The sequence below is a fragment of the Salmo salar genome, chromosome ssa21 (genome assembly GCF_905237065.1).
Source record: "Salmo salar chromosome ssa21, Ssal_v3.1, whole genome shotgun sequence".
Lineage (NCBI taxonomy): Eukaryota > Metazoa > Chordata > Actinopteri > Salmoniformes > Salmonidae > Salmo > Salmo salar.
Genome location: NC_059462.1, coordinates 11072374 through 11216552, shown reverse-complemented (window position 1 = coordinate 11216552; position 144179 = coordinate 11072374). Strand labels below are relative to the sequence as shown.

Sequence of the window (144179 nt, the reverse complement as noted above, 5' to 3'; positions counted from 1 at the left end):
GAGGGAGCTGAAGGTTCGAGTTGCCAAACGTCAGCCTCGAAACCTTAATGACAAAATCCCTCCTGAGATGTGTGCAAACCTGATGGCCAACTACAAGAAACGTCTGACCTCTGTGATTGCCAACAAGGGTTTTGCCACCAAGTACTAAGTCATGTTTTGCAGAGGGGTCAAATACATATTTCCCTCATTAAAATGCAAATCATTTTTATAAGATTTTTGACTTGCGTTTTTCTGGATTTTTTTGTTGTTATTCTGTCTCTCACTGTTCAAATAAACCTACCATTAAAATTATAGACTGATAATTTCTTTGTCAGTGGGCAAACGTACAAAATCAGCAGGGGATCAAATACTTTTTCCCCTCACTGTAGCTAGCACAGAAAACAATTGTTGAAGTTTAAGTGAAATGTACATTGAAATACTTAACTTGCGAGCTCTACCCAACAGTGCAGTAATCAATATCAAAATAGTTAATACAGTATCTCAGAAACAGCCGCCCTCCTGAGCTTTTCATGAATGATAGTGTAAAGGGTTTCCCAAGACTCTTCCTGGAGTTGGCCGCCCGGCCAAACTGAGCAATCGGGGTAGAAGGGCCTTGGTCAGGGTGGTGATCATTCCCAAGAATGGTGCGACAAACAAAAATGTATATACACTCAGTATGTGTATATACATTGCTCAAAAAAATAAAGGGAACACTTAAACAACACATCCTAGATCTGAATGAAAGAAATAATCTTATTAAATACTTTTTTCTTTACATAGTTGAATGTGCTGACAACAAAATCACACAAAAATAATCAATGGAAATCCAATTTATCAACCCATGGAGGTCTGGATTTGGAGTCACACTCAAAATTAAAGTGGAAAACCACACTACAGGCTGATCCAACTTTGATGTAATGTCCTTAAAACAAGTCAAAATGAGGCTCAGTAGTGTGTGTGTGGCCTCCACGTGCCTGTATGACCTCCCTACAACGCCTGGGCATGCTCCTGATGAGGTGGCGGATGGTCTCCTGAGGGATCTCCTCCCAGACCTGGACTAAAGCATCCGCCAACTCCTGGACAGTCTGTGGTGCAATGTGGCGTTGGTATATGGAGCGAGACATGATGTCCCAGATGTGCTCAATTGGATTCAGGTCTGGGGAACGGGCGGGCCAGTCCATAGCATCAATGCCTTCCTCTTGCAGGAACTGCTGACACACTCCAGCCACATGAGGTCTAGCATTGTCTTGCATTAGGAGGAACCCAGGGCCAACCGCACCAGCATATGGTCTCACAAGGGGTCTGAGGATCTCATCTCGGTACCTAATGGCAGTCAGGCTACCTCTGGCGAGCACATGGAGGGCTGTGCGGCCCCCCAAAGAAATGCCACCCCACACCATGACTGACCCACCACCAAACCGGTCATGCTGGAGGATGTTGCAGGCAGCAGAACGTTCTCCACGGCGTCTCCAGACTCTGTCACGTCTGTCACGTGCTCAGTGTGAACCTGCTTTCATCTGTGAAGAGCACAGGGCGCCAGTGGCGAATTTGCCAATCTTGGTATTCTCTGGCAAATGCCAAACGTCCTGTACGGTGTTGGGCTGTAAGCACCACCCCCAACTGTGGACGTCGGGCCCTCATACCACCCTCATGGAGTCTGTTTCTGACCGTTTGAGCAGACACATGCACATTTGTGGCCTGCTGGAGGTCATTTTGCAGGGCTCTGGCAGTGCTCCTCCTGCTCCTCCTTGCACAAAGGCGGAGGTAGCGGTCCTGCTGCTGGGTTGTTGCCCTCCTACGGCCTCCTCCACGTCTCCTGATGTACTGGCCTGTCTCCTGGTAGCGCCTCCATGCTCTGGACACTACGCTGACAGACACAGCAAACCTTCTTGCCACAACTCGCATTGATGTGCCATCCTGGATGAGCTGCACTACCTGAGCCACTTGTGTGGGTTGTAGACTCCGTCTCATGCTACCACTAGAGTGAAAGCACCGCCAGCATTCAAAAGGGACCAAAACATCAGCCAGGAAGCATAGGAACTGAGAAGTGGTCTGTGGCCACCACCTGCAGAACCACTCCTTTATTGGGGGTGTCTTGCTTATTGTCTATAATTTCCACCTGTTGTCTATTCCATTTGCACAACAGCATGTGAAATGTATTGTCAATCAGTGTTGCTTCCTAAGTGGACAGTTTGATATCACAGAAGTGTGATTGACTTGGAGTTACATTGTGTTGTATAAGTGTTCCCTTTATTTTTTTGAGCAGTATATATATATATATACTGTATATAATAAAGAAAACACAAATTAGGGAGGACGCTATATACCGTATAGGGTCAGTGCCAGCACCAAATGTACAATGTGCAGAGATGGCACCGACAGAGATGGCAGGGATGGCACCGACAGCGAGAGCTGCCTCACTTCTAGTCCTTAGGAACCTTTGCAGTATTTTGTTTTTTTTACATTGTTAGCCCAGAAAACCTTAAGCGTTATTACATACAGCCGGAAAGAACTATTGGATATCAGAGCGACGTCAACTTACCAGTACTACGACCAGGAATATGACTTTCCCGAAGCGGATCCTCTGTCCGCACCACCCAGGGCATTTGAACTGATCCCAGAGGCCGACCCAAAAACACTGGAGAAAAGGAAGACGGAGCGGTCTTCTGGTCAGACTTCAGAGGCGTGCACACCACTCACCGCTCCCGAGTATATTACTTGCTAATGACCAGTCCCTAGATAACAAGGTCGAAGGAATCAGGGCAAGGGTTGCTTTCCAGAGAGACATCAGGGATTGTAACATACTCTGTTTCACGGAGACATGGCTCTCTCGGGATATGCTGTCGGAGTCAGTAAAGCCACCTGGCCTCTCAGTGCGTCGCGCCAACAGGAATAAACATCTCTCCGGAAATAAGAAGGGCGGGGGTGTATGTTTCATGATTCACAACTCGTGGAGTAATTGTAACAACATACAGGAACTCAAGTCCTTTTGTTCACCTGACCTAGAATTCCTCACAATCAAATGCCAACCGTATTATCTCCCGAGAGAATTACCTTCGGTTATTGTCACAGCCGTTTATATCCCCCATCTCGCCGATACCACGACGACCATCAAGGAACGTCACTGTGACTTTATGCAAACTGGAAATCATATATCCTGAGGCTGCATTTATTGTAGCTGGGGATTTTAATAAAGCAAATTTGAGAACAAGGTTACCTAAATTCTATCAGCATATCGACTTAATATTTGTTATAAAAAGAAGAAGTGATGCAGTCAGTCTCGCCTCAACTCTTAGCCAAGAGAGACTGGCATGCATAGTATTTATATCAGCCCTCTGATTACAATTAAGAGCAAAATGTGCCGCTCTGTTCTGGGCCAGCTACAGCTTAACTAGGTCTTTACTTTCAGCACTGGACCACACAACTGGACAATAATCAAGATTAGATAAAACTAGAGCCTGCAAAACTTGCTTTTTGGAGTGTGGTGTCAAAAAAGCAGAGCATCTCTTTATTATGGCTAGACCTCTCCCCATCTTTACAACCATTGAATCTATATGTTTTGACCATGAGAGTTTACAATCTAAGGTAACACCAAGTAATTTTGTCTCCTCAACTTGTTCAACAGGCACACCATTCATTACCAGATTCAGCTGAGGTCTAGCACTTAAGGACTGATTTGTACCAAATACAATGCTCTTAGGTTTAGAGATGTTCAGGACCAGTTTATTACTGGCCACCCATTCCAAAACAGACTGCAACTCTTTGTTACGGGTTTCAGTGAATTATGTCAGCTGTGGTTGCTGATGTGTATATGATTGAATCATCAGCATACATGGGCACACATGCTTTGTTTAATGCCAGTGGCAGGTCATTGGTAAAAATAGAAAAGAGTAGAGGGCCTAGAGAGCTGCCCTGTGGTACACCACACTTTACATGTTTGACATTAGAGAAGCTTCCATTAAAGAAAACCATTTCAGTTCTATTAGATAGATAGCTCTGAATCCACATTATGGCAGAGGTTGAAAAGCCATAGCACATACGTTTTTTTCAACAACAGGTTATGGTCAATAATATCAAAGGCTGCACTGAAATCTAACAGTACAGCTCCCACAATCTTATTATTATCTGCACACCTCCAGGACAAGGAAGCATGCAGGTAAGTTCAACGCCGACCCCTTCCACCCCGGACACCCCATATTTCAGACTCTGCTCTGGCAATCATGATCAAAACCACCTGCCACATGAACAGTTTCTTCCTCCATGCTGTGGCCCTGATCAACTGGCTACCGGGATCATAGGGATTAAGTGACTATGCATTGGGCCGATTACTAAATCAATGACCTGACCTCAAACACTAATCTGCACTATGCTGCATTTGCACTATGTGCACCTCCACACAACACTGTAAATATTTCACACGGCAGTATCCCTCTCTCTTATAAATTGTAGATATATCCCCTCTGTAAATTGTATATTCCCACTCTTGTCTATACTCAAGTTTTATTTTGAATGTTTACTGTTCCGATATTGCATATTCTGTATGATGTCTATGTGGACTTGTCTGTATTCTGTTTGTATATGGTCTATTGCTGGCAGCACCTTCTCACTAAGGCAAATTTTGGGTATATGTAAATGTACTTGATGAATAAAGGTGATTATGAAAAATGGGAAAATAGAAATTACATTACATTGACTGCATAGAATTCATACATAGAACTTTAATGTTAGTGTTAAAGATCAGTGGCAAACTGCACAGTTAATTACCATAAAGTGCTTAGCTATAAGCTTGACTTTCATTGACTGAACAGAATTCATTATAGACTGTTCATATGTACGTTAGAGACAAGACCAGTATTACCAACTTAATTCTCATGTGGAGTTATGAGTTGATATGATCCTCAACTACACGATTTGATCCATAAAATGTACCCTGAGGATTTATTTAACCCTGTGGGGATCTTCATGCACCATTGCACCTGGACTCAGGGGTAGACGTAACATAGTAAATGAAATCCGGCACACTAAATTAGAATATGTTACATTTACATTTTTTTTTTTTTTTTTTTAGCATGGTATGTATTAATTTGTGGATGTCCATCATCCATTTCGTATGATATGTTATGAATTACAATTCGTATGATATGTTACAAATTGCCATTCGTACAATAGGTTACAAATGTGCAATATGTATGATATGTTATGAATTTCAATTTGTTGTGGCTAACATTAGCAAGGTGGCTAACACTAATGTTAGCTAGGTGGCTAACATTAGCTAGGCTAGGGGTTAGGGTTAAGGTTAGTCTAAGGTTAAGCTTAGGAGTTAGGTTAAAGGGTTAAGATTAGATTTAGGGGAAAGCTTAGCTAACATGCTACTGTAAGTATACTGAACAAAAATATAAACACAACTTGCAACAATTTCAAAGATTTTACTGAGTTACATTTCATATAAGAAAATCAGTCAATTTAAATAAATGAATTAGGCACCAATCTATGGATTTCACATGACAGAGCAGGGGCACAGCCATGGGTGGGCCTGGGCTGGAATAAGCCCACCCACTGGGGAGCCAGGCCCAGCCAATAAGAAAGATTTTTTCATCTGCTTTGGAATCCAGGAAGCCATTTTCTGAAATACATACACACGCACACGCACGCACACACACACACACACACACACACACACACACACACACACACACACACACACACACACACACACACACACACACACACACACACACACACACACACACACACATATATACACAAACCCACAACAACACAGAAACTGGGGAACGTAATAATTACAAACAGAAATACTCCTCAGTTTCATCAGCTGTCCAGATGGCTGGTCTCAGATGATCCCACAGGTGATGAAGCCGGATGTGGAGATCCTGGGATAGTCTGCGGTTGTGAGCCCACTTGGACGTACTGCCAAATTCTCTGAAACTATGTTAGAATTGTCTGGCAACAGCTCTGGTGGACGTTTCTGCAGTCAACATTACAATTCCATGCTCCCTCAAAACTTGAGAAATCTGTGGCACTGTGTTGTGTGACAAAACTGCACATTTTAGAGTGGCCTTTTATTGTCCCCAGCACAAGGTGCACCTGTGTAATGATCATTCTGTTTAATCAGCTTCTTGATATGCCACACCTGTCAGGTGGATGGATTATCTTGGCAAATGAGAAATGCTCACTAACAAGGATGTAAACACATTTGTGCACAACATTTCAGAGAAATAAGCTTTTTGTGCATATGGAACATTTCTGGGATCTTGAAACATGAGACCAACACTTTACATGCAGTGTATTTTTGTTCAGTATAGTTGCAAAGTAGCTTAAAAGTAGTAAGTAGTTGCAAAGTTGCTAAAAATGCTAAAGTTGTCCGTGATGAGATACGAACACGCAACCGTTGGGTTGCTGAACCTTTGAGTTATACATATCATACTAAATTGAGTGTACTATGCTATGTCTAGTCTATGAGACCAGCATGACCATTGAGAAGAAGATATACCGGCCGGTGGGGGAATCAAAATGGTCCAGCCTTTTGTTTTATTCACTTTTATTTAACCTGGTAAGTTGACTGAGAACACATTCTCATTTACAGCAACAACCTGGGGAATAGTTACGGAGATGAATGAGCCAATTGTAAGCTGGGGATGATTAGGCAACCATGATGGTATGACACCCAGATTGGGAATTTAGCCAGGACACCAGGGTTAACACCCATACTCTTATGACAAGTGCCATGGGATCTTTAGTGACTACAGAGAGTCAGGACACCCATAAGACAGCACCCTACACAGGGCAATGTCCCAAGTCACTGCCCTGGGGCATTGGGATATGGTGCCTCCTACTGGCCCTCTAACACCACTTCTAGCAGCAACTGGTCTCCCATCCAGGGACCACCCCTGCATAACTTCAGAACCAAGCCAGCAGTGGGATACAGAGTGGTATGGCAGAAGCACACTTGCCCATGTGAGAATGTTAGGCTAGCAAGCATTTTAGCTAGGTAGCCTATGATGACAAAAACAAAAAGTATGACAGAGCCATAGACTGTTTGACCAAGATGAAAGAGAGGAGGACGGCATTGGCTTTCAACTAATTTCCAAGGTGAGTCCCCGCAAAAAATGTACTTGCACACACACACACACACACACACACACACACACACACACACACACACACACGTGCACACAAATAAATCAGTCCCATGGACAGCCACATGATATTTAGCAACATTGATTTGACTAAATTGTTTTTGGTATCTTTAAGTTTGTTTTCAGTGTATTAAACTAAGCATATACAGTTGAAGTCAGAAGTTTACATACACTTAGGTTGGAGTCATTAAAACTCATTTTCAATCACTCCACAAATTTCTCGTTAACAAACTATAGTTTTGGCAAGTCGGTTAGGACATCTACTTGGTGCATGACATAAGTAATTTTTCCAACAATTGTTTACAGACAGATTATTTCACTTATAATTCATTGTATCACAATTCCAATGGGTCAGAAGTTTACAGCTTGGAAAATTCCAGAAAATGATGTCATGGCTCTAGAAGCTTTTGATAGGCTAATTGACATCATTTGAGTCAATTGGAGGTGTACCTGTGGATGTATTTCAAGGCCTACCTTCAAACTCAGTGCCTATTTGCTTGACACGATGGGAAAATCAAAAGAAATCAGCCATGACCTCAGAAACAAAATTGTAGACCTCCACAAGTCTGGTTCATCTTTGGGAGCAATTTCCCAATGCCTGAAGGTACCACGTTCATCTGTACAAACAATAGTACGCAAGTATAAACACCATGGGACCACGCAGCCGTCTTACCGCTCAGGTAGGAGATGCGTTCTGTCTCCTAGAGATGAACGTACTGTGGTGCGAAGTGCAAATCAATCCCAGAACAACAGCAAAGGACCTTGTGAAGATGCTGTAGGAAACAGGTACAAAAGTATCTATATCCACAGTAAAACGAGTCCTATATCGACATTACCTGAAAGGCTGCTCAGCAAGGAAGAAGCCACTGCTCCAAAACCTCCATAAAAAAGCCAGACTATGGTTTGCAACTGCACATGGGGACAAAGATCGTACTTTTTGGAGAAAAGTCCTCTGGTCTGATGAAACAAAAATAGAACTGTTTGGCCATAATGACCATCATTATGGTTGGAGGAAAAATGGGGATGCTTGCAAGCCGAAGAACACCATCCCAAACGTGAAGCACGGGGGTGGCAACATCATGTTTGCTGCAGGAGGGACTTGTGCACTTCACAAATAGATGGCATCATGACGAAGGAAAATTATGTTGATATACTGAAGCAACATCTCAAGAAATCATTCAGGAAGTTAAAGCTTGGTTGCAAATGGGTCTTCCAAATGAACAATGACCCCAAGCATACTTCCAAAGTTGTGGCAAAATGGCTTAAGGGCAACAAAATCAAGGTATTGGAGTGGCCATCACAAAGCCTTGACCTCAATTCTAAAGAAAATGTGTGGGCAGAACTGAAGTGTGTGCGAGCAAGGAGGCCTACAAACCTGACTCAGTTACACAAGCTCTGTTAGGAGGAAGGGGCCAAAATTCACCCAACTTATTGTGGGAAGCTTGTGAAAGGCTACCCAAAACGTTTTACCCAAGTTAAACAATTTAAAGGCAATGCTACCAAATATGAATTGAGTGTATGTAAGCTTCTGACCCACTGGGAATGTGATGAAAGAAATTAAAGCTGAAATTAATAATTCTCTCTACTATTATTCTGACATTTCACATTCTTAAAATAAAGTGGTGATCCTAACTGACCTAAGATAGGGAATTTTTACTAGGATTAAATGTCAGGAATTGTGAAAAACTGAGTTTAAATGTATTTGGCAAAAATGTATGTAAACTTCCGACTTCAACTGTACATCCTTGTTGATTTGATGATGTTTAAATGTTTAAGTTGAAATGGTGCTGGAAGAGCGGAGGCAGGGCTCCTGTTGTCTTTATGCTGACTTGTGGTTCTAAATCAGTAGTTGTTTAGTAAACTGTCGAATACATTAGCTCGCTTGACCTTGCCGCAGGTAATTTAACTGTTTTTTACATGCAGTATTTGCTTTGTAGACTTCACCGGACAGATTTTGCTTTCCGGTTTTGTAATGAAACAAACCTGTGTGTAGTTGAATTTATTCCGCCACTGTGTGACAGATGTCTTTTTGTTGTCACAGCCTTATTGTATATCACGGTGGTGTATGAACGAATGGGTTATAGAGCAAACAACGCAATTATCACAACATAGGTTGTAAAATATACTGCTCAAAAAAATAAAGGGAACACTTAAACAACACAATGTAACTCCAAGTCAATCACACTTCTGTGAAATCAAACTGTCCACTTAGGAAGCAACACTGATTGACAATACATTTCACATGCTGTTGTGCAAATGGAATAGACAACAGGTGGAAATTATAGGCAATTAGCAAGACATCCCCAATAAAGGAGTGGTTCTGCAGGTGGTAACCACAGACCACTTCTCAGTTCCTATGCTTCCTGGCTGATGTTTTGGTCCCTTTTGAATGCTGGCGGTGCTTTCACTCTAGTGGTAGCATGAGACGGAGTCTACAACCCACACAAGTGGCTCAGGTAGTGCAGCTCATCCAGGATGGCACATCAATGCGAGCTGTGGCAAGAAGGTTTGCTGTGTCTGTCAGCGTAGTGTCCAGAGCATGGAGGCACTACCAGGAGACAGGCCAGTACATCAGGAGCCGTGGAGGAGGCCGTAGGAGGGCAACAAACCAGCAGCAGGACCGCTACCTCCGCCTTTGTGCAAGGAGGAGCAGGAAGAGCACTGCCAGAGCCCTGCAAAATGACCTCCAGCAGGCCACAAATGTGCATGTGTCTGCTCAAACGGTCAGAAACAGACTCCATGAGGGTGGTATGAGGGTCCGATGTCCACAGGTGGGGGTTGTGCTTACAGCCCAACACCGTGCAGGACGTTTGGCATTTGCCAGAGAACACCAAGATTGGCAAATTCGCCACTGGCGCCCTGTGCTCTTCACAGATGAAAGCAGGTTCACACTGAGCACATGTGACAGACGTGACAGTCTGGAGACGCCGTGGAGAACGTTCTGCTGCCTGCAACATCCTCCAGCATGACCGGTTTGGTGGTGGGCCAGTCATGGTGGGGGGTGGCATTTCTTTGGGGTCCGCACAGCCCTCCATGTGCTCGCCAGAGGTAGCCTGACTGCCATTAGGTACCGAGATGAGATCCTCAGACCCCTTGTGAGACCATATGCTGGTGCGGTTGGCCCTGGGTTCCTCCTAATGCAAGACAATGCTAGACCTCATGTGGCTGGAGTGTGTCAGCAGTTCCTGCAAGAGGAAGGCATTGATGAGATGGACTGGCCCGCCCGTTCCCCAGACCTGAATCCAATTGAGCACATCTGGGACATCATGTCTCGCTCCATCCACCAACGCCACGTTGCACCACAGACTGTCCAGGAGTTGGCGGATGCTTTAGTCCAGGTCTGGGAGGAGATCCCTCAGGAGACCATCCGCCACCTCATCAGGAGCATGCCCAGGCATTGTAGGGAGGTCATACAGGCATGTGGAGGCCACACACACTACTGAGCCTCATTTTGACTTGTTTTAAGGACATTACATCAAAGTTGGATCAGCCTGTAGTGTGGTTTTCCACTTTAATTTTGAGTGTGACTCCAAATCCAGACCTCCATGGGTTGATCAATTGGATTTCCATTGATTATTTTTGTGTGATTTTGTTGTCAGCACATTCAACTATGTAAAGAAAAAAGTATTTAATAAGATTATTTCATTCATTCAGATCTAGGATGTGTTATTTTAGTGTTCCCTTTATTTTTTTGAGCAGTGTACATTATTCACCACTCATATAACATTCACTTCCAAATAGATATGGAGGGGAATATATGGTGTGGGAGGTGTGTTGGTTGTTCCTGGACTCTTGCGTTCCCCTCCTCCATCATGTCCACATTGACCCTGACCACTGTGACTTAGCCTTGCTAAATAAAGTAGGGACATGGGGACAGGACTGAATAATTATACCTGGCCGGGGGGGGTTGGTATTTTGCCCTCTGATTTTGTGGTTGTTTGCCCTGTGTCTGAGAATGTTTTGTCCAGAGAATCAAAAGCTAATTGAGCTGATTAAATGTGTTTCCCTCAATAATGGAATATCAGTGATCTCTTGTGGAATGTCCTCATCATATTCAGTGTAATCTTTCATTTCAATAAATGATACAACAGTGTATGATTGTGTGAGAGGGCACCAATGCCCCTGAGAGAAATGATAAATCATTGGATTTCGTCCAGGGGACAATGGAACCAACCTACACTCACTCACGGCCCACATTTCCATTTTCTGCTCAGCAGACTTGATGTATGTGGCGAGTCGCATCGCAGGCCTGCTCTCTCCTCTGCTTCCCAGCTCCACCCCTCTTTCTGTTATTCATTAGTTAGGATTCCCAGCGACCTTGTGTGTGTGTGTGTGTGTGTGTGTGTGTGTGTGTGTGTGTGTGTGTGTGTGTGTGTGTGTGTGTGTGTGTGTGTGTGTGTGTGTGGAGGTTGTGTGTGAGTTTGGGTGAGTTTTTCACATTTTTTCTTCTTATCAGAAATGATTGCTTATGGGTACCTTCATGTCTGTGTAAAATATTACTGTTCTCAGATTTTTTATTAATCGATTTTAGATGTGTATGAAAATGTTTTATTTTTTTCAAAATGCTATATATCCATTGTTTAGCTGGAATGAAATGTTTGTATCCTGTATCTTTGACTATGACATGTGGTTGTCTCACCTAGACTCTTATAAAATGAGGTGGTATCTAGAACCTAAAAGGGTTCTTTGGCCGTCCCCATATGAAAACCCTTTCAGGTTCCAGGTAGAACCCTATTGGGTCCCATGTAGAACCCTTTCCCCAGAGGGTTCTACATGGAACCCTAACGAGTTCTACCTGGAACTAAAAAGGGTTCTACCTGGAACCAAAAAGGGTTTTCCTATGGGGATAGCCAAATAACTGTTTTGTAACTCTTTTTTGTGAGAGTGTAGACAGATGAACACACTTATTGTAAGTCACTCTGGATAAGAGCATCTGCTAAATGGCAAAAATGTATATAATTTACACACAGATCTTATATTACTGTATTTATTTAAAATATATATTTATGTATATACAGCTGAAGTCGGAAGTTTACATACCCCTTAGCCAAATACATTCCTGACATTTAATCCTAGTAAAAATTCCCTGTTTTAGGTCAGTTAGGATCACCATTTTAATTTATAATTTATTTCAGCAATTATTTCTTTCATCACATTCCCATTGGGTCAGAAGTTAACATACACTCAATTAGTATTTGGTAGCATTGCCTTTAAATTCTTAACTTGGGTCAAACGTTTTGGGTAGCCTTCCACAAGCTTCCCACAACAGGTTCGGTGAATTTGGCCCATTCCTCCTGACAGAGCTGGTGTAACTGAGTCAGGTTTGTAGGCATCCTTGCTCGCACACACTTTTTCAGTTCTGCCCACAAATGTTCTATAGGATTGAGGTCAGGGCTTTGTGGTGGCCACTCCAATACTTTGACTTTGTGGTCCTTTAGCCATTTTGCCACAACTTTGGAAGTATGCTTGGGGTCATTGTCTATTTGGAAGACCCATTTGCAACCAAGCTTTAACTTCCTGACTGTCTTGAGATGTTGCTTCAATATATCCAGATACTTTGCTTCCTCATGATGCCATATATTTTGTGAAGTGCACCAGTCCCTCCTGCAGCAAAGCACCCTCACAACATGATGTTGCCACCCACGTGCTTCACGGTTTGGATGGTGTTCTTCGGCTTGCAAGCATCCCCCTTTTTCCTCCAAACATAACGATGGTCATTATGGCCAAACAGTTATATTTTTGTTTCATCAGACCAGAGGACATTCCTCCAAAAAGTACGATCTTTGTCCCCATGTGCAGTTGCAAACCGTAGTCTGGATTTTTATGGCGGTTTTGGAGCCATGGCTTCTTCCTTGCTGAGCGGCCTTTCAGGTTATGTCAATATAGGACTCGTTTTACTGTGGATATAGATACTTTTGTCCCCTTTTCCTCCAGCATCTTCACAAGGTCCTTTGCTGTTGTTCTGGGATTGATTAGCTCTTTTTGCACCAAAGTATGTTCATCTCTAGGAGACAGAACGTGTCTCCTTCCTGAGCGGTATGACAGCTGCGTGGTCCCATGGTGTTTATACTTGTGTACTATTGTTTGTACAGATGAACGTGGTACCTTCAGGCATTTGGAAATTGCTCCCAAGGATGAACCAGACTTGTGGATGTTTACAAAAAAAATGTCTGATGTCTTGGCTGATTTCTGTTGATTTTCCCATGATGTCAAGCGAAGAGGCACTGAGTTTGAAGGTAGGCCTTGAAATACATCCATAGGTACACCTCCAATTGATTCAAATGATGTCAATTAGCCTATCAGAAGCTTCTAAAGCCATGACATTTTCTGAAATTTCCCAAGCTGTTTAAAGGCACAGTCAACTTAGTGTATGTAAACTTCTGACCCACTGGAATTGTGATACTGTGAATTATAAGTGAAATAATCTCTCTGTAAACAATTGTTGGAAAAATTACTTGCACCAAGTAGATGTCCTAACCGACTTGCCAAAACTATAGTTTGTTAAAAAGAAATGTGTGGACTGGTTGAAAAACAAGTTTTAATGACTCCAACCAAGTGTATGTAAACTTCCGACTTCAACTGTATACAGATGTCACAAACGCATAATTTGTAGAGTTCTTTATTCAAAATGTAGTTATTATTTAATTTAACTGTGTAAAACACTACTACTTATTTCTCTGAGCGTGAGGAGGATATATCGCATTTTGCAAAAAAACATTATTTGTCTCTGAAATGAATCCATCAAGTGATAGATTCGAAATAAATACGTCTATCATTGAACAACCCCATGCCACGATTCGATAGTGAAAAAACACAACAATCTCTTTCATAAATTCTTTAAACAATAAATGCTAATTACCACCATTTCTGAAAATGGATATGAAGCATTTTGGAATTAAACTCTTCATATTGACTTGGAGGGAATGGAAAGTGGCAGAAAGGTAGAGAATTGGAGAAAGATGGAGAGAGTATGGAGAGTCATCTGAAGAAATAACCCTGATATCGTTTATCTGAGAGCTCAGGCTCAGCACAGCTCAGACCTGAAGAGGATTCTTTGATCCTGACACAATAATTAAAAACGTCAACCCTGTCTTTTCTATCCGTGAGGAGGGTGGGGTGAGGGGAAGGGGGATGGAGGGAGAGGCTCCAAAGAGCTGATATTTGCATTTTGACCTTCTTGATTCGGGAGAAAGGCTGTCTCTTTATTCCTCGCGGCCACTCCGAGACATCAAGCTGGCACAGGTGTGTGTGTGTGTGTGTGTGTGTGTGTGTGTGTGTGTGTGTGTGTGTGTGTGTGTGTGTGTGTGTGTGTGTGTGTGTGTGTGTGTGTGTGTGTGTGTGTGTGTGTGTGTGTGTGTGTGTGTGCGTGTGTGCGTGTGTGTGTGCGTGCGTGTGTGTGTGCGTGCATAATGGGTGTGTGTGTGAGCGTGCGTGCGTAATGGGGATGTGTGCGTGTGTCTGTGTGTGTGAGCGTGTGTGCATAATGGGGGTGTGTGTGTTTGTGTGCATGTGGGTGTATATGTGTCTATGAAAAAAGATTAATGGTATATTACCAGTGAATCTCTATTTGAAAAGCTAAATTGTCCGAGTGATGCGGAAACCAGGGATAATGGTCCTGTGTCCTTGTCGCTGATGGCCCACTGTCAAAGTCAAACTGAAGATCTGAGGCACTATCAGCTTTTGTGGGGGCAAGACACAGCTCAGCAAGTTCAACAAAGAGGAGGTCATTATTTTGTAATTGTGGTAAAAATGAGCCAAATTATGTGGTCGGAGATTGATAGAGATTTGCCAATTTCCTGTCTTTATATTGTGAATGTGCTGTGTGTTGGTATCGTGATGTAAAGGAATTGCTTGTTTGAGGTTTATGCTCTGTTCATTGGACCTTCTAGTATTATGCATGGTTATTGACTAAGAACTAAGCGCAGGCGGGGTAGGCAACCCTGTTCCTACAGTATAGTGCTGCAGTGTGTGAAGCCTTTTATTCCAGGCCAGCACGAACACACCTGCTTTTAATTAACAATCAACTAGTCTTGGTCTTCAATTGAAAAGGTCTCTGGACACTGGACAGGAGTTGCCCATCCCTGCCTGCAACCCGGAGCTAATCGGATGTGGTCACCCTCTCCTGTGGATCACCTGGTACATGTCCTCACCTCCATAGCTGCGGGAAGTAGTGCTCACCTCACTGTCTCTCTCCTTTTTTGACATCATCTCTGACATTTTGTGATTAACAGCCAGCACTTTACATAAAGTCACTCTCGTGAGACAATATAACTTTCCAACTCTCCGCTGTTCCCTCACCCTCCTAAATTGTCCTTCAAAGTGGTTGCCTCTGCAAAAAAGAGATTTGTTAAGACAAAATATTGCCTTGAGGAGTTGAATGGTGTGTTCTGCCCTCACATATGAGACATTGCCGCATCTCACCACAAAACCTTCCTGAGTCATTTTGTGCTTTAGACCCAAGGCTAAATTGAAATATTGAAATGCCACAAAGAATTTCAAATAGATAGTAGGGACATCCGGCATTGAGTAGGTAAAGAAACAACCTGGCCTTCAAGATGCAAGAGAGAAGTATTGTCCAGTATTATTTTAAAATGAAAGTCATGTAGGGAGTATGTATGCTCCCGAGTGGCGCAGCGGTCTAAGGCACTGCATCTCAGTGCTAGAAGTGTCACTACAAACCCTGGTTTGATTCCAGGCTGTATCACAACTGGCTGTGATTGGGAGTCCCATAGGTCAGCACACAATTGGCCCAGCATCGTTAGGGTTAGGCTGTCATCGTAAATAAGAATTTGTTCTTAACTGATTTGCCCAGTTAAATAAATAAAAATGTTTCTCATAGGATCATCCAAAGGGATGCAAAGAGATACGGGTACAACAGGATGCTAGGCAGTGCTTGACTTGGGCCGAAGCTGAGTACCGGCACCTTAAATGTTCTACTGCTTGAGCTCCTTTTCCTTTTATAGAATATTAGCTCAAAATAATTGTGGAGCTCCTGCACCTAAATTTAAACAGTATCGGCACCCAAATTGAGTACCGGCTCTTATTTCAGTCCAATTCAAGCACTGATGCCAGGTAGTAAGTCTATCTGGATCTCAGGAATATAAGACATTTTGAGGAAAACCGATCTGCTAGTTGCACCAGAGATTGAACCTTTAAAACTGCTAAGATAAAAACTAGGTTATATAAAAACTCTTGAGAACAACACTAGACACATCGAGTGCGGCTCTGCCCACCTAAAAGGAGAGAACAAAGAGAAAGAAAGAGAGAAAAAGAAGGGAACGCAAAGGACTTAGAAGCAAAGATAGATGGAGACTGAATAATTCAATCAGTGTGTCACGTCCTGACCATAGTAAGTGGTTATTTTCTATGGTAGAGTAGGTCAGGGTGTGACAGGGGGGTGTTTGTCTATGTTTTGTATTTCTATGTTGGTTTTGTTTGGTATGATCTCCAATTAGAGGCAGCTGGTCGTCGTTGTCTCTAATTGGAGGTCATATTTAAGTTGATGTTTGTCCCACCTGTTTTTGGTGGGTGATTATCTTTTGAGTAGTGTTTGTTTCTCTCTGCGTCACGGTTTGTTGTTTTGTAAATTCAGCTATTTTGTGTATTGCAAAAGTTTCACGGATGAAATAAATACTGTGGAACTACAAACACGCTGCACCTTGGTCCTCTCCTTTTGACAGCTGTGACACAGTGTCATTGATCAGGTCATTGATCATGTGAAGATGGTACATTTTGGAAAAACATCCCCCACAATATGAAATCCCATTCAAGGGAGCCATTTTCCCTCAGCAAAAATGTAATTTCCTCTCCACGGCTAAATGAAACACCAAATAAATGTGATCTGGAAGGCACATTTCCTCAGTAAAAGATTAATTTGCGCACATTTGAACACATTTTTATGAACACATGTTGATGATAATGTTCCCTCTAACAATTGAACAACCACAAATCATGATGGCTACCTTTAGTGGCTTTCTACATTACGTGGTTATGTCAATCAAATATAGCTCAATCAATCAATCAATCAAATGTATTTATAAAGCCCTTTTTACATCAGCAGATGTCACAAAGTGCTTATACAGAAACCCAGCCTAAAATCCAAAACAGCAAGCAATGCAGATGCAGAAGCACGGTGGCTAAGAAAAACTCCCTTGAAAGGCAGGAACCTAGGAAGAAATCTAGAGAGGAACCAGGCTCCGAGGAGAGGCCAGTCCTCTTCTGGCTGTGCCGGGTGGAGATTATAAGAGTACATGGTCATTAAGGCAAGATTGCTCTTCAAGATGGCTCATTTACTTGCAGTTATATTTGTAGATTTGTATATTCGAATTTTTGTGGCAACGCTGAGTCTTATATGTTAAAATGATCTGTACTGTGTTGTAAGGTACCGTGGTTAGGTAGAAGTATAAAGAATTTCCCCAAAATGCAGAAGAGATAGTGCTTGGCATCAAAGGCACAAGGATAGAGAAGTGTAAATTTGAAGGTTTTCTAAGTCTTTAATGGTTTCCAAAAGTAAGATCAGTGGTGGAAAAATTATTGAGTCAAAGTAAAGTGAGTCACCCAGCAAAATACTACTTGAGTAAAAGTCTAAGTATTTGGTTTTAAAATGGCTAAAATATACTTATGTATCATAAGTGAAAATGTCAAATTCCTTAGATTTAGCAAACCAGACAGCACCATTTTTTTTTCTCGGATATCTAGGGGCACACTCCAACACTCAGACATAATTTATAAATGAAGCATGTGTGTTTAGTGACTCTGCCAGATCAAAGGCAGTAGGGATGACCAGGGATCAGTAGGGATTGCCAGGGATCAGTAGGGATGTCCAGGGATGTTCTCTTGATAAGTGTGTGAATTTGGGTTTTCCTCTCCTGCAAAGCATAAAAGTATAACAAGTACTTTTGGGTGTCAGGGAAAAAGTAAAAAGTACAGTATTCTCTTTAGGAATGTGGTGACAAGTACAATTTGTTAAAAATATAAATAGTAAAGTACAGTACAGATACACCAAAAAAACGACTTAAGTAGTACTTTAAAGTAGTTTTACTTAAGTACTTTACACCACTGAGTAAGATACTATTTAAATGGGAAAAGAAGACTTTCAAAGTGCATCAGTATTCAATATGATATGTCTTTCAAATAATCACCATATGTATCGATATGAATACACATGTAATTCATCGATAATAGTGAAGGATGTAGCAGTGGAGAGTACTGTATCACTTGAGAGCGTCTTTATTGTGTCATATATTGCCATCTAGTGGATGAAACAGACCATTACATCTGAATAAGTTTTGAATGACATGAATCATTCTAACCCACTAAACATAAGCGTTATAGATTGAAATGTAGCCACTACATTTTTTGGGAGAATCACTGATGTTACAGTGGTCAAAACACTTTGGACAGGTATATTCCTAGACTTACAATGTATTTTAAATCAATTGGTACAAAAAATATAATCCTTAGATACAAATGTGATTCTTATAATAGGGATGCACTGCAATTTTCTTCATGTTGATTATAGTGATTAACCCGACGCATACGGCACATAGCTGACACAAAGGTCCTGAGTACATCTTCTCACACTCGCACCGGTTGCACAGGCAGTTTCCACGGTTACAGGTCCTCTAACACACGGGTTGCAGTCACTTCGCCTGTGACCTGGCAACCAAACACAAACAAAATAGATATTGCAGTTACGTATGTACTGTAGTTATATTACACACTCAAAGTCTGCATTAAGAAAATGCTTTTGCGTCTAGAACGATCAACATTGATGGTTTCAAGGATCAGGAGTCAAAAGGGACTTACACCCCCCCACAAAGCAACCCGTTAAAACGGTCACAGTTGAAGTTGTCCCACTTGCAGAACTGGCCAGTGATCCTCTCTCCAGTGTAGGGTCGGCGATCACATTCACACTTCCTGCGCACACACATTCCTTTCTTGAACAGATCAGCCTTCCTCTGCACGACCAAAGGGGGCGTCAATGTCCTGTGCGGAGGCGCAACTGTGCCCAAAAGTACCCAGGCTCACAGCGAGGAAGATAATATGATTTCGCTGTCTGTGTGTTTTACTTGCACAAGCCGCAGGCTACGTTGGTAGCGCCAGTGTTCGATGTCGGGCGGGTCGCTGCACAGACAGACGCTCACTAGAGGCCCGAAATGGCAATTCGAAGATCATTGGCTTCACACAGGCCTCGGAGGACAATTTAGTTTACCTTTATTTAACTAGGCTAGTCAGTTAGCAAATTCTTATTTACAATGACGGCCTAGGAACAACTGCCTTGTTCAGTGGCAGAACGACAGATTTTTACCTTGTCAGCTCGGGAATTCGATTTAGAAACCTTTCGGTTACTGGCCCAACGCTCTAACCTCTAGGCTACCTGCCGCTCCAAGGTCCCTTTGAAGGTGACCTGGGGTACAGGATGCGGTCCAGCAACATATGGGACATATTGAGCCAATTGTATTCTTCAAAACTGCTATATTACGCTTATAGGCTGCTGTATTACCCTTAAAAGGGGGGTTAAAATCTGACCTTTAGAACACCCAGCTCGAAGGACTTTCCAGGAGGGAGTGCTATAGGGCTGATTTGAGCTAGCCTTATTTATATTACAAATGTACCATCACTCACGTTTAACTGTCAGTTTGTTTACTGTGAATGCGTTTGATTTGACACATCATGGTTTGACCGAACACTTGGTGCGCCCCAACTCATGACCATGTTCTGGGAGCTAACATGAATCTCAGGTCTCAAGCAGATAGCTCGTCATGCAAGCGTAGCTCATTGGCGTGTATTAGTAGTGTGTCCACTTGTAGTTGTTACTGGAATCTAGTGTTACTGTACCCTTTTGACTACCCCTGACGTCACTGCAGGCCACCGCTACAAGCAGACACGTATGATACATTGACCCCGACACACGTGTGTGGCTCACAGACCCTGCACCAGAACAAATCAGTTGGACGGGCCTTTGATTTCCATAGACGGGCCCGTTTTTTTTCAAAGGACCTCCTATGTGTCCCCGCGCTTGCACGCATGTTTTTAAATGGGTGGAATAGTAAAGGCCATAGGCAGCTTGTGAGTTTCATGTTTGGGGAAGCTTACAATTTATCCTACCATTTCTATCGATCTGCATGCCAGTTATAATTATTTTTATTATGCAACTTATTGTGGAACAATTTCACTTCAATAATAATGTTTTCGTTTCTCAAAATCTTTGTCACGTGGTTTATCATAAACATCTGAAGTAAAATTGGAAAAATCTAAAAGTTCAATTTAAACTATGGCGAGAGCACTAGCCTCTGCCATATAGAAATGTAAATGTAAATGTAGACACATTGATGCACTTTGACCAATTGGCCGCTAAAGAAATGAGAGCGTACAACTCAGAGACAGCATATAGGCCAATGCAGAAGTAGGCCTATATTTTCCATCATCAACTAAGTAAAATAAAACCAATAGAAAATATCCTGATGAAGATTTCGGTTCTTTCAATCACATGAATCTCTCTTCTGCGCCTGTCTGCCTCCCTTTCTGTCTGTCTTGACTTGAGCTATTGCTAGTGAAGTTCAACATTGTATAACATCATCACAGAGTCCGGCCGGGGAGTCGCTAATGAACTCGCAACGTTGTATCAGCTAGCCTATTCTGGGCCCTCAAAGATTTCTGCGCCATTGAGCTCGGGACAGAAAGCTGTCTTTTTATGACGTTTCCACTGGATATATGGGATCATCAGATCATGATATTTTGCTTTTTCACACCGAGGCTTGGTGATTATCCACATCGGGAGTGTTGGAAAGATTTTTTTAAATACTGAGGAAATATCATTCCCAATGGATGTTTAAAAAAAACAGATTTCTTTGACTTGTGTGAGGCGAAGAAAACGAGTGGGATACGTGGTGAGATAAAACAATCAGGAATTAAATATTGCCAAATGGGCACTTTCTTACATACAGTATGGATGCATTCTGGAGAGAGATGCACCACATCTTCGCCACTCACCCCTCCCGTTCATCCTGATGCAACAATTTTGGGGCGAGTAAAAGGCCACACTAAAATGTGCAGTTTTGTCACACAACACAATGCCAAAGATGTCTTAAGTTTTGAGGGAGCATGCAACTGGCATGATGACTGCAGGAATGTCCACCACAGCTGTTGCCAGATATTTAATGTATGTTTCTCTAGGAGTATTTCTGAGAAGCATTTCTGTATTTCTGTCTGTAATGAAGCCCTTTTGTTGGGAAAAACTAATTCTGATTGGCTGGGTCTGGCTCCCCAGTGGATGGGCCTGGCTACTCAAGTGGGTGGGCCTATGCCTTCCCAGGCCCACCCATGGTTGCGCCCCAGTCATGTGAAATCCATAGATTAGGGCCTAATGTATTTATTTCAAGTGACTGATTTCCTCATGTGAAGTGTAACTCAGCAAAATCTTAGAAATTGTTGCATGTTGCGTTTATCTTTTTGTTCAGGATATATCACCTGAGAAAGCATCCGAGCAAGCGAAACAGCACCACTTTATATGTAACCCATGTCTCTGATGCTGTCTGGCCAGAAATAGTATGACAAGCCATACTGTTTTGGTCCAGACAGCATCAGATACAGTTGAAGTCAGAAGTTTACATACACCTTAGCCAAATACATTTAAACTCAGTTTCACAGTTCCTGACATTTAATGCTAGTAAAAGTTCCCTGTCTTAGGTCAGTTATGATCGCCACTTTAGTTTAAGAATGTGAAATGTCAGAATAATAGTAGAGAGAAAGATTTATTTCAGCTTTTATTTCTTTCATCACATTCCAAGTGGGTCAGAAGTTTACATACACTCAATTAGTATTTGGTAGCATTGCCTTTACATTGTTTAACTTGGGTCAAACGTTTTGGGTAGCCTTCCACAAGCTTCCCACAATAAGTTGGGGGAATTTTGGCCCATTCCTCCTAACAGAGCAGGTGTAACTGAGTCCGGTTTGTAGGCCTCCTTGCTCGCACACGCTTTTTCAGTTCTGCCCACAAATTTTCTATGGGATTGTGGTCAGGGCTTTGTGATGGCCACTCCAATACCTTGACTTTGTCATCTTTAAGCCATTTTGCCAGAACTTTGGAAGCATGCTTGGGGTCAGGGCCCATTTGGAAGATCCATTTGCGACCAAGCTTTAACTTCCTGACTGATGTCTTGAGATGTTGCTTCAATATATCCACATAATTTTCCTGCCTCATGATGCCATCTATTTTGTGAAGTGCACCAGTCCCTCCTGCAGCAAAGCACCCCCACAACATGATGCTGCCACCCCCGTGCTTCACGATTGGGATGGTGTTCTTCGGCTTGCAAGCCTCCCCCTTTTTCCTCGAAACATAACGATGACCAAACAGTTCTCTTTTTGTTTCATCAGACCAGAGGACACTTCTCCAAAAAGTGCAAACCGGAGTTTGACTTTTTTATGGCGGTTTTGTAGCAGTGGCTTCTTCCTTGCTGAGCGGCCTTTCAGGTTATGTTGATATAGGACTCGTTTTACTGTGGGTATAGATACTTTTGTAACTGTTTCCTCCAGCATCTTCACAAGGTCATTTGCTGTTGTTCTGGGATTGATTTGCACTTTTCACACCAAAGTACGTTCATCTCTAGGAGACAGAACACGTCTCCTTCCTGAGCGGTATGACGGCTGCGTGGTCCCATGGTGTTTATACTTGCGTACTATTGTTTGTACAGATGAACGTGGTACATTCAGGCGTTTGGAAATTGCTCCCAAGGATGAACCAGACTTGTGGATGTCTTAAATTTATTTTCTGAGGTCTTGGCTGATTTCTTTTTATTTTCCCATGATGTCAAGCGAAGAGGCACTGAGTTTGAAGGTAGGCCTTGAAATACATCCACAGGTACACCTCCAATTGGCTCAAATGATGTCAATTGGCCTATCAGAAGCTTCTAAAGCCATGACATCATTTTCTGGAATTTTCCAAGCTGTTTAAAAGCACAGTCAAATTAGTGTATGTAAACTTCTGACCCACTGGAATTGTGATACTGTGAATTATAAGTGAAATAATCTGTCTGTAAACAATTGTTGGAAAAATTACTTGTGTTATGCACAAAGTAGATGTCCTAACCGACTTGCCAAAACTATAGTTTGTAAACAAGAAATTTGTGGAGTGATTGAAAAATGAGTTTTAATGACTCCAACATAAGTGTATGTAAACTTCAGACTTCAACTGTACGTGGTATACACATTCTGAGACAGAGAGGCGCTGTTTTGCTTGCTCGGATGCTTTAACTGAGATTGAGGTGTCTTTCTGTCGGTCAAATAAATGATAAATATTTCAACATTTTATTTGGATGGGCAAGTTTATACGTTCAGGCGGGCCAGGACCCATATGGCCTGCCCATAATGCCGGCCTTGGTGGCTCAATACAACAGTGTGAGACAGTCTCTGTAAGATGAACACACAGAGTACCAATATATATATCAATGTGCTGAAAACAAAAACAGTATGCAGAATGGGATATCAAAAGGCTTCATTCTTGTGTAGTCTTTCGACCCTATTGTCATTCGCTAGCGGTTGATGTCTTTTGTTATTATAATGTAAGACCTACACGTCTATTAAAAGTACAGTGTAAAGATAAAGTCAAGATACTGTAACTCTTTAGATTTTTCTACCGCCTTTGAAGATTACAGCCCCACTCCTTTGCATCTGGTGTGTATGTTTGTGTGTGTTGCAGTGATTGTCCATATGCCATTCATCTTCCATAGAGTATTTCTCTGACCCTGTATGCTTCTTTGATGGCTGCAGCATTGTTCTTAGGGCCAGGGGTCAACACAGGAACAGCTAACTAAGGCAGCAGGTCACTCAGCTCCTGGGTGACCAATCAAATACAGGAGAGTCAATTAGTTATTCCCACTGGGGGCTTATTCAATTAGGTTAATTCAATTGAAACTGTATTGTTCCCGAAGGAAAATTCATGAAAAGTCCTGGCTTTAAACTGTACACCCACAACACCTCAATTACTTCAAATGTCATGAGAGAAGTACTCTAATTTTCCGCCATGTCATCTCAATAATGGCCTGCACATTGTTTTCAAGTTGCCAAGATCAGCAAATAAGGGGTAAACCAGAAGAAAACTAAAGGAAAACTAAACAGAATAACAAGGACGATTCATTCATTAATACAATAAATATCTAAAATGATTGCATACCTTGATAAAGATGAGAAAAAAAGACTATAAAATAAATAGAAATACTGAGCTACACTACATGGCCAAAAGTATATGGACATGCGGCTTTGGCTATTTCAGCCACACCTGTTGCTGACAGGTGTATACAATTGAGCACACAGACATGAAATCCCCATAGACAAACATTGGCATTAAAAGAGCCTGTATTGAAGAGCTCAGAGGCTTTCAGCGTGGCAGTGTCATAGGATGCCACCTTTCCAACAAGTCAGTTTGTCAAATTTCTGCCCTGCTAGAGCTGTCCCGGTCAACTCTGCTGTTATTTTAATGTGGAAACGTCTAGGAGCAACAACGGCTCAGCCACGAAGTGATAGACCTCAAAGCTCAGAGAACGGGACTGCCGAGTGCTGAAGCGTGTAAAAATTGTCTGTCCAAACTGCCTCTGGAAGCAACGTCAGCACAAGAACTGTTTGTCGGAAGATTCTTGAAATGGATTTCCATGGCCGAGCAGCCGCACACAAGCCTAAGATCACCATACGCAATGCCAAGCGTCGGCTAGGCCCCTTAGTTCCAGTGAAGGGAAATCTTAACACTAAAGCAGACAGTGACATACTAGACAATTCTGTAATTCCATCTTTGTGACAACAGTTTGGGGAAGGCCCTCTGCCAATGCCCCCATGCACAAAGCGAGGTCCATACACAAATGGTTTGTCTAGATCGGTATGGAAGAACTTGACTGGCCTGCGCAGAGCCCTGACCTCAACCCCATCGAACACCTTTGGGATGAATTGGAACGCCGACTACGAGCAAGGCCAATCGCCCAAAATCAGTGCCCGACCTCACTAATGTTCTTGTGTCTGAATGGAAGCAAGTCCCCACAGCAATGTTCCAACATCTAGTGGAAAGTCTTCCCAGAAGAGTGGAGGCAGTGATGGCAGCAAAGGGAGCATCAACTCCATATTAAAGCCATGATTTTGGAATGAGATGTTAAACGAGCCGGTGTCCACATACTTTTGGTCATGTAGTGTATATTGTACGCAAAACATTTTTTTACAATGATATTATTTTATACTAATACAATTACTCAGAGGAAAGAGATTTTGTTTAACAAGTAATAAGAATATGTATATATATATATATATAAATAAATTGAGGGAAAAAAGTATTTGATCCCCTGCTGATTTTGTACGTTTGCCCACTGACAAAGAAATGATCAGTCTATAATTTTAATGGTAGGTTTATTTGAACAGTGAGAGACAGAATAACAACAAAAAAATCCAGAAAAACGCATGTCAAAAATGTTATAAAAATGATTTGCATTTTAATGAGGGAAATAAGTATTTGACCCCTCTGCAAAACATGACTTAGTACTTGGCGGCAAAACCCTTGTTGGCAATCACAGAGGTCAGACATTTCTTGTAGTTGGCCACCAGGTTTGCATACATCTCAGGAGGGATTTTGTCCCACTCCTCTTTGCAGATCTTCTCCAAGTCATTAAGGTTTCGAGGCTGACGTTTGCTCCCTCCACAGCTCCCTCCACAGATTTTCTATGGGATTAAGGTCTGGAGACTGGCTAGGCCACTCCAGGACCTTAATGTGCTTCTTCTTGAGCCACTCCTTTGTTGCCTTGGCCGTGTGGTTTGTGTCATTGTCATGCTGGAATACCCATCCACGACCCATTTTCAATGCCCTGGCTGAGAGAAGGTTCTCACCCAAGATTTCACGGTCCATCGTCCCTTTGATGCGGTGAAGTTGTCCTGTCCTCTTAGCAGAAAAACACCCCCAAAGCATAATGTTTCCACCTCCATGTTTGACTGTGGGGATGGTGTTCTTGGGATCATAGGCAGCATTCCTCCTCCAAACACGGCGAGTTGAGTTGATGCCAAAGAGCTCCATTTTGGTCTCATCTGACCACAACACTTTCACCCAGTTGTCCTCTGAATCATTCAGATGTTCATTGGCAAACTTTAGACGGGCATGTATATGTCCTTTCTTGAGCAGGGGAACCTTGCGGGCGCTGCAGGATTTCAGTCCTTCACGGCGTAGTGTGTTACCAATTGTTTTCTTGGTGACTATGGTCCCAGCTGCCTTGAGATCATTGGCAAGATCCTCCTGTGTAGTTCTGGGCTGATTCCTCACCATTCTCATGATCATTGCAACTCCACGAGGTGAGATCTTGCATGGAGCCCCAGGCCACGAGAGATTGACAGTTCTTTGTGTTTCTTCCATTTGCGAATAATCGCACCAACTGTTGTCACCTTCTCACCAAGCTGCTTGGCGATGGTCTTGTAGCCCATTCCAGCCTTGTGTAGGTCTACAATCTTGTCCCTGACATCCTTGGAGAGCTCTTTGGTCTTGGCCATGGTGGAGAGTTTGGAATCTGATTGATTGATTGCTTCTGTGGACAGGTGTCTTTTATACAGGTAACAAGCTGAGATTAGGAGCACTCCCTTTAATCTCAGCTCGTTACCTGTATAAAAGACACCTGGGAGCCAGAAATCTTTCTGATCGAGAGGGGTAAAATACTTATTTGCCTCATTAAAAATCATTTTTTATAAAATTTTTGACGTGCGTTTTTCTGGATTTTTTTGTTGTTATTCTGTCTCTCACTGTTCAAATAAACCTACCATTAAAATTATAGACTGATCATTTCTTTGTCAGTGGGCAAACGTACAAAATCAGCAGGGGATCAAATACTTTTTTCCCTCACTGTATATATATATATATATATATATATTTATATACACTGCTCAAAAAAATAAAGGGAACACTTAAACAACACAATGTAACTCCAAGTCAATCACACTTCTGTGATATCAAAGTGTCCACTTAGGAAGCAACACTGATTGACAATAGCTTTCACATGCTGTTGTGCAAATGGAATAGACAACAGGTGGAAATTATAGGCAATTAGCAAGACACCCCCAATAAAGGAGTGGTTCTGCAGGTGGTGACCACAGACCACTTCTCAGTTCCTATGCTTCCTGGCTGATGTTTTGGTCACATTTGCATGCTGGTGGTGCTTTCACTCTAGTGGTAGCATGAGACGGAGTCTACAACCCACACAAGTGGCTCAGGTAGTGCAGCTCATCCAGGATGGCACATCAATGCGAGCTGTGGCAGAAGGTTTGCTGTGTCTGTCAGCGTAGTGTCCAGAGCATGGAGGCGCTACCAGGAGACAGGCCAGTACATCAGGAGACGTGGAGGAGGCCGTAGGAGGGCAACAACCCAGCAGCAGGGCCGCTACCTCCACCTTTGTGCAAGGAGGAGCAGGAGAAGCACTGCCAGAGCCCTGCAAAATGACCTCCAGCAGGCCACAAATGTGCATGTGTCTGCTCAAACGGTCATAAACAGACTCCATGAGGGTGGTATGAGGGCCCGAAGTCCACAGGTGGGGGTTGTGCTTACAGCCCAACACCGTGCAGGACGTTTGGCATTTGCCAGAGAACACCAAGATTGGCAAATTCGCCACTGGCGCCCTATGCTCTTCACAGATGAAAGCAGGTTCACACTGAGCACGTGACAGACGTGACAGTCTGGAGACGCCGTGGAGAACGTTCTGCTGCCTGCAACATCCTCCAGCATGACCGGTTTGGTGGTGGGTCAGTCATGGTGTGGGGTGGCATTTCTTTGGGGGGCCGCACAGCCCTCCATGTGCTCGCCAGAGGTAGCCTAACTGCCATTAGGTACCGAGATGAGACCCTCAGACCCCTTGTGAGACCATATGCTGGTGCGGTTGGCCCTGGGTTCCTCCTAATGCAAGACAATGCTAGACCTCATGTGGCTGGAGTGTGTCAGCAGTTCCTGCAAGAGGAAGACATTGATGCTATGGACTGGCCCGCCCGTTCCCCAGACCTGAATCCAATTGAGCACATCTGGGACATCATGTCTCGCTCCATCCACCAACGCCACGTTGCACCACAGACTGTCCAGGAGTTGGCGGATGCTTTAGTCCAGGTCTGGGAGGAGATCCCTCAGGAGACCATCCGCCACCTCATCAGGAGCATGCCCAGGCGTTGTAGGGAGGTCATACAGGCACGTGGAGGCCACACACACTACTGAGCCTCATTTTGACTTGTTTTAAGGACATTACATCAAAGTTGGATCAGCCTGTAGTGTGGTTTTCCACTTTAATTTTGAGTGTGACTCCAAATCCAGACCTCCATGGGTTGATCAACTGGATTTCCATTGATTATTTTTGTGTGATTTTTGTTGTCAGCACATTCAACTATGTAAATAAAAAAGTATTTAATAACATTATTTCTTTCATTCAGATCTAGGATGTGTTGTTTAAGTGTTCCCTTTATTTTTTTGAGCAGTATATATACACAGTACCAGTCAAATGTTTTGACACACCTATTCATTCAAGGGTATTTCTTTATTATTATAATTTTTTTCTACATTGTAGAATAATAGTAAAGACACCAGAACTTTGAAGTGTGCAAAGGTTGCTACTTTGAATAATCTCAAACAGAAAATATATTTGGATTTGTTTAACACTTTTCTGGTTACTACATGATGCCATTTGTGTTATTTCATAATTTTTTATATCTTCTCTATTATTCTACAATGTAGAAAATAGTAAAAAATAAAGTAAAATTGGGGAATGAGTAGGTGTGTCCAAACTTTGGACTGGTACTGTATACACTACCATTCAAAAGTTTGGGGTCACTTACAAATGTCCTTGTTTTTGATAGAACAGCAAATTTTTTGTCCATTAAAATAACATCAAATTCATCTGAAATCCTCAAGTCTTCAACTGGCAGCTTCATTAAATAGTACCCGCAAAACACCAGTCTCAATGTCAACAGTGAAGAGGCGACTCCGGGATGCTGGCCTTGTATGCAGAGTTCCTCTGTCCAGTGTCTGTATTATTTTGCCCATCTTAATCTTTTCTTTTTATTGGCCAGTCTGAGATATGGCTTTTCCTTTGCAACTCTTCCTAGAAGGCCAGCATCCCGGAGTCGCCTCTTCACTGTTGATGTTGAGTCTGGCGTTTTGCGGGTACTATTTAATGAAGCTGCCAGTTGAGGACTTGTGAGGCATCTGTTTCTCAAACTAGACACTCTAATGTACTTGTCCTCTTGCTCAGTTGTGCACCGGAGCCTCCCACTCCTCTTTCTATTCTGGTTAGAGCCAGTTTGCGCTGTTCTGTGAAGGGAGTAGTATACAGCGTTGTATGAGATCTTCAGCTTCTTGGCAATTTCTTGCATGGAATAGCCTTCATTTCTCAGAACAAGTATTGACTGTCGAGTTTCAGAAGAGTTTGTTTCAGACCCCTTGACTTTTTTCACATTTTGTTACGTTACAGCTTTATTCTAAAATTGATTAAATAAAACATTTTCATCATCAATCCACACCCAACATACCCCATAATGACAAAGCAAAAACAAGTTTTTAGAAATGTTTGCAAATTTATATAAAAAAAAACAACTGAAATAGTAAATTTACATAGGTATTCAGACCCTTTGGCAGTGATTACAGCCTCTAGTCTTTTGTGGTATTACGCTACAAGCTTGGCACACCTATATTTGGGGAGTTTCTCCCATATATATTTTAAGATCTAGCCGCAGATGGACCCCACTTTGAGAAACCCTGACTTAGAGTTTCTTTGGTGTTACCTAACAAACTCCATGTTTGCAGGGCTATGTGCAGGGGTTCTTAGATACTAAGAATAGGGTGTACAGTGTTTTTTTGTATACATGCCTTCATTATAAATGTATTAAGCACTGAGCAGATATGATATTCTGATATTTAAAACAAATATTTTTGTATCCTCTTACAGTCTGCAAAAATGTATAGCAAAGTCATGTCAACAGCCCTCACAGAGAATGTCCATATAACTTAGTTAAATACTTTTTTTTTTCTTGTTTTAGCATTTGAAGTCAATGAAGATCAATACAATTCGGTACACACTGTCATTCATCTTTATTGCTTTATCTATTGTATTCTGTGTAAACATAAGAATGTCCAAGACTCAGTGAACCCCTCTGGAACAGCGAGGAGCCCAGTAGATTATGGGTACATTGTTGAAAAGGCTGTGAGGTTACAGCTCAGTGTGCAGTAGACGCTTGGCTTTCTTCATGTTCTTGGCCACTGTGGAGAAAGGGGCACAATAGACAAGAAGATTGAGCAAAAATCTATTCACCAGGGAAGGGGTCAATTCCATTTCAAGTCATGAAGAGAATGGGAATGCAATTCAAGAATTGACTGAATTGAAATGGCCCCGACCCCAACCTTGCTTTACAAATTCTGTTAGTAGTCTAGATAGACCAAACAATTCATTATTTTAAACTTCCAGCAATTACAGTAATAATTTTCTTAATTTCTTGACTAATAATAATCATGATTTCAAATTCCAGATTTTAATTTGAGCAACTGACGCCTGGATTTGCCCTTATCACACTCTTTCCTACTTCTTCAGCAATTTTGTCAGAAAACTTCGACACACTCTTCCAGTAAAACATTCATAAAGTATTCACCCACCCCCTCACCCGCCCACCTTTTCTCCAGCTAAGAACTATCCTTGAAGCATTCTCATTATTTTGTGGTTGCAAGACTAGAACCTAATTAATAAGTAAGTTCAGTTTGTGTTAATGGAAAAAAAGTTGGGGGATGTGGGTGTGTGTGTTAAGCACGTAACAGGAGGATAACTGAATCTCATAGGACCTCATTAGGGATGAACAGAAGAAGAGGTACACTCACAGTGCGGGATGTCGCTCGGCTTGTAGGTGAACATGTGGTTACTGTACTTCCCAACAAGCTCAGCACGCACAGTCATGGATGGATCTGTAGAAAAAAAGGTGTGTGAGTGTGTGTGAGAGAGAGAGAGAGAGAGAGAGAGAGAGGGGGGGGGGTAAGGGGATGGGGGTTGCAGAGACAGTTATCAAATTTGGAGGAGCACTATGCCAAAGCTTCAAAGCAGAAGTTATACATTCCAGACAGGGTTGGGTGTTAGAGAATGTCTGCAGCCACATTTTCCTTTCAACCAGAACACATCATTATGGGTGCATGAATAACTAGATTGTAATGCTTTATTCATACTATTCAATTTCTAACACTATGGCGACTCATACATTAGATTGATCCCTTAATCAAAAATGTATGTTGTCGGATTGTTATTAGGTTAATGGCTACTAATTAAAAGTAAAGTTATATGAGGCACAGAATGCAGTTACATCAAGTATCTCACGGCAAGCATTAGACAGAGGGATGTACTGGGGATTTAGAATGAATGGGGATTTATTTCCTAATTGAGAGATGTCCTCAGATGACATGGTAGAAGAAGAGAGACCCACCAACAAAGAGAATTCTCGGAACGTAGTGGCCATCTGGTGCCAGATTGGGGTCTGAAGTCTCATGCTGAAAAATATATCAAAATTACATAAAAATATACATTTATAATAATCAACATCTATCATCTCACCGTAACATTTAATATCTAACATGTATCTACAGGTAAGGAAATAATTAAATGCATGATTCAATGTTTTATCTGTGATTGGAACATGGTTATAACCATATAATTGCATTGCTTCCAATGAGTACATGTTGAAAAAGCGTTAAAAAGATAATTACTATCAAATTGAGCATGACAAAATCCTCTTGGGCAAGTTCCTGTACGGCTTTATCAGCAGCAAATGCCTTCTTTAGAGCTGTCAAAGAACCGTGACAGAATGACAGTTAGTGAGAACCCCACCTTCAATTTCGACACTTTATCCTCATAAAGGGGAATTTGTATATATATTGCAATTCCTTTGTCATTCAAGCCCTTACAAATGATCATGTCTAGAATATAATTAAATGTTGATACAAAGAGACCAGAATGACTTGAATTGTAAGGCAACAAAGACCTTGGTTGGGGGCACTGTGGTTAGATGAAGAATGTGTGAGTATAAAAGTACAGCAGTATCACCTTGACTATGAGGACAATCCTCCATGTGATGAATGACCATCAGAGGCTTCTTACTGTTGGAACACGAGGACACAGTCAAAAGATGAACATATTCCACTGCAGAATAGGTAGTGGGTGGATGTGCTTACAGAGAAGCAAAGAATGTCTCTGGGAATATACCAAACCCAAGGCCTGAGTGTCATTAAGGATATATGAGAGCACATAGGTTGTGCCAGTACCAAATGGCATTCTAGTCCCTATTCAGTGTACTACATTTGATAGGACTCTGGTCAAAAGTAGTGCACTATGTAGGGAACAGGGTGCCAAATATGTGGATTTTAGTTTCAATTTGATTAGTTTCTTTGGGGACATTGAATTAATGGGGCATAGTGACATAATCATTGTGAGGATAGGACTATGACATAAGCAGATACACTATATGACCAAAAGTATGTGGACACCTGCTTGTCGAACATCTTATTCCAAAATATGAAGTTTGCTGCTATAACAGCCCTTTGCTGCTATAACAGCCTCCACTCTTCTAGGAAGGCTTTCCACTAGATGATGGTACTTTGCTGTGGGGACTTGCTTCCATTCAGCCACAAGAGCATTTGTGAGGTCAGGCACTGCTGCTTTCGACTCTCTCTCTCCTGATTAGGCCTTGCTTGCAGTCGAGGTTCCAATTTATCGCAAAGGTGTTCGATGGGGTTGAGGTCAGGGCTCTGTGCAGGCCAGTCAAGTTCTTCCACACAGATCTCAACAAACCATTTCTGTATGGACCTCACTTTGTGCACCGGGTCATTGTCATGTTGAAACAGGAAAGGGCCTTCCCCATGGCTATTTTCTGGACATTCTTCCCGTAAAGCCAAGCAGAGTATACAGCTTAAAGTTGTCCTATGGACAGATACTCCAATCTCTGCTGTGGAGCTTTTCAGCTCCTTCAGGGTTATCTTGGTCTCTTTGTTGCTTCTCTGATTAATGCCCTCCTTGCCTGTGAGTTTTGGTGGGTGGTCCTCTCTTGGCAGGTTTGTTGTGGTGCCATATTCTTTCAATAATGTATTTAATGGGGCTCCGTGGGATGTTCAAAGTCTCTGATATTTTTTTGTAACCCAACCCTGATCTGTACTTCTCCACAGCTTTGTCCCTGACCTGTTTGGAGAGCTCCTTGGTGCTACTTACATTTTACATTTTAGTCATTTAGCAGACGCTCTTATCCAGAGTGACTTACAGTAGTGAATGCATACATTTCATTTCATACATTTTTTTTTCTCCCTGGACTGGCCCCCCGTGGGAATCGAACCCACAACCCTGGCGTTGCAAACACCATGCGTTGCAAACACCATGCTCTACCAACTGAGCTACAGGGAAGGCTTAGGGATTGCTTGCTTGATGATGTTTCAGAACAGGTGTATATATACTGAGATCATGTGACAGATCATGTGACAAAGATTGCACATAGGTGGACTTTATTTAACTAATTATGTGACTTCTGAAGGTAATTGGTTGCACCAGATCTTATTTAGGGGCTTCATTGCAAAAAGGGTGAATATATATAAACGCACCACTTTTCCTTTTAAATGTTTGTATTATTTTTTGAAACTTTCATTTCACTTCACCAATTTAGACTATTGTGTGTATGTCCATTACATGAAATACAAATAAAAATCTATTTAAATTACAGGTTGTAATGCAACAAAATTGGAAAAACTCCAAGGGGGATGAATACTTTTGCAAGGCACTGTAGGTCCTATGGTTGAGTGTAGTCTGGCCCAGGAGTGTGAAGGTGAACGGAAAGGCACTGGAGCAACAAACCACCCTTGCTGTCGCTGCCTGGCCGGTTCCCCTCTCTCCACTGGGGTTCTCTGCCTCTAACCCTATTACGGGGGCTGAGTCACTGGCTTACTGGTGCTCTTCCATGCCGTCCCTAAGAGGGGTGCATCACTTAAGTGGGTTGAGTCACTGACGTGATCTTCCTGTCCGGGTTGGCGCCCCCCTCGGGTTTGTGCTGTGGGGAGATCTTCGTGGGCTATACTCAGCCTTGTCTCAGGATATTAAGTTGGTGGTTGAAAATATCCTTCTAGTGGTGTGGGGGCTGTGCGTTGGCAAAGTGGGTGGGGTTATATCCTGCTTGGTTCTCAGGGTCAGGGTCTCCCAACCCCTCCTGTCTCCGCCGCCAGTAATTATGCTGCAATAGTTTATGTGTCTGGGGGCTAGGGTCAGTCTGTTATATCTGGAGTATTTATCCTATCTTATCCTATGTCCTGTTTGAATTTAAGTATGCTCCCTCTAATTCTCTCTCTTTCTCTCTCTCTTTCTCTTCTCTCGGAGGACCTGAGCCATAGGCTAATGCCTCAGGACTACCTGGCCTGATGACACCTTGCTGTCCCCAGTCCACCTGGTATTGCTGCTGCTCCAGTTTCAATTGTTCTGCCTGCGGCTATGGAACCCTGACCTGTTCACCGGACGTGCTACCTGTCCCGGACCTGCTGCTTTCGACTCTCTCTCTCCTGCTGTCTCTAACTCTGAATGATCGGCTATGAAAAGCCAACTGACATTTACTCCTGAGGTGCTGACCTCTACAACCACTGTGATTATTATTATTTGACCTTGCTGGTCATCTATGAACGTTTGAACATCTTGGCCATGTACTGTTATAATCTCCACCCGGCACAGCCAGTAGAGGACCGGCAACCCCTCAGAGCGTGGTTCCTCTCTAGGTTTCTTCCTAGGTTCCTGCCTTTCTAGGGAGTTTTTCCTAGCCACCGTGCTTCTAAATCTGCATTGCTTGCTGTTTGGGGTTTTAGGCTGGGTTTCTGTTTAGCCTTTTCTGACATTGGCTGATGAAAAAAGGGCTTTATAAATACATTTGATTGATTAATTGTTTACACCTGTCAGCAACGGGTGTGGCTGAAATAGCTGAATCCACTAATTTGAAGGGTTGTCCACATACTTTTGTATATATAGTGTAGCTATAATAAAATGTTTCACTCAGACATTTGAAAGATTCTAATTTTCAAATGTACGCCACTAACCAAAACATTTATTGTGTATTTTGTCTAATATCTTGTCTTGTTTTACCTTTCTGTCATTGTCATCAGGGCTTCGTCATAGGTCTGGACCCAAGTAATGTCATCGCCCCATCCTGAGGCAAAAGAAAAAATATATATAATATAATATATAAGCCATTTAGCAGATGCTTTTATCTAAACGCGACTTACTGTCATGCGTGCATACATTTTACGTATGGTTGGTAACGGGAATGGAACCCAACTGAGCTACAAATGACCAGATTGAATTCATGAAATGGGGATGAGGAACTGTTTTTAGTAATAAAGTCCAATGGAGATTAGATATGTTAAGTCTTACCTCTTGAGAGAGTTTGAGGGCCTTGCTTTGTTTTCTTCTGTATGGACACTTCCATGCAGGTGACAAAGAGCAAGGCAAAGAGAGACCACCGATACATGGCGTTCACCAGTTCTGAGAGAGAGAGAGAGTGGGGAGAGAGAGGGAGGAGGAGGCAGTCAAGTCTAACTGTTAAACATTTTTTTTACATGGGACCCTATGCAAAAGAAAATCTCATCAAAATCCTGACCAAAAGTGGTTGGTCAGATTCTCAACCACAATGCCCTATGCAAAAGCCAACTTCTCAATAATCTCAGAACCTCGCACCAAATCTCAGGTGCACTGGCCAGTTTACATTTATTTTACCAATCAGTCACAATGAGAGTAAACCTTCCTTATGATAGGGTGGTGAAGATCATACTCAACTATGTTAGACTATCTGTCTCGGAATTCGCTCACACACCTTGATGCTTAGACTTCAAAATAATTTCTGCATGCCAAGGATCCTGATTTTGGATCTGACAATGGAGCAATGAATGAAGACATTGCAGGTCTGAACAGGATTGACCGGTATATCAATGATCTTTGTGCTAGAATACTTAAAGCCTAAATGGCACAGTGAATGGGCACATAACAATCTAATACCTGTGCATATTGTCTATCACTCTTGACCATATAAACGTGAAGTGTCATTAAAAAGGGACCCTGTCAAAAAAACTTGGCCTTTTTTTGCTATTTCTACTCAATTGCCTAATGAATAGTACTACTGTATATGCCTACTGAAACAGGCCAAACTTGTTTAAATGTCCCATTTCCTTAAAGTATTCCTTTTCCTGATAATGACACGGGTATATTAGACTAGAGTGTTTTTAAATGCTAAAACAAAATCCTGTACTGGTATACTGTATTTTAGAGTTAGCGTAGATAATGTTAATTTATTCACAACTTCAAACCATTTATTTGGTTGTCAATCTGCTTCTTCTTTGGCCAAATAGCCAGGGGAAAATATGAAGGTTTTAACATTACTGGCTGTTGACACCGATAGGCGTATACGCTACCCAGATTATTCAAATGCTGCATCAAGTGAACATAATAATAGTACAGGTTTCAACTGAGAAATGTTTTTCAATAATATAAATATCTTACCTATTGCACAGGCGTATGAGGAGTGTCTGGAGCCTTCGTCCAAGCTGACAGTAACTTGGTTTTGATTTTCAGGTCTTTTTATAGACAACAGAACTTACCAAACAGGTATGGGATTGGCATTACACAAAACAAAGCAAATGAAATGTACCACACAAATACACTGTAATAGGAAATTCACAAAAGGAGATAAGTTGTTGCTAAAGTCAATCAAAAATCTATCCAATTTATTACAATTTGCAACAGGGATACACAACCCAGCACAGAAGAAGATAAAATGTCTAACTGGCTTCTTGGAGACAGGCCCCTTTATTCGAATCAGACGGCACCAAAAGTTCTGTAAACACCAGACCAAGAGGCTCGTAGGACGTCAAAACAAAAGTCAGTGACTTTGTCAGCTGCTACAGAATCACACGTGTCCACAGAATGTCATCACTAAAATACAACAGTGAATAATCAGTGTGTCCTCGGTCCTTGAACCTTCTGTCTGGCGTCAATTACTATCCACAGATATGAGAATAATCCATAACATTCAGCTTCAAGTCTAGTGACCATCAACCCACACCTTGAGTGTCTCAAACAGAATCCTGAAAATGTGTCTTACAGAAACTCGTATGTGGTACATTTTCACAACTCTTAGTGGAAAACTCCAAACTGGTCACATTTGTAATGCAGCCAGTCTTCAAAACCTGTCATTGTGCACTCATTTGGATTGTTAACATCTCTCACCACACAACCATTGATTCAAATATATATGTTTCTTGTGAAATGTAATGAGAACATTGGTTTAATCACCAAAACACAACATAATGGGATCGTTTCAATTTAGTCGTTTTAACTACCAATTAATCCAAGAGCAAACAATGCAAGATACGTGTTTCAAATTGCCCTTAAAAGTGCTGAAAGTAAAATGCTACAGTACTGTAAATTACAGTAGATTACACAGTTTTCACATTAGACAATAGACTTACGTAACCCAACAAAATTTACAGAAAATCTCTAAATTCCATAATATCTACCCAATGTGTAATCAAAGATGTGATCAGTGAAGACATCCTCTACAATCATTCATGCAACAATAAAAACATAGGTGTACTGTTTGTAATCAAATGTCAGAAATTAAATGAAACAAATGAAATTAATGAAAATAAAACATAACGTTTAACACGCATTCATTTGCATCAAGCATGTTTTGATCATTTGGAGAAAAAAAATCGGGAAAAAGCTTTTGGCATGGCGAATCAAAGCTTGACATTGGTCTGCATTGATGTTGTCACGGGCCTCATCCATGGCCCGAAGGAGGGTGGCACGCTCATGGGGATGGCTATCATACCCCTTCCACCGCCATGTTGTAAAAAATTCCTCAATATGGTTGAGGAAAGGAGAGTATGGTGTCTGGTATAGGGTCACGAATCGGGGATGGGCTCAAAACCATGCCTGAACCACCTCTGCATGGTGGAACCTGACATTGTCCCACACAATGACATAGGGAACCCTTCACCTTGACAGGCCTGCTCAATTTCATTGAGAAACACAATGAGGTGTACAGCGCTGTAGGATCCAAGTAATGGCCTCTGTCCTACCACACCATCTTCAGAGATAGCTAAGCACATGGAGATGTTTCCCCCACATTGTCCAGGCACTTGGACAGTCGCCGTTGGAAAATGAGGTTCCGCCCGCAGTTGCAGAGTTTTGGCCAGGTTGAAGCCCGCTTCATCAACAAAGATATATTTGTGATGGTTCACAGCAGCATCAAGCACTGTCACCCTCTAAAAATATATTTGGGTTAGTTATTTTTGCAGTATAGTTCCAATATGATATTGTGAAGTAGCATGTGCATCAAATAGTAACAGAAATACAGTATATAGTGCTGTACCTGAACATACTCAGCCCGCAGTTGTTTCATCCGGTCGTTATTTCTCTCAAAAGGCACCAGGTAAATGTGTTTCATAGATACCTGGTGCCTATTCAAAAAGCGGGCAATCGTTGTTAAGCTGATTGGCGAGGTGTCATCGTTCTCCTCAATGGCCTGCTTTATTTCGGACAGCCGTATGTCATTCCTGGCCCTCACCATTTCCACCACTTTGCACTCCTGCTGGTTGGTCAGCACATGGCCAAGGTCACCACCATGGGGTCTTCAGTCAATTCTGAGGGTAGAACAGAGTATACTGTCAATAGATCATACTGTAAGAATACTGTAAAAATTGTAAAAAGAATTTACATGCACTACAAAATGTAATTTACTGTAAATGTAATGGTAAAGCATAGTGCATATCCTGCAGACTTACTGGTTTTCTTGCAGAAATGTTGTCATGATTTTCAGATTGGGGTGAACTAATCTGGCAGCCTCTGCCATGCTAAGGTCTCTGCTTACCACATGGTCAACGACGATGGCCCAGACTTCATTAGACACAACAGTTCCCTGCCGTCTGCCTCCCTCTCTCTGATGTCCACCTCTTTGATGGTGCCCATGCCCACCTCTTTGAACTCTTTGACGGGGCCCATGCCCACCTCTCCGACGGGCCCCTTGTCCACGAGCTCTTGGATTTCTTCCTCTCCCTTGCTGTCTATCCTGCTCCATGTTGAAATTGCAAGTGTTCACACACCACTTTGAGTAGCCATTATGTATGTATCATACAAGTGATATAGATGTTTATAATTTACAAACACACAAAATCCATAGTAGACAAGCCAGTTTAAAATCTATAGGTTTACCAAATGGTTAAGTGATTAACCATTAAGCACAGTTGGATTAAGTGATGGTCAAACAGCCAGCAGCATACCACCCTGCATCCTGCTGCTGGCTTGCTTCTGAAGCTAAGCAGGGTTGGTCCTGGTCAGTCCCTGGATGGGAGACCAGATGCTGCTGGAAGTGGTGTTGGAAGGCCAGTAGGAGGCACTCTTTCCTCTGGTCTGAAAAAGATCCCAATTCCCCAGGGCAATGATTGGGGACACTTCACTGTGTAGGGTGCTGTTTTTCAGATGGGGTGTTCAATGGGTGTCCTGACTCTCTGAGGTCTTTAAAGATCCCATTGCACTTATTGTAAGAGTAGAGGTGTTTACCCTGGTGTCCTGGCTAAATTCCCAAGCTGGCCATCTAATCATCCCTATCTTATAATTGGCTCATCCATCCTCTCCCCTGAAACTATTCCCCAGGTTGTTGCTGTAAATGAGAATGTGTTCTCAGTCAGCTTACCTGGTAAAAAAAGTGTATTTAAACAAATAAGAGAATCATATGAAAAGTATTGTGAGCATTGCATTTTGAAAGGCAATTACTTTATATGAAAGGTATTTCTAGATGAAACACTGATTAGGTTTAGTGAAAAAGTTACTGTGTGATTGTGTGTGCTGTACTTAGTCAATTGAAGTCGTTTTTAACTGTAATGCAGTTGATGGGTGAAGATTACAGGAACATACAGGTTATTGGGGTTGACATCCATAAAAGCATTATACTCCAATTTGTACCTCAACATTGTGAAATACACATATACAAATAGCCTAAATGTAGTCCAATTTTGCTCTGGGGCAATGAGGAGATTCAGGATCTTTCGCCCACAGCATATTTCCCCACGCGTTTCCATGACATTTGCATTGTTTTGGTCAAGTTATTTTACTGCATTGTTAGTTGTTGCTATACTCAGCCAACGGTGCTTGACAACCGTGAACATTTGGCGCAGGCGCATTTCAGATGAATAATGCATTGTGGGATTGGACGCTATTGACATAGCGACAGGAGAGCTGGTAGAAAAACAGTCTTTTTTCCTATTTTTATCAATAGCTTTGGGGAAATTATCATTCCAACAGCTGCTATGAACGCGTCAGTGGCCAAAAAGACCCAAGACACTTTGGGGAAAGTGATAAAGAAACCGCCGCTTACTGAAAAACTGCTCACCAAACCGCCGTTTCGATACCTGCACGACATATTCAGTGAGGTGAGCGATTATTTTACTGGCTAACGTTAGCTAGTTACGTTACCAGTTACAGAGGTAGCAACCTACATAACTTATATTGGTTTTGTGGGATTTTTATATCTAGCTAACATTAACCCCTGTAAAAACTAGCTAGCGAGTTAGCTAATGTTAGCTGGCTATTTACTCATGAAGCAGTTGAAAATATTTCCTTCATTAAACAAATTAAATATATGCCACTGCACTTGCTCACTTTAGCCATCTAACTGCTATGTCGTTTTGTCACAGGACAAGTGTTGTGAGGGTGTTATGAAATGAGGCCTAAACTTCTATTCTTGGTGACAGTCAATGAGTTCCTCTAAATGCACCAGGATTGCTTGTTTGGAATAGAACTTCCTTTCCTTAAGGTATGGTGTTAGGGGGGTCAAATAAACAACTTTTAGAGCTGAACATACCAAATGATACAACGTACTGTAAGAAGCATAATGCACTTTGCTTCATGTCAGTAGGCCTTACCATTGATGAGATATTACAATTTGTGTGTTCTTATTCTGGGTCAAAAGGTCACAGGAGATAAGTCAATGGCAAAGCCTTTTTCCAAAAATGGCACCAAAATCACACAGTTGGACTCAGATTAACAAACAAACTCATATCGCAAGATTTAGGAATGACAACATGACATTTTCAGGGGTTATACAATAATATGAGCATGTTAAAATGAAATGCGCTATATATACAAAAGTATGTGGATACCCCTTCAAATGAGTGGATTCTGCTATTTCAGCCACACCCATGGCAGACAGATGTATAAAATCGAGCACACAGCCATGCAATCTCCATAGACATTGGCAGTAGAAGGGCCTTACCGATGAGCTCAGTGACTTTCAACGTACACTGTCATAGGATGCCACCTTAACAAGTCAGTTTGTCAAATGTCAGCCCTACTAGAGCTGCCCAGTCAACTGTAAGTGCTGTTACTGTGTGGAAACGTCTAGGAGCAACAACGGCTCAGCCGTGAAGTGGTAGGCCACACAAGCTCACAGAACAGGGCTGCCAAGTACTGAAGCGCGTAGCACGTAAAAATCTGTCCTCAGTTGCAACACTCACTACCGAGTTCCAAACTGTCCATGGAAGCAACGTCAGCACAATAACTCTTCGTCGGGAGCTTCATGAAATATGTTTCCATGGCCGCACACAAGTCTAAGATCACCATGCGCAATTCCTAGTGTCCACTGGAGTGGTGTAAAGCAAGCCGACATTGGGCTCTGGAGCAGTGGAAACCCGTTCTCTGGAGTGATGAGTCACACTTCACCATCTGGCAGTCCGACAGACATATCTGAGTTTGGCGGCTGCCAGGAGAATGCAATCTGCCCAATGCATAGTGCCAACTGTAAAGTTTGGTGGAGGAATAATGGTCTGGGGCAGTTTTTCATGGTTCATACTCGGCCCCTTAGTTCCAGTGAAGCGAAATCTAATGCTACAGCATACAACAATATTCTAGACGATTATGTGCTTCCAACTTTGTGGCAACAGTTTGGGGCATTTTCTTGTTTCAGCATGACAATGCCCCTGTGCACAAAGCCAGGTCTATACAGAAATGGTTTGTTGAGATTGGTGTGGAAGAACTTGACTGGCCTGCACAGAGCCCTGACCTCAACCCCATCGAACACCTTTGGGTAGCTTCAGACTAGATTACCTGAGAATCTATTTGACACCATTTTAACTTTTTTAAACCATAGCAATATATGCATGAAATTCAATGCATTTCAATGGCCATTCGCAACTCCTCCCAGACCTTATATGCTAGACTCACCAAACCTTTACCCCTGCCTTGGACTGCACAATGTGTGTGTGTGTGTGTGTGTTTATATGGTGGCGGCTGCTAACCTTCCTGATAGCTACTCTAGCAAAGGTGAGATTGCCAGTGTTCATAAATGTGTGCACAACAAACCTCTTTCCAAACAGATTCTTGGCTGGGTCTTTCTCCTATTTATTAGCATCACAGATAAAATGTTCCATACAGGCAGATGTCATTACAGTAGGTGCATCTTAAGTGCCATAGTTCGTAGTGAACATGTAAAGAATACAGGCCTATTAAAGGTAGACTCGGCGAAGGATGTTGCCTCGAGCAGCATCGCAGATTTGGAGATGAGCGAGATGCAAGACTTCGCTCTCACACAGTATTTCCACATGTGCAAGGTGTCAATCACATCACGCTGTTAGAGCGTGGTAGCCAGGACACCAAAACAGTGGTTAAATTGAGCCTCGTATTTCAAGGCTCTTAGTTGTTGCGGAAATTGACCCACTATGCTGTTTACTTTCTGCATCTACGTCATATCGCTGAGTGTGCCTTTTAATATCAAACAAAAACAGAATGAGCATCTGTACGTTTCACACAACCACCCTAGACTGCTGTGTGTGTGTGTGTGTGTGTGTGTGTGTGTGTGTGTGTGTGTGTACTTCCATTATACAGACTAATTGGTCAGAAGAGAGCTAGAAGAGTACATCCAGACGAGCAAGATATCTGTTAAAGGTGAAAAATACAGGCCTATTAATATCAAACAAACAGAAACAGAATGAGCATCTGTAATTTCACAAGTGTGTGCAGACTGGCAATGCTTGCTGAGGTATTTGTTAGGGCTGTATGCAAATTGGAGTGGGTCTGGGATGATGGAGTTGATGTGTGTCATGAACAGCCTTTCAAAGAACTTCATGATTGGAGATTGCAGTAGTCATTATGGCAGGTAGCCTTAGAGTTCTTGGGAACAGGAATGATGGTGGTCAGCTTGAGATTTGGGGATTACCATGAATATGCCTGCCAGCTGTTCTTCGCATGCTCTGAGAACGCACACTGGAATACCGACTGGTACCGCGGCCTTGCGAGTGTTGACCTGATTTAAAAACCTTACTCACGTCGGCCTCAGAGAGCGAGATCACGGTGGGGGCCCTCTTGCATGGCTCAGTGTTGTTTTTGTCCAAGCGTGCATGAAATGCATTGAGTTCGTCTGGTAGAGAGGCATCACAGCTGGGTCGTCCTTTGTAATCCGTAATGGACTGGAGCCTGTGTACCTTGTTCCTATGTGTGAACTGTTTTCAGGAAGCAAGGCATATGTCGCACATCACAGGAGAGCCATCTTAACTTTTTTGGGGGGCAGAAATGCCTTCTGGAAGATATTCATTTTCATGTGCCTTAATAACAAACATGTATGCCATCTGTAAATACGAATACAATTGTTTAATTATGAGCCTAGTTGCTTTAGCCACGGAAAAAGTCAGGAACCTTCCAGCTAGCCATGATTGGCTGAGATAATTGATGGGCTGGACATGCTGAGAGAAGTTCGGATTGGCCATGTAGCACTTTTGTCTATAACATGGGCTGCTCGGTAGTGTAGATAATCCTTGCTACTGCGGCTTTTTTGAAAGATATAACGTTAGCCATAGAGAACTGCAAAAGTTTTGCTGCTCCTCTCAACAACATTGCTGCCCTGAATTTAGCAGGTGCTGTTGACAAAGATCAGTGCAAAAAAGTTGTGATGGACTACTTTCTGCACACTGTCAGTGTGATCCGGAGTGACTTGACACAATGCAGACCAAACAAGCTGTACAAACAAAATGGAGTTAAAGGGGTTCTAGTCTGCTGTTGCGCGTTCATCCATGTATACGGGTAAGAGTCTAGCTACATTTTCAGATATTATACGGTTCTAATTTTGTCAGTCGTTTTCATTACAAGTTAAAGCATACCGTTAGCTAGCAAGTGAACATTAGCTTGCTGGCTCGCTAACGTTACGTGTATGACCTGTGTAGTAATCTCAGAAATCCATTTGCATTGCTAGTTATAGGGTAATGTTAGCTAGCTAGCTAACACTGAACAAAGTTATTACAGCATTTCATGCATGGTGGCTAGCTATGACAATCAGTTTGTATTGCTAGTAGTATGGGTTGGGATTATCGTTCATTGTTTAGCTAGCTACATGTCTAAACAAAAGACTCTACTTCGCCAGATGATTACATGACCCATCAAGTTAGCCAGGTGTGTCTGGGAGTGATTATGGCCATCCATTGTATTTCAGGAACATGTGTACATGTCTGGACAATAGTGACTCATCCACTTAGCTAGAGGGCTGAGGGGTGGTTATAGCATTTCTTTCACATGACCCATCAAGTGTATCTGGTAGGGGTGTGCCGACATGGCTATACTCATAGTCGTAATCGTATCGTCGGATCGGATGATACTCGTGATCAGAAAAAACAGAAGTGTTTTAATATGCCTAAATAGATGTTGTCAAAATACCTCCCTGCACGTTCTCACTGCAAAAATACTGCAGATTAGAAGCAGCACACGGAGGGGTGTGTGTGTGTGTCCTCAGTTTGCAGGGGGCAGCTAAGTTTGCTATCACTCAGTCAGAATGGGCATTAGCATTTCATATTTTTTTTCCCTACCCGTTTCCACATTTTAATAGCAAATGTCCTCGCCATGTGATTGCTCCTACCTGCTACTATGATAAATCTGAATGATCAGACAGAAAACATGCAAGGAAAAGTGATCGGGTGAAATTATGTAGCGAGTGGACAGAGATACAGCTTCACTGTATCCAGTCGGAGCAGCCGGATCAACATAAAGCCCGCCCTTCTCTTTACAGACAGGCAAACTAGCCAGTTTTAGTTATTTAGACTACGCACGACTGACTCAAAGACAGTACAGTATGGCTTAGAAACTCTGTGACTGACACATGAGAAACATGCTTGCTGGCACCCAAAAAAAGTTTTTCTGATCACAGATAATTACAAAAATACTCTGATCATAATCACATCCTAAAAATTGCCCATATCCGTTACGATACTCATTTTCTCCAATTAATGAGCACACCACTAGTGTCTGGGTAAGCATCATCTAATAATTATAAAATATTTGTATCTAGACATTTTCTATTTTTGATATTGCAACTATCCAAATACGCAAGTAACCATTTGACTGTATCGTTTACACCTTCTATATCTTGTGCATGTGACAAATAAACTTTGAATTTATTTGATATAGTGTGTGTTTACCAGAGACGCTAATGTGAAGAACAACATTACCTGCACCAAAGTCAGATTAGGATATAGGCCTAGATAAAGTGTATTTTTACCTGGAGTTTTTCCTTATTGTATCCTTATTCCTCTTAAGTCTTTGTTTTATTACTACACTACCTTACTCACACTCTGTTTAGCACATGACCTCACATGTGAATCCTTAAAGAGATGGGTGGGGTTAAGGCTTAAGCGTGAAGGTTAAGGGTGTGAAGGTTGCTGAATAGGTGAAGACAAAGAGGAGCTCACCAGTAGGTGTACCAAAATATTCACTGGCCGTTTTCTCAAAAGTGGGGTTACAACTTTCAGAATTACTTTCCCATTGTTCCTTAACTGCAGTGTATGATAGATACAGTTGAAGTCTGACGTTTACATACACTTAGGTTGGAGTCATCAACTCGTTTTTCAACCACTCCAAAAATGTGTTAACAAACTATAGTTTTGGCAAGTCGGTTAGGACATCTACTTTGTGCATGACACAAGTACTTTTTTCCAGGAATTGTTTACAGATTATTTCACTTATAATTCACTGTATCACAATTCCAATGGGTCAGACATTTACATACACTAAGTTGACTGTGCCTTTAAACAGCTTGGAAAATTCCAGAAAATGTCATGGCCTTAGAAGCTTCTGATAGGCTAATTGACATCATTTGAGTCAATTGGAGGTGTACCTGTAGATGTATTTCAAGGCCTACCTTCAAACTCAGTGCCTCTTTGCTTGACACGATGGGAAAATCAAAAGAAATCATCCAGGACCTCAAACAAAATTGTAGACCTCCACAAGTCTGCTTCATCCTTGGGAGCAATTTCCAAATGCCTGAAGCTACCAAGTTCATCTGTACAAACAATAGTACGCAAGTATAAACACCATGGGACCCCGCAGCCGTCATACCGCTCAAGAAGGAGAGGCGCTTTCTGTCTCCTAGAGATTAACGTACTTTGGTTTGAAATGTGCAAATGAATCCCAGAACGACAGCAAAGGACCTTGTGAAGATGCTGGAGGAAACAGGTACAAAAGTATCTATATCCACAGTAAAACGAGTCCTACATCGACATAACCTGAAAGGCTGCTCAGCAAGGAAGAGCCACTGCTCCAAAACTGCCATAAAAAAGCCAGACTACAGTTTGCAACTGCACATGAGGACAAAGATTGTGCTTTTTGGAGAAATGTCCTCTGGTCTGATGAAACAAAAATATAACTGTTTGGCCATAATGACCATCGTTATGTTTGGAGGAGAAAGGGGGAGGCTTGCAAGCCGAAGAACACCATCCCAACCGTGAAGCATGTGGGTGGCAGCATCATGTTGTGTGGGTGCTTTGCTGCAGGAGGGACTGGTGCACTTCACAAAATAGATGGCATCATGAGGCAGGAAAGGTATGTGGATGTATTGAAGCAACATCTCAAGACATCAGTCAGGAAGTTAAAGCTTGGTCACAAATGGGTCTTCCAAATGGACAATGACCCCAAGCATACTTCCAAAGTTGTGGCAAAATGGCTTAAGGGCAACAAAGTCAAGGTATTGGATTGGCCATCACCAAGCCCTGACCTCAATCCTATAGGAAATGTGTGGGCAGAACTGAAAAAGTGTGTGCGAGCAAGGAGGCCTACAAACCTGACTCAGTTACACCAGCTCTGTCAGGAGGAATGGGCCAAAATGTACTCAACTTATTGTGGGAAGCTTGTGGAAGGCTACCCAAAACATTTGACCCAAGTTAAACAAAGTAAAGGCAATGCTACCAAATACTAATTGAGTATATGTAAACTTCTCACCCACTGGGAATGTGATGAAAGAAATAAAAGCTGAAATAAATCATTCTCTCTCCTATTATTCTGACATTTCACATTCTTAAACTAAAGTGGTGATCCTAACTGACCTAAGACAGGGAATTTTTACTAGGATTAAATGTCAGGAATTGTGAAACTGAGTTTTTAAATGCATTTTGCTAAGGTGTATCTAAACTTCCGACTTCAACTGTGTGTGTGTGTGTGTGTGTGTATATATACATATACTTTTTTTTTTTTTTTTCTAGCTCTGAGTCTGTCACACATTGTCCTTCTGCTTGTTTGATGGCTCTGCAGAAGTTGTAGCAGGACTTGTACTTATTCGTGTCCTAAGCCGTAGCCTCGGAGTTGAGGGCCAGGCAAGAGTAATTCAGTGTTTGTAAATAAAGAAAGAAATTCAATATATATTTGTTTTACATTCTTTGGGGAGAACCCTGGAATGACCCAAAAGGCTTCCCCTGGTAGAGGGTTTGCTAGTGGCTGGGTCTGTGCCACAGGCTATACCAAAGAAAGAATATCCAGGCAAAGAATATCCAGGCAGAGCAGCCTTTACAAAACTACATCACCTGGACACAACACACTTTCTCAAGAGTGTGAGGTCTTAGGTAATTCAGGGTTAGTTGCTTTTGACCACGTGCTGTTCCCACAAGCAGCAGAGTTGAGTACACTCTTTAACCCCATTCAATAGGTAGTCTGTTGTCTCTTTCTAACTCCTTCAGTTCAGTTTGTTTCACCTTTCAGTATATGCTCATACATATTTGATTAAGTGTGTTAGCAAGCGTGACTCCATTGTACTGATTATCCAAGTGTTTTCCCCCACTGAATCTAATTGTAATAAAGTTAAACTAGGACATAGGCCTAGTGGCTAGCGCTCTGCTGTGTTGACCAAAACTTCCACTTCCATACTGTAGCAGTAAAAAAAAATAGCCCCTGTGTTAGGCTACTGGAATTGTCTTTAAAATCATAATGGGGTAACCACTGAGCAGGCTCAACTTGCCCGGCTGCCATAAATTGGCCATCTTTCACTTAAACAATGGGGATGAACCAACCAGAAAGAGGGTTTCTGGATATGAGTTTTAAAAAAATAGCCTGGGGCAACTTGAGAGCAGGCACAACTTGCCTGACTGCTCAGTTCACTTGCCCCTGACAATAGACCAACCTTTAACGTCAATCCCTGCAATGCATTCTATCCTCTCTCCTACAGGTGATCCGGACCACTGGCTTCATGAAGGGACTCTATCTAGAGACAGAGATGAAGTCAGACAATGTGAAGGTAAGACATTTCCTCCATTTGATTACTTGATGGAGGTCATTTGTGAAACTCAAGAACAGATTGTTGCAATAGGCCCCCTGCCTATGAATATGTTGCTTTGGCCTAATTGTTATACTCCAGTGTGACAGATCTAGTGAGTTATTGTCTATTGAGCAGTTATTATGAAATAAATGATACATAGCCTAGCGCTTAGGCCTATCCCATACAGGTATTGCTCTGTGAGCTGGTAATGAATCAGCTGGGGGCTTTTTAACACTGAGTGAATAGATATCATCTCACTGAGTTTGTGTGCTTCTGCCCACACTTTGTGTGTGTGTCACTTCCAGCAACCAGCCTGGGTGTGAAAAACATCCAGCCATGACACGACATGATGACATGAGCGTAACCCATGACAGCCCCGTGTAGCTATATAACCTAGAGTGGCCAGTGGGCTGTGACTCGGGCCTTATCAGAGAGGTGGCGTAACACCGTACTGTTGTGTGTTATCAGACCACTGGCTGACCTCGGATAAGTATCGGGGTGAGTGTTTGCGTGACAACCCATTTTCTCACACAAGAGAGCAGGAGACTGTAAACAAATAGGGTGGCCTTGTCCTCCAAACTCACCTGAGATCAGTTTCAGAGAGACCACCTGTAATTGGTTGAGCTTGCACAGACAATTAAAACCCTTTAATGCGTACGATCACATTTGTGTGGTTGAGTGGTCCTGCAGCATACCAAATACGTGATTGGAACAGTAGCAACAGAACGTATGATGCAACAAATGTGTCTAAACAGCATTGTTGTCTGAAAATCATCTAAACAATGTTTTGTACTGATGGGAAATAAAGGTCTTCACAAATTTATTCCTCAATTTCACCTTTTTATTGTAAAAGGTAAATTCAAAATTCATCATCCAAGCCTCACATGAAACAGATCCACAGCCAAACTCATTCCATAAACCAGTCTAAAAACAAAACAGTTTGCGCTGACAAAAAAACTAAACACAAGTTAGCGACCTAACAACTAGACTTGTTTACAATGTACCATATCTCTGGTGAGCACAATGGAGAATTGTAATATTGTTGTAATACGTGTCAGCTAAGCTAACAGCAGCTAAATTATTTTGGAGAGCTGTGAGTGCTATCATATAAAAAATATTGTTGCATTTACAACTTGTCTAAGTCCTATCGTCAACTGATTTCAGCCAGTGTATGGCTGTGGATTGACTGCATTGTTTTGAATGAAGTGTTGGCGTATTGGCAGTTATTTAGAAACATTTATGGAAATAAAACTTTCTGGCTAGCTAACAAACAAACGTACAGGGCAGATAAATTCTTCAAATTCATAATTTTACACTCTCTTATCACAGCACTGGCAAACCATGGTTGACCAACTCCCTGACCAAAATGGCTGACCTTTATTCCATCTTAAGAATGTTCATGTCCGTTCTAGTATTCTTATTCCTAATTCTATGAAAGAGACACTCTTGTCTCTGGCTCGTCCACTGCTCTTTCTCTCAGGCCTTTAAATGTCAGCTGTGTTGTGAAATCCAGGTTCTGGAGAACTTGGGGGCTGAACGGTGATAACAGAGCACCCTGCTTGATATCAGTTATCACTAAGCCCAGGTTACTTTAGTGGCCAGCATAATGTTACACTGTTGGCATGGAGCTTAGGTTGTAGTCTCAACTGTGCCTTTCTGGGAACAGATCACAGATGAGGACACCGTTTTGGAATGGGCTGTCTGTACAGTGTAACACCCTTAGTTCCATTATGCGTCGGTGTGTAACTAGAAAAGGTTGGGATTTCCCTCAAGTGCACATGGTGGAAAGGGGTACTTCATATTGTTCGGTTTCTCACACACACACACACACAGTCTGCATGAACTCTCCAGTAGTCATGTGTACTATGATATCAATGGAGGGCGCACATGAGAAAAAGTATGTAAAGAACCAAGACTCAGCAGTAAGGGCTGTTGCGGTCATGGAATTTCTATTCACGGTAATTGGCCAGGACCGTGAGGCTCGTAATCTAACGCCTGCCTCAGATTACCTGTAGAACACCAAAGTGTGTCGTTAGAAGCACTTTATACACACAAGATCTCCGCTAAACAAAGAAACACACGGTTTATCCATCTCTCTCTGACCGCTGATAACTTCAGCACAAAGTTGCCTAGAAATACAAGGTTGCCAATGACTTTGCAGTTGATGCAAACAAGCGACATATAAAAAAAAAACTAAAATATGCTTCAAATGAAAACCAGGATGGCTACGTTTAAAATATAAACAGTATTGAAATACATTTCATGTTCAATCAATTGAGTTCTATTTGCTAATTTATAGGCTACTGTCTGGAATTTGTCTCAATATATTTCATGATGTGTAGCCTGACGTGCGCAATGATGTGCCAAATCTGTGATTTTATTGCATTTTTATTGGGTAAGCATTAGAATGATTTCTCTCTAGGAGCTGATCCGTCATCAGTGTTATGAAATAATTCTAATGTTAAGGAAAGATTTGAATTGTGAAAGCCGATCCGAGAGCAGCGCCCACATTTTTTTCCTAACTATAATCGTAATAACAATTTGAATGGCAAAAACTTTGCTGCCATAGGAATACAAGGCATAGAACGGGGTTCCCTATATTCAAGTCAAGGATGGCATAATGGGAGGACTGGCGAGTGTACCCAAAGCAGGAAGCATACCCATGTTCTGTGATTTTTATTTTTCAACTAAACTGACATTACAAAAAATACATTCCATTGCATGAGCCACATCAGTTAACCCCTTACACTCGTGTGAATTGCCCTACATGGATAGGGCTAAAATGAAATCTTTCTTACAGAAGAAATATGGAACGCATATGCTTAACCATGGTAGCAATTAAAAGGGAGCATTTTGGAGATTATGGGGAAATTATTACACTAAAGCTGAGGACAGTTCACAAGACTAAATCCAAACATTACTCTGTTGATTTTATGTGCAATTTACATTTAGTACTTTTTGCCGCATTTGTTGATAGCGAAATCTGGATTTCAGTAACATAATACGAATGTTCTTGGAAAATGTGGGGTAGGTGCAACATAAGACAAAAGGTTGACACGGGTTTGAGTGATAGGTGTAAGTGGTGTTTCCAAGTTGCCACATTCCTCTCCAAAGTGTGCACAGTTCCTAAGTCATTTCAATGCACTTATGACTCAATGTTTTGAGTCTTCAACTATAAGGTGATTATTAAAAAAAAATCTAATATGTCATCTATTTTTTTTTTTTTTTTGCTCTCCTACCTATACCTTTTTGAGGAACTAGATCAAGCGCACTTGTCGTTTTTTTTATGTTGTTGTTTGGAACACAGCCCTGAACACAGACCGTTACACAATTACTCTTGTTGTTGATGCAATCCTAAGAAACGGGCATAATTTGAAAGCTTGTTCTATTGCCAACATAACTAGCTAAATGATAAAGTATGATCTTAGTGCTAGGCTTTCACAACGCAATTCAGAGAAGCCGATTGTAGTTTTGGTTTGTGTATAGAATGGATTCACGAGTGCATTTAGATGTGTGGTCCTCTGCAAATTTCCTACACAGTACAACAAACGGGCTCATTCTGTTCAGGACAACCCCAGGGTGTGACGCCAGGTTATCTTGTAACTAACTACATCAAGCGTAGTGATCATAAACTTTGACACTGTATAAAGTATTACATCAGTTTTATGATATGGAGCTGTGAAGTGCCCGTTTGGCTTGCTTGTATGACATCAAAGTGGTATGTATTATAACCCTCAACGTCTCATCGTTCAAAATATGTTGAGTCCTCGTAATTTGCAGCTTTTCCCCTCACTCAGAAAACAAAAAATGTGCTAAAGTTGCCCAGGTAGCGGGAGGGATTCGGGAAGCTTCTTGTCGCAAGTGGTGCTCAAATTCAGAACGTCTGTCAGTCAAAACCCATACAGAGCTGTGAAGCGGAGACCCTGAGCTCTGACGTCCTGTATAGCATGTAACTGTACAGCCACTGCATTTTCAACCCGTATACGGTTAGGAGTGTAAAGGGCTACCATCATTTGATTGAACATTCTACATTACCATGGAAATTATTGCGTCACAATACCAGGCAGCCAGTGCACGTGTGTACCCATTAGTTTAATAGTCAAATTGCTAGGGTTAGCGGTTCCAAGCCCGTTCTATTAAAGTTTTCTTAAATGGTTCTGACGTTTTATTTTAATTTCATGACTGTCTTCATCCATAACAGTCGTTTATACGATAATTGAGCCAGACCTACTCAGCGGTTTTGTTATGCTAACCTCAGAGGAGAGAAAAAAAACATTCTCATTGGATGATGGTCTTAAAGTAGTTGTTCTCAGTCTCTCTCTCTCTCTCTCTCTCTCTTCTCCCCCCCCCTCCCTGCAGGATAAGGATGCTAAGATGGTGTTCCTGCAGAAGGCCATGGACGTGGTAATGCTGGTGAGCGGCGAACCCCTGTCGGCCAAGCCGGCACGCATCGTAGCCGGCCACGAGCCTGAGAAGACCAATGAGCTGCTGCAGGCTATAGCCAAGTGCTGCCTCAACAAGGTCGGTCTGCTTGGAATGATCCACGTTCATGTACACAAACACACAAACACACACACGGTCCGCAAAACGGCCAAAGCAACATACTGTAACATTGCCCCAAATACATTTTACATAGACAGGAGAGGGCACTTCTCCCAGACATTGTAAAGAACACAAGATGGGCTAATTCTTGCTGCAAGTACTTTGAATGGTCGTTTCTGGCGTACATGCACACTGGTGGAAAAAAAATGTCACATCAACATTAAAACAGAGTAATCCAGATAAAGGTCATGCATGTTTACGCACACTACTGGAGCTCCTGGGTCTGAAGAGGATCAGTCTAGTACATTTTAATTGGACCCTGGAGACAGCCAGTGTAAATAAAGGGCTTCGAGCTCAGGGGAGCTCTGCCATGCCTCCCTGAGGTTTCATTGTAGCAGACTGTTCATACACATGTAGATTAATCGAGTAGCTAGCATACACAGCATTGATTGTAACAAGGACCACAATGGAAATAAGTCTGTAGACTTTGTGTTTTTAATCCTCAATAATGTATGTATTGTTGTACTCGAATGGCTGAGGCAACTAGATATGTATGCTACATATGTCTTTAAAAAATGTATTCAATTCATTATTGACAGACAGGTGTGCAGGTTATTCTGGACAAAGATTGATGTGTGCTAGTAATCTGCACTCCCCTTACAATACATCACCTAGAAAGAAAATGAAAATCCCAATAAACAGACTTCATGAAAATGTACACAGTATGGTAGAATGTGAGTTAACGATCATGACTGTCCCCTGTGTCATGTCGTCCCCAGCTGTCCAGTGAGGAGGCAGTGAAGCGGGTGCTGGCAGGGGACAAGCTGGACCCCAAAGGGAAGGCCAGCACCTCCCGTTCCCAGGACAAGGAGAACCGGGAGGGACGAGAGCGCCACAGAGACCGAGAGGTGAGACCAGACACCTAGAACTCATCGAGTGGACAAGACTTATCCCCTCAGACCATTCTAATTCTATGGATGAGAATGCCAGACACGGATATCTGTCACCACTAGTTTTTGTCATTCAAAAACCGGTTTTTCTTTTCAACTTTAACCTCTAACTGCCTCTAGACTAGTCATACAGGGGCCGTACTGCTGTGACTGTTTATTTTACCACAATGTGTTGAGGCTGGCGGGGATGGTGACATAATGCAAATGTGTGTGTGTGTCTCCCCAGGAGAGGAAGGAGATACGAGAGCACAGCGTCGGTGGAGGCCTGGAGCCGAAGGACCTGGACCAGCCCAAAGAGCAGGAGGACAGGCGGGGCAACAAGGAGAAGGAGCCCCACCGTGAGGGAGAGAGGTCGGAGAAGGCCCGTGAACGAGACCGGACCAAAGACCGTGACAAGGACAAGAGCCGGGACCGAGAGAGGGACAAAGACAAGAGAAGAGAGAAAGACAGGGAACGAGACAAGGAGAGGGAGAAGGACGGAGAGAAGAGCAAAGACAAGGAGACACACAGAGCGAGAGACCGATATAGGGATAGGGAGGAAGATGGAGACAGGGATAAACGGCGAGACAAGGGAGAAAGGGAGAAGGCGAGAGAGACCAGACACAAACAGGGGGAGGAGAAGACCAAGGTGCCAGAGAAAAGCGACAAAAAGGTAGAGCATGTCAGTCATTCCATGGCTTTGTCCCATTTAAATCCTTAATGTAACAGTAGTAATTGAATGTTAGTTAATATGAACACGTGTTTCTATGAGATCTGTGTGTGTGTGTTTTTAGGCCAGAGCGTCAGAGGAGTCAAAACACCGACCACATCCAGAGGAGCCCAGTAAAACGACCAAACTTGAACCAGTGGTAAGCTCTCCCCTCTCTCCTATGAGCAGTATCTACTATTGTCAGTCATAATTTTGGTGCGCGTAGAAAGGAGTCATGAGTAGGGTTCTGGCGTTCATTACATTTTGTCAGCCGGTTATTGTCATGCAAAAGGCTGCCGGTCTCATGGTAATTGAATGTTAGTTAATATGAATATGGTTAGCACCACTCATACAAGCTGCATACAAGCCTCTGATCAGCACATTTTGGTACATTTACAAATTCTATTAAATCAATGGAATATACACCAAGTATGGGAAACCAAGTGAAATCTGTTCGGGAACAACGATCATAACATGTATTCACAACTAAACATATTTCATTAAGCTCCCGAGTGGCGCAGCGGTCTAAGGCACTCCATCTCAGTGCTAGAGGCGTCAATACAGACCCTGGTTCGATTCCAGGCTGTATCACAACTGGACGTGATTTGGAGTCCCATAGGGTGGCGCACAGTTGGCCCAGCGTCATCCGGGTTAGGGTTTGGCCGCAGTAGACCGTCATTGTAAATAAGAATTTGTTCTTAACTGACTTGCCTAGTTTTAAATGTAAAAAAAGAAAAGCTGTTGACAGCCCCTCTCTCTGTGTGCCGAAGAAAGGAGAGAGTAGAGGAGATGTGGTGAGATATTCTGTAGTTAAAGGTAATGTGCCAGTTGTAATTGTGAAGAGAAAAAAAAGTCCTATTACTAGGCTATTCAAAATCTAAAACAAATTCACTATAATTGTTGGATAAATCTGAATGAGTTTAATGTAGGCTAGACCAACTATGTACCAAAGATATCTTAAATCAGTATTTTTTTAAATGTTTTTCTGCCATGTGTAATATACGGTTGGCTATGTATTGTATAACGACACAATCATTATTTTAATTCTGGATTTTTTTCGGGCTCATATATATATTTATATATAGGCCTATGGTTATGCATAATCTCTAATATGCATATGGGTGTTTTTGAATTATCACCTTAGAACGAAATGGACAGATCTTTCTGTTAGGCTTTGAAACAACATCCACGAGGACCATGTTTTAAACTCAGTTTCAACCTATTGTTGAACTTCTTTCTTCAAATTGATCAATCACAGTGAGTTTTAAAAGCACATACTGTTTTGATAATGAGTGTTTGATGTGATTTTCGAATGCGTTTGCATTGATGTCAGAGTGGATAGAGGGACAATAGAGCCCTGAGTACCAGGCCATTAGTGACCTGATGATCGTTAGCGAGTTGGCTACTACAAACACATTTTTTACTGCAGTTATGACTCATGACTGCCAGTGTGGCGGTAATGGGGTCAACAGCCCTAGTCATGAGTGCATTCAAGTGGTGTGTGTGTGTGTGTGTGTGTGTGCCACTGAAAATTTGCTTTAACAATAGACAAACGTAGGCTCTTTCTGTTCAGAACAACCCGGGGTACGACGCCATGTCATCTTGTAACTGTACATCAAACATCGTGTTCACAAACGCTGACACTGTATATCAGCGGTCCCCAACCCCCGGGTCGCGGACCGGTACCAGTCCGTGGGTCATTTGGTACTGGGCCGCAGAGAAAGAATAAATAGCTTACATTTATTTCCGTTTTATTTATTATCTGAGTCTGAACGATGTTTATTTTGAAAAATGACCGGATTCCCTCTGTTACATCCGTTACTCTTGACGCTTGTCTCGGTCACGTGATACGTTGCCGCTAAAATTAAACCCACAAGCTAGCAAAATGAGTAAAAAAACAAACGTCTTTGGAAAGTTTCTTTGCGAAGTGGAAAAGGCCCAGTGAGGAGACAGAAGAAGATCCTACGACTTCCAAGAAAAAGAAAGCTGCATTTAACAGACAATACCAGGAGTCTTACTTAAAATATGGATTTATCGCGACAGGTGATTCCCGCGCACCAAGCCCGCTCTGCATAATATGCGGCGACCGGCTCTCTGAGGCAATGAAGCCTTCAAAACTGCTTCGCCACTTGGAGACCAAGCACCCTGCATTAAAAGACAAGCCTTCGGAGTATTTTGAAAGAAAAAAGCATGAACAAGTAGGACAGAAGCAATTACTGAGGGCCACCACAACAAATGCGAGTGCACTGAGAGCCTCATACTTGGTGGCTAATCGTATTGCTAAGGCTAAGAAGCCATTCACCATTGATGAAGAATTGATCCTGCCCGCCACTAAAGACATTTGCCGTGAACTTCTAGGAGAGGCTGCGGTTAAAAAGATAGCACAGGTGCCTCTTTCGGCTACCACCGTCACTCGGCGCATTGAGGAAATAGCAGAGGATATTGAGACACAATTGTTGGAGAGGATTAATACATCACCGTGGTACGCACTCCAGGTTGACGAGTCTACAGATATTGACATCAAGGCAATATCTTTATCAGGAGGATGTGCATGAGGATATGTTATGTGCACTATCGTTGCCGACCAAAACCACAGCCGCAGAACTATTCAAGTCGCTGGATGATTATAAATCAGGAAAACTGAAATGGTCCTTTTTGTGTCGGCATATGCACAGATGGAGCTGCTGCCGTGACCGGCCGGCTGTCTGGTTTAACTACTCGGATTAAGGAGGTTGCACCTGAATGTGAGTCTACGCATTGTGTCATTCACAGGGAAATGCTGGCTAGCCGAAAAATACCACCAGAACTTAACAGCGTATTGAATGATGTCGTTAAAGTTATTAACCACATCAAAGCACATGCCCTTAACTCACTCTTGTTCGAGCAGCTTTGTGAGGAGATGAACGCGGAGCACAGACACCTTCTCTTATACACAGAAATAAGACGGTTATCCAGAGGTAGATCGCTGTCCAGAGTGTTTGAATTACGAGAGCTGCTGCAAAGATTTCTCTCAGGAAAAAAAAGTCACCGCTGGCAGCACATTTCAGTGACGAGGAATGGGTCGCAAAACTCGCTTACTTGTGCGACATATTCAACCTGCTCAATGAACTCAATCGGTCACTTCCGGGGAAAATGACATCTGTCTTCAAGTTGGCAGATAAAGTAGCTGCATTTAAAGCCAAACTGGATTTGTGGGGACGGCATGTGAAGAGGTATATTTGACATGTTTCAAACATTCGCAGGGATTTTGGAAGAGACTAAGCCCGAGCCTTCGTTGTCCCAGCTGGTGCATGATTACCTGTCTTTGCTTTTAAAAGAGTTTGAGCGCTACTTCCTAACCACAAAAGACCCACGAACTGCCAAGGAATGGATCCGCGACCCATTTGTCAACAAACCAGGTGAATCCAGCATGTCTATGCAAGAAGAAGATCAACTGCTGGAGATCTCAAATGACGGCGGCCTTAAAAGTATGTTCGAGACAACAACTCTGCCGGTGTTCTGGATTAAAGTCACGGCAGAATACCCTGAGATCGCCACAACGGCACTGAAAACCCTGTTGCCATTTCCGACATCCTATTTGTGTGAAGCGGGATTTTCTGCAGTGACAGCAACCAAAACTAAATTACGGAGTAGACTGGACATAAGCAACACACTTCGGGTGTCATTGTCTCCCATTACCCCTAGATGGGACCGTCTCGTTGCAGAGAAACAAGCTCAGGGCTCCCACTGATTTTAGCGTTATGGTGAGTTGTATTTTTCATGCACTTTATATTTGTTTTTGTGTTGTATCTTATTTTGAAGGCATGTTTAAACGTTACCATAGCGACCAGAGAGTGTTAGGGGGCAGAGAGGATGTTACTCATGTTATGTTGTTGGTGCGATGTTACGAGGACGCTGCTAATAAAGTTGCATACGAGTACACAGTGGATTCACGTTTATTATTATATTTAAAAAATACCACCGTTTTTATGCCGGTCGTATCATTTTATTTTGTGTATTTATCCGCCACACCTTAAAGGCCGGTCCGTGAAAATATTGTCTGACATTAAACCGGTCCGTGGCCCAAAAAAGGTTGGGGACTGCTGATCTACAGCACTCTTCATTCAGTAAAAGAGGTCAAACCACCAGAGATGGAAAAAGAAGTCTCCACATTTTCTCAGACGGCTATAGACTATCACTACATTCATGGACTGATGTTGAATGTGCTTTAGTTGTGTGACAGATTTGACTTAGCTACCATAGACCACTCGTCCTAGTACCGCATGGCCATAGACCAGGATGAAATTGCCATCCATTTGGCCTTTTACATATTAGAGAATATTATATTATACTCATGTAGGCTATTTCTATGGTGCTATCAGTGTGATAATGGTTGATTTCTGTGCTCCTTGCCACTGGAAGCTTCCACTGGAGCCTATTGATACAGCTGAAGAGGTATCTCTTCCATGACCGTCTAGCCTAATGCTCCCTAGTCTAGCTCGCTAGAGCTATAAAGCATAGACCTGGGAAGGGTAAACTGGGTAGTATGGTATGAGTGTTTTCCGTGGGAGTTTACTACGATTGCCTAGCGTAGCTGGTCATGCCATGCTTTGGAAATAGTGCTATGCCATTTACCATAGGAGGTTGGTTTCCTACCGCTTTACTTCCATTGTAGCGCCGTTTGGTGGAAGTTTCGGACACGCCTGGATTAAATTGCTAATCTATTGTTTACCCTATGTTTTCTTTCTTTTTTTATAGGCCGCAGAAGTCACAGACAAACAGGTAACCTCTTATTTTCAAAACGGGGCTGCCTATGTCCTTCTTTTTCTAAGAATGACCCTGCATGTTTATAAGTGTGTGTGCACTTATAAACATGAATGGGACACACTTATTCAGTCATCCTCTCTTCTACTCTCCTCCTCCATCTCTCTTCCTTTCTCTCCTCCTCCCTTCCTCTCCTCAGTCTGACAATCCAGCCAGAATACCCCGGCCTTCATCTGCTAAGGGGCAGAGGCGCATGCCCAAAGCAGGAGTCCAAGGTAAAAACCCCTCTCTCCAGCCCCTCTGCTCCTCTCAAATATCCCAGCCTTCTAGCCTTTCACTAAAGTCATACTTCTGTTTACACGATAATATGAGTAGAGAAATAAAAAAAATCCAATACTTTTTTTGTCGCCTATTTTCCAGAAGAGTCTGACGGTGAAGGAGGTGAGTATTTCTCTCACTGCACATATACCTTCTCTCAGTAGATGGCGCTGGTGTGTCTTTTTCATTTAGTGATCCAGGGTGGACATTTTTATGCGTCTCTGTTCTATAAGCCCTAGCCATCAGCATTTCTTGCTATCAAGTCCATCGATTGTAAGTTCCAATGAAAGATGTGAGAAGGTGTGTTCTCATGTCAGCATCATGTTGTGTTGTTGTAGATGGAGACACTCCGTTGGCAGAGAGGCCAGTCCCCCTGGAGAACGGCGATGCCACAGACGCAGTGCCAGCCCACATGGCCCACAGGTCTGTGTGGTGTTTGACAGTTGATTTAAGCAAATTAGCAGGGTTTGAGGGCCATGGGCTAACATTTTTTTTTTTGGTCAACCAGCCACTGTTTCAGGTCGATTTAAAAAAATAAAAATCTACTAGCCACTCAGATTTCTTTTACCAGCAAAAATATTTTTGGGTCCATAATTACATTAAAAAAAACTGATGACCAACCATGCTTTGTAATGTTTCTAAAACAAGAAATGTATTAGTAAGAAAGTAATTTCATTTTAACCAAAATATCAGATGAGACAAAATGTTCAGCTGCTCCTTTAAGGGCGGTAGGTTACCGTGGTAAGGGGGGCCACTCAAGTTGTCTGTGTGTGTGAGATTTTGGAACTGACTAGTAGTAGATGCGTCTCTTTATCAGTTGAAGCAGCAGACTCAAACGAACATGGAAAAACAACCAAGCTTATGAACAAAACATTTTAAATAGTCAAGAAATATGAGGACAGTCTTACTTTTGTAGACTTTCGAGGAAATTAGACCAACTGTTAAGCCTGTGTGCAGCGCCTCCAAAAATAAATCTACCAGCACTTAACTCACTGCGCACAGCTCCCCAGCCATGCGGTGTTGCAGTTATGAAACAAAACTTCAGAAATACTTTGAAAACAGCTACTGCAGCATTTCTCTGCTATAAATCACAACTTGCACATGTGCCCTTACTTGGCTTTTGACATGTAATACTCGCAATGTAGAGCCCTGCAAATTGACCACCCACCTAAGTGGCTTGTGAAATAGACATTCGTACCCGCCAATACCTAAAATCTACCCACATTTGTCAAGTGTTAATTGTATGCCCTGTTGAGGGCACCGCTCAATTTGCACAGTCAGCAACAATTGAAATGGTCTCTCCCATAACCTCACTGCTTAAAACTGAAGTTTTGGCCAATTTCTTCTCGGTGGGATAGAAAGAGTTTCGAAACATGCTACAAAAACAGAACTCCATTCACTGATGCGAACCCTCCACTTTCTCCTTTTTGATCAACCGCTGCACTCAATGGGTGCACTTAACACTGTCTGTGTTCCAAATGGCACCCTATTCTCTATAGAGTGCCCAGGTCAAAAGTAGTGCACTAAATCTAGTGAATAGGGTGTCATTTGGGACGCCACCCCTGTGTATTCTCAACCCCCTCATTACATTTGATTAGCCACTTTCTCTCTCTTTTACACCACAACAAATTGCTCTGCTAGTCCCCACTCTCAATTATATTCTTCTCAGCGTAACATCAAACACATGCTATCCCATGGTAGAGTGAGTGACTGACTGAATGGTTAGTGTTGCAATTGAGGTCCCAATAGAGTAGGGTTTCTCAACTCTCGTTCTGGGGACCACTCTATTTTCATGTTCTCACTACAACCAGCTACTCCAATTAGACTGAATGAACTGGCTAGTATGTGAATAATTGTTCTAACTAAGTGCAGTAACTTTTCACACTCTCCCGATCCTGTCTATCTGTCTTTGAATATCTGTGATTCTTTGAAGATATGTGATTCCCAGAGTCTCTTGGTTAAATGGTTCTCCTGAACCAACCAATCTGATGGCTAATTCCTGGTGTTGAATTGATGCTCAATTAGAGTACAGTACAGCATACACAGTGTGTCCCAATGATCAGCTTTGAGAAACCCTGCTATATATAATAGAGGATATTGGTGAGAGAGAGTTGGGTTTACTGACTGTTAAATGACTTTCCAGGTGAACAAAAAAGAGAGCAGTCGAGGATAGCCTAGTGGTTAGAACATTGGACAAGTAACTGAAAGGTTGCGAGTTCAAATCCCCGAGCTGACAAGGTACAAATCTGTCGTTCTGCCCCTGAACAGGCAGTTAACCCACTGTTCCTAGGCCGTCATTGAAAATAAGAATTTGTTCTTAACTGACTTGCCTAGTTAAATAAAGGTAACATAAAAAATAAATAAATATATAGTCTATCATAAATCAAGTTGGTTTAATACAAGTTGCAACATGAAAAACAGCCTCCAGCATAGAACATGTCTAACAGGCCCTCTAATCACATAGTACCAAATGTTCTGTAAATACCACCCAGAGAGGCTTGTACAAAGTCACAACAAAAGACTGTGACTTTGCCAGCTGCTACAGAATCACACAATGTTCATAAGGTCATCAATATAATATCAGTGTGCCGTCTGTTAAGTGTACCTTCAGTCTGACGTCAATCACTATCGACAGAATGAGTTTAATAAATAACAGTCTTGAGGCAAGTGACCATCAACCTGTGACACAAATTTGTGTCACAAATAGAACACTTGAAATGTGTGTCACAGAAAGGGAAAACATATAAATATGCTAAGCATTGTGTTATTTACTCTTGAGTAAATATTCACTTTATTCATCTTAAATATTCCCCATTACTCTGACTGTGGCTGATCATTCATTAGTGTGGCTTGACTTCTCATCTTCCCAACCAGCAACCGAAGGATACCTCGGCCCAACAGCGCACGGCCTGCCCCTCCTCGGTTCAAGAGGCAGGAGAGCTATGCTGACGTGACCCCAGCCGAAAGGTGACCTCCCCTCATACTTTTTACTTCCTTTGTCACTATGAATGATACAATTGTCAGCATAGCAGCACTGCATTCAGGTCACAACATTTTGGAACTTTTCGAAATGTATGATTTAGCGAAAACGTGTAGATTTAGGTGTCACATCAGCTCTATTCCATGACATTTCTATCTGCAAAGTTTCACAATGTTTAGCGACTGAACCCGGGCCCGAGAAAATGATATGTGCTTTGCTCCATTGCCTCCTCTAAGCCCTGTGTGTGTGTTGCAGGCTGACCAGTGCCAAGCTCCCGGCGGCTGTCATCATGGAGGGGAAGAAGCTCTCTGAGGATGAGGAGGAGGATGAAGATGAGCAGTTTGTGGTGGAGGAGGCTGCCCCTCCTCCCCCCGACATGCCCGACATGGAGATGGTGAGGGAGCACATACAGTTGAAGTCGGAAGTTTACATACACCGTAGCCAAATACATTTAAACTCAGTTTTTCACAATTCCTGACATTTAATCCTAGTAAAAATTCCCTGTCTTAGGTCAGTTAGGATCACCACTTTATTTAAAAAATGTGAAATGTCAGAATAACAGGAGAGAATGATTTATTTCAGCTTTTATTTCTTTTTTCACATTCCCAGTCGGTCAGAAGTTTACATACACTCAATTAGTATTTGGTAACATTGCCTTTAAATTGCTTAACTTGGGTCAAACTTTTCGGCCATTTGGAAGACCCATTTGCGACCAAGCTTTAACTTCCTGACTGATGTCTTGAGATGTTGCTTCAATATATCCACATAATTGTCCCTCCTCATGATGCTGTCTATCGTGTGAAGTGCACCAGTCCCTCCTGCAGCAAAGCACTCCCACAACATGATGCTGCCACCCCCGTGCTTCACGGTTGGGATGGTGTTCTTTGGCTTGCAAGCTTCCCCATTTTTCCTCCAAACATTACGATGGTCATTATGGCCAAACAGTTATATTTTTGTTTCATCAGACCAGAGGACATTGCTCCAAAATGTACGATCTTTGTCCCCATGTGCAGTTGCAAACTGTAGTCTGGCTTTTTTATGGCGGTTTTGGAGCAGTGGCTTTTTCCTTGCTGAGCGGCCTGTCAGGTTATGTCGATTATAGGACTCGTTTTAATGTGGCTATAGATACTTTTGTACCTGTGATTTGCACTTTTCGCACCAAAGTACTTTCATCTCTAGGAGACAGAACGCGTCTCCTTCCTGAGTGGTATGAAGGCTGCGTGGCCCCATGGTGTTTATACTTGAAGGTACCAGATGAACGTGGTACCTTCAGGTGTTTGGAAATTGCTCCCAAGGATGAACCAGACTCGTGGAGGTCTACATTTTTTTTTCTGAGGTCTTGGCTGATTTATTTTGATATTCCCATGATATTCCCATGATGTCAAGTGAAGAGGCACTGAGTTTGGAGGTAGGCCTTGAAATACATCCACAGGTACACCTCCAATTGACTAAAGTTATGTCAATTTGCCTATCAGAAGCTTCTAAAGCCATGATATTTTCTGGAATTTTCCAAGCTGTTTAAAAGCACAGTCAACTTAGTGTATGTAAACTTCTGACCCACTGGAATTGACAGTGAAATAATGTTTATAAATAATGAAATAATTATTTCACTGTTTACAGACAGTGAAATAATCTGTCTGTAAACAATTGTTGGAAAAATTACTTGTGTCATGCACAAAGTAGATGTCCTAACCAACTTGCTAAAACTATAGTTTGTTAACGAGAAATTTGTGTAGTGGTTGAAAAATGAGTTTTAATGACTCCAACCTAAGTGTATGTGAACTTCTGTATTCAACTGTGCATATCTCTCTTGTTTTACGTTATGAAAAATAGATCTGAGAATGCCGTACCTCTATTACTTTTTGCACATCCAGGCTCAAGCTCTCATGGTTCAATGTTGGAAGTGAAACATTTAGAAACATATTTCAGGCCCTAAAATGGATAACTATTATAAGTTGTATCCAAGAGAAGAGGGCATCAGCATTGTTCATTCTAAATATTTTTAATTGTTACGCCACTATTTTGTTCTTCCACAGGACCCTTCAGTGGGACTTCAAGGCGATGAGAAGCATGGTAAGCAATCTTACAAGCCAAACAATCACTTAATTTGGCCTTGTAGGTGCTAAGAATTCTAGTACGTACTTCTACAACTTGGTTTATATCAATGGGACTGTAAATTACCAACACTTTTAAAACTCCTGCACCTTGTTTATCCACAGGTGGGCTGGTGAAAAAAATCCTTGAAACCAAGAAAGACTTTGAAACATCACCATCATCTCCAAAGTCCAAAGACCAGGTAAGATGTCAAGGGTGTCCTACAGATGTAGTGATCTTGATCTCCACTAGAGGGCAATGCAATGACGCCATAACGACTGACAACTCTCATTCCTCTCCTGTGACTCAGTTCTAGATGTTTCCGTATCTCTCAATCAAACTGTTATTTCTGGAAATTCAGTACCTTAGGGATGTGGGGTTGCAAAACCGAAAGCATACAGTCTATTAGCTAAAGAAAGCATATCGCAAATGGAGTGAAGTGTAATTGCAAAAACCTATTGAAAAGTCTTGATCACTTCAGTGGAGCTAGAGAAACAACAACATAAAGTGGGTTGATTGCATCAGCGAGATGTCTCAACCCTTTGTATACTAATTTAATGCGCTCGTTTCACATTTTGTGTTTTGTAAGTGTTATTGGCTGAGAAAGTGTTGTGAAAAGCTATCTAAATTAGGCTTATCTAGTGCCAAGTCACAACAACCAGTTTGAGAGAAAGTATATAGATATATTTCTTGTTCCCATACTGACCGAATTGTATAATTTATAATGGAAAATGGATTTGAATGAACTGCATAAATTTAAAGGCCCAGTGCAGTAAAAATGTTTACTTGAAGTGAGTACAGGCTTAACTGAATGAACAACTGAGACAAAAATGCAAATTTGAAAGTTTAGTCAATAGTTTGAGAGATGGCCTTGTCTCCAATAGACGGCCCCCATAGCCAGATGCCGGGATGGCAGGTAGCCCTATGCTGGGCAGCTGGCATCGAAACTCACCAGCTGGGAAAAAGAGGTTCTGATGACAGCCTTCAGTTGGGGGAGGTGGCGGGTCGGCGATGATACTTTGCTGTAAGACGCAAGTGAGAGAAACAAGGGGTAAGCCGTCATTTAAATACATCACAAGATGTATGCCCATTAGTGAAAGGAGAGCAAGGTCATTGTGCCCATAGCAGTGGCGGTCGGTGCCGTTTAAGGTGAGGGTGGATGACTCTTTTTTTTTTTTTTTTTTATTGATTTAATTTATTTATTTTTCTATTATGAGCGTGGCCTTATTTCTATTACAGCATATTGGATCACTGTCATTCATATTCCATTCACCCAGCTCAATTTAGCATCGATAGGTTTAGGCTACTACATGATACTCAAATTTTCCCTATACCCATCATAAGGTTGCTACAACCTAGCCTATGAATGAAAGTTTACAACATAGGTGCACAGGTCGCAAGAAAAATTTGTATAGTCAAGGATGACCGTGCCATTCAATACCACCTTGCACACTCTTGCCTGCATCTAGCTGATCTAGGGTGTAATCATTAGTCCAACAGTTGCAAATGAGAGTTTCTATTGGACAAATTCAGATATGTTTATCCCTTTTTGGTTCTGTTTGCTTCCGTTTTTAAGAAACATTTTTCAACAGAATCGGCTCAGAATGTATACACCCCTGATCACACGCAAACACAGCTCACTTTCATAGCAGCCACATATAAACAGCATGATCACATAATTCCTTCTCGCATCTACGCGCTTTCCTCCTCTCACCTTTTCACTTCGCTTGTGGACTTCAGTGTACAACAAATCAGCTGTCTGTGACCAGACAAAAAAACCTTTCCTAGCCAAACCTTCATATCATAACCGTTTTCTGCTACAAACAGCCTGCATCGTTGTCACCATATTAGCTAACGTCATAGTCAACATGGCTACTAGAATCCTTTTGGTAATAGATTCATTCTCTGATCATTTGATTGGGTGGACAACATGTCAGTTCATGCTGCACGAGCTCTGATAGGTTGGAGGACGTCCTCCGAAAGTTATAATTGCTGAATTTCTATGGAAGGGGGTGAGAACCAGGAGCCTCCTAGGTTTTGTATTGAAGTCAATGTAAGCATTTTACTGTAAGGTCTACACCTGTTGTATTCGGCGCATGTGACAAATAACATTTGATTTTACAGAGTGCTGGTGAGGCTACTGTAGACCTTCATTGCAAAACAATGCGTTATTTGGTGAAGTAAATATATTTTGTATAGTTTTATCTAAAAAGCATAACTTTTCTAGTGTTTCACTTTTTTTTAATGAAATTCACTGATGGTCTTCCCCTTCCTCCTCTGAGGAGCCTCCACTGGCCCATAGGGTTTTTAGCAAGCGTTGTGAAGTTGCATTATTCAACTGTGCTCATTGGCTGTAGGGTAATAGGTGACTGACATTCTGCACGTGGCTAATTGACAGTAAAGGAGGAGGCGTGACATGACGCTGTGCTGTTGATGAGAAGATTTGTACACATCACAGACAAATTCCAGCTGTGCCCATGATAAAGGATGCAATGTGAATTATTTTGTAGGCCGAGGATAAGCATTCAGACCAGCCTTACTGATTTGAACTTATGTTAAAGGAGTGGTTTCCTATTTCTGAAGTCAATCTCTATTTTCTTTATGTAAAAGGCATGTTATAGAATGGTGCAGATACTACCTTTGTTTTTGAGAAACTTACCCCAGCTGCGATAGGCTTCGTCATTGCTCGTTGTGCACTGTGGAGGCAACTATAAGACATTAACAAAAGTTCCAAAAACACCCAAATAAAGTGTGGTCTGAAATTGACATTGAACAAAAAGTATTTAAAAAATACTGAACTATATTGAATGCTAAATTTATCTTAGAAATTTTTATTTTATACTAATACAATTGCTCAGAGAAAATCGAGCTCTTTGGTCACGCACACCTATGGTAGGTTTGGTGTTGAAATGAGAATGCATGAGCAGAAAAGAACCTCATACCTACTGTAAAATATGGTGGTGGATCTTTATGTTATGGAGCTATTTTGCTTCCACTGGTCCTTGGGCCCTTGTTAAGGTCAACGGCATCATGAACTTTACCCAGTACCAGGATATTTTAGACAAAAACCTTGTTGCATCTGCCAGGAGGCTGAAACTTGGCTGCTAGTGGATCTTCCAGCAAGACAACCCCAAGCACACCTAAAAATTCACAAAGAAATGCTTAATTGGCCACAAAATCAACATTCTGCAATGCCCATCTGTCTCCGGACCTGAAAACCATTGAAATCCTGTGGTTTGAATTGACGAGGGCAGTCCATGAGGGCAGATGAAGGATTTCAAGTATCTGGAAGGATTCTGAAAGGCGGATTGGTCTAAGATCCTTCCCAATGTGTTCTCCAATGCCATAAAACATTTTAGAAAAAGTCTGTGTCGTTATACTCGGAAGGTGAAAGGCATTGTAAACAGGGGTGTCCAATAATTTGAGAAATACATATTTTACTTGTTAAATATTGTTCTCTGAGCAATTGTATTAGTATTAAATATATATTTTTTTAAATGTAGTATACAATATACATTGAGTGTACTAAACATTAGGCACACCTTCCTAATATTGAGTTGCGCACACGTTTGCCCTCACAACAACCTCAATTCGTCGTGGGCATAGACTACAATCTGTCGAAAGCATTCCAGGGATGTTCACTTCAATGTTTCCCACAGTTTTGTCAATTTGGCTGGATGTCCTTTGGGTGGTGAACCATTCTTAATACACACGGGAAACTGTTGAGCGTGAAAAACCTAGCAGCGTTACAGTTCTTGACACACTCAAACCACTGCGCCTGGCACCTACTACCAAACCCGGTTAAAAGGCACTTACATATTTTGTCTTGCCCATTCACCATCTGAATGGTACACATACACAATCCATGTCTCAATTGTCTTAAGGCTTAAAAATCCATCTTTAACCTGTCTCCTTCCCTTCATCTACACCAGTGTTCACCAACTGGTCGATCTCCAAGGGAATCCTAGATGATCACCATACATTTCTGTAAAAACAACAAGCCCTAGCGCTGGGAAGACAGTGTTCCCATTTTTAAACCATTCATGAGTCTGAAGGTAGAACTCTGCCTACCCGGCAGGCCTGGAGAGCAAATCAAGTGCACCTATTGGCCTAGCGCTAGCCAATCAGATAGCTCAGATCAGTGTCTGCACAGTTTCCTCGAGCCATAGACTGTAAAAAAAAAAAAAGAGCCTTGAACGCACAGCAAAGTTGATACTGTGAGATTTCAAAACTTTTAAAACCATGACTAGAGAGAGACTCAACATTTACAGCAAAGAGCTTCTGTTTTTATGAGTAAGTTCATGTTTACGTTGTTATTCAGCACTGTCAACACTTTTATAAGCCATAGAATGCGCGTTCTCCTTACTTCCACTCAAGCTACAACCAGCACTGCAGCTGCAATAAATGACTATAGCAAAGTGTTCCGATAAGCTTACCCTGTTATTATTAGGGACTTGGGTCTTTTTTAATATCAAGGAATATTTCACTTTCTCTGGTCATAGGAGTAACAGCATGAATTGATGCATGAGGCAGAAATGATGCAGTGCAAGTTTCGCCATCAGCTGGAAGACTGTGTCCTCTCGGAGGGAGAGCGGCGGGACGGTGAGTCGGGTGAGAGGCAGCCTCGCCACCGCTCCTTCCCTCCCCTCAGACTGACCATCAGATGCAGACCATCAGTCCAGTTAAAAATGTAAAAAGCTAAATATGCTAACTCAACTGTGCCTTACAAGTAATCAACAAATGATCTATTACCAGTGTGATCAAATACAGTAACACATTTAAAAATATATATATATATTTCAAAATGATCTGAGAACAACATTGGCAGGGAATAGCCAGTCATAATGTACATTACATTTACATTACATTTAAGTCATTTAGCAGATAATGTATTGGGCCTATAGTCTACTGCACATACCTCATTGCTACAGAACTGGTTTTAATTGGTTAATGTGGCATAGGCTTAAGTTTTTTTAAGTAATGTTAAAAAAAAATATCTGAGCGGTAGGTCTCGACTTGCAATTTGACCCAGAAAATGATCTTGAGTCAGAAAAGGTTGGTGACCACTGATTTTGAAGTCGATGTAACCAGTGACATAAATAAGGGATCATAGCTTTCACATGTATTCACCTGGTCAGTGTATGTCATGGAAAGAGCAGGTGTTCCTATTGTTTTGTACATTCAGTGTAGCTCAGTATTTGAATGATTTTAAAACAGTAATTTTAGCTTTTTCAAGCGTGTTAATCATTTCTGATCCCACCATATGCCCTTTTAGAAACAGACACCCTCTTGATGTAGGTCTTTTAGATGTTGTACACATGAAATTGTGTCATTCCAAACTTTATCTGCAACGTTATGTTCCATTTTTGTGCGACTCTAGAGGTTTCTTCTACCAGCTGTGCTGCACAGCCTACACAGCGAAGCAGCACAGCTGTTAGAGGGGAAAGTTGCTCGAGTTGCATAAAATTGAATATCCCTTTGCGGATAAAGTTCGGAATGACACAATTTCATGTGTACAACATCTAAAGACCTACATCGCTATACTGAGAGGGTGTCTGTTTCTAAACGGACATATTTGGGTGTTTTTGGAGCTTTTGTTCATGTCTTTTGGTCTCCCCCACAGTGCACAGTGAGGAAGTCTTTTGCGGCTGGGGTAAGTTTCTCAAAAACAAGTGAAATCACAAAGTGTCTGCACCCTTCTATAACATGCCATTTACATCATTTTTAGATTTCCTTCAGAAATAGTAAACCACTCCTTTAACTACATTGCATGCCCATTGTGGGGTAATTTAAGAGTCTTCCTTAGAAAGAAATCCTCCTTTTGGGGGCACGCTGCATCCCACTACCTTCGCCTCCTGCCCTACCTCTCCCTGGGCTTCAACCATAAACTATTGTCTCCACATTTCATAATTGATAGGCTTTTCATTACTTCGAACATGACTTCCAGTCTGACGTAACGCCCTTATTGCTGCACCTCATCTGTTCCCCCGAGCGTGTTTATTGGCCAAAGGGAGCTCTCACAGTCAATATTTGGATAGTGAATCGGTGTGAAGGCCTCTTGTCCATGCTCCAGCGACGTGGGTTGTACGACTCGGCCTGTTTTGGGTGGTCCTTTCTGCCCAAGCGAGCTGCTTCCTCCGCTCTCTGCCCAGCTGACCACCCGACTCTGATGGATGCTGTATTTTCGCCCGTCACTCATGCAGAAAGGCCCTGTCTACCCCCCTTTTCCCAACCCCAGCCCTCATCCATCCCTCTTCTCCAGCGAGGTCGCCTGTCCCAGGCCAGCTGCTGATGAGCGGGAAACGGCAAGAACGAGCGCTCTCATCTCCATAGCGTGCGCCAGGCTCTGTCCTGCGTTCCGGCTCCGTCACGGGTTTAGCTCGTAGAGACTCAACAGCAGATGGAGCCCCCCATTCCCAGCTGGTCTTCGGATGGACAGCTCCCCCAACCTACACCCACCCCGATACTTCAGATTGTACTGCGGCCCCCTTGTAGTTTTTATTTCAAAATAATCAGACAGAATTTCCCTTATTCGAGGTGGGGGGGTTAGGTAGCGCATAGCGTGGCTCGTACGAGTAGACATGCATTCTATTCGGACTGCAGTGCGCCCCAGCAACCTGAGCACAGCCCACAGGGTTATCCTAATTGCAGCCGCCTCGCTTTTTGGGAATCCAGGTCCCTTGTTATAAGGCATCTAATGGGGGCTGTGTGTTGCTGGGGCACACTGCAGTCCGAATGAAAGGTATGTCTACTCGTACGGGCCAAACTTTGTGCTACCTACCCCCCCATCGACATTGCTGGCCTTGCCTTGTCAGCTGTATAAAGGACTATAATGTTTTCCTTCCCGACGTGATAGGGTTGAGGGTCAGTGTAATAGAGACGTTGCTCTCTTGTAATCACGGCAGAACATGGAGGGTTAAAAAATGTAAATATTGAGCTTCTCCCGTCCCCCGGTGTGACAGGTCTGAAATTACAGTGGGCTGTGATTCATTCTTAAACGCTGACGTTTATCAAACACCCTGATCAGGTATGACGTTATCACTCTTTGATTTAGTATTACACCTAACATTTAGGGAAATAGGAACTTAATAACTTCTCTGTTTTTTTTCCTTCTTCGTGAATCAGTGCAATCACCAATGCTTTTTCAGAACATGGCTGAAATGCTGTAAATTTAAAGTGCTTTTGGAGCAGTTAAGGCGCTTGTGTTTTGCCATATCCCGCCACACAAAGTGCACCATAGAAGAATTTGCTGTATATTTATGGGGACGACCTTCCCCATGACCTTGTAGAACACTTGTATATTATTGTAGGATACTTCTCGGAGGCCGTCTTTTTATTTAGACAGACTCGGGCCCTCGTAGCAGCTGCGTTTTCATAAGATTGTTTTTGTACCCTCTCCCTTTTCTTACCCCATCAAATTAGCCTTGATGAAGGTTTGCAATGTATAAATAAACGTGGCACACAAATGGATGGCTGTTGAGTGAGAGTCACGGAGGAGAAATGCCAGAATACTCTACAGAATCGTCAGGAAAATAAATAGTCCTCTCCCCACCAGGCCTGTGTCTTCGTAAACATTCACCTTTTTTTTTGTGGAAATGTAAGGAAACGACCCGGCTGAATTCCATTAGCCATATTGCCCTTGTAAGTGCAGCATTTTGAGATTCCTGTGGAATGGGAAAAGGTTTCTGAGAAATACCTTTCTGAGCCTCGGAGATTGCACTCCAATGCAGACCATGTCGTTGCAGGTGTTATTTTTCTCAAGTCGCTTCGATCACGTCAAACGATTCCAACCACATAAGTTAATGTTATCATCTTCAACCTTTGTGACGTAGCCTCCATAATTTAATCAAGCCTTTTTCTCTGTCCGCAGTCTTTTCTAGGGGGAGGTGAGGTTCCCCTTTGTACTCCTGGGTCCAGGGCAGGGAGCTCAGTTGTGGCCCCTTAGGGGGCTACACACTGACCCTAGCATCCTGTAACCCCCCTTGCCCTTAACCTCACTCATCACCTCACTGACTCCTAGCTATTTTTATGATCTTGCTGGACATTTGGACGATGTCTTTTTTACCCGAAAAAGAGGAAACCCCTGAACAACACTGGACTTATCGTCATGGTATAATACCTAGCTTTTTGGCCCACCGCTGACACCCTCTCTGGGGACACATTTCAGGACCCTTGGAGGTGGTTGGGTCTCAAACATTGGTGCTGTGCTTTTTTTAGGTACCTGAGCGCAATTTTCTCAAGGAAAGTTGGTACCGACATGTAGCCTATTGTATAATATCATTTTTTTAATATACAGTACCAGTCAAAAGTTTGGACACACCTTCTCATTCAAGGGTTTTCCTTTATTTTTACAATTTTCTACATTGTAGTGAAAACATCAAAACTATGAAATAACATATATGGAATCATATAGTAACCCATTTTTTTTTTTAAATAAATCTAAATATATTTGAGATTCTTCAAAGTAGCCACCCTTTGCCTTGATGACAGCTTTGCACACTCTTGGCATTCTCTCAACCAGATTCACCTGGAATGCTTTTTCAACATCTTGAAGGAGTTCCCAACTCATCCCAAACCATCTCAATTGAGTTGAGGTCGGGTGATTGTTCAGGCAAGGTCATCTGATGCAGCACTCCATCACTCTCCTTCTTGGTCAAATAGCCCTTACACAGCCTGGAGATGTGTTTGGGTCATTGTCCTGTTGAAAAACAAATGATAGTCCCACTAAGCGCAAACCAGATGAGATGGCGTATTGCTGCAGAATGCTGTTGGCCTTGAATTCTAAATGAATTGCAGACAGTGTCACCAGCAAAGCACCATCACACCACATCCGCCATGCTTCACAGTGGGAACTACACATGTGGAGATCATCCGTTCACCTACACTGCGTCTCACAAAGACACAGTGGGTGGAACCAAAAATCTCAAATTTGGACTCGTCAGACCAAGGATAGGTTTCCACCGGTTTAATGTCCATTGCTCGTGTTTCTTGGCCAAAGCAAGTCTCTTCTTCTTATTGGTGTCCTTTTTGTAGTGGTTTCTTTGCAGCAATTTGACCATGAAGGGCCTGATTCATGCAGTCTTCTCTGAACCGTTGATGTTGAGATGTGTCTGGTACTTGAACTCTGAAGCATTTATTTGGGCTGTAATTTCTGAGGCTGGTAACTCTAATGAACTTATCCTCTGCAGCAATGGTAACTCTGGGTCTTCCTTTTCTGTGGTGGTCCTCATGAGAGCCAGTTTCATCATAGCGCTTGATGGTTTTGTGACTGCACTTGAAGAAAATTTTAAAGATCTTCAAACTTTCCAGATTGACTGACCTTCATATCTTAAAGTAAATGATGGACTGTTTCTCTTTGCTTATTTGAGCTGTTCTTGCCATAATATGGACTTATTTTACCAAATAGGGTTATTTTACCAAATAGGGCTATCTTCTGTATATTCTACCCCTACCTTCTCTCAACACAACTGATTGTCTCAAGGGTTTAAATCCAAATCAAGGAAAGAAATTCCACAAAGTAACTTTTAAACAAGGCACACCTGTTAATGGAAATGCATTCCAGGTGACTACCTCATAAAGATGGTTGAGAGAATGCCGAAAGTGTGCAAAGCTTGTCATCAAGGCAAAGGGTGGCTACTTTGAAGAATCTCAAATATAAAATAGATTTTGATTTGCTTAACACTTTTTTTGGTTACTACATGATTCCATGTGTTATATCATAGTTCTGATGTATTCACTATTATTCTACAATGTAGAAAATAGTAAAAATAAAGAAAAACCCTGGAATGACTAGGTGTGTCAAATTTTGACTGTTCTTTTTTTTATATATAAAAGTGGGGCTGAAGGAAATAAGACAAGACAAGGAAATCCTGTTGAGACTACTGAGACCGTGGTAGAAATCTGAGGAAACATGCGTTTACCTGACCACTGTCACTGGAAATGTTAATTTGTCATATACCCTAAGTATGTCATGCCACTCGTTGTTACACCGTTGTTGTGTGCGGTTTATACATTTGTTGCCTGATAATTGAGGTTGATGAAGTGGCTTATTACATCATTATGAAAGCTGATACGCCGCCCTGAAACGGTCCAGCAGTGGCTAAATTAATGTTTCTTTAATTAATGACGCCCAAGAGGTTGGTAGGTCTCTAACAGGTTTCACGCATGCAACCCATTCTTCTTGTCAAAAGCCTTACTTTGAAGACTGTTATTCTCCCACCCCCTCTCACCAACTCCTTATTACCACTTCATAAATCATGTGCTTTGCATGCATTTTCTCATTAAGCAAATTAGGCATGAGAGGGTTCGGATGAATTCCACATTGTAGCTTAGCAGCCTGCACTGCAGCCAGGCCAGCAGGCCTGTGAGAAGTTTTGATCTAAAGCCCCGGCATGAGACTAGAGGCCCATCAAACCCAGTTTCCACAAGACGTAACAGTAAAACATTGTGGCACTTGCAAAGTTTCAGGTTTGGATTGATATACTCAGCAACACATTGTTTACAACATGAAACCAGAGGGGACTTAGTTACTTTTCCTTACACTTTCTTGTGCAAGGAAAAGCAAGATTGCAATGCATGACATTACCCTGACAACCCCTTACCTGTATGGATTGACTAGGGGCTCCTAGGAAAAAAACAATAGAAAGGGAATTGATGCGCAGCGCTCCAAGGTCTCTGCTGGGAGCCACCTGTTCCCAGGAAGGATTGCCGGCTCGGATCTCCACGGCCAACAGGGCTGGATGAGCTAATGGGAAAACCTGCCCCCCCCAAATAAATATTGTTCTTGGGTCGGGGTGAAAAATAGAAAAAGGAGCGCGCTGAGCCCAACTAGAGGCCCCTATAAAGGGCTGATTTATGCTCGCCTGGACAGAGTGCACCACGCAGACCAGGGACTAGTTTTCTTTTTGTTCTGTTTTCCTGAATTTCCGAGGGGGTCAGGCTGTGCAAGAGGACAGTAAACAGAGCGTAGCCCGGCTGGGCTTCCGCGGTGCTCCACCACAGCCGGCGGGCCGAATGAGCCATGGCGTGTTTGTGTAGCCGCCGTGTTCACGGGGCCGAGGGGAAAGCCACCCACATTGCGGACGACCATTAGACATTTCAATCCTTGCACACTTTGCAAACCACAGAGGGAGGGGGAGACTAGGCAGCCTGTCAGACATTTTTGCTGGTTTCCTAGAGCAAAGGCAGCAGAGTTGAAGTTTGAAGTGTTTTTTTTGTATAGTTAAGTTCTATATAGTTTTGTGTGTTTTTAACCTGTAATTATTGAGTTAGCGCATAATAGCGCTCAACATGAAGTTTTGCTAACCTACCAGGCCTCACACCCAGTCTACATGACAGTTGATCTGTTTTGAAGGGGAAGTTGTTGGGGAGTTTACACTGTCATGTAGCGGGAGTAGGATTTCTACGGCCCCGTAAAAGCAGGTGTTTCCATCTGGAGGCAAGAATGACACAAATTGGCCCAAGAGTTAAACTTGAAAGGGCGATAAGTGCAGTAGTTGTTACTGAATACTGTAGTAAAATAACTTTACTGCCACAGCCTGTTACTAAAATAAACAAGGGTTTAAGTCCACAGGAGTGCGGGTTGGTGCCGTCTAGTGTGTGTGCGCGTCTGCAGTCCCACATACACACACCGACCTGCAGACCCAGCTGAGTAAACATCCTTGGCCTTCACTGTGCCAAGGGGAGCCCCTACACTCTCCTCCCCTCCCAACTTGAAGCTGAGGGCTGTGAGGTGGCTGGGGCATAGCAGAGCAGGACCCCCCAACCACATACTATACAGAGGAGGCCTTCAGCTAGTCCCCCCACATTAGCCAGCACAATTCAGCCACGCGTTTGATCCTTATATACACAGCCTTGGTTTGTATAATTCCTGCCTTGCATTTTTTTGCCTTGAAATCCTAAACCACTAAATGCAGCCCTGCGTCTGGCTCCGTGCATTTTGATACTTTTTGCTGGCCAGTGTAGAATACCTTAAGGTTTATGTGATTCAGTTGAAGTAGCCTCTCTGGTATAGAGGAGTGTGTGTGTGTGTGTGTGTGTGTGTGTGTGTGTGTGCACATTTGCAGGTGTGCGGCAGTGGCAAAGAGATAAAGAATTCATTATGGACATCCAAAACGAAGAGTTGCTTCGCAGCCCATAATGTTATCACTATGAATTGCCCTTCCTGGGACAATAAAGGCTTGCTTAACTTGGCCTCAGAAACACTGGGAAACATCAAGCAGTAGCAGGGTTTTCTCCCATTCCACGGCCACCCTACGTACTTCAAAGTCCAAGATCATCATCAATCTTTGGTTCTCTCCATCCCTCTCTCACGGATGTGAATTTTCCAGAATTATTCAAGAATTCCTGCTTATCGGAGACTACTCCATTCACATATAATTGAAACTGACCTATCCCTAGCCAAAATCCAGATTATCCCAATTTTCTATGACTAAAGGAATAATTTCATATTAAACTGATTTGTGGTAGTAAGCAGATTTATGCAATTGTCATGGAAAGACCTTACTCTGCTTATCTTAATTCGCGTAAGGTCAAATTAAAACACCTGGTTTTCTGAGCAATCTTTCACATTTTTAGGAAATGTAAACACCTTAATCGGCGTTCCAGCAGTGTATTTGATCTGCGCATGTGCCAGCACCGGAAGTGCAAGCCTCTCTCTTTAGCGTGAGTGAAGTGAGTTCGTAACAACTGAATGATTGCGTCTTAGAAATCTACTGAACATAAATATAAATGCAACATGCAACAATTTCAAAGATTTGACTGAGTTACAGTTCATCTGAGGAAATCAGTCAATTGAAATATACTGCTCAAAAAAATAAAGGGAACACTTAAACAACACAATGTAACTCCAACTCCATCACACTTCTGTGAAATCAAACTGTCCACTTAGGAAGCAACACTGATTGACAATAAATTTCACATGCTGTTGTGCAAATGAGATAGACAACAGGTGGAAATTATAGGCAATTAGCAAGACGCCCCCAATAAAAGAGTGGTTCTGCAGGTGGTGACCACAGACCACTTCTCAGTTCCTATGCTTCCTGGCTGATGTTTTGGTCACTTTTGAATGCTGACGGTGCTTTCACTCTAGTGGTAGCATGAGACGGAGTCTACAACCCACACAAGTGGCTCAAGTAGTGCAGCTCATCCAGGATGGCACATCAATGCGAGCTGTGGCAAGAAGGTTTGCTGTGTCTGTCAGCGTAGTGTCCAGAGCATGGAGGCACTACCAGGAGACAGGCCAGTACATCAGGAGACGTGGAGGAGGCCGTAGGAGGGCAACAACCCAGCAGCAGGACCGCTACCTCCGCCTTTGTGCAAGGAGGAGCAGGAGGAGCACTGCCAGAGCCCTGCAAAATGACCTCCAGCAGGCCACAAATGTGCATGTGTCTGCTCAAACGGTCAGAAACAGACTCCATGAGGGTGGTATGAGGGCCCGGCGTCCACAGGTGGGGGTTGTGCTTACAGCCCAACACCGTGCAGGACGTTTGGCATTTGCCAGAGAACACCAAGATTGGCAAATTCGCCACTGGCGCCCTGTGCTCTTCACAGATGAAAGCAGGTTCACACTGAGCACATGTGACAGAATGACAGAGTCTGGAGACGCCGTGGAGAACGTTCTGCTGCCTGCAATATCCTCCAGCATGACCGGTTTGGCGGTGGGTCAGTCATGGTGTGGGGTGGCATTTCTTTGGGGGGCCGCACAGCCCTCCATGTGCTCGCCAGAGGTAGCCTGACTGCCATTAGGTACCGAGATGAGATCCTCAGACCCCTTGTGAGACCATATGCTGGTGCTGTTGGCCCTGGGTTCCTCCTAATGCAAGACAATGCTGGACCTCATGTGGCTGGAGTGTGTCAGCAGTTCCTGCAAGAGGAAGGCATTGATGCTATGGACTGGCCCGCCCGTTCCCCAGACCTGAATCCAATTGAGCACATCTGGGACATCATGTCTCGCTCGATCCACCAACGCCACGTTGCACCACAGCCTGTCCAGGAGTTGGCGGATGCTTTAGTCCAGGTCTGGGAGGAGATCCCTCAGGAGACCATCCGCCACCTCATCAGGAGCATGCCCAGGCGTTGTAGGGAGGTCACACAGGCACGTGGAGGCCACACACACTACTGAGCCTCATTTTGACTTGTTTTAAGGACATTACATCAAAGTTGGATCAGCCTGTAGTGTGGTTTTCCACCTTAATTTTGAGTATGACTCCAAATCCAGACCTCCATGGGTTTGATAAATTGGATTTCCATTGATTATTTTTGTGTGATTTTGTTGTCAGCACATTTAACTATGTAAAGAAAAAAGTATTTAATAAGATTATTTCATTCATTCAGATCTAGGATGTGTTATTTTAGTGTTCTCTTTATTTTTTTGAGCAGTGTACATTCATTAGGACCTAATCTATGGATTTCACATGACTGGGTGTACAGATATGCATTCATTGTTCACATCAGTAAACCACTCGTCCACGCCGACGCCATACACATGGTCTGCGGTTGCAAAGCCGGTTGGATGTACTGCCAAATTCTCTAAAACGAGAGAAATTAACATTACATTCTCTGGCAACAGCGCTGGTGAACATTCCTGCAGTCAGCGTGCCAATTGCACGCTCCCTTAAAACTTGAGACATCTGTGGCATTGTATTGTGTGACACAACTGCACATTTTTAGAGTGGCCTTTTAATGTCCCCAGCACAAGGTGCACCTGAGTAATGATCAAGCTGTTTAATCAGCTTCTTGACGTGCCACACCTGTCAGGTGGATTGATTATCTTGGTAAAGGAGAAATGCTCACTAACAGGGATGTAAACAAATGTGATATTTTATTTCAGTTTATGAAACATGCATTTATCAGAGTGCCATGCGGTAGCCTTATTTCAGATGTGTCCATGTAAACCGGATTATTGGGGAAATCGTTATTTTTGCAAAGCATGTAAACTTCTGAATCAAACTATTATATTAAATTATCCACAATAATCACATTATTGTGTGCATGTAACCATACTCTATGTTGTAGTAAAAATCTCTTGGCTTCTCTCCTCTATCACTCAATCCATCCCTCCTTCTCTCATCCATCTCTCCTATCTATCCATCCATCCATCCTTCCCTTCATCCCTCTCTCCAGACGCAAAGCCTGGTGTCGGAGGCGGCCAGGAAGAAGGAGAGGGAGCTGGTGTCCAGGGAGATCGAACGGCTGCGCTCGTCCATCCAGACGGTGTGCCGCAGCGCCCTGCCCCTGGGCAAGATCATGGACTACATCCAGGAGGACATGGACGCCATGCAGAACGAGCTGCACACCTGGAGGAGGGAGAACAAGGAGCATGCGCAGGCCCTGCTGCAGGAACAGAGGTTAGAGGGCAACGCACACACATTTACACACTAAAGCCTGGAGGGAGAAGAAGGAGAACACATAGGCCCTGCTGCAGCAACAGATGTCGAAAACCCACAACCCATTCGCACACACACAGGACTGACATTATATTTTGTGGTGTGTGTCATTTCCAGAGTGACGGACAACGCCGTGGAGCCTCTGAAGGCCGAGCTAGCCGAGCTGGAGCAGCTTATCAAGGAGCAGCAGGACAAGGTCTGCGCTGTCAAGTCCAACGTCCTGAAGAACGAGGATAAGGTCCAGAAGATGGTGACCAGCATTAACTTCTCCTCGCGAACATGAGGGGGAGCCAAGGTCCAAATAAAGGGGTTCGCTCCCTTAAAAAAATAAGCGTTTGGGTGAGCCTGGGTTCTTACTTAGTCTGGTAACATCCGAAATGATAGAGGAGGCCTCAACTGCACTTTCATTACTTGTCATCAATGTTCCCTCTAAACTGCGCGTGTGCGTGGGCGCGCACTTCCTCCAGGACTGCAGTGCAGAAGAAATGCCATGCTGCACAGAGACGCAAGAGATTGAACTTCACTGAGTTCACCCCATTAGTTTGCACTATATAGATCAATGTTTTTTCTGTGATCGAATCAACATTATATCAGCCCCTTTTCAATGCAACAAACCAAAACTAATCTAACTTTGCAAGATTGAGTCTGTGATTTTGCTGTAGGCAGACAACGGAGTAGAGTTCTATTGGCAGGGGTTGCCCACTAGCGGTCTTTCAATCACCCATGAGTCAATGCGCTATTCAGATCAGTTCAGATCAGAGCGTGTGCACATTTCTTGATATTCTTTGCTAGTAATCAAGTTATTAGCCCAGTTATAGATAAGTATAGGTCAGCCATGGGTTGTTACTGCTTCCTACAAGAGCACAAAACATGTAGGATACATTTCAAGCTGTCTTTGAAAAGCCAGTCAGGTAAAAAGCTTACGTCTTAATTAAAGGGGCGGTATTGTATTTTGAGACGGGCTTGAATATGCAAATAAGCCAATATGCAGAGCGGTAGCCTATATTGTCTAATTCACTGTGTGGTAATTATAATTAGTTGTATTTTATAAAGTGTTTCTTGCATCATACAACATAATGCAATTTACAATCACCTATTTGGCCCATGGTGTTACAGACCAAGTAAAAAAATTATAAATTAATATCAAGCCCTTTAATGTTTTTTTTTATATTTTTTTTTAAGTCTCATGCAATTTAGGCGTGCATTGAACACCACATATAGACTACTGTAGGCTATATCATTGAAATCAAAAGCTATTTCCATGTGAAAATGTTATGGGATTTGCTCCATTGGTTTTGCTGGTAGGTCTACATTATTTTCAAATTGCACAATAGCCATTGCCTACTGTCTAAAACTGTAAGGGTACAGCCTCAGAGTTCACTGTAAACGTGCGCCGGAAGTTGCACAAAATTCTCACAATGTTCAAGTTTCCTCTCACAAAAGCAAAAATGTGCTCAGTGCCCCCCACAAATGAAGGGAACATTGGTTGTCATGATGAGAAAAAATGTCCCGCTTTTATCACCCCCTCTCTTTTCATGGTGCCTTTGTGGAACGTACACACACACACACACACACACTAACTGACTGGTTATGGAGAGGGTTTGTATTCAACCCCCAAGGGGGAGAGAGAGACACTTGTGTTCATTTGTTAGTGCTCCGTCCACTTTATGGTGATTGACATACCTTTACGTGTTTTTATTCGTTTCTCGTTTTTTTGACATTACATACTGTATGCATAGAATAAGGCTTGACGTGAATCTGTATATACAGTACCAGTCAAAAGTTTGGACACACCTACTCATTCAAGGGTTTTTCTTTATTTGTACTATTTTCTACATTGTAGAATAGTAGTGAAGACATCAAAAATATGAAATAGCACATATGGAATCATGTAGTAACCAAAAAAGTGTTAAGCAAATCAAAATCTATTTTATATTTGAGATTCTTCAAAGTAGCCACCATTTGCCTTGATTACAGCTTTGCACACTTTTGGCATTCTCTCAACCAGCTTTATGAGGTTATCACCTGGAATGCATTTCCATTAACAGGTGTGCCTTGTTTAAAAGTTACTTTGGGGAATTTCTTTCCAACACTCAGTTGTGTTGAGAGAAGGTAGGGGCAGAAGACACACAAGATAGCCCTATTTGGTAAAATAACAAGTCCATATTATGGCAAGAACAGCTCACATAAGCAAAGAGAAACAGTCCATCATTTACTTTAAGATATGAAGGTCAGTCAATCTGGAAAGTTTGAAGATCTTTAAAAGTTTCTTCAAGTGCAGTCACAAAAACCATCAAGCGCTATGCTAAAACTGGCTCTCATGAGGACCGCCACAGAAAAGGAAGACCCAGAGTAACCGTTGCTGCAGAGGATAAGTTCATTAGAGTTGCCAGCATCAGAAATTACAGCCCAAATAAATGCTTCAGAGTTCAAGTAGCAGACCCATCTCAAAAGCAACTGTTCAGAGAAGATTGCGTGAATCAGGCCTCCTAATTTGACAGACGTGTCTTTATGAGACGCAGAGTAGGTAAACGGATGATCTCCGCATGTGTGGTACCCACTGTGAACCATGGAGGATGGATGAGGTGCTGGTGACACTGTGATTTATTTAGAATTTAAGACACACTTAACCAGCATGGCTACCACAGCATTCTGCAGCGATATCCCATCTGGTTTGCGCTTCGTGGAACTATAATTTGTTATTCAACAGGACAATGACCCAACACACCTCCAGTCTGTGTAAGGGCTATTTGGCCAAGAAGGAGAGGGATGGAGTGCTGCATCAGATTACTTTGCCTACTTAATCACCTGACCTCAACCCAATTGAGATGGTTTGGGAGGAGTTTGACTGCAGAGTGAAGGAAAGCATCCAACAAGTGCTCAGCATATGTGGGAACTCCTTCAAGACTGTTGGAAAAGCATTCCAGGTGAAGCTGGTTGAGAGAATGCCAAGAGTTTGCAAAGCTGTCAAGGCAAAGCATGGCTACTTTGAAGAATCTGAAATATAAAATTTGTTTAACACTTTTTTGGTTACTACATGATTCCATGTGTTATTTCATAGTTTTGATTTCTTCATTATTATTCAACAATGTAGAAAAATAAAGAAAAACCCTTGAATGAGTAGGTGTCCAAACTTTTGACTGGTACTGTATATAAAAATAAAAAAATCCACATCCAACCATATACATTTGATACGCACGTGTAATATTTAAATATGTCTGTCAATTAATAATTCTGCTGTTCAAAGCCTATAAAAAGCAATAGATCTGAGGTGTGTTTAACGGCTAGGCAGTCGCGAGTAGGAGAAGACATGTTCCTCCTGGCAACCACTAGCCGTCGGCAAGACAGCAGGGCTCTATGCTGTTTTTTGGGGGGGGTTTTTACAAGGAGCACGTGTGCGCCTAAGTTGAGAAATGTAGGTGCACACAAAGAAATTTAGGAGCACAATGAAAAATATTTGAGATATTAAAGCTAGAATCCTTCATTTTTGTAGGCGTACTGGTGCCCCTAAATACAAATTCCAGGTTGCACAGCAAAACATTTAGGCTGACATAATTAGTTGTCAGTCATGTTTTTAGGATGACGATTTAAAATTCTGTAGATAATGTTCCCAAATTGCATGTGGAAACATATATTGCGCTGTTTGTGATTTGGGAGTTCAAAACTTGATCGTTCTTTCATCTGAATTGGTTTTCAGAAAAACTTATAACCAATCTATCACACCTAGTGAATATGACATGTTTTATGGAGTTTAATTTAAATATTTTTATAAATCTTTAAAAAAAAAAATCTAAATGATTTATAAGATGAAGCAATACTGAGGTGGTGAAATTGCCCTACAATATATACCACATGTACAATATAAACCACATGGTTAATAAATGTAGAAGAAAAGTAGACCACAGTTCAATTCCCTAACAACCCCACATTTTATAGTAACATGTTTATTTGTTCATGCTGAAAATAACACTGTTTATCGCAACACTTGTTTCACTTCCAGGGCAAAAATGGTTACTTCAATTGGATAGAGATCCAAACTGTACACTTCTAACATTTTATATAGTTATTTAACTTCTTACACAAGGGGAAACAAGTAATACTGTGTACTGATTTTAATCCATAATTTATTATAGCAGGATTATTAGCTAGTAGGGTCGGGCGGTATCCAGATTTTCATATCCTCATGCCGCCCTTCTCTCATCCCGGGATTTATGGTATTACCGGTTTAATACACAAGGGGGTGCCGTAATACGCAGAAAAAGCACATTGGGCATCTACCAGAATGCTAACAAAATTTGCTCAAGTAATAGCTAATTTCCATGGAGGCTGCTAGCTAAATATGCTAAGGAATGCAAATAAAAATAAACTAATTGCAAAGACAAACAATCCAGCTCATGAAGTTATACATATATACAGTTGAAGTCAGAAGTTTACATACACCTCAGCCAAATACATTTAAACTCAGTTTTTCACAATTCCTGACATTTAATCCTAGTAAAAATTCCTTGTCTTAGGTCAGTTAGGATCACCACTTTATGAATGTGAAATGTCAGAATCATAGTAGAGAGTGATTTATTTCAGCTTTTATTTCTTTCATCACATTCCCAGTGGGTCAGAAGTTTACATGCACTCAATTAGTATTTGGTAGAATTGCTTCCCACAATAAGTTGGGTGAATTTTGTCCCATTCCCCCTGACAGAGCTGGTGTAACTGAGTCAGGTTTGTATGCCTCCTTGCTCGCACACGCCTTTTCAGTTCTGCCCACAATTTTTCTATAGGATTGAGGTCAGGGCTTTGTGATGGGCACTCCAATACCTTGACTTTGTTGTCCTTTAGCCATTTTGCCACAACTTTGGAAGCATGCTTGGGGTCATTGTCTATTTGGAAGACCCATTTGCGACCAAGCTTTAACTTCCTGACTGATGTCTTGAGATGTTGCTTCAATATATCCACATAATTTTGCTTCCTCATGATGCCATATATTTTGTGAAGTGCACCAGTCCCTCCTGCAGCAAAGCACCCCCACAACATGATGTTGCCACCCACGTGCTTCACAGTTGGGATGGTGTTCTTTGGCTTGCAAGCGTTCCCCTTTTTCCTCCAAACATAACAATGGTCATTATGGCCAAACAGTTCTATTTTTGTTTCATCAGACCAGAGGACTTTTCTCCAAAAAGTATCATCTTTGTCCCCATGTGCAGTTGCAAACCATAGTCTGGCTTTTTTATGGCGGTTTTGGAGCATTGGCTTCTTCCTTGCTGAGCAGCCTTTCAGGTTATGTCGATATAGGACTCGTTTTACTGTGGCTATAGATACTTTGTACCTGTTTCCTCCAGCATCTTCACAGGGTCCTTTGCTGTTGTTCTGGGATTGATTTGCACTTTTCAAACCAAAGTACGTTCACCTCTAGGAGACAGAACACGTCTCCTTCCTGAGCGGTATGACGGCTGCGTGGTCCCATTGTGTTTATACTTGTGTACTATTGTTTGTACAGATGAACGTGGTACCTTCAGGCGTTTGGAAATTACTTCCAAGGATGAACCAGACTTGTGGAGGTCTGCAATTTGTTTTCTGAGATCTTGGCTGATTTCTTTTGATTTTCCCATGATATCAAGCAAAGAGGCACTGAGTTTGAAGGTAGGTCTTGAAATACATCCATAGGTATACCTCCAATTGACTAAAATTGTCAATTAGCCTATCAGAAGCTTCTAAAGCCATGAAATATTTTTGTGGAATTTTCCAAGCTGTTTAAAAACACAGTCAACTTAGTGTATGTAAACTTTTGACCCACTGGAATTGTGATACAGTGAAATAATCTGTAAACAATTGTTGAAAAAATGACTTGTCATGCGCAAAGTAGATATCCTAACCAACTTGCCAAATCTATAGTTTGTTAACAAGAAATTTGTGGAGTGGTTGAAAAATGAGTTTTGATGACTCCAACCTAAGTGTATGTAAACTTCAGACTTCAACTGTGTGTGTATGTATGTATATATATGTATGTATATATATATATATATGTATATATGTGTGTGTGTGTGTGTGTGTGTGTGTGTATGTATGTGTATATATGTATGTGTGTATATATATTGTGTGTGTGTATATATATATATATATATAGTATATATATATATATATATATATATATATATATATATATTTGTATATATACATATATATATATATATATATATATATATATATATATATATATATATATATATATATATATATATATATATATATATATATATATATATATATATATATATATATATATATATATATATATATATATATATATATATATATATATATATATATATATATATATATATGTATATATATATATATGTGTGTGTGTGTGTGTGTGTGTGAACACACACACACACACACACACACAACACATATATATGTGTGTACATATATATATATGTGTGTACATATATATATATGTGTGTGTGTACATATATATATATATTGTGTGTGTACATATATATATATATGTGTGTGTGTGTGTGTGTACATATATATATATTGTGTGTACATATATATATAGTATATATACATATATGTGTGTGTATATATAATATTGTGTGTGTGTGTGTTTTAAAAGTATATATATATAAAAATGCATTGAAAAACGTCATAAATAGTTTAATCGGTATTGAAAAACCATCCCATGGCTATTTTCAAATACTCCAATACCGCCCAAACCTATTAGCTAGCACGCCAAATATACTTGTTAACACTGGAATGCAAAAGAAGTAACACTTTAAAATAAGTTGCTCTTAAACCTGTGTAGTAACGCTGTAATGACTTAAGTAACAGTATCAGGGTATACTAACATAGTGCTTGAGCAATTTAATCTAAAGTGTTACTCAAAATTCAAAAGGCACTCTCACATCTAAGCAATCTTTTTTTGCAGGTGCATGGTAACAGTTGGACAAGAGGAGGGTAAATCCTCTCGTTCTCTCAAACAGAGAATCAGTGAACATAAAAGTTCAATCAGGAGAAACGACAGGGATTATCCAGTTGCAGTACATTTTAATGACCTAAAGCATGACATTTCTACCTTTTTCTTTTTTTGATTTTGTGGCGTAGAGAAAGTTAAGATATCAGACAGGGGAGGTGATATTAATAATAATACTCTGAGTAAAAGATAATGTTTTGGGATTTTCACCCTCCAGACATTATTTCCTAAAAGTCTTAATGATGAAATGCTTATGTATGAGTATGAATTATGCCCCTATTTCAGATTACTCAGATTACATTTTTCTTAAAATGTACCCAATGATTTATGAAAACTTGCTCGGTAGGTCGATGTCCTCGTTGTGGTTTTACAGACGTGTTTAATACGTCTTATTTACAAACTTTTATTCGAATATTTATGAAATGCATATTGTTATATTTGGTAGCACGTATTTGTTTTTCTTTTGCCTCCAACCCCTTTCAATGCATGGAATGGATGTGGGTGAGGCTAGGTTTACATAAGGGTGTTAATTACAAAAAAAATGTTGCAAAAGCTCTGACGAAGAACGTGAGGCCAACACGTAAGCTTATTAAAGATCAGTGATACTATCAAGAGCAGTGTGCAATCTAAAGTGTTACTAAAATAATATACTGTACAAGGAATTGTTTTTACTGAATGTCCTGTAAAGCAAGAGCCCATTTCTGAACTCTTATTTCTTTAAATGAGTTATTTCCATATATTTTTAAGAAAGGACTGTTTACGCTAAACTATTTGTACCATTCCCACAGTTGCTCTTTTAACTGTATATTATGTCTATCATAGTTCACAAATTAGTATAATTTTGTAGTGAAGTGAAATAAATGGTTAAATTTTTAAAAAATAACTTTGTCCTTTTAGATTTGTAATTTTTTTAAAGTAGTAACTTATTACACAATAGTAAGCAAGGAGGATCTGGGATTGAGTTTGGTTTAGGGAATACTGCAGACTCTTTGCTAACGTGAGGTAAACATTACAATGGCATCTTAATAACTGCTCTGGATATCTCATGTTGCATACTGAGCAGATGACAAACGACCAGAGTTTGTGTTTCTGACTGGTTCACCCAAAGTCTTCCTGGTGTCTGGCACGACCGAGTCACACTTGCAAGGAGACTCTCTCCTTTGAAGGCTGGCATAACTCAAAAAATGTACATTTTCTTTAAAAAGCTCTGTATTATAACATCAGCCGCTGGACTGTTTTTTTGGCAAGCCATAAAACAGCTGTGATGCACACAAAATAATTAAGAACCCTTAAAAACTCTAAGTGAGGTTTTGGTCATTTGGGATAGAAGTTAAGATTTTAGAAGCCCCTTTTTATAAAGGCAAGTGGACACCTGCTTAAAGTAAAGACTCTGGCCTTGGTCTGAAGTGGAATAGTTGGATTAGTGCAGGCTGTAGTATTGCACATGCAGCCTCTACTCCCATTGTCCCTCTGCGTTTGCCCTCCTGTTGTAGGACTCAAGAAAGAGGGTAAACTCTCATGGAAGACTGAAGTGACTTGTGCCACGTGTAGGGTTTATATAATGGCTGTCTATTCACCTTTAGAAAGGACAAGGTTCATCCAACTCAAGTGTTTGGACACTGAGCTTCAGAACGTTTTTCTTTGCTAATGAGCGACTTAATTCAGTGAGTGGGCCCCTAACATACCCACCACCCTTCAGTTATACCCAACAATTTACTACTTTACTCAAATCCATTATGTTAAATGGCATAAAAGAGTAGCTAGACACAAACATAGCCATGATATAAAGCATAGACTTTTAAAATGAAGCAACATGTTTGACAGATTCCTTTTTCCACTGTTGAGCAGCCTCTGTGTTTACAGAGCTGGGAGGTTCAGGGTCCCTACGGTCCAGTCTGTTCAGAGTGACACATTGAGCCGCCTGGCCTCCCCTGTTTATTTTTAGAGGCCGCCGTCCAGGGTTCAGCTGTCGTCAGGCAGCAATAAGCCATGCCTGCACACCACCTCCCCCGACGTAAAACCTTCAACAGAGGCACAGTCAAGTCACCTACCAGAGTTAAACAGTGAGTTGAAATTCTGCCTGGAGTTAAGCCACCCGACTCACTCACATTCTCAACTCACAGACTGACTGTTGGTCCTAGACCCTAGTCTGTCTGCTTCCTTGTAACCCATGAAAGAAGCTTTATTCTCAGGCCATAGGTGTGGAGTCCTACCGCTTTCAAATACTGTTCAAAAAGGTTATTAATAGCCATGTCACGGGTCCACTGAGCCATAAGTCAACTTACATCAAAGAAAATGAAAACACCTTTTCATTTGTCTAGTGCATGTGTGTGGTCACTACAGTACCAGTCAAAAGTTTGTAGAATAATAGTGAAGACATCAAAACACATAAGGAATCATGTGGTAACCACAAAAGTGTTAAACAAATCAAAATATGTTATTTTAGATTCTTCATATTAGCCACCCTTTGCCTTGATGACAGCTTTGCCAAGAGTGTGCATTCTCTCAACCAGCTTCACCTGGAATGCTTTTCTAACAGTCTTGAAGGAGTTCCCACATATGCTGAGCGCTTGTTGGCTGCTTTCCCTCTGTGGTCCAACTCATCTCAAGCCATCTCAATTGGGTTGAGATCGATGATTGTGGAGGCCAGGTCATCTTATGCAGCACTCCATCACTCTCCTTGGTCTAATAGCCCTTACACAGCGTGGAGGTGTTTTGTGTCAAGTGATAGTCCCAATAAGCACTGCAGAATGGTGTATCGCTGCAGAATGCTGTGGTAGCCATGCTGGCTAAATAAATCACTGACAGTGTCACCAGCAAAGCACCATCACACCACCTCCTTTATGCTTCACGGTGGGAACCACACATGCTGAGATCATCCGTTCACTTACTCTACGTCTCACAAAGATACGGTGGTTGGAACCAAAATCTCAAATTTGGACTCATCAGACCAAAGGACAGATTTCCACCGGTCTAATGTCCATTGCTCGTGTTTCTTGGCATGAGCAAGTCTCTTCTTATTATTGGTGTCCTTTAGTAGTGGTTTCTTTGCAGCAATTTGACCATGAATGCCTGATTCACGCTGTCTCCTCTGAACAGTTGATGTTGAGATGTGTCTGTTACTTGAACTCTGTGAAGCATTTATTTGGGCTGCAATTGGAGGTGCAGTTAACACTAATTAACTAATCCTCTGCAGCATAGGTAACTCTTGGTCTTCCTTTCCTGTGGCGGTCCGATGAGAGCCCATTTCATCATAGCGCGTTTTTGCGACTGCACTTGAAACTTTCAAAGTTCTTGAAATTTTCCAGATTGACTGACCTTCATGTCTTAAAGTAATTATGGACTGTCGTTTCTCTTTGCTTATTTGAGCTGTTCTTGCCATAATATTACCTAATAGGGATATCTTCTGTATACCACCCCTACCTTGTCACAGCACAATTGATTGTCTCAAACACATTAAGAAGGAAAGAAATTCCACAAAATAACTTAAGGCACACCTGTCAATTGAAATGCATTCCAGGTGACTACCTCATGAAGCTGGTTGAGAGAATACCAAGAGTGTGCAAAGCTGTCATCAAGGCAAAGGGTGGATACTTTTGAAGAATTTGAAATATAAAATATATTTTGATTGAACACTTATTTTTGGTTACCACATGATTCCATATGTGGTTTTTTCATATTTTTGATGTCTTCACTATTATTCTACAATGTAGAAAATAGTAAAAATAAAGAAAAACCCTGGAATGAGTAGGTGTGTCCAAACTTTTGACTGGTACTGTACATTATTCATGATAATGATATTGATCAGTATTATACTCAAGGCTATATTTGAATCAGAAATTGGTATACTGTGGAACCTACGACTTATTCAATTAAATGTCTGTTTTTGTCACGTCCTGACCAGTATAAAGATTATTTGCTATTGTAGTTTGGTCAGGACGTGGCAGAGGGTATTTTGTTTATGTGTTTCGGGGTGATGGTTTATGTAGTAGGGTGTTTGATTTATTATTTCCGGGTTTTTTGGTCACTGCTCTATGTTAGTCTATTTCTATGTTATTTCTAGTTAGTCTGTTTCTATGTTTAGTTAATTGGGGTGTGGACTCTCAATTGGAGGCAGGGGTTGTCTTGTTGCCTTTGATTGAGAGTCCTATATATTAGGGTGTGTTTGTGATTTATGGGAGGTTGTGCTTGTTTAGCTGTCTATGCCTGACAAGACTGTCTTTTCGTCGTTCGTGATTTTTGTATACGTGTTTGGTTTTCCTTCTTAATCCTATTAAAAGAAGATGAGTATACAACCCGCTGCGTTTTGGTCCACTATTCCAGACGACAACCGTTACAGTTTTAACATCAAAAAAGAGCAATGATTTGGGAATGCAACTTTCTGTCCTGTGAATCTGAGCCTTATCTCAGCAAGCAGACAAGTAACATAACTTAAATCCATATTAGGGTGATGACTACATTGGTGACACAGTGGCACCATAATATCTCCAAACTTCACTCCCACAAATTTCCAAAAGGCATTGGATTGGTGTAGGCATGGGCTAGAGGGAGTTTCAACTATATTTCTTATATCAGTCATTTCCTTTAAATCACTGAAGAGAAGTGAACAAGGGCACAATTCGGGTGACAGGAGTTTATTATTGGGATGCAACCTGTATCAGAATAGAGTACCACAGTCATAATACCCATAAAACCTCGCGGTCAAACGGAAATGGTTCCAATAGTTTTTCCACCATTCATTTTTTCCCATAGGGGATTTTAGAAACACTTAATAAGGGCTGTGTTTCATGTAGGCTTTCCCTGGCGGGATGTTTTGATAACCGTGTAAATCTCTCTAGGAGAAGGTGACTTTTTATTAACATATTCACCTGTATTTACCCCCCAAAATGAAATGCTAATTAGCTGCTAATGTGGCTATCATAAAGAACTACAAATGCCATGATGATGATCTGAACGAGACTGCCAAATCGAGGAAAAGGTAATAATCTCTGGATTAACTAAATGTAGTAATGAATCAACTGGCTACATTTCTTTAAATGGACAATTCTGTGAGCTGTCTTGTGCAAATTTTCAATTGACAATACCTGTTAGCAAAGGTGTCAGCTAGAGAGCACTTGCAGGAGCTTGCAGGTATTGTACTTTTGCATGATGTCTACTTTGATGCTAATTTGCATTTTCGAGAGCAAATGAAAGCGAATATATCGATAAATCACCTTGTCCGAGAGAGATTTGCATGGTTATCCAAATGTCATGCCAGCGTAAGCCTACATGAAACACAGCCCTTATTTTAAATGTTACTAATATCCCCTATGGGAAAAATGAATGGTGGAAAAACTATTGGAACAATTTCCTTGTTTGACCGCTAGGTTTTATTGGTATTATGACAACTCCACTGTGTGTCACACACTGATCTTTTTCACCTGTCTTTGTGCTTGTCTCCACCTGCCTCCAGGTGTCACCCATATTCCCCATTATCCCCAGTATATTTATACCTGTGTTCTCTGTTTGTCTGTTTCCAGTTCGCTTTGTTCGTCAAGCCTACCAGCGATATCGCCTTGCTCCTGTTTTGTTCCTGTTTTCTAGTTTTCCCGGTTTTGACCATTCTACCTGCCCTGACCCTGAGCCTGCCGTTCTGTACCTTATGGACTCTCATCTGGATTACTGACCTCTGTCTGCCCTTGACCTGTAGTTTTGTCTGCCCCTTGTTCTAGTAATAAACTTTTGTTACTACGACATTGGCTGCATCTGGGTCTTCTCCTGAAACGTGATAGTATGAACTGGCCATGACTGACCCAGCAGACTCAGACCAGCTCCACAATGCTGTCTCTCTCCAAGGAGGCACCATTGGAAGACACGAGGAGCTACTTCAATGTCTTGAATACATAATTTGAACATTCACAGTGTATGAGATGAGATTGGAGATGGTTAGAGCTGCCCTGCCCTATAAAAAACACAAAATGTGAGTTTGGTATCACACGAAGCATTGCCTGATGTGAATAATGCCTCAAACAAAAGAGATCTCAGAAGACCTAAGATTAAGAATTGTTTACTTGCATAAAGCTGGAAAGGGTTACAAAAGTATCTCTAAAAGCCTTGATGTTCATCAGTCCACGGTAAGACAAATATAAATGGAGAAAGTTCAGCACTGTTGCTACTCTCCCTAGGAGTGGCCGTCCTGCAAAGATGACTGCAAGAGCACAACACAGAATGCTCATTCAGGTTAAGAAGAATACTAGAGTGCCAGCTAAAGACTTACAGAAATCTCTGGAACTTGCTAACATCTCTGTTGACGAGTCTACAATACATAAAACGCTAAACAAGAACAGTGTTTATGGGAGGACACCACAGAAGAAGTCACTGCTGTCAAAAAAAAGCAAATCTGAAGTTGGCAAAAGAGCACCTGGATGTTTCACAGCGCTACTGGCAAAATATTCTGTGGACAGATGAAACTAAAGTTGAGTTGTTTGGAAGGAACACACAATACTGTTTGGAGAAAAAAGGGCACAGCACACCAACATCAACCTCATCCCAACTGTAAAGTGTGGTGGAGCGAGCATCATGGTTTGGGGCTGCCTGGACAGCTTGTTATCATTGATGGAAAGATTAATTCCCAAGTTTATCAAGACAGGAGAATATTAGGCTATCTGTTCGCCAAATGAAGCTCAGAAGTTGAGTGATACAACAGGACAACAACCTAAAACACAGAAGTAAATCAAGAACAGAATGGCTTCAACAGAAGAAAATACGCCTTCTGGAGTGGCCCAGTCAGACTCCTGACCTCAACCCGATTTGAGACGCTATGGCATGAACTTAAGAGAGCGGTTCACACCAGACATCCCAAGAATACTGCTGAACTGAAACAGTTTTGTAAAGAGGAATGGTCCAAAATTCCTCCTAACCGTTGTGCAGGTCTGATCCGCAACTACAGAAAACGTTTGGTTGAGGTTATTGCTGCCAAAGGAGGGTCAACCAGTTATTAAATCCAAGGGTTCACATACTTTTTCCACCCTGCACTGTGAATGTTTACACGGTGTGTTCAAAAAGACATGAAAACATATAATTGTTTGTGTTATTAGTTTAAGCAGACTGTTTGTCTATTGTTGTGACTTAGATGAAGATGACATTTATTTTTACCAATTTATGCAGAAATCCAGGTCATTCCAAAGGGTTCACATACTTTTTCTTGCCATTGTAGGCTGTCCCCAGCCGAACGGCTATACAGGCTTCACATGAAGAGTTGCCTGTATTGCGGGACTACTGGTCATTTTGTGGCCACCTGTCCACTAAAATACCAGGCTCATCGGTCGGAGCGAGTACTCTAGTGGGCCATACGGAGAACTTCCCTTTCCCCTTACTCGCACCCCTTTTCATGCCATCTTGCTGTGGGGGAACCAGTCAATCTCTCTGGGTACTCATTAACTCTGGGGACGATGAGAGCTTTATGGACGCTACCCTGGCATACGAGCTGGGCATCCCCACTCAGCCCCTCTCCATTCCCATGGACGTTAGCGCCAGGCACTCTATAGGCCGGGTCACCCACAATACCACCCCCATCAACCTCCATGTGTCTGGGAACCACAGCGAGACGATCCAATTCCTGCTTATTAAGTCTCCTCAGGTTCCTGTGGTATTGGGATTCTCTTGGCTCCAGCGACACAGTCCCCTTATTGACTGGTCTGCTGGTGCCATCATGAGTTGTATCCTGTTCTGCCACGCTTATTGCCTGAAGTCAGCGCAGCCTGCCCCGGGACGTCTTCCTGGGGGCTCGAAGTTGCCCCGGACCTGTCCGCCATTCCCGCGGAGTACCAGGACCTCCGGGAGGTGTTCAGTAAGGCTCGGCCACTTCGCTTCCGCCACACCGACCCTATGACTGCGGGATCGACCTTCTCCCAGGCACCACTCCACCCCGGGGACAAGTGTACTCTGTCAGGTCCGGAGACCAAGGCTATGGAGACCTACATTGAGGACTCCCTAGCTGCAGGGTTCATCTGTCTTTCTGCCTCCCCTGCTAGCGCAGGGTTCTTCTTTGTGGAGAAGGACAAAACTCTGCGCCTGTGCATCGACTACCGGGGCCTCACCAACATCCTGGTGAAGAACCGCTACCTCCTACCACTCATCTCTTCTGCCTTCGAGCTGCTCCAGAGGGCCACCGTGTTCTCCAAGCTGGACCTACGGAACGCCTACCATCTGGTGCGGATACAGGAAGGGGACGAGTGGAAGACTGCCTTCAACACAGCCAGCGGTCACAATGAGTATCTGGTCATGCCATTTGGCCTTGCCAACACCCCTGCTGTTCCAGGCTCTGGTGGATGATGTTCTCTGCAACATGTTGAACTGGTTCGTCTTCATCTACCTCAAAGACATCCTCGTTTTACCCCGCTCCACCCAAGAACACATGCTCTACGTCCGACAAGTTCTCCAACGCCTCCTGGAGAACCAGATTTTTGTGAAAGCAGAGAAGTGCGAATTCCATCACTCCACCATCCCCTTCCTGGGTTACATCATCGCTGCAGGGAGTGTACAGATGGATCCCGGGAAGGTGAGAACGGTGGTGGATTGGCCACAGCCTTACATCCAAAGTGCAACTTCAACGTTTCCTGGTATTCGCCAACTTTTATAGCCGCTTTATCTGGGGTTACAGCACCCTGGCCTTTCCCCTATCTGCCCTCACCTCTCCTAAGGTTCCGTTCATGTGGTCCCCAGCTGCTGACCGTGCGTTCCGGGATCTCAAACACCATTTCACCACAGCCCCCATCTTGGTTCATCCTGACCCGTCCCGCCAGTTCGTGATGGAGGCCGACGCTTCAGATGTCGTAGTGGGGGCTGTCCTGTCCCAGCATTCTGCCCTGGACCTTAAGCTGCATCCCTGCGCCGCATTCTCCCATCGCTTCAATGCCACGGAGAGGAACTACGATGTGGGGAATCGTGTGCTTCTCGCAGTGAAAATGACATTGGAGGAATGAAGTCACTGGCTGGAGGGGTGGAACAGCCATTAATTGTGTGGACAGACTACAAGAACCTGGAATATCTCCGCACCGCTAAGCATCAATTCCAGGCAAGCTAGGTGGGCCCTGCTTTTCACCCGGTTCAACTTCTCCCTCTCATACCGACTGGGATCCAACAATGTCAAGCCGGATGTGCTGTCACTCCGCTATAGCCCCGCGGCTACACCCCCGGAACCCGAGACCATCCATCCCACCTTGTGCCTGGCGATGGCACTCAGCTGGGGAATAGGGATGCAGGTTCGTGAGGAGAATCATTCCCAGCCGAACCCCAGTGGGGCCCAGATAACCGGATGTTTGTTCCTGACGATGTCCGCTCCTCGGTCCTGGAGTGGGCCCACTCCTCCAAGCTTGCCTGCCACGGGGGACCCTGGCCTTTGTGTGAAATCGCTTTTGGTGGCCTACCATGGTTCCTGACATCTCCGCGTTCATCGCGGCATGCACGGTCTACGCGCATAACAAGACTCCCTGGCAAGCTCCGGCTGGTCTCCTGCAACCTCTGCCTGTTCCTCACTGTCCCTGGTCCCACATATCCCTTGACTTTGTCACGGGTCTTCCCCCGTCTGATGGCAACACCGCCATCCTGACAGTAGTGGACCGGTTTTCCAAAGCCGCCCACTTCATTCCTCTCCCCAAGCTACCCTCTGCCAAAGAGACAGCCCAGCACACGGTGCAGCATGTCTTCCGGATCCATGGACTCCCAGTGAACATGGTCTCTGTCCGGGGTCCTCAGTTCTCGTCCCGGTTCTGGAAGGCGTTCTGCACACTCATTGTGTCGTCGGCCAGCCTGTCCTCCGGGTTCCACCCCCACTCCAACGGCCAGTCGGAGCGAGCCAACCAAGACCTGGATACGACTCTTCGCTGCCTGGTCTCCACCAACCTCACCACCTGGAGCAAGCAACTACTGTGGGTCGAATATGCCCGTAACGCCCTTCCTTGCTCTGCCACGGGTCTCTCACCCTTTTGAGTGTTCCCTGGGTTATCAGCCCCCACTCTTCCCAGAGCAAGAGGTCGGCATACCCTCGGCCCAGATGTTTGTCCACCACTGTCGTCGTACCTGGAATAGACCCCGATTGGTCGGCTCTCCTCAAGACCAGCTTCAGGTATCGACAACAAGCGGACCACCACCGGTATGGTCTCGGGCAGAGGGTATGGGTGTCCACCTGAGATCTGCCCCTCCGGGTGGAATCCTGCAAGCTTTCCCTACGGTTTATTGTCCCTTTCCCAATCTCCAAGATACTTAGCCCCTCTGCTGTTCGTCTTCTGTTGTCCCGTACCCTCCGTATACATCCCACTTTTCTTCTAGTATCAAACCCATGTCTCACAGCCCTTTGTCTCCTGTTTCCAGGCCCACCCCTCTCCCCCTGCCTACCCCTCTCCCCCTGTATTCTCTGTTTGTCTGTTGCCAGTTAGTTTTGTTCATCAAGCCTACCATCGTTTTCCCCTTGCTGCTGTCTTGTTCTAGTTCCTGTTTTCCCGGTTTTGACCATTCTACCTGCCCCGACCCTGAGCCTGCCTGCCGTTCTGTACCTTACGGACTCTGATCTGGATTACTGGCCTCTGTCTGCCCTTGACCTGTCGTTTTGCCTGCCCCCTGTTCTAGTAATAAACTTTTGTTACCTCAACACTGTCTGCATCTGGGTCTTCTCCTGAAACGTGATACTGTGGGGTTCTACAGTATTCCCCATAGCTATAATGCATTTGGTCCAATTTAAAGGGGCAATCAGCAGTTGCTACATCCATTTTTGGATTGATAAATGAATTATATGTACCCATTTCATACTTGAAGAATATAACTTATACATTTCTCATGAGCTTAGTTGAACTGTCTTAACCCATTAGAACCCTAATTATAAGCTTGGTTTACTCCAATGTTTGTAAACAAAGTAAATGTAAATAAACACTATAGCCTCAAAACATGGTTTAAACTATAATTGTATATAATGGCTGGTCAGTCCTTGCATCCATTAGCACTGTCTATGAATTTGAGAGTGGTTACTCCAACCAACCCCATCCCTCAGCCTTTTACTGCAACAGGGGCTGCTGATTTCCCCTTTAACTGACTCCAAGAGCAGGAAGTCGCACTCTAGTCTCTCGGATAGGGAAAGCGAAAAAAGAGGAGTGATCAGTGAGTGAGGTGTCATAAATATATTCCATAACAACAACAATGGCACAACGGACGGTATAACAACGTCGTTTTGGTAATACTAGCTAGGTAATCACTTTCCTAGTTCTGGTGCGTTTTCGTAGTAGACTCCTTGCAAGGAAGCGTGAGAAGTTGTTATTATTAGGGAGAAATGGCGGACGGCGGAGGCTTCGAGTTGGGTGATGTTGTCGACCCACCCATTGCGCCGAATATCATCTGTCCCCTTGTCACCGTTTCTGACCTACCCAGCCCGACAGCTGCAGGTAAAACACAACACGTTGAATTTTTACACTGTTCTACCACCTAGCTGTGCAAGAGAATACAGCTGCATTAGGATTATTGTGAGAAACTAGATGTATTCTCAGTACGCTGGCTGGGCTATTTGTGGTTACAATTTGCGTTGCATACACCTGCGTAATTACGCAAACTATAGCATGTTAGTGAACTATATCGATTTGAGCACTTTTATCACTTAATTTATTCGTAATTCACTATTTAATCTAGGTAATGTGTACATCAATGACACATCAAGTCAATATGTGCATGCGTGGATGGTGTGTAATTTATTTATAGTCGCTATGCAACCCAGTGGTAGTGGAAATGGTAGGCAAATCAGTTAGCACAGCATCATCTCATCTGGGTATTTGGAGCTTTAGCTTTGCTCTTTCTCGTCCAGGCCGTAACCTGAAGGAATGGCTGCAGGAGCAGTTCAATAAAAAGCCTGAAGAGCAGAGTGAGGACGCGCTGCTCCACAACGCTGCTTATGTAGGAGACCTGGATACTCTGAGGAACCTGCTGCAGGAGGACAGCTTCAGAGAGTGAGTGAGGGAGGGAGGCCACTGGGCCTTACTGCACACTATCTACCCCCATCTCCAACCTGTTCTGCACCCTTCTCACTTCCCACATTTAATGCGAATATCCTATGCACATACTATATTTAGCAAAGTCAGAAAGCCACTATCTTACCCCTTTCATATCCAACACAGTCATATTCAAGATGTAGACCTATTGCGAGAAAATCCCTTCCACCCTTCTGTATCTCTCCTTAGTTTGTAAATGTGTGTATATTGGAAACACTTTTTAGGATACGGCACCATCGGCAATACCACCCCTTTATTTAACAGCGTCTTGACAGTTAAAATAGTCTACTACAACTGGTATGAGTTCTGAGCGAACATCTCCTATTGGCTGTCAGGCGGATCAACGAGAAGTCTGTATGGTGCTGTGGTTGGCTGCCCTGCACCCCTCTGCGCATCGCTGCCACAGCCGGTCAAGGGGCCTGTGTGGCCTACCTGATAGGCCAGGGGGCGAAGGTGGACCTAGTGGATGTGAAGGGTCAGACGGCCCTCTATGTGGCGGTGGTCAACGGACACCTGGACTGTGTGACCATCCTCCTGGAAGCTGGAGCTGACCCCAACGGCAGCCGCCACCACCGCAGCACTCCCGTCTATCACGCTGCACGGGTAGGCAGGGTGGACATACTCCAAGAGCTCATCAGGTGAGTGCTTTAACTTTCCATGCCAATTAAGTTTATTGAATTGGATGGAATGAAGGAGGCTATAATGGCTATAGGAGGGGTCATCTGCTAGTATTTGTTGATTGAATTGCCTAGGACCAATAATGGAATCAGGTCTCATTTTTATTGGCGAAGGAAGGAAACCAATACATTCTGAAAAAAACCTTATTGTCTTATTACACAATTATTCTCCATTACTTTTGTGTTATTGTCTGATTGATCAGTGTTGTTGCCTGTTCATAACATGTCCCATCACCATGGTCGTGTTCATTTGTGCACGCAATGGAAAAAGCGAAAATTAGCTTTTCTTATTGGACAGCCAGGTAGGCCCTTCCTGTTTGTCAATATTTTTTTCCCCCTATGGTGGCTAATCAACACGACCCATCTCTCCAGGTTCCATGCCGACGTGGATGTGGACCACCAGCTGGGCGCCAGGCCCCCGTTTGGTGCGGCCCGTACCCTCACCACACTGGTGGTGTGCCCGCTCTACATCAGCGCCGCCTACCGCCACCTCCACTGCTTCAGCCTGCTCCTGGCGGCCGGCGCCCAGCCGGACTACAACTACAACGGACCAGTGAGCCGCGAAGCGCTAGCAAAGGGTTTGGCCTCCTGCCTGCTGGATGCGGTCCTGAGACACGGCTGTGAGGCGGCGTTCGTCAGACTGCTGCTAGACCACGGTGCCGAGCCCAGCCTGGTACCCTGGGAGCAGCCCCACCGAGAGGGAGCGACCGCCGGGGGCCGAGAGAGGGTTGACCCCGAAGCCCTGCAGCTCTACTTGGAGGCCAGGAGTGAGTAGAGTTCCTTCACACAGCACCATTATATTTACATTTTAGTCACTTGGCAGACACTCTTATCTAGAGCCATGAGGCGCTATGATATGAAAAGTCACAGTAATAATAATGGTAGTAGTGGGTTGCGTGTATGAAGAGCATCTTTGTTTGTATCTATTTGACTATTGCCTATGAGTTTATTGAAAGCTTACCGTCGCAACATGGCAGAAGTGTTTACCTGAAAAGGGTAAATGTACATACATATACTTCCAAGATGGCGTAGCAGTGCAGAGGTGATTTGTCGTCCTGTCGTGTACTTTTGTCTTTTTTGTCTTTTTTTGTATATATTTCAATTCATTTTCAATCTCTTTTCAATTTTTTTATGAAATATACCTTCCGGTAACCCGCCTCACCCAATGTGACATGGATACACTATTTTTTTAGATCTTACTTGCACATCATCATCTGCTCATCTATCACTCCAGTGTTAATTTGCTAAACTGTAATTACTTCGCTACTAAGGCCTATTTATTACCTTACCTCCTCACGCCATTTGCACACACTGTATATAGACTTTCTTTTTTTTCTATTGTGTTATTGACTGTACATTTGTTTATTCCATGTGTAACTCTGTGTTGTTGTTTGTGTCGCACTGCTTTGCTTTATCTTGGCCAGGTCGCAGTTGTAAATGAGAACTTGTTCTCAACTAGCTTACCTGGTTAAATAAAGGCGTAATAAAAAAATACTGTAACAGCAACATACATTGCACACCACAAATATGAAATGAACACTTGCCGATACCTTTGCGGTCATTGACATTTAACAAAATGTATTTGAAGAGTTTAGTTCCAAAACGCTATTTCCTCCAATTTTTCACATGAGTTTTTTCATGAAATTATTTCTTCAGGGTAACTTTGTGTGTGTTCTCAGATGTTTTATTCCTAGATTTTATATGTTTATTAAAATGGGTTTTGTTGCAAAACACTATATATCCGTCGTTTAGCTGGAATGAAATATTTGTATTCTGTATATTTGACTGTGGATATATGGTTGTCTCACCTTAAGATACTGTAAATGCACTTAACTGTAAGTCGCTTTGCATACGAGCATCTGCTAAATTACTAAAATGTAAAATGTAAATATTTTACATACAAATCTCATATCACTCTATTGATTTATTGTTTTGTATTGATTTCACAAATGTATATATTGATGTCACAAATGTATCATTTGTACAGTTCTTTATAAAAAACAATGACGTTATCACATTTTACTGTGTAAAACCCATCAGTACTACTTATTCCTCTGAGAGTGAGGCGGATATATAGCATTTTGCAACAAAACAGGATTATTTGTCTCTGAAATGAAACCATCAAGTGGTTACAGTGCATTCGGAAAGTATTCAGATCCCTTGACTTTTACCACATTTTGTTACATTACAGCCATTCTAAAATGGATTTAAAAAAAATTATCCTCAGCAATCTACACACAGTACCCCATAATGACATAGCGAAAACAGGTTTTTAGAATTGTTGCAAATGTATTAAAAAGGAAAAACAGATACCTTATTTACGTAAGTATTCAGACCTTTTGCAATGAGACTCGAAATTGAGCTCAGGTGCATCCTGTTTCCAGTGATCATCCTTGAGATGTTTCGACAACTTGATTGGAGTCCACCTGTGGTAAATTCAATTGATTGGACATGATTTGGAAAGGCACACACCTGTCTATATAAGGTCCCGCTGTTGACAGTGCATGTCAGAGCAAAAACCAAGCCATGAGGTCGAACGAATTGTCCGTAGAGCTCCGAGACAGGATTGTGTCGAGGTACAGATCTGCGGAAGGGTACCAGCGTTGAAGTTCCCCAAGAACACAGTCGCCGCCATCATTCTTAAATGGAAGAAATTTGGAACCACCAAGACTATTCCTAGAGCTGGCCGCCCGGCCTAACTGAGCAATCGGGGGAGAAGGGGCTTGGTCAGGGAGGTGACCAAGAATCGATGGTCACTCTGACGAAGCTCTAGAGTTCCTCTGTGGAGATGGGAGATGCAGCACTCCATCAATCAGGCCTTTATGATAGATTGCCCAGACGTAAGCCACTCCTCAGGAAAAAGCACATTACAGCCCCCTTGGAGTTTGCCAAAAGGCACATTGACTATCAGACCATGAGAAACAAGATTCTCTGGTCTGATGAAACCAAGATTGAACTCTTTGGCCTGAATGCCAAGCGCCACGTCTGGAGGAAACCTGGCACCATCCCTACGGTGAAGCGTGGTGGTGGCAGCATCATGCTGGCGAAATGTTTTTCAGCGGAAGGGACTACGAGACTAGTCAGGATTGAGGGAAAGATGAACGGAGCAAAGTACAGAGAGATCCTTGATGAAAACCTGCTCCAGAGCGCTCAGGACCTCAGACTGGGGCGAAGGTTCACCTTCCAACAGGACAACGATCCTAAGCACACAGCCAAGACAATGCTGGAGTGGCTTTGGGACAAGTCTCTGAATGTCCTTGAGTGGCCCAGCCAGAGCCCGGACTTGAACCTGATTGAACATCTCTGGAGAGACCTGAAAATAGCTGTGCAGCGACACTCCCCATCCAACCTGACAGAGCTTGAGAGGATCTACAGAGAAGAATGGGAGAAACTCCCCAAATACAGGTGTGCCAAGCTTGTAGCATCATACCCAAGAAAACTCTATGCTGTAATCACTTCCAAAGGTTCTTCAACAAGGTACTGAGTCTGAATACTTATGTATGTTATATTTCAGTTTTTTGCACAAATTTATACAAACCTGTTTTTGCTGTGTCATTATGGGGTAATGTGTGTAGATTGAGGGGGAAACAACTATTTCATCCATTTTAGAATAAGGTTGTAACGTAACAAAATATGAAAAAAGTCAAGGGGTTTGAATACTTTCCGAAGGCACTGTTACATGTCTGTCATTGAAAAACCCCATGCAACCCCATGAAAAAACACATCTCTTTCATAAGTTCTTCAAAAAAATAACAGCTAATTTACAAACATTTCTGAAAATGGATATATAGGGTTTGGAATTAAACTCTTAATTTACGTTACTTATTGATTGATTGATTTTACATAACTAGCCTCGTCGAATACCAGGCTTCCCTAATCAGGTAAGCCTGGGGAAGTCAATGGTAGAAAGTGTCTAAAAAGGGTTGGAGACCCAGTGTAAATCAGTGACGCCTGGCAACACGTCAAACCCATCAACTCCCTTGCTTGGGCAGAGTTCCAAAGCGAGAGAAAATATGCTCTGACGTCTGAGTGAAAAGTTTCCCACTCACAGTCTCACACAGTATGTTGCCTGACTATAATATTTTATCTTGATACGTTAATAAATACATACTGTGCTCATTTTGGCATGTTTAACTGTCTAGAATATCCATTGTAATGTGCGTAGACCGTAGACTAACTAACAAAGAATTGGTAGCTAACTAGCTACCCACGAACATTGATTATTATGTTACAAGCTTGTTTTTGCTTTATGTAGTTATCTTGTTTTATCTCTATTGGTCAAAGGTAATACAGTAGCACGGGAGTGTGCTTCTCAAATGTACATTTTCATGCGTTCTCCACACTCGTCCTCACACGAACCTTCTAAATAAAACGTCATCGGAGTGACACACGTCATAACAAGCGGCACCCAATCTACGGGCATGTGGGGGGAGGGTTCTTGAAATGTAAAATAAATGCAGCGCTCAAATCTAGCCATTTCGGCTAATACAAACATCTTCAGACTTCCAAAGGAGCGGCGTAACACGAGACTAGTACATTACATTACATCTACACACAGTATTTTACATATCTGCACTAAGTATTTATTTTCTCTGAAACTCATTGATGACAATAACACCATTATCTTACGGTACTATCAACCAGCGGTGTGGACTCGAGTCACATGACTTGGACTCGAGTCAGACTCGAGTCACAAATATGATGATTTTAGAATTGACTTGACAAAATCAATAAAGGCTTGCAACTCGACTTTGACTTTAACACCAATGACTCGTGACTTAACTTGGACTTGTCTTTTGACTCAAACTGACTTGATAAGCCCAATTATTAAAAATGATGCTTTTAAAAAAAGGGTGCAGCGCATCAACTCTTCATTTAATGGATTACAGTTTGAATTTGACAGCAGCCAATCAAATTGTGCCAGTGGAGAAAAAGTTGTGCGTGGCAGTGCAGAGGAACGTCGGCAGGTGAATTCAGACAGAGCCCTTGGAAAGATGATAACCAAAATTATTATTTTGGGATATAAAGACTACGCTGTAGTCAACAAAAAATGTATTGCAACTTGCCAAACATGCGTGAAGAAAATTACAAACGGAGGCGCGACAACTTACAACTTTGTTTGACATTGGAAGCTGCACAAAGAATGGTAAGTTGTGGCTAATATAGCCGACAGCTATATATAACTTTGCTTGTGTAGCATGTAGGCTAACGTAACGTTAAATCAATGAGCCTCCACACAGTCAGTCAGTGCGGGAAAGTGATCACACACAGAGTGTGTGTGTGCGCGTGCGTTAAGGTTGGACGATTGTGTACAAGCCTACAGCACATTGCCCACACTCCAGCTGGTGGTGGGAGATGGCTTGAAATAAACAAAAGTAATGATGACTATTTCAAAGTTATCAAATATCAGCTCACTGCTGCATACAAGCACAACATTCAAAGAGGTGTTTGAGGCTGAATTTGGGGGAAAAGGCATCCCTGCTGCTGTCAACACAAGATGGAACTCAACACTGAGACAAGTGAAGGCAGTTATCCAATGTGACCATCTAAAGCTCTATCATATTCTAGAAAAGACTGGGCACAATGAGTTGTTCACAGTACGGGAGACATCCTGAAGCCTTTTGGAGAAGCAACAGATTTGACACACGGGGAGAAGATAGTCACAATCAGTTCTGTTGTTCCCTTGGTCCTGTCCATGAATCACCACCTGGAGCAGCGGAAGCCTCAAGTCCATTTCCTGAGTGGCCTGGTCAGAAGTCTCCAGGCATCCCCGAACAAAAGATTTCTTGGAATCTTCATCAATGTGAAAATGGCCAGGACACAAGATGGAATCACTGCCCCCTTTTCAGATCCAGTCTACCTCAAAGCAGCTGCCTTGGATCTGGCTTTTTCTCTGATGTGGGTGGAGCACCATGTGCTGGTCAAAGAGGAGGTGGCACAAAGAGTGAAAGGTAAATATTATTGAGTTTAATGTAACTTTTTCTCATAATTTAAATCAATTGACTGCAACAATAATACTTGTTCAGTTTAACCCACTGCATCACGAATACTCTAATACCGGCCATTTTGTTTCTGCTATGCTTTTACATGTTTTGACAGTTACTGAGTCTGCAGGATGCTGCAGGGACTGAGCAAGCTGTGCCTCTTGTTGATGAGGAAGAGCGAGAGGACCATAGCCTTGGACAATTAAAAGGGCTTTTTGCAGCACACTGTAAGAGGTAGAAGAAAGCTGTTGGGACCACTCCAGCACTACAGCTAAGTCACTACCTTGACATATGCGAAGGACAGAATGCCCTCTTGTTCTGGGCAATGAACATGAAGGCTCTTCCTTCGCTGTCCCGAGTGGCCATCAGGGTCTTGGCAGTGCCTGTCTCCAGTGCTCCGGTGGTGCGTCTCTTCAGCCATGGTGGCATCATACTGCGGCCTCATCGTGCACAAATGACTGACAGACTTTTATCGAATTTGGTCTTTTGCAAATGCAATGCATCGTAGGGCCCTGAGATAAGATAAAAAATGTAACTGTTTATGCATTAACACACACACACATGTAGTCTCCATGTTCAGGTTTTATCTCCCATCTTTGGGATCTGTATTTTTTTTATCAGACATTCAGGCCAGTGTTCAAATTGTAGGCCTACTTGAAGTTCAGTAGCAGTTGTTTTGATGTACCTTTTAATAAATGATTGTAACTTTATGGCAGGATTGTTTTAGGCGTCTAAAATATATCTGGATAGAGACAGAGAGCACTACAATATTTAGTTTTTGTTGTCATATTGATGTGTCTTTCTCATGGCTACCCATGTATTTCCATGGAAATATAAAGTTTATTTGGAAAGTAATAAATGTATATATATATTTTTTTTAAAGCATTCATGATTTGTGTAAATTTAATATACTAACTATTACTCTTGTTAAAAATATGAAATGGTATTACATTTTGTGAAGAGCACATTATGACTTGTTTAGGACTCGAAACTCAAAGTTTAGGACTTGAGACTTGACTTGGGACTTGCCTGTCTTGACTTGGGACTTGAGTGCTAAGACTTGAGACTTACTTGTGACTTGTAAAACAATGACTGCTATCAACATCTGCATTGCTTGCTGTTTGGGGTTTTAGGCTGGGTTTCTGTATAGCACTTTGTGACATCTGCTGATTTAAAAAGGACTTTGATTGATAACACATTACATCTATCAGATTACTTCCTTGAAATCTCATGACTTTCTTACTTCTATGAAATTAGACTAACTTCCTCTAGCAGTTTATCTCGGATCCATGGACCTACCGGAAACTGGTGTATGTTGAAAAAAAAAAAAAAAACATACGGAACTGCTGACAGGTCATCAAAGTTTGGCATAGTCTGCACTAGCCATAACATTAAATGGAACATAAACCACGTTTCCATCCACAGTTTTTATGAGAGTAAAGCCATACCGTATACATTTTTTTTATTTTTATTAACACACCAGCTGTGATGGAAACAGGAATTTTCTGAACAATTGTATAAATGCTGACAGATAATTTGTTCGTTCAACATGTTGGGATCTTTTTGTGTTGGTAAAATTCATTATGCAAGAAATTGAGGTGGAAATGCCTTTATGCACAAATATTGATATAATAACCATCATATCGAAGTAAACTTTTCAGTAAATATCGATTGCCGTTTGACAAATAAAAATAATATGCATAATAATCTCATCATATAGACTAGCCTACAGTGAGGGAAAAAAGTATTTGATCGCCTGCTGATTTTGTACGTTTGCCCACTGACAAAGAAATTATCAGTCTATAATTTTAATGGTAGGTTTATTTGAACAGTGAGAGACAGAATAACAACAACAAAAAATCCAGAAAAACGCATGTCAAAAATGTTATAAATTGATTTGCATTTTAATGAGGGAAATAAGTATTTGACCCCCTCTCAGTCAGAAAGATTTCTGGCTCCCAGGTGTCTTTTATACAGGTAACAAGCTGAGATTAGGAGCACACTCTTAAAGGGAGTGCTCCTAATCTCAGTTTGTTACCTGTATAAAAGACACCTGTCCACAGAAGCAATCAATCAATCAGATTCCAAACTCTCCACCATGGCCAAAACCAAAGCGCTCTCCAAGGATGTCAGGGACAAGATTGTAGACCTACACAAGGCTGGAATGGGCTACAAGACCATCGCCAAGCAGCTTGGTGAGAAGGTGACAACAGTTGGTGCGATTATTCGCAAATGGAAGAAACACAAAAGAACTGTCAATCTCCCTTGGCCTGGGGCTCCATGTAAGATCTCACCTCGTGGAGTTGCAATGATCATGAGAACAGTGAGGAATCAGCCCAGAACTACACGGGAGGATCTTGTCAATGATCTCAAGGCAGCTGGGACCATAGTCACCAAGAAAAACAATTGGTAACACACTACGCCGTGAAGGACTGCAATCCTGCAGCGCTCGCAAGGTCCCCCTGCTCAAGAAAGCACATATACATGCCCGTCTGAAGTTTGCCAATGAACATCTGAATGATTCAGAGGACAACTGGGTGAAAGTGTTGTGGTCAGATGAGACCAAAATGGAACTCTTTGGCATCAACTCAACTCGCCGTGTTTGGAGGAGGAGGAATGCTGCCTATGACCCCAAGAACTCCATCCCCACCGTCAAACATGGAGGTGGAAACATTATGCTTTGGGGGTGTTTTTCTGCTATGGGGACAGGACAACTTCACCGCATCAAAGGGACGATGGATGGGGCCATGTACTATCAAATCTTGGGTGTGAACCTCCTTCCCTCAGCCAGGGCATTGAAAATGGGTCGTGGATGGGTATTCCAGAATGACAATGACCCAAAACACACGGCCAAGGCAACAAAGGAGTGCCTCAAGAAGAAGCACATTAAGGTCCTGGAGTGACCTAGCAAGTCTCCAGACCTTAATCCCATAGAAAATCTGTGGAGGGAGCTGAAGGTTCGAGTTGCCAAACGTCAGCCTCGAAACCTTAATGACTTGGAGAAGATCTGCAAAGAGGAGTGGGACAAAACATTTTTGACATGCGTTTTTCTGGATTTTTGTTGTTGTTATTCTGTCTCTCACTGTTCAAATAAACCTACCATTAAAATTATAGACTGATCATTTCTTTGTCAGTGGGCAAACGTACAAAATCAGCAGGGGATCAAATACTTTTTTCCCTCACTGTATACCCACACTGTACAGTATCTGCTGTTGGCTAGAGCGCACATGCCAAGACCAGAGTAGGCACATTTGCTATTTAACGCAACAGTTTTTGTGACAAAACTATAAGTAGATTGGAAAATGCGATGGAAACACATTGAACTTCAGATTTTTATTCAGGACATGTTTTTGGGTGCACTACGTGATCACGCACTGATTTTTATCTGCACATCACGCGCTGATTTTTTTTTACCGTTTGTTGTAAACACCACTGGTGAAATGCACTTATTTTCTAAATGCAGATTCTAGAATATTCACATGAAAATCTGTTGTCAATTGGATGGAAATACAGTATGCTGTTGTCTTTGCATTTCAACATGTATGACATTCATGTAGGCTACTCCCATGCACCTTTGGAAGAGTTTTGTAGATTTATACGATATTTTCTCATAATTGCCATCAGATTATTGTTGATGTGTATCATTCAAGTTTAATGGAAAATGTGATGTCAGACTGTTAAAATGTGTCTTTATCCTGTTGATAACAAATTCCTTCTTTTTTTCCCCAGGATGTCCTCGTAGGCTGACCTACCAATGTCGGATCAGTATTAGGAAAGTGATGGGGAAGCATCGGCTAAAACACATCCCTTCTCTACCGCTCCCGGACCCCATTCAGAACTTCCTGCTTCACCAGAACTGACTCTGGCAGGCCTTGCCTTTGATGATCGTTATGCTATTATGAACAGTGACGGACTTACCATTAGGCAGAAGAGGCAATTGCCTCAGGCTTCACATCATAATCAAGGGGCCTCATGAGCTGGGCATAATTTAAACAAATAAAACTAGTAATCTTTTGGTTTATTTCTCAGCTTGCCCCCCCCAATCTCTGCTCGAAGGCTGGACTGCTCAGCTCATTGCTCTCATTCTTTCTCACTTCAGTAGGTTGGTTCAGCAGCAGCAAAATCTGCAGGAAGCTTCAAAGTTGCAAACGAAATGGGGAAGGTGAGTTTTGCCTGGTAATGAGGCCACATTGTTGTCAAAAATACCTCCAAAAAAGTAAATGAATCCATATGGCTGAATAATAATAAATAATAGATCAATAATTTATTTCTATACAAATACACTAAGTGTATACACACTAAGTGTACAAAACATTAGGAACACCATCGCTTTCCATGACATAGACTGACCAGGTGAATCCAGGTGAAAGCTATGACCCTATATTGATGTCATTTTTTAAATCCACTTCAATCAGTGTAGATGAAGGGGAGGAGATGGGTTAAAAAAATATTTTTACGCCTTGAGACATGGATTGTGAATGGGCAAGACAAAAGATTGAAGTGTCTTTGGGGGGTATGGTAATGTAGTTGATGCCAGGTGCACCTGTCTGTGGCTCAGTTGGTAGAGCATGGTGTTTGCAATGCCAGGGTTGTGGGTTCGATTCCCACGGGGGGCCAGTAAGGGGGGGGGGAATGTATGAAATGAATTGAAATGTATGCATTCACTACTGTAAGTTGCTCTGGATAAGAGCGTCTGCTAAATGACAAAAAAAAATGTGTCAAGAACTGCAACGCTGCTGGGTTTTACTCGCTCAACAGTTTCCCATGTGTTTCAAGAATGGTCCACCACCCAAAGGACACCCAGCCAACTTGACACAACTGTGAGAAGCATTGGAGTCAACATGGTCCAGCATCCCTGTGGAATGCTTTCGACACCATATAGAGTCCATGCCCTCACGAATTGAGGCTACTCTGAGGGCAAAAGGGGGTACAACTCAATATTAGGAAGGTGTTCCTAATGTTTTGTACACTCAGTGTACAGTGCATCAGAAACGTTGTTTATTGCTTGTTTGCTGTGACGAAGCCTCCATTCTCTGTATGAGTCTGTATGAGTTGCTTCTTGACTTATTTGCATACCTTCCACATAATTGCAATAATTCCAAAAAACATATTTATTTTCTATTTTCTCTATAATAGGGCGTTATGTACCAGTGATCTGCAACTAAAGCAATATGTTTCCCCCTTCTTCCCGTCTTCTGTCTTTTTGCAGAACAAGAGAGCGCAATCATTTATCTTTCTCACACCCGCTTCCAATTTCAGTTTCTTTGGAAAGCACATCTTTGCCTGTCATTAGTCCTGTATATACCTGGCACTAACATGGGTCTTGTGTCCTGATCTTGTTCAAATGTACATTTAATGCGTTCTCCTCAGTTCACAATGCATCTTTTAACCCCTGTAAATCTAAACCGTTAGGGGGCGGGGTTGTTTTAAGATGGTCATACTATGGCTCATTTAGCTATTTGATTTTTAATTTTAGGACCCCTTTAGGTATAATATATATATATATAAAATATAGAATTTTGAGGATTGAATAACACATTCATAAATGGCAAAAAATGCAAGAAAAAAAGAAATCATAGGGAACAAGGTTTTGAAGTGCCTGTCCTATATCTAGGTGATATAAGGAAGCTCAAGATATTATTTTTTTTTACACATTTAACCCCCTTTTTTGGAAGGTACAAAACTACCTCAATACTTCCATTAAGTAAAAATTAAAAACGGTACCGGTTACTTTATGATGAGTCCCGTGACAAAGCGGGGGATCACCATCTGGTTCATGAGTTTCCCCTTTCCATAGAGTGGTCATAATAGTTTGGAGGCTACAGACGTTTTCGCGAGAAGAACGATTTTCGGGATGTCTCATAGTCTGACAAATACCGCTGTAGCTCAGCCGCCTTCCACAGCAGATGCCATAGGTGGCCTTCTCTAGCTTAAACTGACGGATTTTGATGGGTATTTTTTTATTATGTTATTTAGAGGTCATCGTGCGGGCATATTGATGAGACTACGGCAACAAGTGAATAAACTGTCCCTACCCTCTGTTCTATTGGCGAATGTGCAATCGCTGGAGAATAAACTGGACGAGCTCCGTTGGAGACTGTCCTATCAACGGGACATTAAGAAATCCATTATACTATGCTTTTCGAAGTCATGGCTAAACAAAGACATGGATGATATACAGTTAGCTGGGTTTTCCATGCATTGACAGGACAGAACAACAGCACCTGGTAAGATCCTTGGGGGTGGGGTGTGTCTCTTTGTCAACAAAGACTGGTGTGCAATCTTTAATATTAAGGAAGTCTTGAGGTTCTGCTCAACCTGAGTTAGAATACATCATGATAAGCTGTAGACCATACTATTTACCAAGAGAGTTTTCATCTATTTTTCATAGCTGTCTATTTACCACCACAAACCGATGCTGGCACTAAGACCACACTCAATGAGCTGTATAGGGCCATAAGCAAACAAGAAAATGCTCACCCAGAGATGGTTCTCCTAGTGGCTGGTGATTTTAATGAAGGAAAACTGAAATCAGGTTTACCTCATTTCTACCAGCATGTCACCTGTGCAACTAGGTCCAATTCTACACCATCTTTACTCCACACACAGAGACGCATATAAAGTTCTCCCTCGCCCTCCATTTGGCAAATCTGACCATAATGCTATCCTCCTGATTCCTGCTTACAAGCAAAAACTCAAACAGGAAGTACCAGTGACGCGCTTAATACGGAAGTGGTCCGATGAAGCGGATGCTAAGCTACATGACTGTTTTGCTGGCATAATGTAGACTGGAATATGTTCCGGCATTCATCTGATGGCGTTGGAGTTTACCACAATGCCATCGTCCCCACAGTGACAGTACATACATATCCCAATCAGAAGCCATGGATTACAGGCAACATACGCACTGAGCTAAAGGCTAGAGCTGCCGCCTTCAAGGAGTAGGACACTAATCCGGACGCTTGTAAGAAATCCCGCTATGCTCTACGATAAACCATCAAACAGGCAAAGCATCAATACACGGCAGAGATCAAATCCTACTACACCTGCTTTGATGCATGTCGGATGTGGCAGGGCTTGCAAACTATCACGAATTACAAAGGTAAACCCAGCCGAGAGCTGACCAGTGACGCAAGCCTACCAGACGAGCTAAATGCCTTCTATGTTCGTTTCGAGTCTAGCAACACTGAACCATGCCTGAGAGCGCCAGCTGTTCCAGGTGACTGTATGATCACGCTCTCCATAGCCGATGTGAGTAAGACCTTCATACAGGTGGACATTCACAAGGCGGATTACCGGTACGCGTACTCCGAGCATGTGCTGGCCAGCTGGCAGGACTTTTCACTGACATTTTCAACCTCTCCCTGACCATCCCTGTCTGTAATACCTACATGCAGACTACCATAGTCCCTGTGCCTGTAGCCATGAAATGCTTTGAAAGGCTGGTCATGGCTCACATCATCCCAGAATCCCTGGACCAACCCTAATTTGCATAACGCCCAACCAGATCCACAGATGATGCAATCTCTTGCACTCCACACTACCCTCTCCCACCTGGACAAAAGGAAGACATACCTACGCAAGAATGCTGTTGACTGCATTGACTACAGCTCAGCTTTCAACACCATAGTGCCCTCCAAGCTCATCACTAAGCTAAGGTCCCTGGGACTGAACACCTCCCTCTGCAACTGGATCCTGGACTTCCTGACGGGCAGACCCCCAGGTGGTGAGGGTAGGCAACAACACATCTGCCACACTGACCCTCAACACGGGGCCCCTCAGGGGTGCATGCTTAGTCCCCTCCTGTACTCTCTGTTCACCCACGACTGCATGGCCAGGCACGACTCCAACACCGTCATCAAGTTTGCCGATGACACGCGGTGGTGTGCCTGATCACCAACAACAATGGGAAGGAGGCCAGAGACCTGTCAGTGTGGTCCCAGAACAACAACCTCTCCCTCAATGTGAGCAAGACAAAGGAGCTTATTGTGGACTACAGGAACTGGAGGGCCGAACACATTGACAGACCTGTAGTGGAGCGGGTCGAGAGCTTAAATTTCCTCGGTGTCCACGTCGCTAAGGACCTACCATGGTCCAAACACACCAACACAGTCGTGAAGAGGGCACGACAACGCCTCTTCCCCCTCCGGAGGCTGAAAAGATTTGGCAATGGCCCTCAGATCCTCAAAGTTCTACAGCTGCACCATTGAGAGCATCTTGTCTGGCTGCACCACCGCTTGGTATGGCAACTGCTCGGCATCCGACCGTAAAGCGCTACAGAGGTTAGTGCGTATAGCCCAGTACATCACTGGGGTGGAACTCCCTGCCATCCAGGATCTCTATAACAGGCGGTGTCACCCAAGTCATACACAGTTCTCTCTGCTAAACCACAGCAAACGGTACCCGAGCGCTAAGTCCGGGACCAAAAGACTCCTGAACAGCTTCTACCCCCAAGCAATAAGACTGCTAAATAGTTAACCAAATAGCTACCCGGACTATCTGCATTGACCCTTTTGCAGTAACTCTTTTTGACTCTATGCACACACAACTGGACTCTACCCACAAACTCACACATACTTACACTGACACTCCAACCTATATAAACACACACACTCACTCACACATAGCACGTACACACAGGCACACATTTGCTACACACACTTACACACTCATCACATACGCTGCTGCTACTGTCTAGTATCTAGCCTGTTGCCTATTCACTTTACCTCTATACATATCTGCCTCAATTTCCTAGTATCCCTACACATCGACTCGGTACTGGTACCCCATGTATATAGCCAAGCTATCATTGCTCATTGTGTATTTATTCCTGGTGAATTTGGTGAATTTGAATTGTCACATGCTTTGTAAACAACAGCTGTAGACTACCGGTTAAATGCTTACTTACGGGCCCTTCCCAATTTTTTTTATTGTGTTCTGCATTGTTGGGAAGGGCCCGTAAGTAAGCATTTAACCGGTAGTCTACAGCTGTTGTTTACAAAGCATGTGACAATTCAAATTCACCAATCTAACTGTTGACTAATCCACTGAGCTAGAACCATCTTTGTCCAAAAGCATTTCAGTATAGACCCTTCCAGTCTGAGTAGAAGACATTACAACAGGAAGCACAAGCTAAGTGCTGAGTCATGTGTTATAAATATACCATAATGTTGATTGGCATTGAACTGAAGAAACAGACTGGGGCAGCTGCCCACAGCTTTGGCTACAGAACTCTGGGCAAATATCAAGATGACATCCATCGCTAAAAATAGGCCTTGGATATAAGGAAGGCTCCTTTGAGCTTTGGGGAAGACGTCTGCAAAGATTCCCATGATGCTTTATGTCCAGTTCACCAACAATCCCTGGATGTGACTGGAGCTTTGGCGTACAGTATGTTCCTGGATGCTGTGACAGTGAAAACCACATCTTGTTGGGGTTGTAAACAAAACAGTGGGGGAAAAAAGCAGGGCCTGGGAACTGTCAGGCGAGCCAGTGGTACTGGAGAACAGCAGCACTGTAGAGACCAGGGATTCTTGGTCTGGCTGGTCTGGCCAAGGAAGGAAGAGAAGGGCTCTCAAGCACTCAGACGCACACACTCAGAACCTCTCTTTACTCCTGTATTGGAGGTATATTCCACAGTCAGTCCACAAAATTGGGATTAGTTGGGATTAGTTCCATTTCTGTTCATAGCCCATTTCTCTGAAGTCTAATCCTTTCTCACAGCGTGCGCTGTACCACTGCAGCAATCACAGACTTGGAAAGCAGTACAGCGGCAGTTCAACTTAGGCTACTGGAGGGCAAGGTGGAACCCCAGTCTTTTTCATATTGTTTACACCTATCCGGTCCAACAAAACGTGTTCGCCACAAGACTCATATGGCAATGGAACTGAGCCATGGTAGACTCTGAAGCCGGCTCAGAGGGACAGCACTAATGTAGCAATGCCTCTCATTTCCCCCATTCATCAGTGGAACTGGAGGGGAGCCACTAAGCTGCCTGCCACAAGCCACACACGAGAGGTTGAGGAGTAGGCAGTCTCCCTGGACCTCTACCCTCCTGGCTCACACTGCAGTTAAACAACATTTGTATTTTCTTTTATTTATGCCATTTGTCTGACGGAAAAACACGCTATAGATTGTACTGAGGAATAAAACAGTGCTAGAGTTGACTAGACAGTTCATTTGTGTCCATTGTCCTGTCCTGTGTACCATTGTTCTTCAATGCCATGCTGTGTGAATGGAGGTCATACAATGCCTGAAAACATGAAGGTATTACTCTTTTCTTTGTTTGAAAGGGGTTTAAGAGAGATGCATTTGAGCTCTAGATGGCGTGGCAGTCTGTCTTTCTCTCTCTTACACTCCCTCTCCTCAAGGGGAGGGGAGCAAGCTGGAAACCTCAGTATCTGTGTGAGGGCTCCTTCTCCACAGATGTCATTAAACCAAGTCTCTCAATAACAGGGCATACACACACAGACACACGTAGATAAGCTGCTGTGCACTATGTTAGAGGAACATTTGTGAGGAACGGACAGTTTTCAAACCAATATCCTTCTGTGGTGAGTTTCCATTGCAAGGAGGTGCTTCAAGTGGTTTTGAACCATTACTCCCTAGGTAGTCGTCCCCCCCCAAAGTTTCAGCACAAACACACACAATCTTGTGGATACCCTCAGACATATCTGGATTCATATCTGGATTCATCAGCTCATGTAACATCGTCCCCACATTGTACTTACTTGATCAATTATCACTGATTGGCCAGCGAGTTCACGCATTTGGTGTTCTATTATGTTGCCTATTTTATTGTGTTATATTGTTTATGATAGAATTTATTTGTGCCACAAACTGCAATTGAAATCAGGTCTATCTGCAAATAACACCACGGTGTTCTGTTGTTATTTGACATGCAAGAGATGTTAACTGTTTTGTGGCCCACTTTTCAAGATGGCTTTTCTTCATGGAATGACCACACCACTTACTGTTGTTAAGTAGGAAACTGGAATTAAGCTTGCTTCCATGTGTGCGTGTGTGTGCACATGCACACTTTTGTGTGTGAGAAAGAGGAACTTTCTGTTCTTATTGTGAGCAAAAACAGCTGCAAGTTGTTAGTTCCACACAATCTCTTTTTGTCTACCTCTTTATCGAGACTCCTTTTTACTTGCAGTTACACTGGCATTTTACCCTGTCTGTAATTGCCATGCACCTTTGTTTGTATGATCTCATACCTAAGACTTTCCAGCACTCTTACTTTCCTCAAACGAACACACTGCTTTCTGCTGTGTTTATTTCACATCACACGAACAACAGACAAGTGCATGTTTCCAATACTTGACATTTAGATCCAAGAAAAGTGAAGCTGTATACACAAAAAGCCAGGAGGCCAACTTGATTCACTCACACGAACAGAAGACTGTCACGAAATCAAATATGAATGATTTATGGTCCAAGAGAAACAACGAGAAACACACGTGTCAGGTCAATTAAACAGGAAGGACAGGGTGTGGTGAGTGAATAAAAAATGTTGATAATATTTTATTGAAGTTTCGTAATGAAAGCCTTACCGGTGAAATACAGTTCATTAGTACGTTCACGAGTGCTTTTCCTCTACTTGCCACACACGACACACACAGGTTTCACACAAAAATTCCAGTCTTAATTGTCTGGTGTGAAAAGAGAGGAAAGTCTCTAGAGCTTTAGTAAAATCATTAAGCAAGTTATGTGGCCCGGAAATATTGAACAAGGCTTATTTACCAGTAAATGTGTGTTTGTTGTAATTAAAGGAAACCAACTTGGCTTAATGGTGTTTCATTTGGCTTTTTCCGGTAGTTGAGAAATGTGGCTTTACGCAGGAAGGAACTCAGAGCTTCTGTAATTATTGTCACAGTTTTTCCACATATTGTTGAAGACAGAATGTTACCCTTTAATATACACTGAGAATACCAAACAGTATACCCCCCATTTTGCACTCCGAACAGCCTCAATTTGTTGGGGCATGGACTCTACAATGTGTCGAAAGCGTTCCACAGAGATGCTGGCCAATGTTGATGCAAATGCTTCCCACAGTTTCATTAAGTTGGCTGGATGTCTTTTGGGTGGTGGACCATTGTTGATACACACGGGAAACTGTTGAGCGTGAAAAACCCAGCAGCATTGCAGTTCTTGACACAAACCGGTGCGCCTGGCACCTACTACCATACCCCGTTCAAAGGCACTTAAATCTTATGTCTTGCCCATTCACCCTCTGAATGGCACATGTACACAATCCATGTCACAATTGTCTCAAGGCTTAAAAATCCTTCTTTAACCTGTCTCCTAATAAGTGAGATCAATAAGGGATCATATCTTTCACCTGGATTCACCTGGTTAATCTATGTCATGGAAAGAGCAGGTGTTCTTAATGTTTTGTGCACTCAGTATACCTACTCAGCTTATAGTACTTCACCTTTATCTCCTAATTTCATTTGTTCTGTGTTACTCAACTCACTGAAGACAGCAATGTTCCACATTTTGAATGCAATAAACAAGAAACAAACACAAGAAACAAACAACAACTTTAAAGGCTAAAGGAAGTATTCATGAACCTTTTATAAAGTCCTCATAGAAGCCATGTTAAGGGTGGGAAAAGGGTTATGCCACATCTGGCAAAGTGCCAAATGTATAGACCTGTTTTAACCCTTTTTATACGATGAATTTGCTTACAAATCATGCGTGTAGCAGCGATGTAGACATTGTAAAGGGTTTACGAAAGCTTACACCTTTAATGTTGTTGTTCGTTAAAAGTGAGGTGTCTATTATGCCAAACTAGCTTATTGCTTCCATAAAGCAGGGGGGCTCATGGGAGATTTTTCCACAGCTGAGAAACGTTGGCGGGGGAACAAAGCTCGAGTCGTGGTGTCTGAGGGGACACAGACTGCCCCTCCTCACCAAACGAACTGGGAATCATCAATCTGCACAAGAAAAAAACACCATCCGACAACAAGACCCCAGGAAAAAGAAAGGAAGAAAAAGAGGAACAATAATCTCGTGGCCACCACTGTGGGAATGTTGTGAAATGGGTTTTCTTGGAGGCTCCCGGCCGGGAATCCCACACTGGAACCTGCAGGCATGGAAAGAAGGGCCCGTATCCCGGGAGAGGAGGCCTATCCAAAGGGTGTGTGAATCGGACAGTCCAGGCAGAGTGGTTCACAGGGCTCCGCACAGGATGAGGTCACTGCATCATGGATCATCCTGGGCACTCCAGCCCAATGGCACCAATATTGTACCACTGAAAATCCCCTACTACACACACACACACACACACACACACACACACACACATCCTGTGTAACTCAAGCCCATGGCACCAATTTCCCATCAGGGGAGTCATGCATCCCAAAAATCAGAGGGGGCACAAAGTACGTGAGGATTGCTGGGGGTTGGTTGGAGATTTTAGCATTTTTCAAACAGCTGAAATTGCTTTATCCTGCAGTCTAGAGCCATTATCATTATGCTTAATTCTATGTCCAAAAATATCTATTTATTTTCTGCATATCTAAGCATACCTCTTGAGCTGTCTGTATCCTCCTAATCAATGTGATGACGTTGAATCAACGTGGAAAGACCGAGTGTCAGGCGCACCGGTTTGTGTCAAGAACTGCAACTCTGAGGGTTTTTCACACTCATCAGTTTCAAGAATGGTCCACCACCCAAAGGACATCCAGGCAACTTGACACAACTGTGGGAAGCATTGGAGTCAACATGGCCCAGCATCCCTGTGGGAATGTTTGACACTTTGTAGTGTCCATGTCCCAACGAATTGAGGCAGTTCTGAGGGCAAAAGGGGTGGGGGGTCTGCGACTCAATATGAGGAAGGTGTTCTTAATGTTTTGTACACTCATTGTGTATATATACTGTATACATTTTGTAAACAATAAAGAAAATCAATTACGGGTCAACATCTAAATATTGCTCCCAGCGTTGATCAAAGCCCAGAACGCTTATATTCTTGATCTGATTGAGTTCTAATCCCGACTGCCTCTTTGTGAATGAGTGGAATCATGAACAGTGATTTGTTCGTTATGTTCACCTGCGTCACCTGCATTTTCCTCCCAGATTTGCCTTTTTAGAAGCATATTCACTCTCTCAAACTGCTAACTCCGCCCTCTCGCAGCACAGGCCGAGGGTCTGAGATCGAACTACCCCAGCTCGGAGTCGGCTCAAGTATTCAACTAGAGACGCTGCTTGACAGTGTGTTTGCGAGATGCTGGACAAAATGCCATTTTCAAATCCTTACGACTTCTGCAACTCCTGCCGTGTCTACAGACGTCACAAGCAAGAACTGACACTCAGAGAATGAGTTCACAACTGGTAAATAGTCGCTTATAGATATACATGTACATCTGAAGTTACATTTCGGTACCCTGAAATGTTTATAAAAGTGTGTGTGTGTGTGTGTGTGTGTCTGTGTGTGTGTGTGAGAGAGAGAGACTGACCCCCGGGTCTGACAGAGAAGGGGCCCAGCTCCAAGCCCCCGGTTGTGCACCACATCAAATCAACAATTTCCTCCCTTGGATAAGGAGCTTCCCAGATCTCCAATAAGCAGAGAGATTGAAAGAAAGAAAGAAAGAAAGAAAGAAAGAGGGAGGGAAAGAGACATTCAGAGGACTCCTTCTGGCAAAGGGCACAGTTTTGTCTGCAGCTCCCCCCCTGCTCCAAGGCTTCTCCACTTTCCCTCTGCGTCAAGGGGGATGTCCATTAAATAATGGAGTTGTCAGGTAAGCTGCCCTCTCCTGCTCCCGTCATCTCAATCAAAAACAGTTGCTTCCAAGCTGAATCTATACTGCGAGTACATTATGCCTTTGAGAAAAGATGATACTGAAAACAGTCCGTGTGTGTGGAAACGCTGGCAACAGTAGACATGTAACACACTCACGCATGGCTTTCTGAGTGCCTCTGCCCTCTTGATAACTCCCCACTCTGTCACAGCTGTCAGGCGTGTGCCGCTTGCTAAAGGTGTGTGCTGCCTGCCACAGGTATGTGTTGCTTATCCTGATTCATAAATGACCAGGGAACCTCAACTGAGAACCTGTGAAACTGAAAACACTCAAGTAATTTACTAATAACTAGCGATAAGATTAATTCCATTTAACATTCATCCCCAAAGCAAAATCGTGAGTCAGTTATTCCATTTCTCACTTGGAGGGATTATTTGTTCACTGAAATTCACTTCTGCCACAGTATTCCGCAACTCTTATTCAGAACGAAGAGTAGTGGAATGATCTGGAATCTGGATGTGTGTGGAGCATTGCGTGACAGTGAAGCCGGAATCCAGTCCTCAGTGAATTCCATACTGGAGTACGCAGCTCTTGTGGTTTCCGAACGCTTTCTGAAGTCCAGGGGAAGAACGCTTGATTTATGCTCTTTCGAGCAGTGTCACTTCTCTGAGACCAAGCCAGAGATGAGACAGATGAGATGAGTTGATTGTGAGAGAGACAGACGAGCTTTACACACGGGTACAGTGTAGATGTCTGTCATTGCCCACCATTAATCGGTTAATAATGTGGTGTATTAGTAAATGGTATGATGTGGCCTGTTCTCGGTATGACTAGACAGGTCTGATTCTCTTATGGTTTTCATGTGGGATTCCTTCCTGCTTGCAAACCAGGTTTCCCTAATCTTGATTGAACCAGCTTGTGTGTTTTGTGGATCATTTCCAACTGTAAGAGTAGAAAGTTGAGCACAGGAGGACTCCCTCAACTATTCCAGAAGTACTCAACCACTTGGTGTCACGATCATACTGCTGAAGACAATATTTTTGTGGCACGAATACATTGTTAGCGCAAGCGGCCTTTTGAACCGTAATCAAGGTAACCATGTACTGATAGATGAATGTCTCTGTTACCATTTAGCCTACACTACAATGTTACATTAGAATGGTATGTACAACCAGCTTATTTTTTTGTAAAGAAGAGAGTGTCCTGCTGTATCATAAGTAACTAACAGTTTTAGTGGTAACAACCAGGCCACAAGTCCCTCCATCTCGCCACCTGGTATGGTGATGGTGGTGTCCTACCCAGCTAAAGACTTAGGGCATTGGGGCACACCAGCAGCGTTATTTTTTTTAGGACTGGCCTGTGAATCCTCCTCTCGCTGTTTCATCTACTGATTTGTTAAGAGGACATGCAGCCTCTGTAATTTAGCCGTCAGAGAAGGCAGGATGCTCAATTTACGGCACTCGCCTCACTTCTCATTTTCTCGCCCACACGCCAGCAGCACAGCGTGTGTGAACTCTATGGCCCCTAGCCTGAACCTCCCTGACAGGCAGAGAGCGACAGGAGAGCAGAGAGCGACAGGAGAGCAGAGAGCGACAGGAGAGCAGAGAGCGACAGGAGAGCAGAGAGCGACAGGAGAGCAGAGAGCGACAGGAGAGCAGAGAGCGACAGGAGAGCAGAGAGACGGAACATAGGGAGAGAGAGAAGGCGCAAAGAGAGAGAGACGGAGCTTAGGGAGACAGAGAAGGACGGAGCAAATAGAGAGCGAGAGAAGGACAGAGCTTTATAGCTAGCGTGTCATTCCTGATAGGACAGTCGTGGTCTCGGGGAGTGGGACGACATCTTCATGGCCCCCTTAGCGCTCTGGGCCAGCTGGTCAGCACACACACATCTGATTTTTCACTCAAACTCTAAATCAACCTGATCATTTCAGTCAAGCCACCGAGCATCTCACTTTTTTATGGAATTGTTTTCAGTCGAGCATGATTTTACGTGAAGGTCAATATTAGCAACGGTTCAAGAGATTTTGTGGAAGGCAACTGAATAAATGTTCCTTATTAGGACCTTTTTGTGCCTAAACTTAGTCATTGGTATTCTTGCGAAGTACCACCAATTCCTGATAACAACAATGGATTTGATGTAAAAAGGAAGATTGTGGTTTTGACAAGTCATAAACAGAAAGGAATGAGACCCTTGTCAAAGACCCAGTGGAGTGGAGTGAAGTGGAGGTGGTTCAGGGGCTGTGGTTGGCCACCATATTCCTAACCCCTCCCTGTGGCCAGGATCATTGTTGTCAGGTGGTCCAGGGCATAGCACCATTTACACCCACCCAAACTCCTACACCCCCCACCCACCACCACCCAATGACATTTACTATCATAAACACTGGGTGTTTTATTTTGGTCCAGGTCCGGTTCAGTGAACAAGAGACCGGGCTGAGTGTGTGTGTGACTGTGTGTGTGTGTGTGTGTGAGCGCCTGCGTGTGTAAACGGTGTGACATGGATCGCTAGTTAGCGGTGTGCGCTAGTAGCATTTCAATAAGTGACATCGCTCGCTCTGAGACCTTGAAGAAGTTGTTTCCCTTGCTCTGCAAGGACCGCAACTTTTGTGGACCGATGGGTAACGATGCTTTGCCGGAGACTGTTGTCGATGTGTTCAGAGGTTAAAGTCCAGGTTGAGGCGAGGAGAGAGACGGAAGCAATACTGTTACATGTGCCCAGGGTGTGTGTGTGTTTGTGTCAAATATGTCCTGCATGTGGGCCCATACACACTTCCTCCCATCTTCCCTCTGCTCTGGGACCCAGAGTGCATCCCATCCACCACCACCCAGCTCCAGAGAGGGGCTATAATCACCCATTCCCTCCCATTGAGAGTGGATTCCCTCCTGGCTACCACCTCCTACCCTCTCCCCCTCATTGCCGCAGCCACCTGCCCACACTCAGACAGATCCCTTCACAGCTTGACCTAATTACAAGACCCTTTAACCACTAGATTTAACCTCAAGTGTTGGCTTTTAACCTACACACCAGTATGTTGACCACATGTCAATATTAGCGTTACACTGTAGTATATATAATGTGTCAAAATCTTCTCACATGTCCACGTAGTTTCAAAACGGGTCCACATCAGTTCATAAGTGTCCGCATATGCTGAGCAGACGGTTACTAAATATGGATGCAAGCATGGATATGGATATATGGCAGATTGTGGCAATTTATGTCACTTACTGTAATGGCAACGAGACTGGTGTGGCTACAAGTCGAACCAGACTGCTCATTCCAAAGTACACCATATGACAACACACACACACCAACACCCTCCACCTTCCCCGTCTGCAGCCGTTGTCATCCCACAGAAGATATCCAGCGCTTTTTGCAACTTTACAGATCTCGCATCTCTCCTTCCTATGTATGGGCTTCTGCTCTTATATTCCCTGGCTTTAGCTGAAGAGAAGGAGCACACATTAAAGGTTGAGTTAAATCGTGATCCTTTTTTCCAGACACTGGAGACGGTGTAGCGCTTTGGGATGTTTTGACAGTGTTGTAAAGCACAGGTTCACGAAAGACGGAAAGCACAGCACGCGATCTGTGTGCTTCACGGTAACTGGCCTTGGCCTGCCTGTCCACTGATTCCCAGTGTTTACTGTCTCTGTCTGAGGAGCTCCTATAATTCAGGCAGCCCTTAATTTGAAAGATGTAGATAGATTCAGGGAAAAGCATGAAAAAAAGAATGGTTCTATTTTCTGGGGATTGTATAGTGACTGTCACAATTTCTGTCTGCCGTGAGGATGTGGATCCAATGCCGTAGTATCGTAGGCAGCTGCTGAAACAGACCCTGAATCTCCAAAATGGCCGTTATTTATTTATCTTTCATCTGGGTTTATTTATTCTTCCTCTATTCACTTGTAGGTCATTTCCTATGAGAGTAGCTTGTATATGGGATCTCTACTGTATATACATACAAAGACACCCACACATAGTACATTCTTGTTCAAGGTGACACCAACAAGTGGGCATGTACAAGCACACGCAGACGCGCACACACTATCATATGCATACAGACAATCACGCACATGTTCAGAAATAAACAGACTGTACACCCACTCTCTCATCCACATATCGTACTGTATGACATGGCACTTCCTCCTACCATACAGTAGGAAAACGAATAAAGGCAGTAGAATGTAGAGGCAGTGGAGCAGAAATTAGCTGCACACCCAGAAAGAGATCACAGGAGAATAGAGTATCATCCACCACAGTGACTTACGCTGACTCCTAGCCGGAGAGTTGTCCTTATTGTTTTAAGCCTCTTTGTTGAAATGTCTTTTCTAGAACCATTACAGAAAGGAAAGGGAAAAATGACTGAAGCTGCTGTTCTTACTCTGTAAAACTCTGGGGATCATCAGCAGACTGAGCTGCCGGAGAATAAGGAAACCAAGTGGCACGCGACGGTACTACAGCCAAACAGTCCTCAACGTGAGACGGGAGGCTAGCGTTGAACTCGACATGCGAAAGTGCGATTCATTTCAACTTGGAAGGAAAAGGTGTGATTCACACCACTTTCTCAATGCTCATAGACGTTATAAATGAATACATTTTGTATAAAAAAGAATCACATATTGCAAACGCTCCTGGTCTGTCCTGTACGTGCCTCAAGGCTTCGTTCTACACGGGTCGCACCGAGGAGGACTGCCATCCAGCATCTCCTTGTCTCCTGGAGCTCAGTGTGAATGCCATCCTCCCTCCCCCCGCTCCACCCTCCCACCCACACCCGCCTAATTCAAAGCATCTTGGGGCGAGTGCGGCGGAGAGAAGGATGTGGTTTAAGCAAACAAAAGAATCATAAAGACAGGATCAAAGGGGACCCTGGAAATCCATTCCTTCTGGGCACGTTGGATTTTGCAAATAAAATAAAAAAAGAGAAAGAGAGAAAGAAAGGAAAAAAGAGGAAAGGAAGGAAGAAAGAAAGAAGCCGACTACATATCTCAGCTCATGCTGCTCTCTGATTGATGGAGTGGACAGGAGATCACTGCTCTCCCTCCTCCTCCACCCTCCCTTCTTCTTCCTGTCTTCTAAAGACATTCTTCTCACGTCTGAGACAAAAGGATGTGTTAAGTATTTTTCATAATGCTATTTATAAAGCATGATGTTTGACCCAATGTGTGTATGCAAGTGTGTTTGTGTGAAGGCACATGTTTCTGTGTGTGCGTGTATGCATGCGAGTGTCAAAGGCAGCCACAGATGTTGGCAGAAGTGGATGGGAATTATGAAGCGCAGGCCACCAGGAAGTAGTGTGTGTTGTGCCGTATAGAGCCCTGTGCTTGGACACACATTTAGTTAGCAGGGCCTGCAGGGCTGGGGACGTTATAGCTAGTCACAGCTGCAATGTCCCTCTACCCTTTCAGAGCAACACACACACAGGCAGGCCTATACACTTCACACACACATACACGGATACACAAAGTGGTACACAGTGGTTTGCTAGCTGAAGCCCTTCCAAGCCATGCAAGGCCCAGCCCTGTGCTCCTCCAAAACTGATATCCCCAAGACACCAGTGGATTCTGGGTCAAAAGGGAGCCTTGCTTTTGCATGAAACCACATATTTTCGGTATGATGCATCCATCCTCGCGTTTCAACTGGTGCTGACGTTTTTACACTCAATTTACAATATATAACGTCCCAGAATCCACAACACATTTTCTGTATAAAAATAAGAAAATATATTATGGACAGACATGACGCAGAATCAAACAGCCCACGCGGGTGAGACTACATAGCGTTACTCAGCTTGTTAGATTTATTTCTCAACGGATCAAAGAATTCAACATTTTCACAAAACTGGAAAAACCACAGGATGACACATTTTCCACCGCAAAAACAAATGTGAACATTTCAAACCTTGTCCATTCCAAACGAGGAAACACACAAAGGTCTGGTGGAAATACATATTCCAGATTCATCCGTGAAACTCTAGCACTTTCCCTCTCAAGGTCCAGGCTATTGTTTGACTATTTAAAGGGGTCGCATGTCCAAAGGGACTGGCACGTTTAAAGTAAGGGGGGTGTATGCTTCCAAGGTTTACGTACAAATGCAACTCATTTACCCACCCCCGCACAGGACAACGATTTAAGATCAAGGGCCTGATTACCTGCATGTCCACCAATGTCATTTACATGTTGAAATGTCCTTGTGGTCTGTCTTACATATGGAAAACACGTAGAAGACTTAAGACGCGGTGCTCACTGATCCGTATCAATATATGGACAGGTGAGACAAATAATCTGGTTGCTGCTCATTTTGTACAAGCTGGACATCCTATTAGCTGTCTGAGATACATTGTAATAGAAATGGTCAAGATGCCACGCAGGAGAGGGGACATTGAGAGGAGACTTCTTCAAAGGGAATCTTTCTGGATCCACAGGCTCAACAAACTGTCTCCTCTTGGCCTTAACGAGGAGTTCGATCTAAAACCATTTTTATAGTTTCAATGTCTAAATTGTGTTTTTGTTTTTTTATCCATGGGGTTTTTGCGGTCTGTCTTGAAGTGGGTAGAACAATGAGACTGTATGATGATGTTTCGGACCAGAGTCGAGACTCTGGACAGCGAGAGGAAAGCCTTGTACAAACTCACCAATCTGGTTGTGAGGTTTTCTACGCTCAGTGGAAGGCAAATATCCGAGGCCATTGACTTTGCAGGATTTTATTGTGCGTATCCCATTTTTACAGCTGGGTTTTTTACTGGACCAAGTCAAGTGAAGTGCCACAAAATGGGATTCACAGTATATTTATCAAAGAGACACTTTAATACAACGTGATGGATGTTTATGTACTTATAGAAACTGAACATTTCTTTGCCAACATTGGGTCAAAACAACAGGGTAGGACAAGCAACATTTGAATCTGGGAACCAACCATTTGGTATCACCTGTGGCAAACCCTCCTGAACAGCTACTGGGTGTGCAGGCATTTGCTCTAGGCCTGCGCTGCTGAGGCCTGTTGAGCAGCTGATCAGTAGAGTAAGGTGTGTTAGAGTAGGACTTGAGCAATGTAAGCCTGGTTTGATCACCCCTAGTACATACTGCTGCTGTAGTTCCAGTAAATGAGCCCTGGGGCAGAGGCAGTGTAACTCTCTGGTGTCCCCATTCTACAGCCTGGAGCTAGTCCACCAGCCTGGTCTCATAGACGAGACGTAATTTTGTAATGTTACGTTATCACGGGCTAATTAGCAACTTTTAAACTACTTACTACTTTTTAGCTACTTTGCAGCTACTTAACATATTAGCTAACCCTTCCCCTAACCTTAATCATTTTAGTTAACCCTCCCCCTAACCTTAACCATTTTAGCCAACCCTTCCCCTAACCCTAACCTTACTCCTAAACGTAACCCTAACCTAACCTAGCTAGAATTTGTAACATATCATATGTTTTGCAAATTCGTCAGGTAGTATGTTTTGCAAATTTGTAACATATAATACAAATTGTAATTGATAACATATCATACGAAATGGGTGATGGACATCCACAAATTAATTCATACCATGCGAAACGTAACATATCATACTAAATGGAGCATCTTGGATTTACATATAGAACAATACGAAATGCTCTGAGACCAGGTTGAGTCCACAGGGGATTTGATCTAGCTGCCAAAGCCCCTCACAGTGAACCAGCAATAAGACGGGCCTGAGTAAGACTCGACCAAGGCAATCCTCCATGACAGCTGGCATTCCCCCGCAGCCTTAAAACAATACACATTCACTTCCCGTGATGGCAAGGAGTACACGTTTGTTTTCTCATGACGGGGAAGAAAACACCAAAATCATGTTGTGACGGTGAAAAATAAACGTGGAGATGGAAAAGAGAGAAAGAAGGCTCTAATGAACACGCAGCGCGGTGGCTAGCGTAGGGTGTCATTGCGTAATGAAGATGTACCCCTCCCACTGCTCGAACCATGCTGCGCGGAGAGCTCCCAGAGTGTCGTTCAAGAGTTAGCGTCATGAAAGGCATAGCTCCAGGTCATTAAAATACCTTTGAAAATATGGGATGCTTATCAAATAATAGGAACCACATTGACTTGGTTCCCCTGTGTAGCTTGTGTAGCTTGTGTAGCCTGGCAGTAGGTTGGTTTGACTTAGAGGGAGAGATATCTTTACCTTTCAAGTGGCCCTTTGAAGTCTGGGCCCTTTACGTGGTGCCTGGGAAAGCTGTATAGGCATTATACAGGCTTCTTCACAGTGCAATGGCTTCTACAGGGGCTGTGACCTCTGTGTCTGTTTGTGTCCCTTTCCGAAGTTCAGGTAACATGGGCGTTTGGGGGATTGGGGGGACTCTGCTGAACAGTGTACATATTAGGGCATACATGCTAGCTGCATCAAACACCCAATAAAAACTGCATCAAACATACTGTTCAGGAAGACAAAAGCAAGGGCTGAGGTAGCAGCCACCTAGCAGCCACCTAGCAGCCACTGGGGTTACTAGACGTCCTCCAGTTCCAGGTCATCATATGATCTCCGAGGAGGAATCGTCATCACATGGTCCGTTGGAATGTCTCTTGGTATTGGCACAGTCATACTCCATGATAAGCACCACTGGACGTAAAGTAAAAACCCTGATCAATTCTCCTTTAGTGGAATAAAAGGATATAGGGTTGTCCAAAAAGAAAGATGGACAGAGCATCCTGTGAAAACAGCCCAGCTAGCACAGTGGATCTGGGCCGATTCTGGCTGAGAGTCAAACTCGGCCGACGTCATGTTGCCCGAGTCTGGGCCGCCTTCGGCAGTATTACTTATGGCTAGGATGCGAGGATTGAGATCGGCCGATTCCGGTGTGAGTTATCTGAGCCAAATGTATTACTTGGGGCTCGGGCCGATTGTGGCTACTCTCTTGCAGATGGTTACACGGGCTGCTTTATATAATTAACGTTTAATTATTTATTTATTTTCCCATATTTTATGTGATCAAAAAATAAAATGTACATTTAAATAAAATTCTTTAAGAGTCCTGTTTGTGGTATTTTAGTATTTTGATACTTTGTGCAAGGCAATTGAATTAAAAACATTGTGGATGGGGCCTCCCGAGAGTCACAGCGGTCTGACACTGCATCACAGTGCAAACTGCGTTGCTACAGATGCTGGTTTGATACCCGTGCCGGCCGCAACCGGGAGACCCATGAGGCGATGCACAATTGGCCCAGGGTCATCCGGGTAAGGGGAGGGTTTGGCCGGCCGTGATGTCCTTCTCCATCGCGCTGTAGCGACTCCTCTGGCGGGCTAGGCGCATGCGCGCTGACACGGTCACCAGGTGTACAGATGTGACGGAAGAAATATATTATAAAATTATACAAAAATGTGTGGATGGGCATAATTTGTATGTGTAAAATGTATAATAGTAATATTTAAAATTACTAAATTGGGTGACTTTATATACATTTATTGACATTTGCATCAGGCTGCTTCTGGGGGGATTCTGGTAAGATGCCGGCACAATCGGCTGAATTCCGGTAGACGGAAACGGCTCGATGTACTTTGGACGATTCTGGGCAGTCATTCATTTTGATTCCGGGCCGAGTCCGACACCCGATTCCGGGCCGATTCAATCTCCCCCCCGGAAGAGGGTCACTTCTGAGCTGAGTCCTCATTGCTAGCTGGGAAGAGATTTATTTTCTTTCCATAATTATGTTTTTTCCAGTGTTAAAAGGTCCAACTGATTTATCTGGAGGCGAAATACTACGGGCTGCAAAGCACGGCGAAGATCTGATCTGCAACAGACACTTATGCTCAGAGCTGGAGGTATTACTGCGGACACACTGATTTCCATACAGAGGCCAGCGGGTTACAAAAACAGTCCTCTATTCAGGCAGATGGAGATGGGTTGGTAGTGCATGGGTGAGGGGCAGAACAGGCTGTGGGAAGGGAGGGGTAGTAGTTATGGCAGAGTGCTAGGGGTCTGGCGTAGTGGTAAGCCCCCCAGACCTCGGACCACATACAGTGCCTTCAGAAAGTATTCACGTCCCTTGACTTTATCCACATTTTGTTGAGTTACAAAGTGGGATTAAAATTGATTTAATTGTCATTTGTTGTTCTACACAAAATACACTGTAATGTCAAAGTGGAAGAAAATGTCTAACATTTGTAAAATATGAATGAAAAATAAAACACTAATATCTTGATTAGATAAGTATTCAACCTTCTATGTCATACATGTTAGAATCACCTTTGGCAGTGATTACAGCTGTGAGTGTTTCTGGGTAAGTCTCTAAAAGCTTTGCACACCTGGATTGTACAACATTTACACATTTATCATTTTCAAAATTCTTTAAGCTCTGTCAAATTGGTTGTTGATCATTGTTAGACAACCCTTTTCAGGTCTTGCCATAGATTTTCAAGCAGATTTCAGTCAAAACTGTAACTTGGCCACTAAAGAACATTCACTGTCTTCTTGGTAAGCAACTCCAGTGTAGATTTGGCCTTGTGTTTTAGGTTATTGTCCTGCTTAAAGGTGAGTTAATCTACTGGTGGAAAGCAGACTGAACCAAGTTTTTTTTTTTTGCCTGTGCTTTGTTCCATTTATTTTTTTTATCCAGAAAAACTCTTCAAGCATAGACATAACATGACGCAGCCACTACCATGCTTGAAAATATGAAGTGTGGCACTCTCAGTGATGTGTTGTATTGGATTTGCCCCAAACATAACACTGTGTATTCAGGACGGAAAGTTAATTGCTTTGCCACATTTTTTGCAATATTACTTTAGTGTCTTGTTGCAAACAGGATGCATGTTTTGAAATATTTGTATTCTGTACAGGCTTCCTTTTCACTCTGTCAATTAGATTAGTATTGTGGAGTAACTACAATGTTGTTTATCCATCCTCAGTTTTCTCCTATCACAGCCATTAAACTCTGTAACGATTTTAAAGTCACCATTGGCCTCATGGTGAAATCCCTGAGCAGTTTCCTTCCTCTCTGGCAACTGAGTTAGGAATGATGCCTGTATCTTTGTAGTGACTGGGTGTATTGATACACTATCCAAAGTGTAATAACTTCACCATGCTCAAAGGGATATTCAGTGTCTTCTTTTTTTTTTACCCATCCACCAGTAAGTGCCCTTCTTTATGAGGCATTGGAAAACCTCCCTGGTCTTTGTGGTTGAATCTGTGCTTGAAATTCACTGCTCAACTGAGGGACCTTTACAATTATCTGTGTGTGTTTTTACTCCTGAACTTATTCAGGCTTGCCATTACAATGGGTTTGGATACTCATGACATTTCAGCTTTTCATTTTGTATTATTTTGTAAACATTTCTAAAAACATAATTCCACTTTATGGGGTATTGTGTAGGCCAGTGATACACAATCTATATTTAATCATTTTTAAATTCAGGCTGTAACACAACAAAATGTGGAAAAGTTCAAGGGGTGTGAATATTTTCTTAAGGCACTGTATACTCCTGGCAAAGTAGTAGGTACCCAGCTAGCACATAACGTCCTGAGAACCATATGTTTCTTAGAGCTTGGTGAGAGTGTGGTTGTCCTGTGGTTATTTTGCATACAACCTTCCCACAACGTTCTGGAAATGGTGCAGGATAGTTGCTTGGCTTTGGAACATTCTCAGCACATTTAAGGACTTGGAAAAAAAATTATTGGTATTTCATTACTTTAATAGAACGTTTCCTAAAATGTCAAACATGGTTACATTTCATTACATTTTTGGTAATGTTCTGGTAACATTCTCCAACTGGTTTAAGAAACAATGTTCTTCTGTGGGAATTTCAATGCTTCAGCATAATGTTTTCACCAGGTTTTTGTATGGTTCTATTTAAAGTAATGTTCTCAAGTTGTTCCGAGAACGTTAAGAAACAATGTTCTCCTGTGGGAATTTCAATACTTCCGCCTAACGTTTCCTACAGGTTTCCTCATGGTTCTATTAAAGTCATGATCTCAGAACATTAAGAAAACTTTTCATACATTTAAAAAAAAAAACATTAACGTTCAAAGAACGTTCTAAGAATGTTATTAAAAAACATATACATTCCGTTCTGAGCATCAACAAAACTCTATTTTCTATCCTGTTAAGTGTGTTGGCCATTCCCACTAACTGGCAACACCTGATCTTAATGAGTATTTTTTAAATTTTGAAATAGGCTGTTTGAATAGACTAAAATGAACAGCTTTGTATGAGTAAAAAGAATACATGGCATGCTAGCTCCGTCCTGGAGGCACAGTGGACTAATTCCATGGATAGAGAATAGAAGATCATAGGTTTGAATCTCACTGATGCAAGTGAGACAATAAAAAATGTGTTTGTATGATAAAAAAAAGTATATATTTAAGATACTCTTTAATTAGGTAGGGTTTGATGTTTTCAGGAAAATGGGCAGGGACTCGGATGTCCTGTTCCACCATTTATATAATCCATTAAATAAAATGTCCCCCTATATGAATGAATGTGTTTTGATGCCTGACTGCCGTTTTTCTCAAATGTTCATGAGTAAAAAGGGGCCACGCAGGGAGAGGCGGAGAAATTCCTTCTCACGGCGTAATCAAGGTTGGGTAAACAGGTCTGTGTCATGAGGTTCCAAGGAGACTGACCGTCTGTCTTTGACATTTACCTTCCGATCAACATTCCTTCCCAGTCATACCGTCCCAGCATTTCTGATGCGTGGCTCACGCTCCCCAGCTCTGGGCCAAGCTCCAGCTCCCTCGTGGCACTTTTTCAGGAGGAAATTATTTTTCATTGCCCCCGAAAGAGCTGGCCCTTGCCAAGCGGCACTGATCCGCTCTATCCTGCTGTGGGGGTTGGCCAAGTCCTGTCTCAGTCTCCCAGGGGACAGGGCCCCGGCTTCCTCCAGCCTAGGGGGAGGCAGTAGAGAGGTCAGCTCAATGGAGAGAGGAGGTCAGCAGCCTCAGCCCAGGTTAACGCCCCCTCCACCGCCCCCTCATATACCTCTGTTCATCCCACAGAGCGGGGCCAGGCTGTATATTATCTTAAATGGACTAGTCTGACTTTTCTGAAACAGTAAGAATGTCCAATCCATCTTCACAGGGTCGTCGTTACAGGAGATCTTGTCATTCCCCTGATGTTAGTTTTGCTTCATTTCAAGTCAGGGGATGCTCATTTTTTAAAATGGGGGTTTCGACATGTGCTGTTAAAATGTGTGTTTTCGGAGTGCTCTGTTACAAGCCTGGGCAATCCTTGCCTGAAGAATGGAACTTAAAATAATCCTAACTGGCCTTGAATAGAAGGTTTTGTTGTTGTGGTTTCTTTGGTGCTCATTTCTTAAAATGGGGGTTTCGACATGTGCTGTTAAAATTTGTGTTTTCGGAGTGCTCTGTTACAAGCCTGAAGAATGGAACTTAAAATAATCCTAACTTGCCTTAAATAGAAGGTTTTGTTGTTGTGGTTTCTTTGGTGATTTCACATTGTTTGAAGAAGGGGTTTGTTTTTGTTCTGCTTTGTCACAGTTGAATTAGAGAGAACTCCATGTTAATGTCACTGCTAATTTGGAGGCTAGGTTAGCCACACACATTCCCTCTGCTACAGTCATGCTATGTGACTCTCATCTTGAGGAAGTGATGAGTCATCCTGTAAGCTAGGTGGCGCCACATGCCTGATGATGCGGCTGACTCAGCGGGAGAACTGAGAGAGAACTGTATTTAGAAGACCACCGTGGAACCTCTTTGGCTCTCCGACAATGGGTGTCTAATTTAGGACTCTATTTGTACTGCGGAAATTCAGCGTTACAGCAGGAATCTTTTTTTAGGGTGGGGGGGGGGGAGTGATACCTAGTCAGTTGCACAATTGAATGCATTCAACCGAAATATGTGTTCCATATTTAACCCAACTAAGGCAACATTCCCGCATTAGCGGAGACTGCATTCACGGTCAACGCTCAATATGAAATTACCTATTTAAACAATTACCTTTTAAACAGCAATACAGATTGAATAGACCCCATAACCTTTATTTAGACAGTTAAGTCCATTGAGAACAAATCTAACCAATCAGTAACAATCTAGTTTGCCTCAATGGATGTTGGTGGTGAGTAAAAATTGGGGCTCATTGGACAAGACGTTACAGGAGCACCCATGGGCAAAACCTTTGGAATTTAGTTAATTTGTTTACATTTTGAAACTTTAGTTCCCTAAAACTATTGAATTTTGTGGTTTAATCCAGCAATAGGTGTAATATTATATATTTTGAATAGCCATATGAATCATATTGTTAAAATATGAGGCAACGTTCCAGGTAAACAATGACTTACTAAACATCCAGAATGTTCCGTTGAATTCAGCAGCTAACACTGAGACATTCTCGCTTGTGTATTTTGTTGGGCTCTTCACTGAGCTCTATTCCACTTCATTGAGCTATTCCCGGGCCGCCTTACCATGCTAAAAATCACCCACTAGCCCCCCAAAAAAACAAAGATCCTGAGTCCTTGGGAGTGTTGTCTGGCAAACAGGCCTCCCCAGCCTGATTCGTACCCTCACTGCGCCTGGGGAGAGGGATGGGATGAGGAGAAAAGGGAAGAATTGTGGAGCCTTTTCCGGAGCTAAAACAGACACTCCAGCGGGGAATGTGCTCAAACTGGTATCTCACAGGCCAAGGAAGAGGCCTTGGAGTGTCTAACTGTGTCTGTTGGACCCCTGCTTGATCTTTTTTTCTCCTTCTCCTTTTCCTTCTCATTCCCTCCCTCTCTCTTGCTCTCTCTCTCCCCCTTCATCAGTCGTACTCTTACTCTCTACCCCCCTCTCTCTCTCTTTCTGGTAAAAACAAAATGATTCATTGATCAAATTTTTCTCTCATGAATGCATTTTCCAGCTCCTGGGAATTGTATTTCCTGTTTCCCCTGTCCTCTGATTAGTGTTTATGTTTAGCGATCTGTTTCTTATAATCCTTTGTTTTTGCTTTTTTCCTCTCTCGTTCGTCCATATGACATCTTCCAAGATTATTCAAGGATATGGATTTAGGCGTTGGCAACAGTTGAAGCATTCAGGAAACAGCAACACCTACAGCTCAGGCCATTTGATCCAAACAATAAAACGTCCACATTCGACGGGTCTGCAATGGGAAGAGCACATTGCTGCTCAGTACAAAGAGTGGGATGTCTTTTTCTTCTCTTCCCTGCTACACTAAACAAACTGTTGTTAATTTAAACTTCAAAAAGATCTTGTTTCATTGTCATTTTTTCCAATTTGTCTGTGCACAAAACACTCTGCTAATGCTTTGATGGAATGTCTCATCTCCAAACCACATGGTACAGACATTGGTTGAGCTATCACTGCATCAAAACACGCCGTATCAAGCGTTGAGGGTTCTCTGTTTACTCTTTTGTCTTCTCTCTCACGGCGTAAAATTGGAGCAACACCGTAGCGACTGTGACCTTTCCCTGCAGGCCTCCAGGGGTTCTTGTGTTTGGCAATTATGGTTACATGGCCTCTGTGAGAGACCTCGCTTTGTTCTGCTCTGCCAACACAGACTTTACTGTGGGAGGCTTTTCACAGTGTTGACGTTGTGTTGTAATAACCAGAGAGAGTGAGAGAGAGAGGAGAGAGAGGGCTCTCAGGCCCTGTTGCAATACTTTTCAAATGCATCCTCCCCTGGGTATTGGCATAACTTGATTCATGTATACATGGACTTTGTTTAGGAATATAGCATCACAAACTTCAACCTTTTAGGATAAATAAGAATTTTTAAGTATTCAAACCATTCAGGGGCAGTGGTGTTGTGCCTTCACAATCATGAACCTATGCAAGTGCTCAGAGCTAAATATGTGCAAGGGCACTTTCCCAAGAACATTGTTGTTTCTGTGCCTGGTGCAATTGTGGGATAAACATTCAGATCTTTTAGATGGTGTCTCACAGGAAACAGCACCATGGCGAAGCAGTGAGGAATTTGACTTCACACGTCTACACGTGAGCAAGAGAGTTTGCTGTCATTGTTTTGGTTTTCCTTTGCTCATAGCTGTGCTCTCAATGCTAGGGTTAGTATTATGTGCTCTTGTTTCAGGGGGCATAAGTTGGCAACGACTGCGGGCACAACGGGCAACACAGGCTTTCTGGGGGGCCATGACCTCCTAGCCTGGCACTGTCACCTGTCGATATCGTCCCTTTCACCGAAACCAGCCACCTAATTGCTGTCAGATGTATGCTTTGGTGTGCGAGTGAGCAGCCAGTGTATGACTTCTCTGTTCTGAGGTTGAATTAATTTATTATGCTGTTCATAAAAAATGCTTTTGAATGTCTCGCATCGAGGCTTGAGGTTTCGAAGAGATGCGTAGGCGAAAGCCTCCCTCTGCAAGGCTTTGTTGATTCCTGTGAATATCTGTGGTGTATGGGAAGGGCGTACATAGATGATAATGTCAGATCTTACAATTAGAAACAAGGGTTAAATACAAAATGCTCAGTATGCATTTAAAATGCACCCCTTGTTGTCTATTTGCTATTTCATGAAATTCAAAATATCAATCCATAAGAGTTTGATTTCCCACCGACCGTTTTGTAATTATTTTCGTGATCACCTACTGTGCTGGCTTCAGCAACAGAGTTACATTACATAATTCTCCAAACATCTACAGTTGAAGTCGGAAGTTTACATACACCTTAGCCAAATACATTTAAACTCAGTTTTTCACAATTTCTGACACTTATTCCTAGTAAAAATTATTTGGTCAGTTAGGATCACCACTTTATATTAAGAATGTGAAATGTCAGAATAATAGTAGAGAGAATGATTTATTTCAGCTTTTATTTCTTTCATAACATTCCCAGTGGGTCAGAAGTTTACATACACTCAATTAGTATTTGGTAGCATTGCCTTTAAAATGTTTAACTTGGGTCAAACTTTTCGGGTAGCCTTCCACAAGCTTCCCAAAATAAGTTTGGTGAATTTTGGCCCATTCCTCCTGACAGAGCTGGTGTAACTGCGTCAGGTTTGTAGGCCTCCTTGCTTACACAACCTTTTTCAGTTCTGCCCACACATTTTCTATAGGATTGAGGTCAGGGCTTTGTGATGGCCCCTCCAATACCTTGACTTTGTTGTCCTTAAGCCATTTTCCACAACTTTGGAAGTATGCTTGGGGTCATTGTTCATTTGGAAGACCCATTTGCAACCAAGCTTTAACTTCCTGACTGATGTCTTGAGATGTTGCTTCAATATATCCACATAATTGTCTCATAATTGCCTCATGATGCCATCTATTTTGTGAAGTGCACCAGTCTCTCCTGCAGCCAAGCAACCCCACAACGGGGTGGTGCGGCAGGGTAGACTAGTGGTTAGAGCGTTGGACTAGTAACCGCAAGGTTGCAAGTTCAAATCCCTAAGCTGACAAGGTACAAATCTGTCGTTCTTAAATGACTTGCCTAGTTAAATAAAGGTCAAATAAAAAATAAATAAACATGATGCTGCCACCCCGGTGCTTCATGGTTGGGATGGTGTTCTTCGGCTTGCAAGTCTCCCCCTTTTTCCTCCAAACATAATGATGGTCATTATGGCCAAACAGTTCTATTTTTGTTTCATCAGACCAGAGGACATTTCACCAAAAAGTTGGATCTTTGTCCGCATGTGCAGTTGCAAACCGTAGTCTGGCTTTTTTATGGCGGTTTTGGAGCAGTGGCTTCTTCCTTGCTGAGCGGCCTTTCTGGTTATGTCGATATAAGACTCGTTTTACTGTGAATATAGATACTTTTGTAACTGTTTCCTCCAACATCTTCACAAGGTCCTTTGCTGTTGTTCTGGGATTGATTTGCACTTTTCGCACAAAAGTACGTTCATCTCTAGGAGACAGAACGTGTCTCCTTCCTGAGCGGTATGACGGCTGAGCGGTCCCATGGTGTTTATACTTGCGTACTATTGTTTGTACAGATGAACGTGGTACCTTCAGGCATTTGTGATTTGCACCCAAGGATGAACCAGACTTTTTTCTGAGGTCTTGGCTGATTTCTTTTGATTTCCCCATGATGTCAAGCAAAAAGGCACTGAGTTTGAAGGTAGGCCTTGAAATACATCCACAGGTACACCTCCAATTGACTGAAATGATGTCAATTATCCTATCAAAAGCTTCTAAAGCCATGACATCATTTTCTGGAATTTTCCAAGCTGTTTAAAGGCACAGTCAACTTAGTGTATGTAAACTTCTGACCCACTGGAATTGTGATACAGTGAATTATAAGTGAAATAATCTGTCTGTAAACAATTGTTGGAAAAATTACTTGTCATGCAGAAAGTAGATGTCCTAACCGACTTGCCAAAACTATAGTTTGTTAACAAGAAATTTGTGGAGTGGTTGAAAAACGAGTTTTAATGACTCCAACCTAAGTGTATGTAAACTTACGACTTCAGCTGTATCTTCAGCTGGAAAGCTGTTCTCCAGTCAGTGCACTTCAGGGTAGAGCACAAGGGTTCATCTTTGGTCAGAAGGTTAGGGGTGAACTTGTCAACAACGTGGAGGAAAACCACAGACGAAGCTGTCATTCTTTCAGATGGGCCCTCTTTGAAAATGCTCGCTATACTTTTAATAGTTCAACCTTCCTTCTTTTACGCGCCCGCTCTCTCTTTTATATATTCTTGGCACAACCAGGAATTCTTTCCCAGGATGGATGTTTATTTTTTTTCTTCATATGCCAGTTGGTAAGTGCGCGACTCGGCTCACATCCCTCTCCTTTTCCTACCTCCGGAATAGGGTTTTCCAGGATATATGTTTTTTATGATATATGTTGCACCATTATTTGTCGTGAATTAAACCCTATAGGTTGTAAGGACAGAAAAAGCTTTCTATGAATTCCTTTTTCATCCAATACATGACCTCTTAATATCCATTTAGAATGGGAAAACAACAAGTTTAACAGTAAAAGACAATTCAAGGCTCTGTCAAAAGAAATAGCCAAGATCTGTGACACCTCAATAAATTTGAGATTCAATGTACCGCAGAGGAAACATGTTTTTCAGTGCCGAGTCCGCCAAACAAGGTTTAATGGTGCCAACCCCTTCCTCGTGTAGGTGGATCTGGCCATGGTAACTTCCAGAGAAGCATTAGGAGTATAGGGAAGGATCAGGAAAGGATGATGATAACCAATGGTGATGGTGATTATGGCTATGGTGATGATGATGCTGTGTGTGTGTGTGTGGACGTGTTTAACTACACTTGTGGGAACCAGAAATTTGACAGACTGGAGACAAATGGTCAAATGCTATTTCTAGGGGGTTAAGGTTAGGGTTAGCATGAGGAGCAAGGGTTAGGAGCAAGGGTCAGTTTTAGGGTCGGGGTTAGGAGCTAGGGTTAAGTTTTGGGTTAGGCCAGGATATGGTTTAGGTTTAGGGGACTGAATTGTGTGTCCCCACAAGGTTAGTTTCATAAGACTGCGTGCGTGAATGCGTGCGTGAGTGAGTGCACAGCAGAAACACAAATGCAAGCGCACACACATGCATGCACACAGGTGCGTGTGAGTGCGCCTGGTTCGGCCCCTCTTTATCCTAACTCAAAGTGAAAACATGTTTTTATAAATGTTTGCAAATGTATTGAAAATTAAATGCAGAAATATCTCATTTACATCAGTATTCTCTCCCATGAGTCAATACGTGTTAGAATCATCTTTGGCAGTGATTCCAGCTGTGAGTCTTTCTAAGTAAGTCGTTAAGAACTTTGCATACCTGGATTGTACAATATTTGACATACTTTTTAAAAATTCTTCAAGCTCTGCTCAAGCTGGTTATTGATCATTGCTAGTGTCTGATGGAAAGCAGACTGAACCAGGTTTTCCTGTAGGATTTTGCCTGTGCTAAGCTTTATTCCATGTATTTTTATCCCCCCAAAAACTCCCTAGTCCTTGCCAAAGACGAGCACACCCATAACATGATGCAGCCACCACCATGCTTGAAAGTATGAAGAGTGGTACTCAGTGTTGGACTTGCCCAAAACACAACACTTTGTATTCAGGACATGAAGTTAATTTCTTTGTCACATTCTTTGCAGTTTTACTTTAGTGCCTAATTGCAAACAGGATGCATGTTTTGGAATATTTGTATTCTGTACAGGCTTCCTTCTTTTCACAGCCATTTAGGTTAGTATTGTGGAGTAACTACAATGTTGTTGATCCATCTTCAGTTGTCTTCTATCACAGCTATTAAACTCTGTAACTATTTTAAAGTCACCATTGGCCTCATGGTGAAATCCCTGAGCGGTTTCCTTCCTCTCGAGCAACTGAGTTAGGAAGGAACCCTGTATCTTTGTAGTGACTGGGTGTATTGATACACCATCCAAAGTGTAATTAATAACTTCACCATGCTCAAAGGGATATTCAATGTCTATGTTTTTTAATTTGTACCCATCTTACAATTGGTGACCTTCTTTGTGAGGCATTCGGAAACCTCCCTGGTCTTTGGTTGAATCTGTGTTTGAAATTCACTGTTCGATTGAGGGACCTTACAGATAATTGTATGTGTGGGGTACAGAGAGGAGGTAGTCATTCAAAAATCATGGTAAACACGTATTGCACACAGAGTCCATGTGGCTTATTATGTGACTTGTTTGCTTATTTAGGCGTGCCATAAAAAGGAGTTGAAGACTTATTGACCCAAGACATTTCAGCTTTTCATTTTTGATGAATTTGTAAACATTTCTAAAAACAGAATTCCATTTTATGGGGTATTGACACAAAATCTCAATTTAATCAATAATAAGGATGATCAGATAACAGGTGAGGTGAAACTAGTTAAGTAACCTATGTTGTAGATGTGCCCATTTACTGTCACTATTGTTTCTAAGTGCACAATGAGAATCCACCTCCTTTGTATCCTATGCTCCCTTCATTCTCTGCCATAACATTTCCTCCACTCAGACCCTTTATGAGGAGGGGAGTGACAATGCAAAGCAACACTTCCTTTCTCAACTCCGCCCGGCAACAAACCCAGCCAGACGGTCATTAGTTCGATAATGTGTCCACCAGCTTCTCTCTGTGGTGACCTCAGAAGTCCCCTAGGCTGTTAAGGCTATCTCCTGAGGGCTGGGTGCACCTGTGTGTGAAGGCCCCGTGCCCCGGGACATCATAAGGTCTTTATTCCATTGAGGTGAAGTGGAGAGAGGGGACTGGGGTATAGCTGCTATAGTATTCACATCTGGCCTGATTAACAGAGGGATGGCTAGAGAGTACACTCCCTGGGTCCAGGGAGAAATGGCTGACCCTCTCATCCACTCTGTCAATCACAACTTGTCGGTCTCTAACTAAACTCAGCAAAAAAAGAAACGTCCTCTTACTGTCAACTGCGTTTATTTTCAGCAAACTTAACATGTGTAAATAGGTGTGATGTTCGGATGTAACGATCCTGTGCAGGTGTTGCTACATGTGGTCTGCCACTGCGAGGACGATCAGCTGTCCGTCCTGTCTCCCTGTAGCGATGTCTTAGGCGTCTCACAGTACGGACATTGCAATTTATTGCCCTGGCCACATCTGCAGTCCTCATGCCTCCTTGCAGCATGCCTAAGGCACGTTCACGCAGATGAGCAGGGACCCTTGGCATCTTTCTTTTGGTGTTTTTCAGAGTCAGTAGAAAGGCCTCTTTAGTGTCCTAAGTTTTCATAACTGTGACCTTAATTGCCTTCCGTCTGTAAGCTGTTAGTGTCTTAACGACCGTTCCACAGGTGCATGTTCATTAATTGTTGGGAAACAACATAGGAAATAGTGTTTAAACCCTTTACAATGAAGATCTGTGAAGTTATTTGGATTTTTACGAATTTTCTTTGAAAGACAGGGTCCTGAAAAAGGGACGTTTCTTTTTTGGCTGAGTTTATATTGGCTTTCACTCATCTTCAAGGGGCAGAGAATGCCACCCTCTGTGAACTGTTATCCCACCTTGTCTGGCATATTTGGTTTGTCAAAAAAAAAAATGTTTCCATTTTTTTTATCCGAAGTGTACTTTACTCGCATAAAAAGGTTGAATGGAAACCTGGTTAGTTACACACAGCAAAAGTGAGACGGCTAGAGCTGGTTGACCAGTCATCCAGGAAGAAAGTTGTGGCTATAGGCTTTAAAGCCCTCGGTCAGTCCAGCCCCCTGAAGGGGTGTTTGTGCAGGGCCAACTTTATGGGGATGATGCCTTTTCCAGAGCGGGCCAGAAGCCAGGGAGAACTGTCCCAAAGTTCTAATGAGAGTATGTGGCTGCATGTGTCACAGCCTGTGCCTGTGTTCAGAGGGCCTTGTGTAAATCCACACACATACAAGTGTGCCACACACACACACACACACCAACCTTAACAAACTCCCAGTGTTACTTGAGTGAATGACTGTTTTTCTCTCAATGAATTTGGCACATTTCTGGCAACAAAGTTCCACATTCTTAAAATTTAAAGTCATATACATTCTAGTGCAATCTGCTCATATACATTCATCCAAATGGACACAGTATCTGCTGTGGATCAGAAAGTGACATAACCCCCCACCATTATGGTTCACTGGGAGACACACATGCAGACCTTCTACGTCCTTAAATAGGTGCAGCGAGGCCTGGAAATCACATCCTGTTGACTCTTTGTTGCATTCAGGAAGTGCTCTTAGCCGTGACGGGGTCCTCCAATCACATTCGAGTCCCAATCCAAACCATCTCGAGTGAGAGCTGTGGTGGGAGGCATATGAAGTTGTTCTTAAGTTGCCAGCTAGTGATACAGAGTCAGATATCTACCACACACCTGATGGCTAAGGTTAGGATTGGTGGTGGGGTAATCAGATCCTAGATCTTTGGTTAAACAAAACAGACAGGGCTATCACCTCAGTCATGGCAGTCTAAGTCTCCTATCTCTAGCAACACACATGCCCTGCCCACCTGAGGATCAGTCTGTGTCAGCCATCTACACTGAGTACAAAACATTAAGAACACCTGCTTTTTCCATCACATACTGTAGACTGACCAAGTGAATCCAGGTGAAACTATGATCCCTTATTGATTACATTAAATCCACTTCAATCAGTGTAGCTGAAGGGGAGGAGACAGTTTAAAGGGATTTTTAAGCCTTGAGACAATGGATTGTGTATGTGTACCATTCAGATGGTGAATGGGCAAGACAAAATATGTAAGTGCCCTTTGAACCGGGTTTGGTAGTAGGTGCCAGGCGCAATGGTTTGAGTGTGTCAAGAACTGTAACGCTGCTGTTTTTTTGGTGGAACTGAAAAAAGTTCTAATTTAATATAGTTGAAATGTTTACAAATTAGATGCATTGAAATGAAAGCAACTTCCGAAAATGAACTCTAGGATTATAGGTATATTATGTCTGATCTCGCCAACAATGTAATGTATAAATAAGTATGTGTAATCTATAGCCAAGTTTGTTGACTTTTAATCCGAGGGTATCCTGCTATTGACACACTTGTTGAGTTATGCGACAGAAT

General features: G+C 42.7%; 3 protein-coding genes and 1 long non-coding RNA gene across 5 annotated transcripts; 3 read left to right on the top strand and 1 right to left on the bottom strand.

Annotated features, from left to right (window-relative positions):
- Positions 1-30198: 30198 nt before the first annotated feature.
- On the bottom strand, positions 30199-36963 carry LOC106581734 (anterior gradient protein 3). The gene is made up of 8 exons (XM_014163978.2): positions 36668-36963; positions 35546-35656; positions 35258-35321; positions 32201-32253; positions 31864-31940; positions 31584-31647; positions 30991-31074; positions 30199-30381 (listed from the first exon to the last, which is right to left on the bottom strand). The coding sequence occupies exons 2-8, from the start codon at positions 35640-35642 to the stop codon at positions 30332-30334; spliced, it is 489 nt and encodes a 162-aa protein (XP_014019453.1). The 5' UTR covers positions 35643-35656; positions 36668-36963; the 3' UTR covers positions 30199-30331.
- Positions 36964-40334: 3371 nt separating this feature from the next.
- Positions 40335-81574, top strand: LOC106581863 (TNF receptor-associated factor 3 interacting protein 1). 2 transcript variants are annotated; one of them, XM_014164289.2, is made up of 16 exons: positions 40335-40596; positions 48633-48701; positions 53082-53243; positions 54044-54172; positions 54441-54866; positions 54988-55062; positions 59640-59663; positions 59845-59920; positions 60069-60086; positions 60302-60386; positions 62838-62930; positions 63199-63337; positions 64980-65016; positions 65163-65239; positions 80161-80384; positions 80541-81574. In XM_014164289.2, exons 1-16 carry the CDS (start codon positions 40474-40476, stop codon positions 80704-80706), a joined length of 1923 nt encoding a protein of 640 aa, XP_014019764.1. In that variant the 5' UTR covers positions 40335-40473; the 3' UTR covers positions 80707-81574. The 2 variants fall into 2 exon arrangements, with proteins under 2 accessions (XP_014019764.1, XP_014019763.1); XM_014164288.2 differs by having other exon boundaries at positions 40336-40596; positions 60066-60086.
- Positions 81575-98452: 16878 nt separating this feature from the next.
- On the top strand, positions 98453-111250 carry asb1 (ankyrin repeat and SOCS box containing 1). Its single transcript, XM_014164290.2, has 5 exons — positions 98453-98807; positions 99221-99362; positions 99740-100042; positions 100454-100848; positions 109795-111250. The coding sequence occupies exons 1-5, from the start codon at positions 98696-98698 to the stop codon at positions 109923-109925; spliced, it is 1083 nt and encodes a 360-aa protein (XP_014019765.1). The 5' UTR covers positions 98453-98695; the 3' UTR covers positions 109926-111250.
- Positions 103681-106780, top strand: LOC106581865 (uncharacterized). The gene is made up of 2 exons (XR_001323180.2): positions 103681-106032; positions 106181-106780. It is a non-coding gene; the product is annotated as an uncharacterized lncRNA (long non-coding RNA).
- Positions 111251-144179: the final 32929 nt, after the last annotated feature.

Excerpts from the sequence above, each read along its gene's own strand:
- LOC106581734 (XM_014163978.2), bottom strand. The coding sequence starts at position 35,642 with ATGTATCGGTGGTCTCTCTTTGCCTTGCTCTTTGTCACCTGCATGGAA. Across the intron at positions 31,941-32,200 it reads GGATTGTCCTCATAGTCAAG|CTCTAAAGAAGGCATTTGCT; the intron begins GTGATACTGCTG and ends GTTCTTTGACAG. Across the intron at positions 30,382-30,990 it reads GCCGAGCGACATCCCGCACT|TGGCCAAGAACATGAAGAAA; the intron begins GTGAGTGTACCT and ends CTTTCTCCACAG.
- LOC106581863 (XM_014164288.2), top strand. The coding sequence starts at position 40,474 with ATGAACGCGTCAGTGGCCAAAAAGACCCAAGACACTTTGGGGAAAGTG. Across the intron at positions 59,921-60,065 it reads GCCCAAAGCAGGAGTCCAAG|AAGAGTCTGACGGTGAAGGA; the intron begins GTAAAAACCCCT and ends CCTATTTTCCAG. Across the intron at positions 63,338-64,979 it reads ACATGCCCGACATGGAGATG|GACCCTTCAGTGGGACTTCA; the intron begins GTGAGGGAGCAC and ends GTTCTTCCACAG.
- asb1 (XM_014164290.2), top strand. The coding sequence starts at position 98,696 with ATGGCGGACGGCGGAGGCTTCGAGTTGGGTGATGTTGTCGACCCACCC. Across the intron at positions 100,043-100,453 it reads ATACTCCAAGAGCTCATCAG|GTTCCATGCCGACGTGGATG; the intron begins GTGAGTGCTTTA and ends CCATCTCTCCAG. Across the intron at positions 100,849-109,794 it reads GCTCTACTTGGAGGCCAGGA|GATGTCCTCGTAGGCTGACC; the intron begins GTGAGTAGAGTT and ends TTTTTTCCCCAG.